Genomic DNA, 144,179 nt, shown 5'->3' on the forward strand with positions numbered 1-144,179 from the left:
TGAACAAGTCAACAACCTCTAGATTTTAAGTGTAGCCATTACCTGCCAGATTAAATGCTAACTCCTTCAAGACGTTCCATCTTTTTCTGGTATGTTTACAAACGATGTTTCCAAAGACATTTAGCTGAAGCAGATTAAGGTTCAAGATGGCATATAACTACCCCAACAAGAATCAGTTACTACAGTCAGTGAGTGTCAGGGTAATCAATCCTGGATTGCAATCTTTTGAAACTATGCTTTACATTTTAGAGACTTATTAATAAGGTGGGGCTATTTTGGAAGTACAAGTGTGTGTTGCTTTGAGTTTGATTAGAGATCACTAGTGCCACAAGCAAATACGATGAGGATGGGACTCGAACCCATGCGTGCAAAGCACAATGGATTAGCAGTCCATCGCCTTAACCTCTCGGCCACCTCATCGTGCGCACTGTACACTCGCTGTGTGAAAAACATGTACATCAGTTAGTTTTTTTTTTTTCAATGTACATACTGTGACAACACCGAAACTAAGAAAGCAAATGAAAACTATGAAAACTGGAAGCAAGGTAACGCAACTGAAAAAACAATGAGCTGAGTTTGACATCACACAGTAAGAGTTGAGGTCAAATCAAAAATGACAAAATGGGATCAGACAAACATCGATCTGGTGCATGATTGAGTTAGCAACAGTTAGCATGTCAGGTAAGGGGAATTAGCTCAAGTGATAGAGTACTTGCTTAGCATGTGAGAGGTAATGGGATCAATGCCCGTATTCTCCTCTAGATTTTCACAACCCATAGTTTTCTAATTCCTCTTACTATGTACAAAGGGCTGCCACAAAGCTGTGTGGTTTCAAATGAACAACTCAACAACAAACACATTGCAAAGGGGGCCAGTAACGGCCAGATGAGCATTTCACAGATACAGCATGAAGTCCAGTGCAGTTTTTCTTCTATGTTGTCTCTTGCTTAGTGTTCTGAAGACAACAGTCCATCTTAAATGCTGAATCCTTCAACACACTCCATATTCTTCGTCTAAAGTTTCTAAGGTGGAAGTAACGGTCATCAGAAGGCCACACAAACAAAGAACAACAGTCTCTTCAAGAATGCAAAACTTTGGGTGTTAATGTGTTCTAATTCAGCCTGCGAAAGACACTCAAGTTTTCAAGCACTTTCCAACAATACCTTTAGGAGAAAGTGCATAAAGTTTAAGTCTTTATAAAACTGAGTTTAGCTAAAGCAGACATGGTTTGAGATGGCATATAACTACCCGAACAAGAAGCACTTACTTCACTGAGAAACAGTCAGTGTTTGTGTCAGTGTAATCATTCTCAGCAGAAATGTAAACAGGTGGCAAGGGAATCCTGGATGGCAATCTGTTGAATAAAACTATGCTTTACATTTTTGCAATGTGGACATTGTCACAACCAAGACAACCCCAAAGAGAAGCACTTGTGAATAAAAGAATCAACAGTGGTTCCTTTGAGGTGATCTGAGAGTGATTGAAGACAGAACATGATGGCATCAGGTTCAAACACGATTGATACTAGGGCCGTCTTCGTACCAATGACTTACAAATAAAACATTCAATGGCATAAAATGAATCAACTCTTCATTCTGAGTGCTTAAAAGGTCAGCAAGACTACCCCAACAATTAGCACTTACTGTATTCCGAATATCAAGTCAGTGCCTGTGTTAAGGTCATTTTGCAGACCAAATCCTGAATACACCATTTGGATCAAAAGCTCACAAGAGAGAGAGAAGCACTTATGGACACTATTCAGCATCAGTGTGTCTATTTGAAGGATTTTCCGTGCAATATCTTCATCAGCTAGCGTTGGTAGAGTTTGTCTCTTTCAACCGTCCCAACAGGAAGCACTTCCTGGATTAAAAAAACAGTTAATGCTCGTGTTGGGCCCATAACAAGGACTGTTTATCAGACCTGTTTCTTCCATGAAGTCCAGAGCAGCTCTTCTTCCGTGTTGTTTCTCACGTGCAGTTTTCTGATGAGGCTTGTCCGACTTTTATCCTGAATGCTTCCACAAACTCCACCTATTTCTTCCACAAGTTTCTACGGTGGGGGTATTGCCCATCAGACGGTCCATCAAGGAACAATGCTGTCATCAAGAATGCAAAACATTAGGTGTTGATGATTGGTCAATCAGCTTTCAGTGTCTTTACTTCATGAAGATTTGGAACAGACAAGGACACAGTTCTGTGTTAGCTTTATACTGGGCACTGTTAAATTATAATTCAATTCAAGATCAAACTTGAATTCAATCCTTCTTTCAGATCAAGAAGAGTCTGAATCCATAATGGATCGTGAAAGGATTTCTATCCACTGTGAGCAAAAGGTGCAGTTTTTCTCAAGTCAGGACAGAAAGACACCCCAACTTTCAAGCACTTTCCAAAAATTCCTTCAAAGAAAGTGCATAAAGTTCAAGTATATCTCATACTGAAATTTCCAAAGACATATATGGCTGAAGAAGACAAATGTCCAGAGGACATATAACTACCCCAACAAGAAGCACTTACTGCAGCGAGAAACAAAGTCAGTGTTTGTGTCGGGGTAATTATTCTGACCAGATATTTAAAGCGTGGTGTGAATCCTGGACTGCAATCTGTCGAATATAAACTATGCTTTAGTTTCAATTTTACTTTGCATTGTGGACATTGTCACAACCAAGACAACCCCAAAGAGAAGCACTTGTGAATAAAAGAATCAACAGTGGTTCCTTTGAGGTGATCTGAGAGTGATTTAAGACTAAACATGATCAATCATACTAATATCGTACTAATCGTACTAATATGATATATTTTAATCCACATTTTAGAAACTGTCTTGCTGGTGTTGCTAAGCAACACCTAGCAAGTTTCAAATTCTATACTGACATCATCTGAATGGTGGGGTTGAGTTCTTGCTTTGATGTTCTGTGACATCATTATGACACCTTTTATCCATATCCAAGAGGCAAGTTTCCATCTGCAGATCCTGACTACGAATTGATAGACAACATCCACAATGACTACCTCCTGCATTATTTTCCAGCTGATTTCCAGGATAACGGTAAGTGTATCTCTGCCAAGTACTTCCGTGATGAGGATTAGCTGGGATTGCTGATGAAAACTCCTGAACAGAGTATGAAACAAAAACACAAGATTTGGAGTCACAAGAAAGAAATCTAACTGGAATACCATCTTTCTGCAGCCTTGTGGAAGCTAGAAGCATGAGTGCGTCTGTTTGAGAGAGGCTTCATGCAAAATCTTTGTCAGCTACCGTCAGTCGAGTTTGTCTCTTTCAACCATTTTGACTGAATTTCGCTAACGTGAAATAACGTGAAGGAAACACGACGAGGATGGGACTCAAACCTGTGCGTGCAAAGCACAATGGATTAGCAGTCCATTGCCTTAAACACTCAGGCACCTTGTCCTCCATCCTGTACATTGGCTGTCTGAAAACGTTCTTGTACATTAGTTAGTTCTTCATGTACATACTGTGACAACACCGAGACTGAGAAGCAAAAGAAAACCTATTAACTGGAGGCAAGTTAACGCAACTGAAAAAAATGAGTTGAATTTGACATCACACAGTAAGAGTTGAGGTCAAGTCATTGCCAGATATGACAAAATGGGATCCGACAAACATAGACCTGGCGCATGATTGAGTTAGCAAGAATTAGCATCTTAGGAATTAGGTCAAGTGGTTGAGCATTCACTTAGCATGTGAGAAGTATCGATGTCCGTATACTCCACAAGATTTTCACTAGCCATTGTGATAGTGAGCAATGGCTGTTGAAGAATGTTTGGCTTGGTTCATATAAAATAAAATATGCAAATGTGATTAAAAAATAAAACCTAATGTGATTGGAAGCAATAAATGCAGGCCAAGTAAGGGGAAACCCAAAATAAACAAACAGCCACAACATAAATAATACCAAGTTAAACAATTAATGTCTACGATCTGTTGAATATAAACTGTGTTTTAGTTTGAATTACATATTTGCATTGTAGACATTGACAGAACCAAGACAACCCCAAAGAGAAGCACTTGTGAAAGCCAGAAGCATGAGTGTATCTGTTTGAGGAAGGCTCCATGCAGTTTACTTCCTGCAGGTCATGTTGGTCAAACCAAATTGGGATTTAAGCACATCTTCACTATTTCGCAGTTTGAAAAGAACTGGGATTTCCAAATCCAGTCCTTGAGCATTGATATCCTGTAGGTATTGGAACTTTCCCTGCAGCAACACACCTGATTTAAATGAATGGATCATGAATAGACTTTTGCAGAACTTGACAACAAACTGTGGAGATGAATTTGATTTGAATAAGATGTCTTGCAGCAAGGAAACAATCAATGCCTGCAAAACACTGACCCCAAAGGACTGGATTTGGAGATACCCCTGGAACAGAGTCAGCCACAAAATTCAGGTTGGGTGTGCTGTTTTAACAATGCCGTTCTGGTACTGATATAATATAGTTTAATACACAGTTTAGAAACCGTCTTACTGCTGTTGCTAAGCAACACCAAGCAAGTTTCTCATTCTGTACTGACATCATCTGAATGGGTGGGGCTGATTTCTTGCTTTGATTCTCTGTGACATCATTATGAAACCTTTTATCCATATATAACAGGCAAAATTCCATCGGGAGATCCTGACTACGAATTGATGGACGACATCCACAATGACTACTAGCTTACAGGAGATGTGAATTGGTTACAGAGGTAGTTTTGCATACTTGGAGACACAAACAATGGCCCAGACAGGAGGGGAAATTGAGTGGCTCCCAGCATGTCAGCCTTTCGTCTACAGGGGTTGGGGTAAACAAAGAATGTTTCAGGTGTGAGCTTAAGGTGTGAGAGGGAAAGCAACTGAAGAGAGCTCATTTGTCTTCTGTATGCAAACTTGTTGGCTGAAGAATCTTGCAGCTCATCATGCAATTCTGTCTCCCATCAAAAACTTTTGTCCTTCATAAACAGCTAGTTTAAACTGCCTTATTTTCCAGAAAGTCAGGTCCTTCCATTGAAGTGGTGTAACAGCGGAAGCGTGCTGGGCCCATAAGCCAGAGGTTGATGGACTGAAACCATCCTCTGCTAGATCATGTCTTTTTTCTCAACTCGTTGGCCCAAGAATCTTGCAGCTCATCACGCCAATCTGTCTCCCATCAAAAGCTTTTGTCCTTCATAAACACCTAAGCTATTTTAAACGGCCTTATCCTCCACAAAGTTGGACCTGGCCATTGGAGTGACAGTGTACCCAAGTTTTGAAATCTCTGAGTTCTTTCTTCCTCACAAAGCCCTGAATGGATTTTAAAGCACTTGTCAAAGTTTGGTTTTCATTCACAGAGGGAGGCCTTCAGGGTAGCTCTGATTATGTCACAATGCTGCAGAAATTGAAGGATGCTGGAAAGAAACTGTGCACACAGATCAAGTGGCACGCTGCAAGTAGGGTTTGAACCTACGCGGGGAATCCCCAATGGATTTCAAGTCCAACACCTTAACCACTCGGTCATTGCAGCTGCTTTTGCTTCTCCTAGAGGGTGTTTCATCCCTGCAGACCACCATGCAACACCACCAAACATCTCTTTTCACGTCCTTCATATTTCAGCTCACCTTTGACTTGTGCCACCTGTCTGGGCTGCTGCTACATCCTCGTCACGAGTGGAATCGTTCTCCAAACTAACATCCTGTTACACTGTGCTGGGACTTGTTTAGAGTTGGAATTCAGAGTTCTGTTTTCACAAATTTAAACATCACTTCACAACCACTTTTCACATAATTCAATCATGATACACAGCAAGCCCCATACCAATCCCTACAAACAGGCCGTCTACTCAAAAATCATTCAAAATCCTTTAAAGGATTCAAAAACACAGTGAAAATTTGACAGCATGCAGAGGCTTCATCAAGCCCAATTCAGTCACTATCCTACTCTTAAGCCCGAGTCAGATCTCTTGGTGGCTTGTGGTTAAATCTTTTCTTGTGACATTGAAATTTTAGCCAATTCTAAAGACTTTAAACTGTCTAACGGGAACCTTCTTGAGTCTTTACCAAGCGGGAATCAATCCATTCATCCTCTGTGCTCACCTCATCCCATTCAAAATGACAGGAATGCTGGAGCGCATGCCAGCTTTGAGCGGAATTCACAGAGAGGTCAACCATGGGCAGCTATCCAGTCTACAACAGTGTTTGCGAACACAATTCTGCAAGGACTTTGTAAAATAAATTGACTCACTGTCCATCCCTGTGTGGCACCAATAAGTTGGAGAATTGAAGACTTTTATGGATCGGGAGCAAGCACTACTGCTTCACCATTTTGTTTCAAAAGTCCAGAGATGACTTTCTTGTACAGGTGGGAGTTGTGCAGGGAGGCTGTAATGGTATGGCCCTGATGTGATCTTGCAAAAAAGCCCCAGTGGCCTAAAGGATAAGGCACTGGCCTCCTAAACCAGGGATTGTGGGTTCAAGTCCCATCTGGGGTGTATAACAGAGTGGCGCAGCGGAAGCGTGCTGGGCCCATAACCCAGAGGTCGATGGACCGAAACCATCCTCTGCTAGATCATGTCTTTTCTCAGCTTGTTGGCCCAAGAATCTTGCAGCTCATCACGCCTATCTGTCTCCCATCAATACCACTTGTTCTTCATAAACAGCTGTTTTAAACTGCCTCATTATCCAGAAAGTCAGGTCCTTCCATTGACATGGTGTGCCACATGAGGTGTGCAGCAGAGTGGCGCAGCAGAAGCGTGCTGGGCCCATAACCCAGAGGTCGATGGACCGAAACCATCCTCTGCTAGATCATGTCTTTTCTCAACTTTTTGGCTGAAGAATCTTGCAGCTCATCATGCAATTCTGTCTCCCATCAAAAACTTTTGTTCTTCATAAACAGCTAGTTTAAATTGCCTTATTTTCCAGAAAGTCAGGTCCTTCCATTGAAGTGGTGTAACAGCGGAGCCGGCACAGCGGAAGCATGCTGGACCCATAAGCCAGAGGTTGATGGACTGAAACCATCCTCTGCTAGATCATGTCTTTTATCTCAACTCATTGGCCCAAGAATCTTGCAGCTCATCACGCCAATCTGTCTCCCATCAAAACCACTTGTCCTTCATAAACAGCTGTTTTAAACTGCCTCATTATCCAGAAAGTCAGGTCTTTCCATTGAAGTGGTGTGCCACATGAGCTGTGCAATAGAGTGGCACAGCGGAAGAAAGCTGGGCCCATAACCCAGAGTTCAATGGAATGAAACCATCCTCTCCTAGATCATGTCTTTTTTCTCCACTCGTTGGCCCACAAATCTTGCAGCTCATCACGCCAATCTGTCTCCCATCAATACCACCTGTCCTTCATAAACAGCTGTTTTAAACTGCCTCATTATCCAGAAGGTCAGGTCCTTCCCGAGTCAGATCTCTTGGTGGCTTGTGGTTAAATCTTTTCTTGTGACATTGAAATTTTAGCCAATTCTAAAGACTTTAAACTGTCTAACAGGAACCTTCTTGAGTCTTTACCAAGCGGGAATCAATCCATTCATCCTCTGTGCTCACCTCATCCCATTCAAAATGACAGGAATGCTGGAGCGCATGCCAGCTTTGAGCGGAATTCACAGAGAGGTCAACCATGGGCAGCTATCCAGTCTACAACAGTGTTTGCGAACACAATTCTGCAAGGACTTTGTAAAATAAATTGACTCACTGTCCATCCCTGTGTGGCACCAATAAGTTGGAGAATTGAAGACTTTTATGGATCGGGAGCAAGCACTACTGCTTCACCATTTTGTTTCAAAAGTCCCATCATGCAAATCGGTCTCCCATCAAAACCACTTGTCCTTCATAAACTCAAGTTTACTCAAGGAAACTCAAGAAGCGTTTACATCTGGAGCTCAACTGGCAGCTTCACTTTAAATCTTTGAGCGGAAACAACCAGGAGTATGCTGAAGGTTTTCATTTGTTTCCTCACCAGGAAAAAGCAGAGTATATTCCAGAGAAATGGGTCAAAGAAGATGTTCCTGCACTGGTAAGACAAATGAGCCAGTCAAACAGAAGCCAGTCAGAAAAATATGATTTGCAGATTCCAAACTCATCACCGTTAAGACTATACAAAGATCCAAGAGTCCACGTCAGAAGAAAGTGGGCGGTAGCGCTCCATCTCACTCCATGTGACATCGCAGTCCAGTCTCTGTGGCGCAATTGGTCAGCGTGTTCCGCTGTTAACCGAAAGGATGGTGGTTCAAGCCCACCCAGGGACGATATGTATTCCGTTGTACTGATTCCACATTTTGCAGAACACTACCAAGCTGATCCCAACAGTGATGTTTTGAACAATTCCTGTTAATGTGTACAGAGGACTGCCACAAAGCTGTGTGCTTTCAATTGAACAAGTCAACAACCTCTAGATGGCAACCTTTCTGTTTTAAGTGTAGCCATTACCTGCCAGAATTAAATGCTGACTCCTTCAAGACGTTCCATCTTTTTCTGGTATGTTTACAAACGATGTTTCCAAAGACATTTAGCTGAAGCAGATTAAGGTTCAAGATGGCATATAACTACCCCAACAAGAATCAGTTACTACAGTCAGTGAGTGTCAGGGTAATCAATCCTGGATTGCAATCTTTTGAAACTATGCTTTACATTTTAGAGACTTATTAATAAGGTGGGGCTATTTTGGAAGTACAAGTGTGTGTTGCTTTGAGTTTGATTAGAGATCACTAGTGCCACAAGCAAATACGATGAGGATGGGACTCGAACCCATGCGTGCAAAGCACAATGGATTAGCAGTCCATCGCCTTAACCTCTCGGCCACCTCATCCTGCGTACTGTACACCCGCTGTCTGAAAAACTTCATGTACATCTGTTAGTTTTTGTTTTTTTTCAATGTACATACTGTGACAACACCGAAACTAAGAAAGCAAATGAAAACTATGAAAACTGGAAGCAAGGTAACGCAACTGAAAAAACAATGAGCTGAGTTTGACATCACACAGTAAGAGTTGAGGTCAAATCAAAAATGACAAAATGGGATCAGACAAACATCGATCTGGTGCATGATTGAGTTAGCAACAGTTAGCATGTCAGGTAAGGGGAATTAGCTCAAGTGATAGAGTACTTGCTTAGCATGTGAGAGGTAATGGGATCAATGCCCGTATTCTCCTCTAGATTTTCACAACCCATAGTTTTCTAATTCCTCTTACTATGTACAAAGGGCTGCCACAAAGCTGTGTGGTTTCAAATGAACAACTCAACAACAAACACATTGCAAAGGGGGCCAGTAACGGCCAGATGAGCATTTCACAGATACAGCATGAAGTCCAGTGCAGTTTTTCTTCTATGTTGTCTCTTGCTTAGTGTTCTGAAGACAACAGTCCATCTTAAATGCTGAATCCTTCAACACACTCCATATTCTTCGTCTAAAGTTTCTAAGGTGGAAGTAACGGTCATCAGAAGGCCACACAAACAAAGAACAACAGTCTCTTCAAGAATGCAAAACTTTGGGTGTTAATGTGTTCTAATTCAGCCTGCGAAAGACACTCAAGTTTTCAAGCACTTTCCAACAATACCTTTAGGAGAAAGTGCATAAAGTTTAAGTCTTTATAAAACTGAGTTTAGCTAAAGCAGACATGGTTTGAGATGGCATATAACTACCCCAACAAGAAGCACTTACTTCACTGAGAAACAGTCAGTGTTTGTGTCAGTGTAATCATTCTCAGCAGAAATGTAAACAGGTGGCAAGGGAATCCTGGATGGCAATCTGTTGAATAAAACTATGCTTTACATTTTTGCAATGTGGACATTGTCACAACCAAGACAACCCCAAAGAGAAGCACTTGTGAATAAAAGAATCAACAGTGGTTCCTTTGAGGTGATCTGAGAGTGATTGAAGACAGAACATGATGGCATCAGGTTCAAACACGATTGATACTAGGGCCGTCTTCGTACCAATGACTTACAAATAAAACATTCAATGGCATAAAATGAATCAACTCTTCATTCTGAGTGCTTAAAAGGTCAGCAAGACTACCCCAACAATTAGCACTTACTGTATTCCGAATATCAAGTCAGTGCCTGTGTTAAGGTCATTTTGCAGACCAAATCCTGAATACACCATTTGGATCAAAAGCTCACAAGAGAGAGAGAAGCACTTATGGACACTATTCAGCATCAGTGTGTCTATTTGAAGGATTTTCCGTGCAATATCTTCATCAGCTAGCGTTGGTAGAGTTTGTCTCTTTCAACCGTCCCAACAGGAAGCACTTCCTGGATTAAAAAAACAGTTAATGCTCGTGTTGGGCCCATAACAAGGACTGTTTATCAGACCTGTTTCTTCCATGAAGTCCAGAGCAGCTCTTCTTCCGTGTTGTTTCTCACGTGCAGTTTTCTGATGAGGCTTGTCCGACTTTTATCCTGAATGCTTCCACAAACTCCACCTATTTCTTCCACAAGTTTCTACGGTGGGGGTATTGCCCATCAGACGGTCCATCAAGGAACAATGCTGTCATCAAGAATGCAAAACATTAGGTGTTGATGATTGGTCAATCAGCTTTCAGTGTCTTTACTTCATGAAGATTTGGAACAGACAAGGACACAGTTCTGTGTTAGCTTTATACTGGGCACTGTTAAATTATAATTCAATTCAAGATCAAACTTGAATTCAATCCTTCTTTCAGATCAAGAAGAGTCTGAATCCATAATGGATCGTGAAAGGATTTCTATCCACTGTGAGCAAAAGGTGCAGTTTTTCTCAAGTCAGGACAGAAAGACACCCCAACTTTCAAGCACTTTCCAAAAATTCCTTCAAAGAAAGTGCATAAAGTTCAAGTATATCTCATACTGAAATTTCCAAAGACATATATGGCTGAAGAAGACAAATGTCCAGAGGACATATAACTACCCCAACAAGAAGCACTTACTGCAGCGAGAAACAAAGTCAGTGTTTGTGTCGGGGTAATTATTCTGACCAGATATTTAAAGCGTGGTGTGAATCCTGGACTGCAATCTGTCGAATATAAACTATGCTTTAGTTTCAATTTTACTTTGCATTGTGGACATTGTCACAACCAAGACAACCCCAAAGAGAAGCACTTGTGAATAAAAGAATCAACAGTGGTTCCTTTGAGGTGATCTGAGAGTGATTTAAGACTAAACATGATCAATCATACTAATATCGTACTAATCGTACTAATATGATATATTTTAATCCACATTTTAGAAACTGTCTTGCTGGTGTTGCTAAGCAACACCTAGCAAGTTTCAAATTCTATACTGACATCATCTGAATGGTGGGGTTGAGTTCTTGCTTTGATGTTCTGTGACATCATTATGACACCTTTTATCCATATCCAAGAGGCAAGTTTCCATCTGCAGATCCTGACTACGAATTGATAGACAACATCCACAATGACTACCTCCTGCATTATTTTCCAGCTGATTTCCAGGATAACGGTAAGTGTATCTCTGCCAAGTACTTCCGTGATGAGGATTAGCTGGGATTGCTGATGAAAACTCCTGAACAGAGTATGAAACAAAAACACAAGATTTGGAGTCACAAGAAAGAAATCTAACTGGAATACCATCTTTCTGCAGCCTTGTGGAAGCTAGAAGCATGAGTGCGTCTGTTTGAGAGAGGCTTCATGCAAAATCTTTGTCAGCTACCGTCAGTCGAGTTTGTCTCTTTCAACCATTTTGACTGAATTTCGCTAACGTGAAATAACGTGAAGGAAACACGACGAGGATGGGACTCAAACCTGTGCGTGCAAAGCACAATGGATTAGCAGTCCATTGCCTTAAACACTCAGGCACCTTGTCCTCCATCCTGTACATTGGCTGTCTGAAAACGTTCTTGTACATTAGTTAGTTCTTCATGTACATACTGTGACAACACCGAGACTGAGAAGCAAAAGAAAACCTATTAACTGGAGGCAAGTTAACGCAACTGAAAAAAATGAGTTGAATTTGACATCACACAGTAAGAGTTGAGGTCAAGTCATTGCCAGATATGACAAAATGGGATCCGACAAACATAGACCTGGCGCATGATTGAGTTAGCAAGAATTAGCATCTTAGGAATTAGGTCAAGTGGTTGAGCATTCACTTAGCATGTGAGAAGTATCGATGTCCGTATACTCCACAAGATTTTCACTAGCCATTGTGATAGTGAGCAATGGCTGTTGAAGAATGTTTGGCTTGGTTCATATAAAATAAAATATGCAAATGTGATTAAAAAATAAAACCTAATGTGATTGGAAGCAATAAATGCAGGCCAAGTAAGGGGAAACCCAAAATAAACAAACAGCCACAACATAAATAATACCAAGTTAAACAATTAATGTCTACGATCTGTTGAATATAAACTGTGTTTTAGTTTGAATTACATATTTGCATTGTAGACATTGACAGAACCAAGACAACCCCAAAGAGAAGCACTTGTGAAAGCCAGAAGCATGAGTGTATCTGTTTGAGGAAGGCTCCATGCAGTTTACTTCCTGCAGGTCATGTTGGTCAAACCAAATTGGGATTTAAGCACATCTTCACTATTTCGCAGTTTGAAAAGAACTGGGATTTCCAAATCCAGTCCTTGAGCATTGATATCCTGTAGGTATTGGAACTTTCCCTGCAGCAACACACCTGATTTAAATGAATGGATCATGAATAGACTTTTGCAGAACTTGACAACAAACTGTGGAGATGAATTTGATTTGAATAAGATGTCTTGCAGCAAGGAAACAATCAATGCCTGCAAAACACTGACCCCAAAGGACTGGATTTGGAGATACCCCTGGAACAGAGTCAGCCACAAAATTCAGGTTGGGTGTGCTGTTTTAACAATGCCGTCTGGTACTGATATAATATAGTTTAATACACAGTTTAGAAACCGTCTTACTGCTGTTGCTAAGCAACACCAAGCAAGTTTCTCATTCTGTACTGACATCATCTGAATGGGTGGGGCTGATTTCTTGCTTTGATTCTCTGTGACATCATTATGAAACCTTTTATCCATATATAACAGGCAAAATTCCATCGGGAGATCCTGACTACGAATTGATGGACGACATCCACAATGACTACTAGCTTACAGGAGATGTGAATTGGTTACAGAGGTAGTTTTGCATACTTGGAGACACAAACAATGGCCCAGACAGGAGGGGAAATTGAGTGGCTCCCAGCATGTCAGCCTTTTGTCTACAGGGGTTGGGGTAAACAAAGAATGTTTCAGGTGTGAGCTTAAGGTGTGAGAGGGAAAGCAACTGAAGAGAGCTCATTTGTCTTCTGTATGCAAACTTGTTGGCTGAAGAATCTTGCAGCTCATCATGCAATTCTGTCTCCCATCAAAAACTTTTGTCCTTCATAAACAGCTAGTTTAAACTGCCTTATTTTCCAGAAAGTCAGGTCCTTCCATTGAAGTGGTGTAACAGCGGAAGCGTGCTGGGCCCATAAGCCAGAGGTTGATGGACTGAAACCATCCTCTGCTAGATCATGTCTTTTTTCTCAACTCGTTGGCCCAAGAATCTTGCAGCTCATCACGCCAATCTGTCTCCCATCAAAAGCTTTTGTCCTTCATAAACACCTAAGCTATTTTAAACGGCCTTATCCTCCACAAAGTTGGACCTGGCCATTGGAGTGACAGTGTACCCAAGTTTTGAAATCTCTGAGTTCTTTCTTCCTCACAAAGCCCTGAATGGATTTTAAAGCACTTGTCAAAGTTTGGTTTTCATTCACAGAGGGAGGCCTTCAGGGTAGCTCTGATTATGTCACAATGCTGCAGAAATTGAAGGATGCTGGAAAGAAACTGTGCACACAGATCAAGTGGCACGCTGCAAGTAGGGTTTGAACCTACGCGGGGAATCCCCATTGGATTTCAAGTCCAACACCTTAACCACTCGGTCATTGCAGCTGCTTTTGCTTCTCCTAGAGGGTGTTTCATCCCTGCAGACCACCATGCAACACCACCAAACATCTCTTTTCACGTCCTTCATATTTCAGCTCACCTTTGACTTGTGCCACCTGTCTGGGCTGCTGCTACATCCTCGTCACGAGTGGAATCGTTCTCCAAACTAACATCCTGTTACACTGTGCTGGGACTTGTTTAGAGTTGGAATTCAGAGTTCTGTTTTCACAAATTTAAACATCACTTCACAACCACTTTTCACATAATTCAATCATGATACACAGCAAGCCCCATACCAATCCCTACAAACAGGCCGTCTACTCAAAAATCATTCAAAATCCTTTAAAGGATTCAAAAACACAGTGAAAATTTGACAGCATGCAGAGGCTTCATCAAGCCCAATTCAGTCACTATCCTACTCTTAAGCCCGAGTCAGATCTCTTGGTGGCTTGTGGTTAAATCTTTTCTTGTGACATTGAAATTTTAGCCAATTCTAAAGACTTTAAACTGTCTAACAGGAACCTTCTTGAGTCTTTACCAAGCGGGAATCAATCCATTCATCCTCTGTGCTCACCTCATCCCATTCAAAATGACAGGAATGCTGGAGCGCATGCCAGCTTTGAGCGGAATTCACAGAGGTCAACCATGGGCAGCTATCCAGTCTACAACAGTGTTTGCGAACACAATTCTGCCAGGACTTTGTAAAATAAATTGACTCACTGTCCATCCCTGTGTGGCACCAATAAGTTGGAGAATTGAAGACTTTTATGGATCGGGAGCAAGCACTACTGCTTCACCATTTTGTTTCAAAAGTCCAGAGATGACTTTCTTGTACATGTGGGAGTTGTGCAGGGAGGCTGTAATGGTATGGCCCTGATGTGATCTTGCAAAAAAGCCCCAGTGGCCTAAAGGATAAGGCACTGGCCTCCTAAGCCAGGGATTGTGGGTTCATAGTCCCATCTGGGGTGTATAGCAGAGTGGCGCAGCGGAAGCGTGCTGGGCCCATAACCCAGAGGTCGATGGACTGAAACCATCCTCTGCTAGATCATGTCTTTTCTCAGCTTGTTGGCCCAAGAATCTTGCAGCTCATCACGCCTATCTGTCTCCCATCAATACCACTTGTTCTTCATAAACAGCTGTTTTAAACTGCCTCATTATCCAGAAAGTCAGGTCCTTCCATTGACATGGTGTGCCACATGAGGTGTGCAGCAGAAGCGTGCTGGGCTCATAACCCAGAGGTCGATGGACCGAAACCATCCTCTGCTAGATCATGTCTTTTCTCAACTTTTTGGCTGAAGAATCTTGCAGCTCATCATGCAATTCTGTCTCCCATCAAAAACATTTGTTCTTCATAAACAGCTAGTTTAAATTGCCTTATTTTCCAGAAAGTCAGGTCCTTCCATTGAAGTGGTGTAACAGCGGAAGCGTGCTGGGCCCATAAGCCAGAGGTTGATGGACTGAAACCATCCTCTGCTAGATCATGTCTTTTTTCTCAACTCGTTGGCCCAAGAATCTTGCAGCTCATCACGCCAATCTGTCTCCCATCAAAAGCTTTTGTCCTTCATAAACACCTAAGCTATTTTAAACGGCCTTATCCTCCACAAAGTTGGACCTGGCCATTGGAGTGACAGTGTACCCAAGTTTTGAAATCTCTGAGTTCTTTCTTCCTCACAAAGCCCTGAATGGATTTTAAAGCACTTGTCAAAGTTTGGTTTTCATTCACAGAGGGAGGCCTTCAGGGTAGCTCTGATTATGTCACAATGCTGCAGAAATTGAAGGATGCTGGAAAGAAACTGTGCACACTCCTGAGAGACCAAGCAGCACGCTGCAAGTAGGGTTTGAACCTACGCGGGGAATCCCCATTGGATTTCAAGTCCAACACCTTAACCACTCAGTCATTGCAGCTGCTTTTGCTTCTCCTAGAGGGTGTTTCATCCCTGCAGACCACCATGCAACACCACCAAACATCTCTTTTCACGTCCTTCATATTTCAGCTCACCTTTGACTTGTGCCACCTGTCTGGGCTGCTGCTACATCCTCGTCACGAGTGGAATCGTTCTCCAAACTAACATCCTGTTACACTGTGCTGGGACTTGTTTAGAGTTGGAATTCAGAGTTCTGTTTTCACAAATTTAAACATCACTTCACAACCACTTTTCACATAATTCAATCATGATACACAGCAAGCCCCATACCAATCCCTACAAACAGGCCGTCTACTCAAAAATCATTCAAAATCCTTTAAAGGATTCAAAAACACAGTGAAAATTTGACAGCATGCAGAGGCTTCATCAAGCCCAATTCAGTCACTATCCTACTCTTAAGCCCGAGTCAGATCTCTTGGTGGCTTGTGGTTAAATCTTTTCTTGTGACATTGAAATTTTAGCCAATTCTAAAGACTTTAAACTGTCTAACGGGAACCTTCTTGAGTCTTTACCAAGCGGGAATCAATCCATTCATCCTCTGTGCTCACCTCATCCCATTCAAAATGACAGGAATGCTGGAGCGCATGCCAGCTTTGAGCGGAATTCACAGAGAGGTCAACCATGGGCAGCTATCCAGTCTACAACAGTGTTTGCGAACACAATTCTGCAAGGACTTTGTAAAATAAATTGACTCACTGTGTGGCACCAATAAGTTGGAGAATTGAAGACTTTTATGGATCGGGAGCAAGCACTACTGCTTCACCATTTTGTTTCAAAAGTCCCATCATGCAAATCGGTCTCCCATCAAAACCACTTGTCCTTCATAAACTCAAGTTTACTCAAGGAAACTCAAGAAGCGTTTACATCTGGAGCTCAACTGGCAGCTTCACTTTAAATCTTTGAGCGGAAACAACCAGGAGTATGCTGAAGGTTTTCATTTGTTTCCTCACCAGGAAAAAGCAGAGTATATTCCAGAGAAATGGGTCAAAGAAGATGTTCCTGCACTGGTAAGACAAATGAGCCAGTCAAACAGAAGCCAGTCAGAAAAATATGATTTGCAGATTCCAAACTCATCACCGTTAAGACTATACAAAGATCCAAGAGTCCACGTCAGAAGAAAGTGGGCGGTAGCGCTCCATCTCACTCCATGTGACATCGCAGTCCAGTCTCTGTGGCGCAATTGGTCAGCGCGTTCCGCTGTTAACCGAAAGGATGGTGGTTCAAGCCCACCCAGGGACGATATGTATTCCGTTGTACTGATTCCACATTTTGCCGAACACTACCAAGCTGATCCCAACAGTGATGTTTTGAACAATTCCTGTTAATGTGTACAGAGGACTGCCACAAAGCTGTGTGCTTTCAATTGAACAAGTCAACAACCTCTAGATTTTAAGTGTAGCCATTACCTGCCAGATTAAATGCTAACTCCTTCAAGACGTTCCATCTTTTTCTGGTATGTTTACAAACGATGTTTCCAAAGACATTTAGCTGAAGCAGATTAAGGTTCAAGATGGCATATAACTACCCCAACAAGAATCAGTTACTACAGTCAGTGAGTGTCAGGGTAATCAATCCTGGATTGCAATCTTTTGAAACTATGCTTTACATTTTAGAGACTTATTAATAAGGTGGGGCTATTTTGGAAGTACAAGTGTGTGTTGCTTTGAGTTTGATTAGAGATCACTAGTGCCACAAGCAAATACGATGAGGATGGGACTCGAACCCATGCGTGCAAAGCACAATGGATTAGCAGTCCATCGCCTTAACCTCTCGGCCACCTCATCGTGCGCACTGTACACTCGCTGTGTGAAAAACATGTACATCAGTTAGTTTTTTTTTTTTCAATGTACATACTGTGACAACACCGAAACTAAGAAAGCAAATGAAAACTATGAAAACTGGAAGCAAGGTAACGCAACTGAAAAAACAATGAGCTGAGTTTGACATCACACAGTAAGAGTTGAGGTCAAATCAAAAATGACAAAATGGGATCAGACAAACATCGATCTGGTGCATGATTGAGTTAGCAACAGTTAGCATGTCAGGTAAGGGGAATTAGCTCAAGTGATAGAGTACTTGCTTAGCATGTGAGAGGTAATGGGATCAATGCCCGTATTCTCCTCTAGATTTTCACAACCCATAGTTTTCTAATTCCTCTTACTATGTACAAAGGGCTGCCACAAAGCTGTGTGGTTTCAAATGAACAACTCAACAACAAACACATTGCAAAGGGGGCCAGTAACGGCCAGATGAGCATTTCACAGATACAGCATGAAGTCCAGTGCAGTTTTTCTTCTATGTTGTCTCTTGCTTAGTGTTCTGAAGACAACAGTCCATCTTAAATGCTGAATCCTTCAACACACTCCATATTCTTCGTCTAAAGTTTCTAAGGTGGAAGTAACGGTCATCAGAAGTCCACACAAACAAAGAACAACAGTCTCCTCAAGAATGCAAAACTTTGGGTGTTAATGTGTTCTAATTCAGCCTGCGAAAGACACTCAAGTTTTCAAGCACTTTCCAACAATACCTTTAGGAGAAAGTGCATAAAGTTTAAGTCTTTATAAAACTGAGTTTAGCTAAAGCAGACATGGTTTGAGATGGCATATAACTACCCCAACAAGAAGCACTTACTTCACTGAGAAACAGTCAGTGTTTGTGTCAGTGTAATCATTCTCAGCAGAAATGTAAACAGGTGGCAAGGGAATCCTGGATGGCAATCTGTTGAATAAAACTATGCTTTACATTTTTGCAATGTGGACATTGTCACAACCAAGACAACCCCAAAGAGAAGCACTTGTGAATAAAAGAATCAACAGTGGTTCCTTTGAGGTGATCTGAGAGTGATTGAAGACAGAACATGATGGCATCAGGTTCAAACACGATTGATACTAGGGCCGTCTTCGTACCAATGACTTACAAATAAAACATTCAATGGCATAAAATGAATCAACTCTTCATTCTGAGTGCTTAAAAGGTCAGCAAGACTACCCCAACAATTAGCACTTACTGTATTCCGAATATCAAGTCAGTGCCTGTGTTAAGGTCATTTTGCAGACCAAATCCTGAATACACCATTTGGATCAAAAGCTCACAAGAGAGAGAGAAGCACTTATGGACACTATTCAGCATCACTGTGTCTATTTGAAGGATTTTCCGTGCAATATCTTCATCAGCTAGCGTTGGTAGAGTTTGTCTCTTTCAACCGTCCCAACAGGAAGCACTTCCTGGATTAAAAAAAACAGTTAATGCTCGTGTTGGGCCCATAACAAGGACTGTTCATCAGACCTGTTTCTTCCATGAAGTCCAGAGCAGCTCTTCTTCCGTGTTGTTTCTCACGTGCAGTTTTCTGATGAGGCTTGTCCAACTTTTATCCTGAATGCTTCCACAAACTCCACCTATTTCTTCCACAAGTTTCTACGGTGGGGGTATTGCCCATCAGACGGTCCATCAAGGAACAATGCTGTCATCAAGAATGCAAAACATTAGGTGTTGATGATTGGTCAATCAGCTTTCAGTGTCTTTACTTCATGAAGATTTGGAACAGACAAGGACACAGTTCTGTGTTAGCTTTATACTGGGCACTGTTAAATTATAATTCAATTCAAGATCAAACTTGAATTCAATCCTTCTTTCAGATCAAGAAGAGTCTGAATCCATAATGGATCGTGAAAGGATTTCTATCCACTGTGAGCAAAAGGTGCAGTTTTTCTCAAGTCAGGACAGAAAGACACCCCAACTTTCAAGCACTTTCCAAAAATTCCTTCAAAGAAAGTGCATAAAGTTCAAGTATATCTCATACTGAAATTTCCAAAGACATATATGGCTGAAGAAGACAAATGTCCAGAGGACATATAACTACCCCAACAAGAAGCACTTACTGCAGTGAGAAACAAAGTCAGTGTTTGTGTCGGGGTAATTATTCTGACCAGATATTTAAAGCGTGGTGTGAATCCTGGACTGCAATCTGTCGAATATAAACTATGCTTTAGTTTCAATTTTACTTTGCATTGTGGACATTGTCACAACCAAGACAACCCCAAAGAGAAGCACTTGTGAATAAAAGAATCAACAGTGGTTCCTTTGAGGTGATCTGAGAGTGATTTAAGACTAAACATGATCAATCATACTAATATCGTACTAATCGTACTAATATGATATATTTTAATCCACATTTTAGAAACTGTCTTGCTGGTGTTGCTAAGCAACACCTAGCAAGTTTCAAATTCTATACTGACATCATCTGAATGGGTGGGGTTGAGTTCTTGCTTTGATGTTCTGTGACATCATTATGACACCTTTTATCCATATCCAAGAGGCAAGTTTCCATCTGCAGATCCTGACTACGAATTGATAGACAACATCCACAATGACTACCTCCTGCATTATTTTCCAGTTGATTTCCAGGATAACGGTAAGTGTATCTCTGCCAAGTACTTCCGTGATGAGGATTAGCTGGGATTGCTGATGAAAACTCCTGAACAGAGTATGAAACAAAAACACAAGATTTGGAGTCACAAGAAAGAAATCTAACTGGAATACCATCTTTCTGCAGCCTTGTGGAAGCTAGAAGCATGAGTGCGTCTGTTTGAGGGAGGCTTCATGCAAAATCTTTGTCAGCTAGCGTCAGTCGAGTTTGTCTCTTTCAACCATTTTGACTGAATTTCGCTAACGTGAAATAACGTGAAGGAAACACGACGAGGATGGGACTCAAACCTGTGCGTGCAAAGCACAATGGATTAGCAGTCCATTGCCTTAAACACTCAGGCACCTTGTCCTCCATCCTGCACATTTGCTGTCTGAAAATGTTCTTGTACATTAGTTAGTTCTTCATGTACATACTGTGACAACACCGAGACTGAGAAGCAAAAGAAAACCTATTAACTGGAGGCAAGTTAACGCAACTGAAAAAAATGAGTTGAATTTGACATCACACAGTAAGAGTTGAGGTCAAGTCATTGCCAGATATGACAAAATGGGATCCGACAAACATAGACCTGGCGCATGATTGAGTTAGCAAGAATTAGCATCTTAGGAATTAGGTCAAGTGGTTGAGCATTCACTTAGCATGTGAGAAGTATCGATGTCCGTATACTCCACAAGATTTTCACTAGCCATTGTGATAGTGAGCAATGGCTGTTGAAGAATGTTTGGCTTGGTTCATATAAAATAAAATATGCAAATGTGATTAAAAAATAAAACCTAATGTGATTGGAAGCAATAAATGCAGGCCAAGTAAGGGGAGACCCAAAATAAACAAACAGCTACAACATAAATAATACCAAGTTAAACAATTAATGTCTACGATCTGTTGAATATAAACTGTGTTTTAGTTTGAATTACATATTTGCATTGTAGACATTGACAGAACCAAGACAACCCCAAAGAGAAGCACTTGTGAAAGCCAGAAGCATGAGTGTATCTGTTTGAGGAAGGCTCCATGCAGTTTACTTCCTTCAGGTCATGTTGGTCAAACCAAATTGGGATTTAAGCACATCTTCACTATTTCGCAGTTTGAAAAGAACTGGGATTTCCAAATCCAGTCCTTGAGCATTGATATCCTGTAGGTATTGGAACTTTCCCTGCAGCAACACACCTGATTTAAATGAATGGATCATGAATAGACTTTTGCAGAACTTGACAACAAACTGTGGAGATGAATTTGATTTGAATAAGATGTCTTGCAGCAAGGAAACAATCAATGCCTGCAAGACACTGGCCCCAAAGGACTGGATTTGGAGATACCCCTAGAACAGAGTCAGCCACAAAATTCAGGTTGGGTGTGCTGTTTTAACAATGCCGTTCTGGTACTGATATAATATAGTTTAATACACAGTTTAGAAACCGTCTTACTGCTGTTGCTAAGCAACACCAAGCAAGTTTCTCATTCTGTACTGACATCATCTGAATGGGTGGGGCTGATTTCTTGCTTTGATTCTCTGTGACATCATTATGAAACCTTTTATCCATATATAACAGGCAAAATTCCATCGGGAGATCCTGACTACGAATTGATGGACGACATCCACAATGACTACTAGCTTACAGGAGATGTGAATTGGTTACAGAGGTAGTTTTGCATACTTGGAGACACAAACAATGGCCCAGACAGGAGGGGAAATTGAGTGGCTCCCAGCATGTCAGCCTTTTGTCTACAGGGGTTGGGGTAAACAAAGAATGTTTCAGGTGTGAGCTTAAGGTGTGTGAGGGAAAGCAACTGAAGAGAGCTCATTTGTCTTCTGTATGCAAACTTGTTGGCTGAAGAATCTTGCAGCTCATCGTGCAATTCTGTCTCCCATCAAAAGCTTTTGTCCTTCATAAACAGCTAGTTTAAACTGCCTTATTTTCCAGAAAGTCAGGTCCTTCCATTGAAGTGGTGTAACAGCGGAAGCGTGCTGGGCCCATAAGCCAGAGGTTGATGGACTGAAACCATCCTCTGCTAGATCATGTCTTTTTTCTCAACTCGTTGGCCCAAGAATCTTGCAGCTCATCACGCCAATCTGTCTCCCATCAAAAGCTTTTGTCCTTCATAAACACCTAAGCTATTTTAAACGGCCTTATCCTCCACAAAGTTGGACCTGGCCATTGGAGTGACAGTGTACCCAAGTTTTGAAATCTCTGAGTTCTTTCTTCCTCACAAAGCCCTGAATGGATTTTAAAGCACTTGTCAAAGTTTGGTTTTCATTCACAGAGGGAGGCCTTCAGGGTAGCTCTGATTATGTCACAATGCTGCAGAAATTGAAGGATGCTGGAAAGAAACTGTGCACACAGATCAAGTGGCACGCTGCAAGTAGGGTTTGAACCTACGCGGGGAATCCCCATTGGATTTCAAGTCCAACACCTTAACCACTCGGTCATTGCAGCTGCTTTTGCGTCTCCTAGAGGGTGTTTCATCCCTGCAGACGACCATGCAACACCACCAAACATCTCTTTTCACGTCCTTCATATTTCAGCTCACCTTTGACTTGTGCCACCTGTCTGGGCTGCTGCTACATCCTCGTCACGAGTGGAATCGTTCTCCAAACTAACATCCTGTTACACTGTGCTGGGACTTGTTTAGAGTTGGAATTCAGAGTTCTGTTTTCACAAATTTAAACATCACTTCACAACCACTTTTCACATAATTCAATCATGATACACAGCAAGCCCCATACCAATCCCTACAAACAGGCCGTCTACTCAAAAATCATTCAAAATCCTTTAAAGGATTCAAAAACACAGTGAAAATTTGACAGCATGCAGAGGCTTCATCAAGCCCAATTCAGTCACTATCCTACTCTTAAGCCCGAGTCAGATCTCTTGGTGGCTTGTGGTTAAATCTTTTCTTGTGACATTGAAATTTTAGCCAATTCTAAAGACTTTAAACTGTCTAACGGGAACCTTCTTGAGTCTTTACCAAGCGGGAATCAATCCATTCATCCTCTGTGCTCACCTCATCCCATTCAAAATGACAGGAATGCTGGAGCGCATGCCAGCTTTGAGCGGAATTCACAGAGAGGTCAACCATGGGCAGCTATCCAGTCTACAACAGTGTTTGCGAACACAATTCTGCAAGGACTTTGTAAAATAAATTGACTCACTGTCCATCCCTGTGTGGCACCAATAAGTTGGAGAATTGAAGACTTTTATGGATCGGGAGCAAGCACTACTGCTTCACCATTTTGTTTCAAAAGTCCCATCATGCAAATCGGTCTCCCATCAAAACCACTTGTCCTTCATAAACTCAAGTTTACTCAAGGAAACTCGAGAAGCGTTTACATCTGGAGCTCAACTGGCAGCTTCACTTTAAATCTTTGAGCGGAAACAACCAGGAGTATGCTGAAGGTTTTCATTTGTTTCCTCACCAGGAAAAAGCAGAGTATATTCCAGAGAAATGGGTCAAAGAAGATGTTCCTGCACTGGAAAGACAAATGAGCCAGTCAAACAGAAGCCAGTCAGAAAAATATGATTTGCAGATTCCAAACTCATCACCGTTAAGACTATACAAAGATCCAAGAGTCCACGTCAGAAGAAAGTGGGCGGTAGCGCTCCATCTCACTCCAGTCTCTGTGGCGCAATTGGTCAGCGCGTTCTGCTGTTAACCGAAAGGATGGTGGTTCAAGCCCACCCAGGGACGATATGTATTCCGTTGTACTGATTCCACATTTTGCAGAACACTACCAAGCTGATCCCAACAGTGATGTTTTGAACAATTCCTGTTAATGTGTACAGAGGACTGCCACAAAGCTGTGTGCTTTCAATTGAACAAGTCAACAACCTCTAGATGGCAACCTTTCTGTTTTAAGTGTAGCCATTACCTGCCAGATTAAATGCTGACTCCTTCAAGACGTTCCATCTTTTTCTGGTATGTTTACAAACGATGTTTCCAAAGACATTTAGCTGAAGCAGATTAAGGTTCAAGATGGCATATAACTACCCCAACAAGAATCAGTTACTACAGTCAGTGAGTGTCAGGGTAATCAATCCTGGATTGCAATCTTTTGAAACTACGCTTTACATTTTAGAGACTGATTAATAAGGTGGGGCTATTTTGGAAGTACAAGTGTGTGTTGCTTTGAGTTTGATTAGAGATCACTAGTGCCACAAGCAAATACGATGAGGATGGGACTCGAACCCATGCGTGCAAAGCACAATGGATTAGCAGTCCATCGCCTTAACCTCTCGGCCACCTCATCGTGCGCACTGTACACTCGCTGTGTGAAAAACATGTACATCAGTTAGTTTTTTTTTTTCAATGTACATACTGTGACAACACCGAAACTAAGAAAGCAAATGAAAACTATGAAAACTGGAGGCAAGTTAACGCAACTGAAAAAACAATGAGCTGAGTTTGACATCACACAGTAAGAGTTGAGGTCAAATCAAAAATGACAAAATGGGATCAGACAAACATCGATCTGGTGCATGATTGAGTTAGCAACAGTTAGCATGTCAGGTAAGGGGAATTAGCTCAAGTGATAGAGTACTTGCTTAGCATGTGAGAGGTAATGGGATCAATGCCCGTATTCTCCTCTAGATTTTCACAACCCATAGTTTTCTAATTCCTCTTACTATGTACAAAGGGCTGCCACAAAGCTGTGTGGTTTCAAATGAACAACTCAACAACAAACACATTGCAAAGGGGGCCAGTAACGGCCAGATGAGCATTTCACAGATACAGCATGAAGTCCAGTGCAGTTTTTCTTCTATGTTGTCTCTTGCTTAGTGTTCTGAAGACAACAGTCCATCTTAAATGCTGAATCCTTCAACACACTCCATATTCTTCGTCTAAAGTTTCTAAGGTGGAAGTAACGGTCATCAGAAGGCCACACAAACAAAGAACAACAGTCTCCTCAAGAATGCAAAACTTTGGGTGTTAATGTGTTCTAATTCAGCCTGCGAAAGACACTCAAGTTTTCAAGCACTTTCCAACAATACCTTTAGGAGAAAGTGCATAAAGTTTAAGTCTTTATAAAACTGAGTTTAACTAAAGCAGACATGGTTTGAGATGGCATATAACTACCCCAACAAGAAGCACTTACTTCACTGAGAAACAGTCAGTGTTTGTGTCAGTGTAATCATTCTCAGCAGAAATGTAAACAGGTGGCAAGGGAATCCTGGATGGCAATCTGTTGAATAAAACTATGCTTTACATTTTTGCAATGTGGACATTGTCACAACCAAGACAACCCCAAAGAGAAGCACTTGTGAATAAAAGAATCAACAGTGGTTCCTTTGAGGTGATCTGAGAGTGATTGAAGACAGAACATGATGGCATCAGGTTCAAACACGATTGATACTAGGGCCGTCTTCGTACCAATGACTTACAAATAAAACATTCAATGGCATAAAATGAATCAACTCTTCATTCTGAGTGCTTAAAAGGTCAGCAAGACTACCCCAACAATTAGCACTTACTGTATTCCGAATATCAAGTCAGTTCCTGTGTTAAGGTCATTTTGCAGACCAAATCCTGAATACACCATTTGGATCAAAAGCTCACAAGAGAGAGAGAAGCACTTATGGACACTATTCAGCATCAGTGTGTCTATTTGAAGGATTTTCCGTGCAATATCTTCATCAGCTAGCGTTGGTAGAGTTTGTCTCTTTCAACCGTCCCAACAGGAAGCACTTCCTGGATTAAAAAAACAGTTAATGCTCGTGTTGGGCCCATAACAAGGACTGTTTATCAGACCTGTTTCTTCCATGAAGTCCAGAGCAGCTCTTCTTCCGTGTTGTTTCTCACGTGCAGTTTTCTGATGAGGCTTGTCCGACTTTTATCCTGAATGCTTCCACAAACTCCACCTATTTCTTCCACAAGTTTCTACGGTGGGGGTATTGCCCATCAGACGGTCCATCAAGGAACAATGCTGTCATCAAGAATGCAAAACATTAGGTGTTGATGATTGGTCAATCAGCTTTCAGTGTCTTTACTTCATGAAGATTTGGAACAGACAAGGACACAGTTCTGTGTTAGCTTTATACTGGGCACTGTTAAATTATAATTCAATTCAAGATCAAACTTGAATTCAATCCTTCTTTCAGATCAAGAAGAGTCTGAATCCATAATGGATCGTGAAAGGATTTCTATCCACTGTGAGCAAAATGTGCAGTTTTTCTCAAGTCAGGACAGAAAGACACCCCAACTTTCAAGCACTTTCCAAAAATTCCTTCAAAGAAAGTGCATAAAGTTCAAGTATATCTCATACTGAAATTTCCAAAGACATATATGGCTGAAGAAGACAAATGTCCAGAGGACATATAACTACCCCAACAAGAAGCACTTACTGCAGCGAGAAACAAAGTCAGTGTTTGTGTCGGGGTAATTATTCTGACCAGATATTTAAAGCGTGGTGTGAATCCTGGACTGCAATCTGTCGAATATAAACTATGCTTTAGTTTCAATTTTACTTTGCATTGTGGACATTGTCACAACCAAGACAACCCCAAAGAGAAGCACTTGTGAATAAAAGAATCAACAGTGGTTCCTTTGAGGTGATCTGAGAGTGATTTAAGACTAAACATGATCAATCATACTAATATCGTACTAATCGTACTAATATGATATATTTTAATCCACATTTTAGAAACTGTCTTGCTGGTGTTGCTAAGCAACACCTAGCAAGTTTCAAATTCTATACTGACATCATCTGAATGGTGGGGTTGAGTTCTTGCTTTGATGTTCTGTGACATCATTATGACACCTTTTATCCATATCCAAGAGGCAAGTTTCCATCTGCAGATCCTGACTACGAATTGATAGACAACATCCACAATGACTACCTCCTGCATTATTTTCCAGTTGATTTCCAGGATAACGGTAAGTGTATCTCTGCCAAGTACTTCCGTGATGAGGATTAGCTGGGATTGCTGATGAAAACTCCTGAACAGAGTATGAAACAAAAACACAAGATTTGGAGTCACAAGAAAGAAATCTAACTGGAATACCATCTTTCTGCAGCCTTGTGGAAGCTAGAAGCATGAGTGCGTCTGTTTGAGAGAGGCTTCATGCAAAATCTTTGTCAGCTAGCGTCAGTCGAGTTTGTCTCTTTCAACCATTTTGACTGAATTTCGCTAACGTGAAATAACGTGAAGGAAACACGACGAGGATGGGACTCAAACCTGTGCGTGCAAAGCACAATGGATTAGCAGTCCATTGCCTTAAACACTCAGGCACCTTGTCCTCCATCGTGTACATTGGCTGTCTGAAAACGTTCTTGTACATTAGTTAGTTCTTCATGTACATACTGTGACAACACCGAGACTGAGAAGCAAAAGAAAACCTATTAACTGGAGGCAAGTTAACGCAACTGAAAAAAATGAGTTGAATTTGACATCACACAGTAAGAGTTGAGGTCAAGTCATTGCCAGATATGACAAAATGGGATCCGACAAACATAGACCTGGCGCATGATTGAGTTAGCAAGAATTAGCATCTTAGGAATTAGGTCAAGTGGTTGAGCATTCACTTAGCATGTGAGAAGTATCGATGTCCGTATACTCCACAAGATTTTCACTAGCCATTGTGATAGTGAGCAATGGCTGTTGAAGAATGTTTGGCTTGGTTCATATAAAATAAAATATGCAAATGTGATTAAAAAATAAAACCTAATGTGATTGGAAGCAATAAATGCAGGCCAAGTAAGGGGAAACCCAAAATAAACAAACAGCCACAACATAAATAATACCAAGTTAAACAATTAATGTCTACGATCTGTTGAATATAAACTGTGTTTTAGTTTGAATTACATATTTGCATTGTAGACATTGACAGAACCAAGACAACCCCAAAGAGAAGCACTTGTGAAAGCCAGAAGCATGAGTGTATCTGTTTGAGGAAGGCTCCATGCAGTTTACTTCCTGCAGGTCATGTTGGTCAAACCAAATTGGGATTTAAGCACATCTTCACTATTTCGCAGTTTGAAAAGAACTGGGATTTCCAAATCCAGTCCTTGAGCATTGATATCCTGTAGGTATTGGAACTTTCCCTGCAGCAACACACCTGATTTAAATGAATGGATCATGAATAGACTTTTGCAGAACTTGACAACAAACTGTGGAGATGAATTTGATTTGAATAAGATGTCTTGCAGCAAGGAACAATCAATGCCTGCAAGACACTGGCCCCAAAGGACTGGATTTGGAGATACCCCTAGAACAGAGTCAGCCACAAAATTCAGGTTGGGTGTGCTGTTTTAACAATGCCGTTCTGGTACTGATATAATATAGTTTAATACACAGTTTAGAAACCGTCTTACTGCTGTTGCTAAGCAACACCAAGCAAGTTTCTCATTCTGTACTGACATCATCTGAATGGGTGGGGCTGATTTCTTGCTTTGATTCTCTGTGACATCATTATGAAACCTTTTATCCATATATAACAGGCAAAATTCCATCGGGAGATCCTGACTACGAATTGATGGACGACATCCACAATGACTACTAGCTTACAGGAGATGTGAATTGGTTACAGAGGTAGTTTTGCATACTTGGAGACACAAACAATGGCCCAGACAGGAGGGGAAATTGAGTGGCTCCCAGCATGTCAGCCTTTTGTCTACAGGGGTTGGGGTAAACAAAGAATGTTTCAGGTGTGAGAGGGAAAGCAACTGAAGAGAGCTCATTTGTCTTCTGTATGCAAACTTGTTGTCTGAAGAATCTTGCAGCTCATCATGCAATTCTGTCTCCCATCAAAAGCTTTTGTCCTTCATAAACACCTAAGCTATTTTAAACGGCCTTATCCTCCACAAAGTTGGACCTGGCCATTGGAGTGACAGTGTACCCAAGTTTTGAAATCTCTGAGTTCTTTCTTCCTCACAAAGCCCTGAATGGATTTTAAAGCACTTGTCAAAGTTTGGTTTTCATTCACAGAGGGAGGCCTTCAGGGTAGCTCTGATTATGTCACAATGCTGCAGAAATTGAAGGATGCTGGAAGAAAACTGTGCACACTCCTGAGAGATCAAGCAGCACGCTGCAAGTAGGGTTTGAACCTACGTGGGGAATCCCCATTGGATCTCAAGTCTAACACCTTAACCACTCGGTCATTGCAGCTGCTTTTGCTTCTCCTAGAGGGTGTTTCATCCCTGCAGACCACCATGCAACACCACCAAACATCTCTTTTCACGTCCTTCATATTTCAGCTCACCTTTGACTTGTGCCACCTGTCTGGGCTGCTGCTACATCCTCGTCACGAGTGGAATCGTTCTCCAAACTAACATCCTGTTACACTGTGCTGGGACTTGTTTAGAGTTGGAATTCAGAGTTCTGTTTTCACAAATTTAAACATCACTTCACAACCACTTTTCACATAATTCAATCATGATACACAGCAAGCCCCATACCAATCCCTACAAACAGGCCGTCTACTCAAAAATCATTCAAAATCCTTTAAAGGATTCAAAAACACAGTGAAAATTTGACAGCATGCAGAGGCTTCATCAAGCCCAATTCAGTCACTATCCTACTCTTAAGCCCGAGTCAGATCTCTTGGTGGCTTGTGGTTAAATCTTTTCTTGTGACATTGAAATTTTAGCCAATTCTAAAGACTTTAAACTGTCTAACAGGAACCTTCTTGAGTCTTTACCAAGCGGGAATCAATCCATTCATCCTCTGTGCTCACCTCATCCCATTCAAAATGACAGGAATGCTGGAGCGCATGCCAGCTTTGAGCGGAATTCACAGAGAGGTCAACCATGGGCAGCTATCCAGTCTACAACAGTGTTTGCGAACACAATTCTGCAAGGACTTTGTAAAATAAATTGACTCACTGTGTGGCACCAATAAGTTGGAGAATTGAAGACTTTTATGGATCGGGAGCAAGCACTACTGCTTCACCATTTTGTTTCAAAAGTCCCATCATGCAAATCGGTCTCCCATCAAAACCACTTGTCCTTCATAAACTCAAGTTTACTCAAGGAAACTCAAGAAGCGTTTACATCTGGAGCTCAACTGGCAGCTTCACTTTAAATCTTTGAGCGGAAACAACCAGGAGTATGCTGAAGGTTTTCATTTGTTTCCTCACCAGGAAAAAGCAGAGTATATTCCAGAGAAATGGGTCAAAGAAGATGTTCCTGCACTGGTAAGACAAATGAGCCAGTCAAACAGAAGCCAGTCAGAAAAATATGATTTGCAGATTCCAAACTCATCACCGTTAAGACTATACAAAGATCCAAGAGTCCACGTCAGAAGAAAGTGGGCGGTAGCGCTCCATCTCACTCCATGTGACATCGCAGTCCAGTCTCTGTGGCGCAATTGGTCAGCGCGTTCCGCTGTTAACCGAAAGGATGGTGGTTCAAGCCCACCCAGGGACGATATGTATTCCGTTGTACTGATTCCACATTTTGCAGAACACTACCAAGCTGATCCCAACAGTGATGTTTTGAACAATTCCTGTTAATGTGTACAGAGGACTGCCACAAAGCTGTGTGCTTTCAATTGAACAAGTCAACAACCTCTAGATGGCAACCTTTCTGTTTTAAGTGTAGCCATTACCTGCCAGATTAAATGCTGACTCCTTCAAGACATTCCATCTTTTTCTGGTATGTTACAAACGATGTTTCCAAAGACATTTAGCTGAAGCAGATTAAGGTTCAAGATGGCATATAACTACCCCAACAAGAATCAGTTACTACAGTCAGTGAGTGTCAGGGTAATCAATCCTGGATTGCAATCTTTTGAAACTACGCTTTACATTTTAGAGACTTATTAATAAGGTGGGGCTATTTTGGAAGTACAAGTGTGTGTTGCTTTGAGTTTGATTAGAGATCACTAGTGCCACAAGAAATTACGATGAGGATGGGACTCGAACCCATGCGTGCAAAGCACAATGGATTAGCAGTCCATCGCCTTAACCTCTCGGCCACCTCATCGTGCGCACTGTACACTCGCTGTGTGAAAAACATGTACGTCAGTTAGTTTTTTTTTTTCAATGTACATACTGTGACAACACCGAAACTAAGAAAGCAAATGAAAACTATGAAAACTGGAAGCAAGGTAACGCAACTGAAAAAACAATGAGCTGAGTTTGACATCACACAGTAAGAGTTGAGGTCAAATCAAAAATGACAAAATGGGATCAGACAAACATCGATCTGGTGCATGATTGAGTTAGCAACAGTTAGCATGTCAGGTAAGGGGAATTAGCTCAAGTGATAGAGTACTTGCTTAGCATATGAGAGGTAATGGGATCAATGCCCGTATTCTCCTCAAGATTTTCACAACCCATAGTTTTCTAATTCCTCTTAATATGTACAAAGGGCTGCCACAAAGCTGTGTGGTTTCAAATGAACAACTCAACAACAAACACATTGCAAAGGGGGCCAGTAACGGCCAGATGAGCATTTCACAGATACAGCATGAAGTCCAGTGCAGTTTTTCTTCTATGTTGTCTCTTGCTTAGTGTTCTGAAGACAACAGTCCATCTTAAATGCTGAATCCTTCAACACACTCCATATTCTTCGTCTAAAGTTTCTAAGGTGGAAGTAACGGTCATCAGAAGGCCACACAAACAAAGAACAACAGTCTCCTCAAGAATGCAAAACTTTGGGTGTTAATGTGTTCTAATTCAGCCTGCGAAAGACACTCAAGTTTTCAAGCACTTTCCAACAATACCTTTAGGAGAAAGTGCATAAAGTTTAAGTCTTTATAAAACTGAGTTTAGCTAAAGCAGACATGGTTTGAGATGGCATATAACTACCCCAACAAGAAGCACTTACTTCACTGAGAAACAGTCAGTGTTTGTGTCAGTGTAATCATTCTCAGCAGAAATGTAAACAGGTGGCAAGGGAATCCTGGATGGCAATCTGTTGAATAAAACTATGCTTTACATTTTTGCAATGTGGACATTGTCACAACCAAGACAACCCCAAAGAGAAGCACTTGTGAATAAAAGAATCAACAGTGGTTCCTTTGAGGTGATCTGAGAGTGATTTAAGACTAAACATGATCAATCATACTAATATCGTACTAATCGTACTAATATGATATATTTTAATCCACATTTTAGAAACTGTCTTGCTGGTGTTGCTAAGCAACACCTAGCAAGTTTCAAATTCTATACTGACATCATCTGAATGGGTGGGGTTGAGTTCTTGCTTTGATGTTCTGTGACATCATTATGACACCTTTTATCCATATCCAAGAGGCAAGTTTCCATCTGCAGATCCTGACTACGAATTGATAGACAACATCCACAATGACTACCTCCTGCATTATTTTCCAGTTGATTTCCAGGATAACGGTAAGTGTATCTCTGCCAAGTACTTCCGTGATGAGGATTAGCTGGGATTGCTGATGAAAACTCCTGAACAGAGTATGAAACAAAAACACAAGATTTGGAGTCACAAGAAAGAAATCTAACTGGAATACCATCTTTCTGCAGCCTTGTGGAAGCTAGAAGCATGAGTGCGTCTGTTTGAGGGAGGCTTCATGCAAAATCTTTGTCAGCTAGCGTCAGTCGAGTTTGTCTCTTTCAACCATTTTGACTGAATTTCACTAACGTGAAATAACGTGAAGGAAACACGACGAGGATGGGACTCAAACCTGTGCGTGCAAAGCACAATGGATTAGCAGTCCATTGCCTTAAACACTCAGGCACCTTGTCCTCCATCCTGTACATTTGCTGTCTGAAAATGTTCTTGTACATTAGTTAGTTCTTCATGTACATACTGTGACAACACCGAGACTGAGAAGCAAAAGAAAACCTATTAACTGGAGGCAAGTTAACGCAACTGAAAAAAATGAGTTGAATTTGACATCACACAGTAAGAGTTGAGGTCAAGTCATTGCCAGATATGACAAAATGGGATCCGACAAACATAGACCTGGCGCATGATTGAGTTAGCAAGAATTAGCATCTTAGGAATTAGGTCAAGTGGTTGAGCATTCACTTAGCATGTGAGAAGTATCGATGTCCGTATACTCCACAAGATTTTCACTAGCCATTGTGATAGTGAGCAATGGCTGTTGAAGAATGTTTGGCTTGGTTCATATAAAATAAAATATGCAAATGTGATTAAAAAATAAAACCTAATGTGATTGGAAGCAATAAATGCAGGCCAAGTAAGGGGAGACCCAAAATAAACAAACAGCTACAACATAAATAATACCAAGTTAAACAATTAATGTCTACGATCTGTTGAATATAAACTGTGTTTTAGTTTGAATTACATATTTGCATTGTAGACATTGACAGAACCAAGACAACCCCAAAGAGAAGCACTTGTGAAAGCCAGAAGCATGAGTGTATCTGTTTGAGGAAGGCTCCATGCAGTTTACTTCCTTCAGGTCATGTTGGTCAAACCAAATTGGGATTTAAGCACATCTTCACTATTTCGCAGTTTGAAAAGAACTGGGATTTCCAAATCCAGTCCTTGAGCATTGATATCCTGTAGGTATTGGAACTTTCCCTGCAGCAACACACCTGATTTAAATGAATGGATCATGAATAGACTTTTGCAGAACTTGACAACAAACTGTGGAGATGAATTTGATTTGAATAAGATGTCTTGCAGCAAGGAACAATCAATGCCTGCAAGACACTGGCCCCAAAGGACTGGATTTGGAGATACCCCTAGAACAGAGTCAGCCACAAAATTCAGGTTGGGTGTGCTGTTTTAACAATGCCGTTCTGGTACTGATATAATATAGTTTAATACACAGTTTAGAAACCGTCTTACTGCTGTTGCTAAGCAACACCAAGCAAGTTTCTCATTCTGTACTGACATCATCTGAATGGGTGGGGCTGATTTCTTGCTTTGATTCTCTGTGACATCATTATGAAACCTTTTATCCATATATAACAGGCAAAATTCCATCGGGAGATCCTGACTACGAATTGATGGACGACATCCACAATGACTACTAGCTTACAGGAGATGTGAATTGGTTACAGAGGTAGTTTTGCATACTTGGAGACACAAACAATGGCCCAGACAGGAGGGGAAATTGAGTGGCTCCCAGCATGTCAGCCTTTTGTCTACAGGGGTTGGGGTAAACAAAGAATGTTTCAGGTGTGAGAGGGAAAGCAACTGAAGAGAGCTCATTTGTCTTCTGTATGCAAACTTGTTGTCTGAAGAATCTTGCAGCTCATCATGCAATTCTGTCTCCCATCAAAAGCTTTTGTCCTTCATAAACACCTAAGCTATTTTAAACGGCCTTATCCTCCACAAAGTTGGACCTGGCCATTGGAGTGACAGTGTACCCAAGTTTTGAAATCTCTGAGTTCTTTCTTCCTCACAAAGCCCTGAATGGATTTTAAAGCACTTGTCAAAGTTTGGTTTTCATTCACAGAGGGAGGCCTTCAGGGTAGCTCTGATTATGTCACAATGCTGCAGAAATTGAAGGATGCTGGAAGAAAACTGTGCACACTCCTGAGAGATCAAGCAGCACGCTGCAAGTAGGGTTTGAACCTACGTGGGGAATCCCCATTGGATCTCAAGTCTAACACCTTAACCACTCGGTCATTGCAGCTGCTTTTGCTTCTCCTAGAGGGTGTTTCATCCCTGCAGACCACCATGCAACACCACCAAACATCTCTTTTCACGTCCTTCATATTTCAGCTCACCTTTGACTTGTGCCACCTGTCTGGGCTGCTGCTACATCCTCGTCACGAGTGGAATCGTTCTCCAAACTAACATCCTGTTACACTGTGCTGGGACTTGTTTAGAGTTGGAATTCAGAGTTCTGTTTTCACAAATTTAAACATCACTTCACAACCACTTTTCACATAATTCAATCATGATACACAGCAAGCCCCATACCAATCCCTACAAACAGGCCGTCTACTCAAAAATCATTCAAAATCCTTTAAAGGATTCAAAAACACAGTGAAAATTTGACAGCATGCAGAGGCTTCATCAAGCCCAATTCAGTCACTATCCTACTCTTAAGCCCGAGTCAGATCTCTTGGTGGCTTGTGGTTAAATCTTTTCTTGTGACATTGAAATTTTAGCCAATTCTAAAGACTTTAAACTGTCTAACGGGAACCTTCTTGAGTCTTTACCAAGCGGGAATCAATCCATTCATCCTCTGTGCTCACCTCATCCCATTCAAAATGACAGGAATGCTGGAGCGCATGCCAGCTTTGAGCGGAATTCACAGAGAGGTCAACCATGGGAAGCTATCCAGTCTACAACAGTGTTTGCGAACACAATTCTGCAAGGACTTTGTAAAATAAATTGACTCACTGTGTGGCACCAATAAGTTGGAGAATTGAAGACTTTTATGGATCGGGAGCAAGCACTACTGCTTCACCATTTTGTTTCAAAAGTCCCATCATGCAAATCGGTCTCCCATCAAAACCACTTGTCCTTCATAAACTCAAGTTTACTCAAGGAAACTCAAGAAGCGTTTACATCTGGAGCTCAACTGGCAGCTTCACTTTAAATCTTTGAGCGGAAACAACCAGGAGTATGCTGAAGGTTTTCATTTGTTTCCTCACCAGGAAAAAGCAGAGTATATTCCAGAGAAATGGGTCAAAGAAGATGTTCCTGCACTGGTAAGACAAATGAGCCAGTCAAACAGAAGCCAGTCAGAAAAATATGATTTGCAGATTCCAAACTCATCACCGTTAAGACTATACAAAGATCCAAGAGTCCACGTCAGAAGAAAGTGGGCGGTAGCGCTCCATCTCACTCCATGTGACATCGCAGTCCAGTCTCTGTGGCGCAATTGGTCAGCGCGTTCCGCTGTTAACCGAAAGGATGGTGGTTCAAGCCCACCCAGGGACGATATGTATTCCGTTGTACTGATTCCACATTTTGCAGAACACTACCAAGCTGATCCCAACAGTGATGTTTTGAACAATTCCTGTTAATGTGTACAGAGGACTGCCACAAAGCTGTGTGCTTTCAATTGAACAAGTCAACAACCTCTAGATGGCAACCTTTCTGTTTTAAGTGTAGCCATTACCTGCCAGATTAAATGCTGACTCCTTCAAGACATTCCATCTTTTTCTGGTATGTTACAAACGATGTTTCCAAAGACATTTAGCTGAAGCAGATTAAGGTTCAAGATGGCATATAACTACCCCAACAAGAATCAGTTACTACAGTCAGTGAGTGTCAGGGTAATCAATCCTGGATTGCAATCTTTTGAAACTACGCTTTACATTTTAGAGACTTATTAATAAGGTGGGGCTATTTTGGAAGTACAAGTGTGTGTTGCTTTGAGTTTGATTAGAGATCACTAGTGCCACAAGAAATTACGATGAGGATGGGACTCGAACCCATGCGTGCAAAGCACAATGGATTAGCAGTCCATCGCCTTAACCTCTCGGCCACCTCATCGTGCGCACTGTACACTCGCTGTGTGAAAAACATGTACGTCAGTTAGTTTTTTTTTTTCAATGTACATACTGTGACAACACCGAAACTAAGAAAGCAAATGAAAACTATGAAAACTGGAAGCAAGGTAACGCAACTGAAAAAACAATGAGCTGAGTTTGACATCACACAGTAAGAGTTGAGGTCAAATCAAAAATGACAAAATGGGATCAGACAAACATCGATCTGGTGCATGATTGAGTTAGCAACAGTTAGCATGTCAGGTAAGGGGAATTAGCTCAAGTGATAGAGTACTTGCTTAGCATATGAGAGGTAATGGGATCAATGCCCGTATTCTCCTCAAGATTTTCACAACCCATAGTTTTCTAATTCCTCTTAATATGTACAAAGGGCTGCCACAAAGCTGTGTGGTTTCAAATGAACAACTCAACAACAAACACATTGCAAAGGGGGCCAGTAACGGCCAGATGAGCATTTCACAGATACAGCATGAAGTCCAGTGCAGTTTTTCTTCTATGTTGTCTCTTGCTTAGTGTTCTGAAGACAACAGTCCATCTTAAATGCTGAATCCTTCAACACACTCCATATTCTTCGTCTAAAGTTTCTAAGGTGGAAGTAACGGTCATCAGAAGGCCACACAAACAAAGAACAACAGTCTCCTCAAGAATGCAAAACTTTGGGTGTTAATGTGTTCTAATTCAGCCTGCGAAAGACACTCAAGTTTTCAAGCACTTTCCAACAATACCTTTAGGAGAAAGTGCATAAAGTTTAAGTCTTTATAAAACTGAGTTTAGCTAAAGCAGACATGGTTTGAGATGGCATATAACTACCCCAACAAGAAGCACTTACTTCACTGAGAAACAGTCAGTGTTTGTGTCAGTGTAATCATTCTCAGCAGAAATGTAAACAGGTGGCAAGGGAATCCTGGATGGCAATCTGTTGAATAAAACTATGCTTTACATTTTTGCAATGTGGACATTGTCACAACCAAGACAACCCCAAAGAGAAGCACTTGTGAATAAAAGAATCAACAGTGGTTCCTTTGAGGTGATCTGAGAGTGATTTAAGACTAAACATGATCAATCATACTAATATCGTACTAATCGTACTAATATGATATATTTTAATCCACATTTTAGAAACTGTCTTGCTGGTGTTGCTAAGCAACACCTAGCAAGTTTCAAATTCTATACTGACATCATCTGAATGGGTGGGGTTGAGTTCTTGCTTTGATGTTCTGTGACATCATTATGACACCTTTTATCCATATCCAAGAGGCAAGTTTCCATCTGCAGATCCTGACTACGAATTGATAGACAACATCCACAATGACTACCTCCTGCATTATTTTCCAGTTGATTTCCAGGATAACGGTAAGTGTATCTCTGCCAAGTACTTCCGTGATGAGGATTAGCTGGGATTGCTGATGAAAACTCCTGAACAGAGTATGAAACAAAAACACAAGATTTGGAGTCACAAGAAAGAAATCTAACTGGAATACCATCTTTCTGCAGCCTTGTGGAAGCTAGAAGCATGAGTGCGTCTGTTTGAGGGAGGCTTCATGCAAAATCTTTGTCAGCTAGCGTCAGTCGAGTTTGTCTCTTTCAACCATTTTGACTGAATTTCACTAACGTGAAATAACGTGAAGGAAACACGACGAGGATGGGACTCAAACCTGTGCGTGCAAAGCACAATGGATTAGCAGTCCATTGCCTTAAACACTCAGGCACCTTGTCCTCCATCCTGTACATTTGCTGTCTGAAAATGTTCTTGTACATTAGTTAGTTCTTCATGTACATACTGTGACAACACCGAGACTGAGAAGCAAAAGAAAACCTATTAACTGGAGGCAAGTTAACGCAACTGAAAAAAATGAGTTGAATTTGACATCACACAGTAAGAGTTGAGGTCAAGTCATTGCCAGATATGACAAAATGGGATCCGACAAACATAGACCTGGCGCATGATTGAGTTAGCAAGAATTAGCATCTTAGGAATTAGGTCAAGTGGTTGAGCATTCACTTAGCATGTGAGAAGTATCGATGTCCGTATACTCCACAAGATTTTCACTAGCCATTGTGATAGTGAGCAATGGCTGTTGAAGAATGTTTGGCTTGGTTCATATAAAATAAAATATGCAAATGTGATTAAAAAATAAAACCTAATGTGATTGGAAGCAATAAATGCAGGCCAAGTAAGGGGAGACCCAAAATAAACAAACAGCTACAACATAAATAATACCAAGTTAAACAATTAATGTCTACGATCTGTTGAATATAAACTGTGTTTTAGTTTGAATTACATATTTGCATTGTAGACATTGACAGAACCAAGACAACCCCAAAGAGAAGCACTTGTGAAAGCCAGAAGCATGAGTGTATCTGTTTGAGGAAGGCTCCATGCAGTTTACTTCCTTCAGGTCATGTTGGTCAAACCAAATTGGGATTTAAGCACATCTTCACTATTTCGCAGTTTGAAAAGAACTGGGATTTCCAAATCCAGTCCTTGAGCATTGATATCCTGTAGGTATTGGAACTTTCCCTGCAGCAACACACCTGATTTAAATGAATGGATCATGAATAGACTTTTGCAGAACTTGACAACAAACTGTGGAGATGAATTTGATTTGAATAAGATGTCTTGCAGCAAGGAACAATCAATGCCTGCAAGACACTGGCCCCAAAGGACTGGATTTGGAGATACCCCTAGAACAGAGTCAGCCACAAAATTCAGGTTGGGTGTGCTGTTTTAACAATGCCGTTCTGGTACTGATATAATATAGTTTAATACACAGTTTAGAAACCGTCTTACTGCTGTTGCTAAGCAACACCAAGCAAGTTTCTCATTCTGTATTGACATCATCTGAATGGGTGGGGCTGATTTCTTGCTTTGATTCTCTGTGACATCATTATGAAACCTTTTATCCATATATAACAGGCAAAATTCCATCGGGAGATCCTGACTACGAATTGATGGACGACATCCACAATGACTACTAGCTTACAGGAGATGTGAATTGGTTACAGAGGTAGTTTTGCATACTTGGAGACACAAACAATGGCCCAGACAGGAGGGGAAATTGAGTGGCTCCCAGCATGTCAGCCTTTTGTCTACAGGGGTTGGGGTAAACAAAGAATGTTTCAGGTGTGAGCTTAAGGTGTGTGAGGGAAAGCAACTGAAAAGAGCTCATTTGTCTTCTGTATGCAAACTTGTTGGCTGAAGAATTGCAGCTCATCATGCAATTCGGTCTCCCATCAAAAGCTTTTGTCCTTCATAAACACCTAAGCTATTTTAAACGGCCTTATCCTCCACAAAGTTGGACCTGGCCATTGGAGTGACAGTGTACCCAAGTTTTGAAATCTCTGAGTTCTTTCTTCCTCACAAAGCCTTGAATGGATTTTAAAGCACTTGTCAAAGTTTGGTTTTCATTCACAGAGGGAGGCCTTCAGGGTAGCTCTGATTATGTCACAATGCTGCAGAAATTGAAGGATGCTGGAAAGAAACTGTGCACACTCCTGAGAGACCAAGCGGCACACTGCAAGTAGGGTTTGAACCTACGCGGGGAATCCCCATTGGATTTCAAGTCCAACACCTTAACCACTCGGTCATTGCAGCTGCTTTTGCTTCTCCTAGAGGGTGTTTCATCCCTGCAGACCACCATGCAACACCACCAAACATCTCTTTTCACGTCCTTCATATTTCAGCTCACCTTTGACTTGTGCCACCTGTCTGGGCTGCTGCTACATCCTCGTCACGAGTGGAATCGTTCTCCAAACTAACATCCTGTTACACTGTGCTGGGACTTGTTTAGAGTTGGAATTCAGAGTTCTGTTTTCACAAATTTAAACATCACTTCACAACCACTTTTCACATAATTCAATCATGATACACAGCAAGCCCCATACCAATCCCTACAAACAGGCCGTCTACTCAAAAATCATTCAAAATCCTTTAAAGGATTCAAAAACACAGTGAAAATTTGACAGCATGCAGAGGCTTCATCAAGCCCAATTCAGTCACTATCCTACTCTTAAGCCCGAGTCAGATCGCTTGGTGGCTTGTGGTTAAATCTTTTCTTGTGACATTGAAATTTTAGCCAATTCTAAAGACTTTAAACTGTCTAACGGGAACCTTCTTGAGTCTTTACCAAGCGGGAATCAATCCATTCATCCTCTGTGCTCACCTCATCCCATTCAAAATGACAGGAATGCTGGAGCGCATGCCAGCTTTGAGCGGAATTCACAGAGAGGTCAACCATGGGCAGCTATCCAGTCTACAACAGTGTTTGCGAACACAATTCTGCAAGGACTTTGTAAAATAAATTGACTCACTGTCCATCCCTGTGTGGCACCAATAAGGTGGAGAATTGAAGACTTTTATGGATCGGGAGCAAGCACTACTGCTTCACCATTTTGTTTCAAAAGTCCAGAGATGACTTTCTTGTACAGGTGGGAGTTGTGCAGGGAGGCTGTAATGGTATGGCCCTGATGTGATCTTGCAAAAAAGCCCCAGTGGCCTAAAGGATAAGGCACTGGCCTCCTAAGCCAGGGATTGTGGGTTCAAGTCCCATCTGGGGTGTATAGCAGAGTGGCGCAGCGGAAGCGTGCTGGGCCCATAACCCAGAAGTCGATGGACCGAAACCATCCTCTGCTAGATCATGTCTTTTCTCAGCTCGTTGGCCCAAGAATCTTGCAGCTCATCACGCCTATCTGTCTCCCATCAATACCACTTGTTCTTCATAAACAGCTGTTTTAAACTGCCTCATTATCCAGAAAGTCAGGTCCTTCCATTGACATGGTGTGCCACATGAGCTGTGCAGCAGAGTGGCGCAGCGGAAGCGTGCTGGGCCCATAACCCAGAGGTCGATGGACCGAAACCATCCTCTGCTAGATCATGTCTTTTCTCAACTTTTTGGCTGAAGAATCTTGCAGCTCATCATGCAATTCTGTCTCCCATCAAAAACTTTTGTTCTTCATAAACAGCTAGTTTAAATTGCCTTATTTTCCAGAAAGTCAGGTCTTTCCATTGAAATGGCATGCCACATGAACGAGTGCAGCAGGGTGATGAGTGGAAGCGTGCTGGGCCCGTAACCCAGAGGTTGATGGACCGAAACCATCCTCTGCTAGATCATGTCTTTTATCTCAACTTGTTGGCTGAAGAATCTTGCAGCTCATCATGCAAATCGGTCTCCCATCAAAACCACTTGTCCTTCATAAACAGCTGTTTTAAACTGCCTCATTATCCAGAAAGTCAGGTCTTTCCATTGAAGTGGTGTGCCACATGAGCTGTGCAATAGAGTGGCACAGCGGAAGAAAGCTGGGCCCATAACCCAGAGTTCAATGGAATGAAACCATCCTCTCCTAGATCATGTCTTTTTTCTCCACTCGTTGGCCCACAAATCTTGCAGCTCATCACGCCAATCTGTCTCCCATCAATACCACCTGTCCTTCATAAACAGCTGTTTTAAACTGCCTCATTATCCAGAAGGTCAGGTCCTTCCCGAGTCAGATCTCTTGGTGGCTTGTGGTTAAATCTTTTCTTGTGACATTGAAATTTTAGCCAATTCTAAAGACTTTAAACTGTCTAACAGGAACCTTCTTGAGTCTTTACCAAGCGGGAATCAATCCATTCATCCTCTGTGCTCACCTCATCCCATTCAAAATGACAGGAATGCTGGAGCGCATGCCAGCTTTGAGCGGAATTCACAGAGAGGTCAACCATGGGCAGCTATCCAGTCTACAACAGTGTTTGCGAACACAATTCTGCAAGGACTTTGTAAAATAAATTGACTCACTGTCCATCCCTGTGTGGCACCAATAAGTTGGAGAATTGAAGACTTTTATGGATCGGGAGCAAGCACTACTGCTTCACCATTTTGTTTCAAAAGTCCCATCATGCAAATCGGTCTCCCATCAAAACCACTTGTCCTTCATAAACTCAAGTTTACTCAAGGAAACTCAAGAAGCGTTTACATCTGGAGCTCAACTGGCAGCTTCACTTTAAATCTTTGAGCGGAAACAACCAGGAGTATGCTGAAGGTTTTCATTTGTTTCCTCACCAGGAAAAAGCAGAGTATATTCCAGAGAAATGGGTCAAAGAAGATGTTCCTGCACTGGTAAGACAAATGAGCCAGTCAAACAGAAGCCAGTCAGAAAAATATGATTTGCAGATTCCAAACTCATCACCGTTAAGACTATACAAAGATCCAAGAGTCCACGTCAGAAGAAAGTGGGCGGTAGCGCTCCATCTCACTCCATGTGACATCGCAGTCCAGTCTCTGTGGCGCAATTGGTCAGCGCGTTCCGCTGTTAACCGAAAGGATGGTGGTTCAAGCCCACCCAGGGACGATATGTATTCCGTATTACTGATTCCACATTTTGCAGAACACTACCAAGCTGATCCCAACAGTGATGTTTTGAACAATTCCTGTTAATGTGTACAGAGGACTGCCACAAAGCTGTGTGCTTTCAATTGAACAAGTCAACAACCTCTAGATGGCAACCTTTCTCTTTTAAGTGTAGCCATTACCTGCCAGATTAAATGCTGACTCCTTCAAGACGTTCCATCTTTTTCTGGTATGTTTACAAACAATGTTTCCAAAGACATTTAGCTGAAGCAGATTAAGGTTCAAGATGGCATATAACTACCCCAACAAGAATCAGTTACTACAGTCAGTGAGTGTCAGGGTAATCAATCCTGGATTGCAATCTTTTGAAACTATGCTTTACATTTTAGAGACTTATTAATAAGGTGGGGCTATTTTGGAAGTACAAGTGTGTGTTGCTTTGAGTTTGATTAGAGATCACTAGTGCCACAAGCAAATACGATGAGGATGGGACTCGAACCCATGCGTGCAAAGCACAATGGATTAGCAGTCCATCGCCTTAACCTCTCGGCCACCTCATCGTGCGCACTGTACACTCGCTGTGTGAAAAACATGTACATCAGTTAGTTTTTTTTATTCAATGTACATACTGTGACAACACCGAAACTAAGAAAGCAAATGAAAACTATGAAAACTGGAAGCAAGGTAACGCAACTGAAAAAACAATGAGCTGAGTTTGACATCACACAGTAAGAGTTGAGGTCAAATCAAAAATGACAAAATGGGATCAGACAAACATCGATCTGGTGCATGATTGAGTTAGCAACAGTTAGCATGTCAGGTAAGGGGAATTAGCTCAAGTGATAGAGTACTTGCTTAGCATGTGAGAGGTAATGGGATCAATGCCCGTATTCTCCTCTAGATTTTCACAACCCATAGTTTTCTAATTCCTCTTACTATGTACAAAGGGCTGCCACAAAGCTGTGTGGTTTCAAATGAACAACTCAACAACAAACACATTGCAAAGGGGGCCAGTAACGGCCAGATGAGCATTTCACAGATACAGCATGAAGTCCAGTGCAGTTTTTCTTCTATGTTGTCTCTTGCTTAGTGTTCTGAAGACAACAGTCCATCTTAAATGCTGAATCCTTCAACACACTCCATATTCTTCGTCTAAAGTTTCTAAGGTGAAAGTAACGGTCATCAGAAGGCCACACAAACAAAGAACAACAGTCTCCTCAAGAATGCAAAACTTTGGGTGTTAATGTGTTCTAATTCAGCCTGCGAAAGACACTCAAGTTTTCAAGCACTTTCCAACAATACCTTTAGGAGAAAGTGCATAAAGTTTAAGTCTTTATAAAACTGAGTTTAGCTAAAGCAGACATGGTTTGAGATGGCATATAACTACCCCAACAAGAAGCACTTACTTCACTGAGAAACAGTCAGTGTTTGTGTCAGTGTAATCATTCTCAGCAGAAATGTAAACAGGTGGCAAGGGAATCCTGGATGGCAATCTGTTGAATAAAACTATGCTTTACATTTTTGCAATGTGGACATTGTCACAACCAAGACAACCCCAAAGAGAAGCACTTGTGAATAAAAGAATCAACAGTGGTTCCTTTGAGGTGATCTGAGAGTGATTGAAGACAGAACATGATGGCATCAGGTTCAAACACGATTGATACTAGGGCCGTCTTCGTACCAATGACTTACAAATAAAACATTCAATGGCATAAAATGAATCAACTCTTCATTCTGAGTGCTTAAAAGGTCAGCAAGACTACCCCAACAATTAGCACTTACTGTATTCCGAATATCAAGTCAGTGCCTGTGTTAAGGTCATTTTGCAGACCAAATCCTGAATACACCATTTGGATCAAAAGCTCACAAGAGAGAGAGAAGCACTTATGGACACTATTCAGCATCACTGTGTCTATTTGAAGGATTTTCCGTGCAATATCTTCATCAGCTAGCGTTGGTAGAGTTTGTCTCTTTCAACCGTCCCAACAGGAAGCACTTCCTGGATTAAAAAAAACAGTTAATGCTCGTGTTGGGCCCATAACAAGGACTGTTCATCAGACCTGTTTCTTCCATGAAGTCCAGAGCAGCTCTTCTTCCGTGTTGTTTCTCACGTGCAGTTTTCTGATGAGGCTTGTCCAACTTTTATCCTGAATGCTTCCACAAACTCCACCTATTTCTTCCACAAGTTTCTACGGTGGGGGTATTGCCCATCAGACGGTCCATCAAGGAACAATGCTGTCATCAAGAATGCAAAACATTAGGTGTTGATGATTGGTCAATCAGCTTTCAGTGTCTTTACTTCATGAAGATTTGGAACAGACAAGGACACAGTTCTGTGTTAGCTTTATACTGGGCACTGTTAAATTATAATTCAATTCAAGATCAAACTTGAATTCAATCCTTCTTTCAGATCAAGAAGAGTCTGAATCCATAATGGATCGTGAAAGGATTTCTATCCACTGTGAGCAAAAGGTGCAGTTTTTCTCAAGTCAGGACAGAAAGACACCCCAACTTTCAAGCACTTTCCAAAAATTCCTTCAAAGAAAGTGCATAAAGTTCAAGTATATCTCATACTGAAATTTCCAAAGACATATATGGCTGAAGAAGACAAATGTCCAGAGGACATATAACTACCCCAACAAGAAGCACTTACTGCAGTGAGAAACAAAGTCAGTGTTTGTGTCGGGGTAATTATTCTGACCAGATATTTAAAGCGTGGTGTGAATCCTGGACTGCAATCTGTCGAATATAAACTATGCTTTAGTTTCAATTTTACTTTGCATTGTGGACATTGTCACAACCAAGACAACCCCAAAGAGAAGCACTTGTGAATAAAAGAATCAACAGTGGTTCCTTTGAGGTGATCTGAGAGTGATTTAAGACTAAACATGATCAATCATACTAATATCGTACTAATCGTACTAATATGATATATTTTAATCCACATTTTAGAAACTGTCTTGCTGGTGTTGCTAAGCAACACCTAGCAAGTTTCAAATTCTATACTGACATCATCTGAATGGGTGGGGTTGAGTTCTTGCTTTGATGTTCTGTGACATCATTATGACACCTTTTATCCATATCCAAGAGGCAAGTTTCCATCTGCAGATCCTGACTACGAATTGATAGACAACATCCACAATGACTACCTCCTGCATTATTTTCCAGTTGATTTCCAGGATAACGGTAAGTGTATCTCTGCCAAGTACTTCCGTGATGAGGATTAGCTGGGATTGCTGATGAAAACTCCTGAACAGAGTATGAAACAAAAACACAAGATTTGGAGTCACAAGAAAGAAATCTAACTGGAATACCATCTTTCTGCAGCCTTGTGGAAGCTAGAAGCATGAGTGCGTCTGTTTGAGGGAGGCTTCATGCAAAATCTTTGTCAGCTAGCGTCAGTCGAGTTTGTCTCTTTCAACCATTTTGACTGAATTTCGCTAACGTGAAATAACGTGAAGGAAACACGACGAGGATGGGACTCAAACCTGTGCGTGCAAAGCACAATGGATTAGCAGTCCATTGCCTTAAACACTCAGGCACCTTGTCCTCCATCCTGCACATTTGCTGTCTGAAAATGTTCTTGTACATTAGTTAGTTCTTCATGTACATACTGTGACAACACCGAGACTGAGAAGCAAAAGAAAACCTATTAACTGGAGGCAAGTTAACGCAACTGAAAAAAATGAGTTGAATTTGACATCACACAGTAAGAGTTGAGGTCAAGTCATTGCCAGATATGACAAAATGGGATCCGACAAACATAGACCTGGCGCATGATTGAGTTAGCAAGAATTAGCATCTTAGGAATTAGGTCAAGTGGTTGAGCATTCGCTTAGCATGTGAGAAGTATCGATGTCCACAAGATTTTCACTAGCCATTGTGATAGTGAGCAATGGCTGTTGAAGAATGTTTGGCTTGGTTCATATAAAATAAAATATGCAAATGTGATTAAAAAATAAAACCTGATGTGATTGGAAGCAATAAATGCAGGCCAAGTAAGGGGAGACCCAAAATAAACAAACAGCTACAACATAAATAATACCAAGTTAAACAATTAATGTCTACGATCTGTTGAATATAAACTGTGTTTTAGTTTGAATTACATATTTGCATTGTAGACATTGACAGAACCAAGACAACCCCAAAGAGAAGCACTTGTGAAAGCCAGAAGCATGAGTGTATCTGTTTGAGGAAGGCTCCATGCAGTTTACTTCCTACAGGTCATGTTGGTCAAACCAAATTGGGATTTAAGCACATCTTCACTATTTCGCAGTTTGAAAAGAACTGGGATTTCCAAATCCAGTCCTTGAGCATTGATATCCTGTAGGTATTGGAACTTTCCCTGCAGCAACACACCTGATTTAAATGAATGGATCATGAATAGACTTTTGCAGAACTTGACAACAAACTGTGGAGATGAATTTGATTTGAATAAGATGTCTTGCAGCAAGGAAACAATCAATGCCTGCAAGACACTGGCCCCAAAGGACTGGATTTGGAGATACCCCTGGAACAGAGTCAGCCACAAAATTCAGGTTGGGTGTGCTGTTTTAACAATGCCGTTCTGGTACTGATATAATATAGTTTAATACACAGTTTAGAAACCGTCTTACTGCTGTTGCTAAGCAACACCAAGCAAGTTTCTCATTCTGTACTGACATCATCTGAATGGGTGGGGCTGATTTCTTGCTTTGATTCTCTGTGACATCATTATGAAACCTTTTATCCATATATAACAGGCAAAATTCCATCGGGAGATCCTGACTACGAATTGATGGACGACATCCACAATGACTACTAGCTTACAGGAGATGTGAATTGGTTACAGAGGTAGTTTTGCATACTTGGAGACACAAACAATGGCCCAGACAGGAGGGGAAATTGAGTGGCTCCCAGCATGTCAGCCTTTTGTCTACAGGGGTTGGGGTAAACAAAGAATGTTTCAGGTGTGAGCTTAAGGTGTGAGAGGGAAAGCAACTGAAGAGAGCTCATTTGTCTTCTGTATGCAAACTTGTTGGCTGAAGAATCTTGCAGCTCATCATGCAATTCTGTCTCCCATCAAAAACTTTTGTCCTTCATAAACAGCTAGTTTAAACTGCCTTATTTTCCAGAAAGTCAGGTCATTCCATTGAAGTGGTGTAACAGCGGAGCCGGCACAGCAGAAGCGTGCTGGGCCCATAAGCCAGAGGTTGATGGACTGAAACCATCCTCTGCTAGATCATGTCTTTTTTCTCAATTCGTTGGCCCAAGAATCTTGCAGCTCATCATGCCAATCTGTCTCCCATCAAAAGCTTTTGTCCTTCATAAACACCTAAGCTATTTTAAATGGCCTTATCCTCCACAAAGTTGGACCTGGCCATTGGAGTGACAGTGTACCCAAGTTTTGAAATCTCTGAGTTCTTTCTTCCTCACAAAGCCCTGAATGGATTTTAAAGCACTTGTCAAAGTTTGGTTTTCATTCACAGAGGGAGGCCTTCAGGGTAGCTCTGATTATGTCACAATGCTGCAGAAATTGAAGGATGCTGGAAAGAAACTGTGCACACAGATCAAGTGGCACGCTGCAAGTAGGGTTTGAACCTACGCGGGGAATCCCCATTGGATTTCAAGTCCAACACCTTAACCACTCGGTTATTGCAGCTGCTTTTGCTTCTCCTAGAGGGTGTTTCATCCCTGCAGACCACCATGCAACACCACCAAACATCTCTTTTCACGTCCTTCATATTTCAGCTCACCTTTGACTTGTGCCACCTGTCTGGGCTGCTGCTACATCCTCGTCACGAGTGGAATCGTTCTCCAAACTAACATCCTGTTACACTGTGCTGGGACTTGTTTAGAGTTGGAATTCAGAGTTCTGTTTTCACAAATTTAAACATCACTTCACAACCACTTTTCACATAATTCAATCATGATACACAGCAAGCCCCATACCAATCCCTACAAACAGGCCGTCTACTCAAAAATCATTCAAAATCCTTTAAAGGATTCAAAAACACAGTGAAAATTTGACAGCATGCAGAGGCTTCATCAAGCCCAATTCAGTCACTATCCTACTCTTAAGCCCGAGTCAGATCTCTTGGTGGCTTGTGGTTAAATCTTTTCTTGTGACATTGAAATTTTAGCCAATTCTAAAGACTTTAAACTGTCTAACGGGAACCTTCTTGAGTCTTTACCAAGCGGGAATCAATCCATTCATCCTCTGTGCTCACCTCATCCCATTCAAAATGACAGGAATGCTGGAGCGCATGCCAGCTTTGAGCGGAATTCACAGAGAGGTCAACCATGGGCAGCTATCCAGTCTACAACAGTGTTTGCGAACACAATTCTGCAAGGACTTTGTAAAATAAATTGACTCACTGTGTGGCACCAATAAGTTGGAGAATTGAAGACTTTTATGGATCGGGAGCAAGCACTACTGCTTCACCATTTTGTTTCAAAAGTCCCATCATGCAAATCGGTCTCCCATCAAAACCACTTGTCCTTCATAAACTCAAGTTTACTCAAGGAAACTCGAGAAGCGTTTACATCTGGAGCTCAACTGGCAGCTTCACTTTAAATCTTTGAGCGGAAACAACCAGGAGTATGCTGAAGGTTTTCATTTGTTTCCTCACCAGGAAAAAGCAAAGTATATTCCAGAGAAATGGGTCAAAGAAGATGTTCCTGCACTGGAAAGACAAATGAGCCAGTCAAACAGAAGCCAGTCAGAAAAATATGATTTGCAGATTCCAAACTCATCACCGTTAAGACTATACAAAGATCCAAGAGTCCACGTCAGAAGAAAGTGGGCGGTAGCGCTCCATCTCACTCCATGTGACATCGCAGTCCAGTCTCTGTGGCGCAATTGGTCAGCGCGTTCTGCTGTTAACTGGAAGGATGGTGGTTCAAGCCCACCCAGGGACGATATGTATTCCGTTGTACTGATTCCACATTTTGCAGAACACTACCAAGCTGATCCCAACAGTGATATTTTGAACAATTCCTGTTAATGTGTACAGAGGACTGCCACAAAGCTGTGTGCTTTCAATTGAACAAGTCAACAACCTCTAGATGGCAACCTTTCTGTTTTAAGTGTAGCCATTACCTGCCAGATTAAATGCTGACTCCTTCAAGACGTTCCATCTTTTTCTGGTATGTTACAAACGATGTTTCCAAAGACATTTAGCTGAATCAGATTAAGGTTCAAGATGGCATATAACTACCCCAACAAGAATCAGTTACTACAGTCAGTGAGTGTCAGGGTAATCAATCCTGGATTGCAATCTTTTGAAACTACGCTTTACATTTTAGAGACTGATTAATAAGGTGGGGCTATTTTGGAAGTACAAGTGTGTGTTGCTTTGAGTTTGATTAGAGATCACTAGTGCCACAAGCAAATACGATGAGGATGGGACTCGAACCCATGCGTGCAAAGCACAATGGATTAGCAGTCCATCGCCTTAACCTCTCGGCCACCTCATCCTGCGTACTGTACACCCGCTGTCTGAAAAACTTCATGTACATCAGTTAGTTTTTTTTTTTTTCAATGTACATACTGTGACAACACCGAAACTAAGAAAGCAAATGAAAACTATGAAAACTGGAAGCAAGGTAACGCAACTGAAAAAACAATGAGCTGAGTTTGACATCACACAGTAAGAGTTGAGGTCAAATCAAAAATGACAAAATGGGATCAGACAAACATCGATCTGGTGCATGATTGAGTTAGCAACAGTTAGCATGTCAGGTAAGGGGAATTAGCTCAAGTGATAGAGTACTTGCTTAGCATGTGAGAAGTATCGATGTCCGTATACTCCACAAGATTTTCACTAGCCATTGTGATAGTGAGCAATGGCTGTTGAAGAATGTTTGGCTTGGTTCATATAAAATAAAATATGCAAATGTGATTAAAAAATAAAACCTAATGTGATTGGAAGCAATAAATGCAGGCCAAGTAAGGGGAGACCCAAAATAAACAAACAGCCACAACATAAATAATACCAAGTTAAACAATTAATGTCTACGATCTGTTGAATATAAACTGTGTTTTAGTTTGAATTACATATTTGCATCGTAGACATTGACAGAACCAAGACAACCCCAAAGAGAAGCACTTGTGAAAGCCAGAAGCATGAGTGTATCTGTTTGAGGAAGGCTCCATGCAGTTTACTTCCTGCAGGTCATGTTGGTCAAACCAAATTGGGATTTAAGCACATCTTCACTATTTCGCAGTTTGAAAAGAACTGGGATTTCCAAATCCAGTCCAGAGCATTGATATCCTGTAGGTATTGGAACTTTCCCTGCAGCAACACACCTGATTTAAATGAATGGATCATGAATAGACTTTTGCAGAACTTGACAACAAACTGTGGAGATGAATTTGATTTGAATAAGATGTCTTGCAGCAAGGAAACAATCAATGCCTGCAAGACACTGGCCCCAAAGGACTGGATTTGGAGATACCCCTGGAACAGAGTCAGCCACAAAATTCAGGTTGGGTGTGCTGTTTTAACAATGCCGTTCTGGTACTGATATAATATAGTTTAATACACAGTTTACCTTACCACACCAGTCTGCAAACATTACTAGAAACACAGTAAATGTACACACCTTGTACATTAGAACAGCTTACTTTACTTCCTTACATGCAGCAGGACCAACGCTAATCCCAGACAAGCCCCTTAAGAACTACAAAACTATAATGATTGTTTAAGTAAAACTGTTCAATTGAACCAGATTTCTCAGATGTTTCAGTACTTATAAGCCAGTGGAGGTCTGGAGGTCAGACCCATATTCAGTTAGTGTTGAATTAGTGCCATCTAACCGTGGGAAATAGTCAGAACATCAACCCTCCCCATCCAAGCACAGTTGCAAAGAAAGTTGGAGGACAGGAGGTCGCTGCACACATGACTGGTGTTCAGAGGCCTTTTTAAATGAATGAATGAATGAATGACTGAAGAAGCTGTTGTGGTGGTGAGCACACATGAGTGTCATATGGCTCAGGTTGGCCCCTCCCTGCTAATCAGCAGGTATAGACATCTGATAAGACACCTGCCTATTTTCTTGTCTGCTGGCTTATTCTGGGTTGGTGGTGGTGACTGTGGCTGCCCTCTGTACTCCTCCTCCTGGCCTGGTTTTACGTCACATGCATACCTCATGCCTGACCTCGTAGGTGCGTTTCAATTGGCCCGTTTAACACTGACATCATACCAGTTCAGCTTTGAAGCAAAGCTGTGTGCCGACTCATCCGATCTGCTTTGAAATTGAAGCTCAGCAGCTTTTCTAAAGGCAAGAAAATACCTGCGATGGACCGGCGACATGCATGTGCCTGCTCATGTCAAATGTGTATTTTTTAAGTTTTTGAAAACTTACATTTTACAATTCACATTCACTCTTTTTTTTTAAAAATGTATTTATGTAGGAGGGACAATGCATATTAACAGATAATAAAAAACATAAAAATGTCAGAATTAGCCAGTGGCTAGTTTCCATGTTGTCCCAGGCAGATCAAGAAAATGTAAAACAATATCACAGATTGTCCAAACAAGCAAATAGACCTTAGAAATACTCGACAGAAAAAGTATTCATGGTTACACGTCTGGTTCCTCTTTAGCCAACATTTGAGTTTTATTTTAAATGTTTTTAATGTTTACCACATTTAATGCTATTTACCTTTTAACAGACCACTTGACTGAGCAGCACAGTGTAAGTACACCTTACAGAGACTCCGGTTACTTTACTACTCGGTTGAGCTTAATTCAACACATTCAAGGATGGTGGCGAGAGTCCATGCAAAGTCTTATAAATCACACCAGTTTAATCTGTTTTTATATTTCAAATCTGTATTGTTTTTGCAGGACATTTCTATCCCATCCATGGCTCAGAGAGACATAAAATCAAATTTGCATAAGATTACCCTACAACATTCAGCAAATTTTTTATAAACAAGCATGCTCGTGTTTATTCATTTCACATCATGAAATGTATTAAAATTGAATTCAAATCAAATATAACTGAATGGGAAACATGGAGGACATTTTGCAGTTTCAGCCTTTCAAATATTGATCAAATCTGATGTATTGATCAGTGATGCATGTTCCTCAATCAGTTTGTGTCCGTTGCTTTTTGACTGAGGCATTCCAGTACAGAACAGCTAGGAATAAGTTATTGCAATTTATAAATCTATAGTTACAAGAAAACTGTTTTTAAAAAAAAAATAGACAAAGAAAAACACACAAAACGTGAGCATGACCACTCTTGGCTTCCGTACTTTAGGAATGACGTGTACATATTTTCCTAATGTATGTTCTTGAGAATTATATGTTCAACATAAATTCTATTATATACTGTAGGTATGTTGGTTTTTTTAAAGAAATTTAAATAAAGTATAATTATTTTGTTTTAAAGGTTTTGTTTTAATCTAATTTATTAATGTTTCATTATAACTATTAGTATTCCTTTCAAGTATTCATGAATGTCATTCATATTGCTCTTGCAATCAATATATTAATGCACATTCTACAGTTGTGATTTTTATGTTAAAGGGTGAAAAATTGCCAATATCAATAAAAAGCTATTGGTATGGTATTTACAGGAAATCTTTGGTATAATTCATCCCTTATCAGACTGCTAAACTGCTCCACTCAAATACTTAAGACTGCACTCATACTTGCTGCTTGGCTTGTGCATTTTGCCTTTTACTTTAATCATTTTCAGCTATTTTTTTCTATATTCATCTATTTTATTAACTTTCTTTTCCCAGCATGCAGCGCATAACCAAACCTGCAAAACACTTCCTCTTATATCAACTGAGTTTAAACGAAAGAATTCAAAGACAGTTTGGTTGTGCAATGAGTTTTTATTATGGTTTGCTGTACTATGACAAAAACTGATCACTGAATGACAGGCTGACAGCAATGGCGCTTGAAACATCCTATTCTAAAGCAGTATATGAAGTTAGAAGTACATTCTGCATTGTTTACATGTACTTCTACACCAGTGTGTGAAAACAGACTGTACTACAGAGGCAAGCAGATTTAAACCAGGGAAAATCCACGGTGAAGATGACAAAGATAGAATGACAAGGAGCTCGTGCGGGCATGTCTTTTGCATTAGCAGTGTCGCTCACTGAAAAGCCGTTTCTTTGATGAATTGATAGGCGTTGCTTCTTTTGATTTCCAGTGTGATAAGTTTATTTACTACACAAAACACACCATCACTGTACTACACAACAACTGTCTCTAAGGGCCTATGCACTCTGTTTATATAATACCACAGAAAGGCCATCATTAGGTTAGAATAACAATACATCAGTAAAACATAAACTTAGCAACTAAGCTGCACAAATGCTTGGTCCTGCGAGTTTGTTTTGGCTGGTTTACTATAAACTGATATGAAGACAGAAAATATTTAGCACTGAGAGGAAGAAGGGGTTAAACTGGACTTCTGCAGAAATAAGGAAAGTACAAGTGTGGAAGTAAATGCACAATAAATAGGAATGACAATGGAGGTCTCAAGGTGTGTACAGTACATGAGGTGCTTAAAATATTTCCATGTGAAATGAATATTAAAACTGGGAACTGTATTTACATCCTAAACAGCTGCTGTGGTTTGGGATGTGGTTAAACTCGGTCAAGTGCGAAGGGGATTTAGGCCATTTCAAACCTTCTTCTCTGTTTCATTTTAATGTCTCCATTTCGATGTCTCATTACACTGGATGCTTTAAGAGAAACATGGAAGATGTAGTCGAATAGGTCTTAATCTGATCATCTTACTGTTAATGCAGCCATCAAACTCCATTAAACGGAAATGAAACACCAGGCTTGCAAAGTTATACTACTTAGCAAGGCTTTTGCAGCACTTTTTATCTCTAGTTAACATTTTCTCTTTCCAACTTAAAAATTGTACATTAATAATATTTTAGACCTCGAGAGAGGAAAAGGAATGTTTGCATCTATTCATGAAAGACTAAAGATTATACGGTCGTGACAGGAAAAGATGTCCGTAGCTCCTGGTTGCAACATTTTACACATTCAAGGCAAAAGAAACTAAACTATATTGGTATCGTTTTTAAAAAGCAAACCTGGTATAAAAAAATAAACGTAAAGCAGAAAAGCATGCAAAACAAAAGAAAAAAAAAAACAATGGCTGTGTGGAGATGTGTTTCACCATCAGTCACAACATTAAGACACTGAGTTAAGGATGGAATGGTGGACATATTTTTACTGGGAGGTAAACATAAACATGGAGTGGAATTCAAGGATTCAATAATACTAATAAACACCAAATAAAATCCAAAGAAACCATAACAACCACTAGATGAGTTCTCACAATAACTTTGTATGAACTGACATTTATCCTGCCGATTTCTCAGAGGAAAAACACATTTAATATTTCAGATTATTAATCATCCATCGTTTGCTGCTGCGTTTCTCTTGTTCTGGCAGTCAGCTGCAGAGACACTAAATGAAGAAAGGATGATGTCTGTGTAAGCAGAGATGCCGTCCTGCAGGGCACATCAGTTCTTCAGTACGGAGTCATACATCTGGTAGACGTACTGAGACACCTCAGGGGCTCGACATTTCAGAGAGAGCTGTGGAATCAGAGATGACACCGTTACGAAACATCTGGGGTTAAATCTAAATGTGTGGAAAGTTTAGCCGAATGACCAGAAAATAAGAATATCTATCTATTCAGTAAGGAGAATAAGCCCTCAATGTGAGGTCTGTAAGGTCTGTTTGGCTCCACAGAGCCCAGAAGACTCTGGAAATGGAGATTTTTTTTAAAACTATTTACATTTTACTCAGCCTTGTGAATATTTATCAGCCACATGATTTGTCTCATTATTTACTGTATTTGTTGAACCAATTTCAAAGGAACTTAGTGCAAACAAAGTTTTCTCTGCTGTGTCGGTGAAAGAATTCACCCAGCAGGGATTTTGGTTGGTTTTGTACATGAGCAAATATTTCTTTAATCAGACCAATTTCAATCTGATCAGATTCCTACTGACATGTTCACACGGACACCTGAAAAAGTGGTCTGATCCCGTGTTTACATGGTCGCCAGACACGGCTTACTTGTAGAGGAATGTGAGCACTGCAGGCATCTTTTACTTTCTGATGCTCCTTTAAGGGCACATTCACGTCAGACGTTTTGATTCCAATCTGACTCCATTTGCTCGGAAAGTCCGCTTCGCTTGGGGATATATCATTCTAATGGTTTGGCTCGTTTGACCAAAGTGCAGCGTGAACACGATCTCGGTCTGCATGAATACACCCCCCTACAACTGAGCCGAGTTCCCAATTGGACTGAGTCTAGCGGACTATACTGATGTGATTGCACCCTAAGAGAGGCAGCAAACGAACTGTATATAACATCTTTCAGGGGTAGCTGTGGAAGGGAGTCAGAAAGGAGGGCAGTAACATGAATCAAAGGGCCCCAGACCTGAATTCAACACAGGACTGGGCAAATGGAGAAGCTGTTCAACCAAGCAATCTAATTACTCACCCACAGGAACGTTTTGTTACAACAAAACCATTTTGGTCCATTTCCATCTGGTGTTTTTGCTCCAAAGCTAGCTGCAGCTTCAGGCTTAAACTCTTTACACAGACAAGATTCTTCTTTGAACTGGAAGAGCTGTTGTATTTGTTACTGAAAATAATTTGAAGCAAAAAGTGAACATTTGCCTCTAAACAGGCAGTTTCTCACAGCTAACTTCATCGGTTTCAATAGCATGCTCATTAAGAGTGTCACACTCATGGAGGATGTGTGTGTTTCCCTCTCTGTTGCTTCACTACCTTGTCAGCAGTCACACCAGTTTTATAACGCAGTAAACTGTTACTTGTCTGAGAAGTAAAACATAACTCTTCTCCAACGAAAAATGCTTGTTAAAACTAGCTAATCGATCAGTCATGCACATGTCTACATAATACCACCCGTCAAACGAGGCTGAGTTGTTCACATGTCTGATTGGATGCTCAATTATTTCAAAAGTACTCATATAAAATAAAATGAAATAAAATTTTAATAAAAATTGAATAAGTTCAAATGCTAAAAAATAAATTTAAAAAAATTAAAAATGCTAAAAAATAAATATATAAATAAAATAATTAAAATCAAAATCAAAATCAAAATTAAAAAAGAGTTGGTTTTCTCCTGGTGTTGCCAGATGACCATCTAATAATTAAATATTTCAGAAATGAGTTCTACATTTTGTGTGTTGTACCGTGTAATTGGGATTCCCAGGCTGAATGCGAAGCTCAGCCAGGATCCATATTCCATTGGTTAGCTTGAGAGACTGGTAGAGCATGTCCTGGCCTTCCACGTTTCTTTTGGCGATGGTGTAGATGTTGTTATTCTGCAGCTTCCCCGACACTGTGTCTGTAAAACCAGAACCAAGATTAGGTGGCATCTCAACAACATGATACTACCATCTAGGACTAAAGGAAGTTTATTGTCATACCAGCACATATTTACTCATGAGATGCATGGTATTTGGTACCTGAGGTCCCCATGGCTCAAGTGCAGACAAATCCTATACATTCAGACAGGGCTATGCAGAAACTACTCTAATTGCTGAACAAACAGAAACATCAAGCAAACACAACACAGGTTGTTGTCACAAAAAGCACTAACAAGAGCTTATGGAAGAACTAACGCACAAGCTTCTACAGCTAAAAGGATACACCAACTCTATGAGGATTTAATGATCTTAAGATCCCATAAACACTAGCCTACGTCGCTGCTATGATCAGCCAACGTGATTTGTTTGAATCGACAGTGCTGCCAGGATAGCAGTGACACTATTACTGCTAGCTACTAAAAGGAGGAAGAATTAGAGGTGTCAATGAGTTATAAATAAAGAAAAAGTTATCCAAAGACAGGCATGGAGTTGGAAAAAGAAAACAGAGAAGTTTTAGGTCTTTAATGGACTTGTAGCATAGTACTGAGTATTTATCAACATTTCAACAAGGCAGAGGAATTGAATGGTTTTAAAACCAAATTTATATTCACTTAAACCGATAAAAAATGTGTCACTTTGAAATTCTACTATATTTTGCCACAAGAAAAGCAAGCGATGACTGCGCAAAGGTGCAAATGTCTGAAAAATACAACCCTAAAAAGAGTTGCAATAGCAAATCAAAGATATAATAAAAACAAAAGACTGATTTCATTCATCTGCCATAGCATGTGATGCAGCTTGTTGACAACCTTTCCTACCTGCATTGAGATGACACTCTTTTATCTGGTACTGCAGCTCATTTTCATTGGGGATATCTTTCCATGTAGCCAAGAACACCTGTCGCTCTAAAGAAGGTAAAACAAATTATACAGATGAGTAATGAAGACAACTGTTGGAGAGTTTGACAGACAAAAATGATAAAAAACATAAAAACAGGAGTCTTTTAACATATCATTCAAACTGTTGATACGTGTAGAGTTGGGTACCAGTTTGAAATTTTATATGACCCATAAAGCTAGCTGCAGGAATATGGTGCATAAATAGAGAAAATGCATATCTGAGCTACTTAAAGGAACTGAGCCTCCGTAAACCAAACAAAGTGTGCATTTCTTATATAGATCTGTGCTTAACAATGGCAATAGACAGGGTACAGATGGAGAACTACTTGGCTGAATGAGCCGTTAGTTAGAAACGATTCACATGGTAGTGAAGCTGCAATCTAAACAGTAAAAGTCAAGTTACCCATAAACTGCAAACGTACCTCTTTTAAAGCCAAATTTGCAGGAAAGTTACCATTTCCTGGCCAAATAAAGTAAAAGTTACTTAACTTTGACTCTACATCTGAGAATTTAACTGCTTGTGAGATTAAAACATCTTTAGTATGAAATTATGTGCCAATTTATATCTGAATTGGTTCATGAATAGATAGTCACCAGGATAGTCCGGGGGTCTCTTTTCGATCTTTAATAAGTTGCATTCAAACTGCATGTAAATCAGGTGGACCCAACCACATGGACGACAACATATAGTTAAAAAAGTGCTCTCTAGGAGACAATAGTCCCCCAAACAACCGCTGAGCAGTCATGAAAATGCAGAAAGAAGAAGAAAACCTGGGTTCATGATTAGCCAGACATGAGAGAGGAAGTCATCCCTCTTCCGTCGGCTTCTTCGTTGCAACTAAACAGCAAACAACAAAGCCACACTATGAAGTCTCGGGCAGAGACAGCAACAGGTCAGGTACTGACGGGTAACCCGCAAAAAATGCTGTTTTGCAGGTAAAAATTCCAGATTAAATAACACAGCTACACATGTAAGCGGATATTTTATGAAGGCGGTTGAAGGATTTTTTTTTTTCTTACTTTTGTGGACATGACAGGTGCATTGCTTTTTGAACGCAGGACTCGCCTTATTGTCAAGCCTTGTGGGAGTATTTCCAAAGCTTGTGCTTATTGCGAGGAAAGTTCTCACCTCCAGGTCAGTGATTTTTCCACTGCTGGTTATGATTCAGGAATAGAGAACACATGTGAAAGCAGGGATGCTGGATGACATCTGGTTTACGCAACATTCTCCTACTACACGAATAAAGCCGCAAGTGGCAAAATAACAGCCTATAGGGAGGTGGTCTAATGGTTCAGGGTGTTATTATATACGTTTCAAAAAAAAAAAACCTTAAGAGCCATTTCTGCTGAAAATGAACCTATATTTACTTTGTCTTTTCTCTTTTTATTCTAAATGACAACAATGAAAAAACTCACTAAAAAAAATAAAAATAATAATAAGAACGAATAAAGAAAAGATATGTAATGAAGGGAAGAACGTGAGTGAATTCACAATTACTTATTGTGTTAAAGTTTGGGTCGGGTCACGGGTTATATTTTATGAGCCGTTTGCAAGTGAACTGAGACCCCCGGCTTCCATGTGGACCCTGCGTTTTGGTCCGTTTCAGAGTGTGGTGGGTGTTTACACGACGCCGAACGATTCTTACTACCTGTGCAAGTGGACTGAACAGCAGCAGTGTAAACATGCCCTGAGCTGAAATCTGCATTTTTCCATGCCTAACTGTGTTTGCATCATTTAACTCATAACTATAAACATTTTCCAAGCCAGTATTACACAATATGATCACATAAACTATTTATTCCAGCTTCATTGGCCTTGAACGACTTTGTTTAAATCAATCATACCCATTTTTCCATCTTCAACAAAGAATATGTTGAGAGGGATGAGTACGCTGAAGTAGAAGACATCAATGTTGTTCTTTACAGCTACCTGTACAGAAGTAACCAAAGAAGTTTCAACATTAGATATCTTGATTACAATGAGCAATTTAAACAGTTATAAAATGGTACAATAATCATCAGTCCTCTAAATATCCATTATGCAGGGATCATCAACTCCTGCAGGATTGAATGTTTCAGAACTGCAACGCATCCAATTGAAATTAAATGGATCTCCGACAGCTCGTTGCAGAGTTCTGCACAGGTCTGTTCATGATCCTTTCATTTAAACCAGGTGTGTTGTGCTGTGTTGTCAGAGGGACATCCACTACCAGCCTTGAAGAATGGAGTTGGTGATCCCTGGTTTACAGCAAATAAACCCATTTTTAAATGGCGAGTGGTGTAATAATATGATTCATGTGAAATTCGGACATCAACAGCAAAGAATGAGTTGGAAGGAGGATTAGTTGTTGGGAGGCTCAGGGGCTGTTTTCCAGGCTCTTTCAATGTCTTTCAAACTTCTCAGATATTGGCTACTTTTGCATCCATTTTCAGTCCAGCCAATGTGCCTCTCCATTTTTCAGAGGGTCACCCTCTTCATTATGACTGATCTACACATCGTTAACAAAAAAAACCCACCCAACTGGATGGATGAACCGTTTATTGTGTCTGCAAGCAACTTAGCAAAGAACCAAGACATCATCAAGCACTTAACTGGCACTTTGTCGTAAACACAAATCATCAAATTTTTTAAATTGCATTTTATGTCAGCTGTAAGACAAAAGTTTAATTTGCTCCAACAAGATGATTCCTAAAGAAAATTCCATCCAAAATCTTGGCATTAATCAGCACAATGCTGCACGCTATACAGACAGTAAACATACTACTGTACCTGGAGATTATTGAGTGGGTCCATCTTCATGACAGGCCCAATTGTGTTAATAGGCAAAGACACCTCAATACTCTGATTGGGCATCAGTGGAGTGTGAACAGGGAGAGGACTGGTGGGGATCATCCCAAAACTGCATGAAACAATAATTTAAAATATATATATATTAATACTGGTGTCATTCAGCTGCTAAAACTACAAAAGAAACCAAAGAAGACTTTTCTTTTCAGTAAGCTCACTGACCTGTTCTTGTTAAACTGGATAGCAAAGTCAGTCATGTGTTGCAGGGCCTTGTTGGTGAAGGTCATGTCCATGTACATGTGGCCCTGGCGGCGTGAAAAGGTTCCAGAGATCTCCAGTCCCTTTGCTTTTACTGCAGGAAGCCAAACCTGGTAAAAAGCAGCCGTGCAATCAGCTTTACTGATGGTAGATATATATATATATATATATATATATATATATATAAAAAACTATATTAGGTACACATGTTGACTCCCTTGATAATACAAACATCCAATAAGCCAATCACAACGCAGCACCTCCTTGCATTTAGTCATGTTGACTGAGCACCAGAATGAGGAATAAACGGAAATTTAAGTGACTTTGAACGTGACAGGGTTGTTGCTAGTCACAGCAACTCAGGCTTCGCTGAAGCTTAACGCGTAAAAAACCAAAGACTGTGTATAAAAGATGGACAGAGCCTCCATGACGTCACCAGTAGGTTTCTGAAGAGCTGAATTGAAGCTCGATGGGCGGGTCCTACCATCGCCATCTTGGCAGGGGCATGCGTGTCGTCTCGCCCAGAAAATACAAATATGGGCAAAGAGGTGGAGCTGAGAGGGGGGGTGTGAGCGTCATGGTGGATAATTGACATCAAGCGAACTCCGACCTCCCTGTAGCTAAGAGCTTACAGAGCTAACCCGGAGATAACAGGAGGTAACCAGCTAACAGAAGTAGGCGGGCTAAAGCTAAGTCACGTTGTTAACCAGCTAAAAACCGCGGTTGTTCTACGTTCTTCTTACTTGAAGCGGGAGATTGGGTACCTGTCAATCAAAAGGACACACCCCTAAATATGCCAAATTTCGTGATTAAATTACTTTTAAACGAGCTAGTTAGCAAAAAATTCACTCCCCCCACAGTTGTCATGAAGGAAAACCTGACCTATTAAACCTAAAATGGATTTTTGAACCAGGCTGTAAACATGTTTATTTCTGCCGTGAAGTTGGTCTTTTTAACATGGGAATCTATGTGGATTCGCTCTGTTTTGCAGTCCCTAGTGGATGAAGGGGGAACTGCAGTTTTATGCACTTCCGCATAGGCTTCATTTTTAACCGCCGGAGATTGCCGCTTGGTAAAAACCTGGGACATATTTTTTACTTGTTCTGGAGGCCCCAGGAAGATGATGTCATTTTGTTTTCGTAGGCGTGGTTGAAGATAAGTTTTCAACATATTGGGCAGGCAGAACGCTCTTCTTGTTTGGCTCTGAAAAGTATTGTGTGATTCGGACATCTGAGGTGGGCGTGGTTAACACAGAATTGCATTAAGCGGACAGTATGCTGCTTCTGCATTTTTGTTGATACTGGTAAAATGGATTGTTTAACTGAAACAGCTGGTGGTGAAAAAGTACAAAAAACTTTTTATAACCCACCCTGCCATGGACAAAGTTTCTTGTTAAATATGATTTAAACAGTTATCATCACACATAGATATGGCCACCCGCAGTGATTCTCGCCTCGTTGCACACTAAGGTTTTTGTGGAGTATGTACAGACCAGATGAGAAATACATTTCTGCGTTCTTATGGCCTCTTGTGGAGGATGTAACAAGCTTTACTAATAAAAGGGCCATAATGGGCCAGAGGAATGGTTCTTCTGGCCCACGATGGCCATGAAGTTGTTGGCTTGGCAAGCTTAGCCACAGTGCAAGCATGTTTATTTTTACTAATATTATCATTTTTATGGTCACAAATCATTCCTGATTCTCCAAACTGAGTGGACTCACAGCTTTTGGCGCCACGTAGCCTCCAGTGGTGATGGCCATGCCAGTGGAAAGTTCAAACAGGTCGTTGAGGCCGCTGCTAACGGCTGGAGGAGCAGGTGTGGGTGAAGGAGCAAAAGTACTTGGGACAGATGACGGGATGAAGTTTTGGCCCACCTGACACAATCACATAACGTGCAAAAAAAGAAACCCATTCACTTAGGAATATTTATATCGGACAGAATTTCTGGTAACTACGAAAAACCTACAAAACAAATCAGAGTATATTTAGTAATGAAAATGGGAGAGAAAGAAAATCTTAGTGATTAAGAGGAAAACATATTTCAAATTGATCAAGTTTAACATCAATCAATCAACACCCCGAAAAATGTGACCAAAGAAAAAATGGTGAGAGTTGAATTGTAAGGATTTTATGTGGTTTTGTGTGTTTTAGCCCATTAATTGTAAAACCTTTGATGTCAGAATATAGTCTCTGGAACAGAATGTAAGCTTGGCTTTGTATTTAACAATGTAATAATATTAATAATGGAGAAGACTTCTTATTATATTTATAACCATGTGTCACAACAACAGTATTTATTCTGAGATATTAAAATTTCAATAAACTTATTAAATGAATTTTTTGTAAAATGGAAACGGATGGATTGGCTTTTTCTTGGCAATCTCAGTAAAATAATGCAAAAAAACTACACAAAAATCTCATTTAACCATTTTGTTTAGTAGCTTATTGCCTGTCTGGAGTAAAAATGGGAGTCAGACTATCAGAAGCTTAAAGCTGAAATAAGGCTCAACAATATGGCTGATAACTAATACTGCAATATTTTTTGGCTTTAATGCAATATATAACATCTATCTTGATACTTTAAAATATCCTCTTAAACATGGACCATGTCTTTTTTTTTTTTTTTACAGACACCAGCTTCTCTTTCCATTTACGACCTTTTTTTTGTCACATTTTCCTTTCCTTCCTACCTGATGATAGAACCGTCTCACTGCAAATATCAGCATGTGATGCTGATATCTGTATGAATGAAAGCTCGCCACCTTCAGCTAAATTTGTTCAAGTCCGAGTTTAGAGTCTGTCCAGCCAATCCTTCCTTCCTCTGCAGATAAGTGAAGTTCAACTCTGTCACACTTGTGTCTACGTCTTCTACAAAGAATCTTGGTGTCATGGTACACAACCAGTTGACCTTTAAGGTCCACGTTGCCTTGGTTGCCCGATTTTGCCAATTAGTTCTCTGCAGTATCAGGAGGATCAGACCCTACCGGACAGAACACACTGTACGGCTCTTTGTTCAGGCTCTGGTAATTTCACACACCGACAACTGCAATTCTTTACCGGCAGATCTGTGTGCATGCTCAGTTAAACCTCTGCGGATGATTCAGAATGCAGCAGCACGTCTGGTCTTCAACCTGTCCAAAAGAGCTCATATCACTCTGCTGCTAATCACTATTTGCTTCCAGTTGGAGCGCTCATCACATTCAAAGCTCTGCTTCTGCCTTTTAAAACAATGACCCAAACTTATCTTGTCAACCTTCATGCCTTAATCCAGAGCTACACTCCCTCGCCACAGTTACGCTAATCTGCCAGTTAAAGATACCTCGTGTTCCCACCACAACGTGGTGCGAAATCCGTAGCTAGTCTCTCTTCCCCAGTTGTTCCCCACTGGTGGAACTATCAACCGAACTCTGTCCGATCTGCAGAATCCTAGTGTATATTTAGAGCAAACTAATGCTCTAGGTTAACTTTTACTTATCAGAATGAGTTGGAAAGGTTTGTCCAGCTCTTTGCCACAACTCAGCACTAAATAATCTGCGTGTCCTTACGCCCAAGACGATATCTAAAGACATTGTGATTTGTAATTTATCAAAGAGTCTATTGTAAGGGAGGGGAAGGGAACAAAAACAAAATTGCACTGCTCCTAGCACTACATGCCCGGTATGTGACGCACCTGCGTCCAGTGTGTGAGACTCTCAGATGTAAGTCGCTTTGGAGAAAAGCGTCTGCTAAACGACAGTAGAATAGAACCTAAATTACTGTAGAGTAGAAATGGGACTGATTTTGTAAATGAAGATGCAAGAGTGATTTCCTTTGCAGGTGGTTTGTTTGACTCTTTCTTTGGTGCAAGTTGATGTATTTGAAATTGTCTTCCGAGTTGCAGCTGATGCCATTTTAGGTCCATCCATTTTCCATACAGCGTAATCCAGAGAAATTTTTCTGGTGGTAAAATAAATTTGCTGTAGTTTTGCCTTTTCTGGCAGTGTTTTACATGAATATGTTGCAGATCATTGTAAAACAACTGAAGACACATCAGGTATATTCGATATACTGCCCATCCCAAAGGTGTGAAAGAGCCTAAGAATAATGTTCAGTGTCTGCAACTGATGGCTAAGAGTTGAAACGATTAGCCAAGAAACACAGAAGAAGGGCGAGTCAGTCTGGTCCTGTTCTTGATTCTATACACTTCTATTCAAGTTCTGCACAATAACTCATTCATTTGAGTCAAGTGTGTTGCAGCAGGAATGCCTGGAAAACCTGCTGAACTGGGGCCTTGTAGGTCCAAACTGAGTCCAGTAAAGTCAAATGTTCTTGAAACAGCATAGCGACGGGTCCAAAAGAATTAACTGTTTGCTTCTGTGCATCCTACATTGCACCATGTCAACCAGTTACTTCCATACATGATGGACGTTAGGGAGAAAAACAAAATGCTGGGATGACCAACCTGAAAATGGGCTAAAACATTCAAAACATGTGTGAATAAACTATGAATAGATAGCAAAACGAGCTCTGGCTTTAAGAGAGTTCAAATCTGGAAGCATGCAGCATGCAGAGCGGCCAAAGAGAATGGCGTGACTTACTGCTGGACTTCCCCCAACACCTCCGCCCAGGTCTCCCCCCAGCTACAGGAGAGAAGAGGAAAGGCCCCCAAAGACAGCATCCAAACATCATAGACAGACCAAACAAACAAAAACAGAGACAGAGACTTTTTTAGCAACCGCAACCAATCAAGAGAAGCCCTCACTTTCTGGAAAAATATTAACTCTTCAGTGGGTTAACCATCACAAATAAATATGCTAGGAATAATCCAGCCAATCCAGCAGCTTGAAGAAGCGTGAAAAATAAACATTAACAGAAGAAAATACATGGTTACTGTTAGAAATGTCAGGCACAGTCATTACATTTTCATCACGAGTGATTTTTCTTTGAAAACAACAATGAAAAACTAGACTAAGCATCAAATCTGGTGCAAGGACTAAATGGCTTCTGTTACATGACGTTTTTTCATTCAGAATTAATTATTCCAATTTAAATAATTCAAATAAAAGTGTTCTTCTTTGGGTTTACATGGAAATAGTCATTCCGAATAGAGGTTTACATGCAAAACATGTTTATTGGCGCTTACTCAAATCCGCTTTAGATTTGCATAAAACACTTTTCAGCAACTGATGAGAAGAAAGAAAATAGAAACCTGGCATTTATTTAACATTTAATTCATATTCGTTATTTTTATTCTTAATTAAGAGCTTACATGGTCATTTTAATCTGTTTAAAGCAGATTTAACTGTTATTCAGAATATAAACGTGGCCATTAAAATGTGCTTTATATGTTTATGGCCAAACATCTCATTTTGAAGGCACATCTGATCAGATCTGCAGCTGAGTTTAGTTAATTGTGTGTGTGCATTTATATGTGTGTTTATGTGCGACTATGCTCACCAAACTGTCCAGACCTCCACCAAGAAGGTCCACTGCACCCATCTGCATGGAGGAGACCTGTGGAACATTAACTGGAGGCCCCAGGTCCAGGTTCAGGAGGTCACCCAATAGGTCACCCTGGCTGGGGATCACATGTGGTTGGTCCATGGCAGCAGCTGGTCCACCACTTACTGGGCTCTCACCTGTGTCAATACTGTCACAGCAGGACAGAGTGGACAGTAAGTTTAAAATAGTCTAATACCCACAAACAATAACTTCAGGTTGGACAATGTGGGGCTTGGGACTGAAGTCAAAAGAAAAAAGTTCTCATGAGTAAAGGAATCTCAGGTCTAAGTGGATCATTTAGTTCTGAATCAGTGCAGCTGTGTCACATCGTAAGTTCTTCATTTCAAAATAAAACAAGGTTGCTTTTCGACTCACAAACTTTAGTTCAATAAAAAATGTTTTCAATTTAAAACAGAGTTGTATGGATTGCATGTGAACATGTGTACAATTACACACAATGCACTCACACAGTACATGCAGGACAGCTGAGAGAGGCAGCAGCAGCCAATACGTGATTTTTTCATATAAAAAAATCAAAGCATATGTGTGGCGACACTTTGGATTTCAAGAGGAACCCGGATAACACAGCTGAGTAAGACCAAGGCCATCTGGAATGCTTGTCATGTGAAGATTAAATGACTAAAAAGAGGAACCAGCTTAGCTGATGGCAAACTGAGCTAATTATATGTTACCATAATAAAACTACTGACCCAGGCTAACCTGAAGGTTGCAGAGTCCATGAAATAGTTTCCACATCTGAGAGAGCCCAGACAATACATGTATAGAGCTTTCATTATAAAGACCTTCAGCCCTAAAGCCTGTTACATCCTCCACGAGAAGAACTTTGTTCTTGCTCTAGAGGCGGCAAGAACAAAAAAAATTTAAAATTTCATTTTTGTCAGGTCCATTCATCCTCCACGAGAAGCTTCGTCTGCAACGAGGAGGGATCACTGCAGCGATGTCTGCTTTTATGTGCAATGAGCCTGGTTATTTCGTCCACAGCAGGGCGGTTTGTGCACCTAGCTGGGTCAGTGTGTTTTTATGTCAAAAGCTGTAAAAATGTTTGTACTTTCTCACCACCTCAATCAGCTGTTTTATCAAAACAATCCAACAAAATTGTACCTAAGCATTGTAGCCTTTTAATATCACAATCTTTATTAGGGGTGGGATTTTTTGCTTCACAATTTTAGAATAATTTTTTTTGTTGATTTTTTTTAAATAAATAAAAATTATCCATTATAAAATTGGTCATTTTTATTGTTTTTATTGATCTTTTTACTAGTCTTCTTGGGCATCATAGCAGCAGAATGATGGTCTGGCTACTGCAATGTTTTTTCCTCATTGAAATCAAGAAAAAAAAAAACCGAGAAAAAAAAAAGTTTTGTACATTTTTTTCGTTTTTAATCCACAAATCGAATCGGGAAAAGAGCACAGCCCTAATCTTTGTATAATAAAAAAAAAAAAAAAAAAATCTGTTTTGCTCCTGTTTGTTTCTAGGTGCCTTATAATTCATTCAGGATAACTTTATTGTCTGGAAGGCAACAACAGGTAATTCCTTTCATTGATGATTTACTGACATTAGTTCTGTTGCCTCCAGAGTCTCAAAACCTCAGCAGTCAAGTGAACAGGCCGGTGCAGCTGAGCAAGCAGTGACGGCGTTGAGAGCGTGCCAGTTACAGCCACGAGGGCATTTAGGACACATGCATGTCCACGGTGGACTGATCGGCTCTCATGAGAGGGATTCTCTGCTTGCAAATACGGTGTTATTCCCTCACAGTGCAGAAATGGCTCCTCACTATGTGTGTTTCCACTTGCGGGTCCTAGTTTGCACGCTCGTATCATGTACATGTGCCCGGTGTTTATTGTGCGCGCCTCTTTTGGAACCACATAAACACTATGGAAACAGTTCTTCAACAAAATGACATGAACAAATTGACGGCATTTTCTTCTCGGGGCCTCGAGAACAAGAAAAAAGTTCTTGCTTCTTGTTAATGGTGGAGTGGTCTATCAAGAATTTGTTAAACTCAATTTTTTGAAATTGAAAATTTGAAAACAGAAAAAAGTAGCCCAGAAAAACGCTGTTTCAGAAAAAGTGACATTTAAGACTCGATTTAGTCTACTTACAAAATCCATCAGTAAATCTGCTCATTGTCACATAATTTCTGCTCTTCGGTTTCAGAGAGGATGAGTTATAAAATGACTAAACCAATACTGGAACACAGACTAGTGAGAGACAGGCTCATAGACATAAATACATGTAGTTTTTTAGGCTAAAGTTAACGCAGCTGTTGACTAACTGCACCAGTGTAGCATCAGTAACCTCACCTTAGCTGCTGGATGACGTAGCTACATGTGTAGGGACATTTGTAACTGTAAAAGCAGCATCACAGGGGATTTAGAAGTGGGTTTACTCAATGCTGACTGAAAAAGAAGTCTGTATAGCTGCGTATACCCTGGACCACTGCTTCTTGTGGAGGATGGAACAAGCTTCACATTATTGTCAAACAACTGCAGACACAGTTGTGCAAGAGTTGAACAGAGAAACACAAGTCCTGGTGCTTCATTCAATGATAGATGTTACCATGTAGGAATCAAGTGATTGTTCACATACACACACACACACACACACACACACACACACACACACACACACACACAGATTTAGCTTATTTTAAAACACACTACCAAAAGATTTACGTTTAGTTTATGAAAAACATTTAACTACACATCTAAGCCGACCTGTTTGGCTTTGTAAGGGTGTGCGTGTTTAGACTCCAAGAGTCATGTTTGACAGAGAAAATGCCACATTCAGGAAGCGCCACTGAAGCTGCTGTTTTATGCAAATGTATTTAAAGCATTTCTACTTTATGGACATAAAAAGGTTATCATGCTCATATAATCATTTATGCTTATTGATGATGCATTTTGGTGCTTGGAGCTGCAGTGTGTAATCTAGTCAAACTGAACTGTAGACATGGTCAGATCCAACCCTAAAGCAAATGCTACTGGCACCAGGTGAAAGTTGTACATCATGATGATGCCCTGCAGGTTGAACAGCAGGTAAAAGAGTGAAAAAAAATCAATCATTATGACTGGGATATAGGAGTGGGACAAAGACGGTAACAAATGAATGTTTGTGCCTGACCTGCTGTGCTGAACAGGAAGGTGTTTCCGGTGGATTCCATGGCTTCCCTCCACAAAGGCGCTGGGTGGTTTGTGATAGACCGAGGCCAGGGAGCCAATGTGGCAGATCAGCTCATCCAGCAGGGTGGGCTCAATCAAGTCCGTCTCCTCTGAGATCAATGGCTTTTCCGACAACACTACCTCTTTGGCGGTCACGGGGTCGGTCGACAACAGGCGCCAATAAATGTAGCCCCTGTCACGGAGGTCAGGGTTGTCAGAGTCCTAATGAAGGACAAACGACAAAGAGATAAAAAAATTAGCTGAAAAGGTCAAATCAAACCACATTATAGTTATATTTATTGGAAAGTCGAAGAACCTAACCCACTTCTTTGCCACAAACTTTATGGTATTAATTCTTTGTATTATAACATAGGTGATATTATTGGGTGGGAAGGGAGTAAACAAAAAAACAAAACAAAACAAAACAAAACAAAAAAAAAAAAAATCATAAACCCCCCCCCTAAAAAAAAACCCCGTAGCACTTCATGGGAGGATCTGCATCCAACTGTTACTGGACAGTCCACTAGCACCTTCCTTTGATGTCCTCTACTGTCTGATTTAGTGTTTGTGTTGTTTTCACTCTCATATGTAAGTCGCTTTGGCTAAAGGCTTCTGCTAAAGGACTGCAGAATAGAATAGCATAGCATTTCTTGAGCACTTTTCATGCCACGGGGATGATCCTCACACACACAGCAACCCCCCCCCGATCCAGATAAACGTCGGACTTGATGCTGATGTGAGGAAACGATATCGAGGGATCCATCCACACAAGGAGCCAGTCCCTGCATGCTCATAGGGACCATCGCCACGGCAACTACCCAACTCCCAGGCAGCCAAGGGCCCACCCCACAGCCGTAAAGCTGCAGTGCTGGACCCGGTACCACCCAAACAGGAGCAGTTGCCATGGCAACAGTCCCCAGACCAAACAGACAGGGCCCCCCAACATGGAGGATCCCAATACGGGAAACACTGGAGTTAAAAACAGAAGTTAAATAACCTTAAGAAACAGTCAGAAGAAATAAGAGCAACAAGAATAAAAATATATATAAAAGGACTTCACAATAAATAATGTGATAAAAAGACAGAAAATAAACCCAGTCTGGAGGTTGGACTCTGAAATAGTGAAAAGGCCAATCCACCAGCTGCGCTGTATGTCTGGAAAATTTCTGCCAATAACGGTTAAGCAATCTGTCGCAAACTGTACGACGCGGCTAACTGCAACAGGAAGTAAAAATCACGATGATGTTGATTGTTGAAAACAAGGTTCGAGAGATGCTCTTCAAAACTATCGGCCTGATCTATTGTTCATGCTCTTGTTTGAATGAATGACTCTAGCGACCAAGTCAACATTCGACTCACTCACGCAACACGCACCAACACATGCTGCCTACGTGTCAAACAAAAGCTAGGAACGCATGGCAGCCATGATAGGTCTGTGGACATGTTGCTAACAGCAAGTACATCCCAGCCCTTAGAAAGCCGATGTAGGAGCTTCAAAACACAAATAACAGGTCTGTGTAGGAGCAGAAACACAAGCAGCAATATCCAAAAATGAAAGCTCATTGAGTTGTGAGTCTTCAGAGCAAAACACACCTGAGTGGCCAAGCTGAGGACCTGCTGCACCAGTTCCTGGGTCTCCGATGGCTTCTTAAGGAACAACTTGACGATGGCAGTCAACAGAGTGAGCTGGACCTGCAAGCAGAAGCACAAACTTTATTAATTAAAAGCCCAGCTACCTTCCATTTATCCTTGTGGGAGAAGCGAAGAATGGAAATAAAACAGAAATAAAAGAAAGTGAGGTTGACTTATAGTGGATTCTTGTGCAAAAGACTGAAGAACAGATCACCTGCAACAGAAACATCTTCAGTATACACAACAACCTTTAAGGAAGTATTTAGTCACAGGTGTCCCTGTCATTCAATCGACTGAAATCTTTCAGCTTTAACTTTAAAAAGATTCTGCCTTTAACATTTTTAAGTTTACATGTCGTCTAAAAGTCTACAAACCTTACAAATATCAGATACACTATGTATGTCAGAAAAAAGGCAGGAATTGTCCTTTAAATGCAGGTAAATGGCGTTCCAGTCCTGCTTCTCTTCTAGGTAATCAGAAAAATGCAAATTTCCCTTTTAATCCTATGGAAATGCAATATTTCATAATGTTTACTCAATGCACTGACTTCCTATATAGAATATAGAAATGTTGTAGACTGATTTAAGTCTCTGGGGCCATTTCTCAGACCCTGTTATACTACTTCTTTTGGAAAAAAAGAAGAAAGAAAAAAAAAAAAGCTCCTTTCCACCTGCATTTAATCATCTTTAAAGCCATGAACTGTTTGGTTTTCTTGCTCAACTGTTTTGGTTTTCTGAGAAGCTCACCTGGGTGCTCTCATCGTGGAAGCCCTCGAGGAAACTCTCCAGCAACTCGTCAGCATTGTCGATCCTTTCTGCATACTCTCCCACAATCCAAATCATGGCAGCTCGAGCATCGGGCTCATCCAGGGAGTCGAGATTCTCACACAGAGTGGCGATGATGCTTTCATACCTGACATCAGAAGGATGAACACACATTAATCAAATTCATCCCAAGCATTGATTAGTTATTGGTGTTTACGGAGCTGCTTTTAGGGACTCAAAAGAGGAAACATACTTGTTTGGGTACTTGCGGAAAATGTCTCTGATGACTACAATAGCCTCCTGAACCACGTAGTTCACCTTTGTCTGGATCAGGTCCAGCAGGGTGCTGACACAGCGCTCAGCAGATTGCTAAGGAAGGGCAGGAAACATCTCAGCATTACATGTGATAAAGAGTCATAACACAAGTCATTGTTTCAGCATGGTAAAATTGGGCCCGATATGTTATCAACAATAAGTAAAACTGAAAGCAGTTATAACACAGTGGAAGTCTCCGGAGCAGCGTCCTCTCTGGACAACGCCATCCCGGCCCAAAATGCAAATTTTGTTCGAAATTCATTAAAATATTTACTCTTATTTCGGACTGTGTATAGAGTGCTGGGATTATTTGAGTTATACTATGAGCGATATTTACTGAATTAAAAATATGTACAGTAAATAAGCATTTTTCAGGTAAGTTTTAAAAATTCCTGTACGCTAGTAATGAAAATAATCTTGGCCAAACTTTACAAGGTCTGTCGAGAAAATGACTGTAGCAAGTCTGCTACGGTTACATGGTGTTTTTTCATTCGGAATTATAATTCGACAATAAATAATTCAGAATCAACGTATTCTCCTACGAGTGTACATGAACATAACAATTCTGAATGAAGGTGCACGTGACGTATGACGTACACCGGAAATAAACAAAGTTAGCTCCCTGCTTCTCGTCTTTTCAGTTGTAACTTGTAAAAACTACATAATAAGTACCAGTTTCACCGCTATTTTTATTATAAATGTGAAGTAGCAGCTCAACACCAGCATACTACTTCACTTTCTGCAGCAACTGAGGAGGAGAAGAAAGATAGACCACCGAACACGGGAGGCAAAACAACGCGCGTCATCGGGACAGGATAAGGTAACGAGCATGCTCAGAACGACCGGAATTAACTTAGAGCGGGGTAATGACTGTTTTCAGAGCAACCCTTAGAGTGTAATTAGAGTGTAATTAAGGTTTAATTAAATTTAATTCCAAATAGAAATTAGCATTAGAAGTTAAGTGTTTGTCATCAGTTTAAAGCGGAATTAACTTTTATTTGGAATTAAACAGGAATTAAAACTCCCATGTAGACATAGCAACCAAAGTGAACTAGTCCAGAGATCCACATGTTTTGTATACACCAGGATCACATCTTCTTCTTGTTGCTGTCAAACAATTCAGACTAGAAGTTGCAGCATGAGACGTGTTTGCAAAAATCCAATGAATACATCCTGCAAATCTAAGCTTTGTGGGACAAACAGCTGATTCTGTTTTTTTTGTTTTTTCTTTAGTAGCTGGAGAGGAAAAAAGGTCCTGTCACACACCAACTTGGGTGGGTGAGTGTGTGTGTGTCTGGTTGTTTTTTTCCAAAACATCAGAACTCCTAAGCTGTTATGTCAAAAACATCTGAAAAAAATGTGGGATGGTCAAGAGGAGGTCTAGCATGTTCAAAATAATATGGACAATCTCTGATCAATATTTGAGCAATTAAAAATCATAATGTGATTTTTTTCCAAGGAAAACTAGTTTTAGGAATACTACTGGGATTCTTACCTCCACTTTGATGGCACAACGACCAATGGCGCGCACAGCTTTGCGCACAAAGTCGACATCTACCTCTGTGGCGTATTCCTTCAGTTCAGCCAAAACCTGCAAAAAAAATGTTCCCCAAGCTCAACCATTATCCAACCAGTGTCTTTTCAGCTTGGTCCTACAAGGGCCGGAGTCCTGCAGGTTTTCAGTGTATCCCTGCTTCAACACACCTGACTCATATTAAATGGATCCAACAGCCTATGAAGTTGCACACATCGACTTTGGGTACAGGGATACGTGGAAAACCTGCTGGATTGCGGCCCCTGCAGCCCTTATATAACAATCATCCTCATCACAAAGATCCTGTGTTGCTGCATTTCACCAAGGTACCTGAGCAATGTTGGCCTGGGAGGCCAAGCGGATCATGATGTCCAGTTTCTCTAGTTTCACATAGATGGGGTCGTTGTATTTAACGAAGAACACCTTGATCTCCTGCTTCAGGATCTCAGGCCTGCACACATTCAGAGTGGTTTGAATATAATGACTGTATTCCTCAAAACAGCATCTTTTTATTGAAGCAACATTCAGTTTTTGCTGTTATATTAAGTAATATATGTATATTTTCTGGTTGTTTCTAAAGCTAATGTGCAAATAAAAGATAGCTAGTGTTCCCAGCACAACATGGTGCAAAATCAGTAGCTACTCTTTTCCTCTGTTGTTCCCTATGATGGAACAATCAACCAAACTTAAATACTTTTAAGGACAAGTTAAAGACTCGGCTGTTGAAGGAGCATTTCTGCACTCTTCTACTCATCAGAATTAGAAAGATTTGTCTAGCTCTTTTGCAAAACTCTGACACTGAATCAGCTGCATGCTCTTAAGCTTGTTCCATCCTTCACAAGAAGCGAGAACTTTTTTCTTGTTCTCGAGGCTCCGAGAAGAAAATGACGTCATTTGTTCTCGCGGACGTGTTAGAAGACAGTTCTCGACACATTGGGCTGGCAGAACTTTTCTCTTTCGGCGCTCCGAGAAGTATCGAGTGATTGGTCGGACATTTGAGGTGGGCGTGGTTAACACGGAGAAAGCACAAAGCGGAGTGGCTGCTTTGTGTTTTTGCTGTTGCAGGTAAAACAGATTGTTTTAATATAACAGCTGATGGAGGTGGTGAGACAGTATGAACATTTTTACATGTGGCGTTAAAACACTCGGACCCAGCCGCGTGCACGACCCGCCCTGCCGCGGACGAAGCTGCTCGTTAAATATGAAACTAGAAAAGTTAAAGAATCCTTTAAAAAAAATTCCTGGATACAAACGATGATCCGGATCACCACCAAAACTTAATCAGTTCTTCATAACAACCTGGTCGGCGGAGGTAACAACCGGGTTGATTGCACATAAAAGCAGACATCGGCCCCCGCAGTGATCCCTCCACGCTGCAGACGTGCTCATGGAGGATGTATGGACCTGAAGTTTTTTCTTGTTCTTGCAGCCCCGAGAGCAAGAACTCAGTTCTTGCTTCTCGTGGAGGATGGAACAAGCTTTACACCCAAGAGGATATTGGGTGATAAAATCATATTTAGACATAACAAGACTAATGTAGGGAGGAGAAACAACAACAAATGGACTCCCTCTGGCAATACAAGGCAACTCCAGCGTCCAACTGGACTCACAACAGTCTGACTACCACTTAAGTTATGATGCCCCGCCCTGTTTCATTTCTTGCTTATGTTGTTCTCACTCTCAGTTAAGTAAGTTGTAAGTCGCTTTGGAGAAAAGCGTCTGCAAAGCGAATAAACAGAATCACAGCTCAATTTAAAATGTGTGCTTGTTGGGAGACTAGTAGGGTAAATGACACTAAAGGATACTCTTTATAATGTACTAAGCTCAAAACCTCCTCCTGAGACTCACCAAGAGTTAGAGATAAACATCCTAGCAGCTGAAGCTAATGCCTTGTTATAATGTGTTTGGTTCGAAACAAATTGCAATGTGCTTAAATTCTTCTGCAGAGCAACAATATTGACAAAGCATCTGCAGTTCTGATCACGGACCTCTTCTGGACAATGAGGTTGATGTTCCTCAAAGCCACATACTGGACCTCCGGCTCTCCAGACAGCAAGGTAACCAGCGGGGGGGATAACTTCTTTAGCAATGTGTTGTAATAGTCCGAGTCTTTAGGCAGAAGCTCCAGGAACTTCATCAGGACCTTGACAGCTGACAGGACCACCGCTGAGTTGGCATGAGACAGGCGGGGGGTGACACGCTCACAGATGCTTTGAGACAAGAGCAGATGGCAGTCAGTAAAAGAGAAGATGACATTTCTGAGCACTAATATTCCAGAAAGTGGGGAAACATAGCGACAATTGTTGGGTTTTACTTAATCACAAGATTAAGTGAATGATACCTTTGGGCCTCACGTTCATCCTTGGGATTATAGTTGGACAGGCAGTCCAGGATGAAGATCTGACCCCACTCTGTGCACTCATTGAGGGCCGTCAACAGCTTGTTGATGTTCTGGGGATTCAGGTCCAGCAGGTTGCTGTTGGGGTGAGACTCACTGATCTCTGACAGAGCAGCAACGGCATTGGCCACAACCTTTAGAGCAGAAGTAAAAACATTTTATCATTTGGGGGAAAAAAAAGGAAAGTTTTGCTCATCAAGCTATGCTAATCCACAAAAAAATACCTCACTATACTTTCTGTTAAACCAGTGATCCTCACTGTTAATTCAACAAGAGCTGTACTCAATATACAAAGACAATAGGAGAGCTGCCCCCCCCCCAAAAAACGTTCCCACTATAGACCGTATATGAAAGATGGACGGAGCCTCCGGCGGTTAAAAGTGAAGCCTATGTGGAAGTGCATAAATCTGCAGATCTCTCCTCATCCACTAGGGGCTGCAAAACAGAGCAAATCCCATAGACTCCCATGTTAAAAAGACCAACTTCACAGCAGAAATAAACATGTTTACAGCCTGGTTCAAAAATCCATTTTAGGTTTAATAGGTCAGGTTTACCTTCATGACAAATGTGGGGGGAGTGAATTTTTTGCTAACTTGCCCGTTTAAAAGTAATTTAATCTCTGAATTTGGCATATTTAGGGGCGTCTCCTTTTGATTGACAGGTACCCGATCTCCCGCTTTAAGTCAGAAGAACGCAGAACAACTGCGGTTTTTAGCTGGTTAACAACGTGACTTAGCTTTATCCCGCTTACCTCCGTTAGCTGGTTAGCTCCAGTTATCTCCGGGTTAGCTCTTAGCTACAGAAAGGTCGGAGTTCACTCGATGTCAATTATCCACCATGACACCCACAGTCCCCTTCTCAGCTCCACCTCTTTGCTCATATTTGCATTTTCCTGGGCGAGACGACACGCGTGAACCCTGCCAAGATGGCGATGGGAGGAACCAGCTTTTATTTACAGTATATGGTTCCCACGCTACGTATCCTGCTACGTTGCCAAATCAGTAAAATTCAGCTTTTTAGCAAGGAATGGTTATCTGAAATATTGCACAGAGTAACGACATACTTATGCAACAGTATTTGGTGAAAATATGCTTCCGGAATGTGGGTGTTTCTTTTTCAGAGCTACTGACGGAGCAGCTCTTTGGCGGAGTTTGGTGCAGCTGAAATCAGCCAAAACTGGCAACTCTGCCAGGGTCAGTTAGGGCCGTTAGGACAGCAAAGTTTCTGCAAGCAGCCTGCAGCTCTTGTTTGTGGAGAGAACTGCACCGTTGAGGATCGCTATGACTTGTTTAGATCGCATTTTCAGAAAGCCAGAGGCTGCTTCACGAGCCGCACGTCAAGAGTTGGTGAGCCGCATGCAGCTCGCGAGACGCGCTGTGAGGAACACTGCGTTAAACCGACAAGAGATGAACACGAGCTTCATTTCTGCTTAACTTCCTATGACTTTCGTTTCATTGATAAGAACAAGGCTATTTGTGGACCACCTACCATGGGATTCGAGTCAGCAATAAGATCTCTCAGGGAGTCCAGAAAACCCTGGTCCTCCACCATCTGAGCATTGATGTCATGCAGTTTAGCCACACAAACAGCTGCCGTCTTCCTCACATATGGGTCCTCATCCTTGAGGCACTTCCTCAGCGGCTCACACAGGTACTCTGTGATCTTGTCCACTCGGATGCAGCCCATGGTCCGGACCGCCAGAGCCCGGATCAGAGGGTTGGGGTCCTCACAGTCCTGCATTTCAGGACAAAGGGAGATTTTTCAATTAGCTCTAACTGCTGATCTGCTCATTAAAACTTACTGACACAATGTAAGGCCTCGCCTTGACAAAGCTGTTCACTGCCATGATGGCCATGTCAGGCTGGCTTTTGGCATAGTTCATCAAGTAGAGGTAGACCAACTTCTTCAGCTCCAGGTTGTCAGTCTGCATGCAGTTAACCACGTCTGGGAACAATGAGCTGACAACATAACAAGATTTACAGTCAAAGCTGATTCTTTTACCTCACATTACCTTTCAAAGACATCAGGAAGGTTGTGTGTTTATTGAGTTACAAAGATGAAATTTTCTGTGTACCTGACATCCTTGCCGACAGTCATGGCAGCGATGACCTTCTTTACTGCTTCTTTTCTCTTCTCCTTCTTCTCATTGTTCAGTTCTGCTTTCAATTCAAAGATCTCTCCTGAAGGATGAATCACACCAAAAGTTGAAGGCAGCACAGTCTGAATACTGTCACGCTCAGTAAAGTTCGACCGTTACAATCTTAAAGCAACCTAAATAAATTAAATCATGCTTTTGATAAACTAAAATGTTTTACTATACAAAGGGAAATTATTTAGATCTGCAGGGTTTATTTTTTTCTTACCAAGGGGTCATTATAATAAAACTTCTCTACTCACCTTTTTTGTTTGTTGTGAAATATTTGGAGTCTGTCATGATTGTGGTCCTTTCAGTCTATAAAAATGACCAAAAAAAAAAGACTTATTAGCCTTTTGTTAACACTGCTTATTAATCACATGTCTGTCATGCAATCATGTGGTCAATTTGAAAAAATAAATTCAACAAGATTGTTTAACCCAACATTTCTTTGTCCAGTATTTCAAGGCCTTTTCATTAACATAAATTATTGTAATGGCATATTATTATTGTCATCTAACTTAAACATAAAATAAATGTATATGGGACTGACTTGTTTTAGAAGATTTACGCATTTTTGCAGAATAAGAAAAGAAGTTCTAAGTACAATTTAGCCTTTCCTTTGACCTATATACAGTATGGTACATAACATATGGAATTGTATGGCATGCATGTTTGTGTATAAATTAAACACTTGCCATTAGTTAATCTTACACTGAAGAATGTCTGGTACACTGGTGGGGGTTTTTTTCTGTATGTCTACTGTGTATGATAAGTGTGCCATGTGAGGTCTGGTTTGTCTTCATTTAATTCATTTTCATTCATTCATTTATTCAGGGAACCAAGCCAAGCAGTTACAGTAAAATAGTTAGTACAGAAGCATTTAGGAGGATCAAGAAATCATCTTTCCAATAATTTTAGAAGACGTCTACCTTGCTAGGTTTGCCCCACTCAGTGGAAAATGTTGTTTGGGGTGAAAATGTGTGGAACCGACAGGTTTTCTGCCGAAACCGCTGACCACACAAGTTCCCAGAACAAAAGTCCTAAATATATTACTAATCATTTAAATTCTCATATGCAAACACCTCCAAGCTCCAACAAATATTGTGTTAGCACCACTGTAATAACATAGTAGCCACTTGCCCTAAGGGGGGACAGTTGGGAAAATTAAGTCTGGAAAAATGAACGTGGCTTCACAACTATGGCAAATTACAGTGAAATAGGCTTTTTCCATAATCCCAGTATCTGCTTCCAACTTTCTGGCAACTTTTACTGCTACTGAATAAACGTGTTGTTCTTTAGGGCAAGGTACATTACGAAACAATATTAGCGTTTTGTCTCAGTTTGTGTTCTTGTAGGTGCTCCTGGCTAAGCCTGGCCATCACACCACTTCCTAACTCACCTTTATTCAACACCTTAAGGATGAAATGGAACAGAAAATGTGAGCAAAGCATCATCAGCATCAACACCAATAAATCAGTCAATCTATAGTTTTCAGAGCTTAAATGTGAAAAATCTTCCCAGAGTTATGAGGGCATCAGCTAGACATGTTAACACACGCTGGTGACATGTTCATCAGGCATTTTACACATTTGTCCAGACAAATAATACAAATCCTTAAATGTGTTTCTATAACAGTGTTGTTGGTCTTGGGTAAATGTTCAAATTGGCAGGTAGAAGCTTGACTTTGCTAAGTAATATGAAGTAATGGAAACTTATGAAGCAAGGAAAGATAAAGGAAAAAAACGTTTGTTCTTATGTAACTCATTTCTAATTTGTGTGTGTGTGTGTGTGCCTCTGTGGATCCCTTAGATTGGTTTGATGAGTGTTTTATGTGTTTCACTCCTAATTAAAAGCAAGAAAAATTACTAGGAATAGGAAAAGCCATTCATACATTTTTTTTTTGTTTTAAATCTACAAAAATCAACTATATGTGATTGTGAGAATCGCAATTTAAATCGAATCAGCACCCAAAAAATTGGGCATAAATTCTATATTTTTACATGTGAAGGCAGGTTTTTAACCTTGTTTTATTCTTACTTTTTATTTTGTAAAAAGTACTACTCATTCATTTTCCGAACCGCTTATTCCAATTCAAGCTGGCTTTGGGCGACAGGCAGGGTACACCCTGCTCGCCAGTCCATCGCAGGGCCACACAGAGACGAACAACCACACCCACGCTCACACTCACTCCTAGGGGCAATTTAGAGTGACCAATTAACCTAACATACATGTCTTTGGATGGTGGGAGGAAGCTGGAGTACCCGGAGAGAACCCACGCATACACGGGGAGAACATGCAAACTCCACACAGAAAGGCCACTGACCAAACCAGCCAAGGATCGAACCAGCAACCTTCTTGCTGTGAGGCCACAGTGCTAACCACTGCGCCACCGTGCAGCACACTTTGTGCTACTTTTCTATGAAAAGTGCTATATAAATAAACTGATTGATTGATTGATGATAAGAAATAAAATAACATACTAAACAACTATATGACTCTGCGCTTAATGTATTTAAGGGTGATAATGTAAATCGGTGACATTAAAAGTAGGTTTCAGGGCGTGACATGGTTTGACTTTAATAAAACGTTAATTTAGCCACAATTAACCCAAACCACTGCATTTCCACGTTGCTACATTAGCTACAAGCTAACACTAAAAATCCAGCATTTCTCCAGCTAATGACAGTGAACTATAAATCATACTTGGTATGAAAATTAAAACTAAATAACCCGCTTTCTGTCAGAAGTGAATCGTTATCTGAAAGCATTGTGGGGAAATATGAAAGAGGATCAAAATGAACCACGGCCCAGTTCCCTTTGCTACTGACAGCTGATATGCTAATGCGGCTAAACGCTACGCTGCTCGGCTGACTGATCGACACAGAATCAGACAAAAACAGAAGGAATGTTATCAATTACATTGAATGAAAGACATCTAAAATACCTAGCAAAGTGTGAGTCGGCGGGAGAATATTCCTATGGGTACAAGACGCAGCTTGGTTCTTTGCTTGGTTGGAGAAAGATGGAGAACTAGATGTGGTGGTGCGTTCACTGCAATCGGAAATTGGATAACTTCCTTTTGGAGCTGAGGCAAGCGAGTGAAGCTATAAACAAACTTCCCCTTTGCTTACTTAATGTAACTTTACCTACATTGTTGCTACTAGATTTGGAATAGTTAGAATAAATTTCTTTTAAGTTACAGTATTATATTAATTTGTGGCTCATCTGTGGTCTTCTTATATAAAAATCTGCCTTGCAAAAATGGTAAGTTGCATCTAATGATGCTATGGGAATTATACGAAAAGTTCCAGTAGGTGGGAGTGCAAGTCAGATGTTTTTTTTTACTGCGGGAGTTTGCACACTCAAAGCACTTTTTTTTAATCAAGGTATTTTTTTTATTATTATTATTTGCAACATTTCAACATAAAAAAATATAGCACTTCTCCATCCCATCCCACCCCTTGGTACCAGATCTCACATAAATCTGAACTAGAAGAAGAACAAAAAAAAAACAAGGATTGTATACACCATACACATTTATATCAATGTTGTCACTGGTTACTAAACATAAACAACCACAAAATAATGAATCAATATCTGCAGCAGACATATTCTCATCTATGAACGGTTGCCAGCAAGCATGGAATTTTTCAACACATCCTCTAATAGTAAACTTCATCTTTTCTAAATGAATGTAACTCATCACACTTCTAAACCACTGGCCAAAAATTGGGGGCGGTGAGTCCTTCTATTTGGTGAGGATCAATTTTTCTGGCCAGGAGAGAGGAAAAAACAATCATGTTTGAATTAAGTTTATTTTGGAAATATTGTGAAGGGGTTAAACCAAAGAGAGCAATAAAGAGGGTTGGATGGATAATTTGAATTGTTATTTTGGAATAATATTCAAAGATTAAGCTCCAGAATCCATGCAGGCATGGACACAACCAAAACATATGTTTTATTGTAGCTGTGGTTGTCCTACGTCGGTCACATGTTGGGTCTAGATCTAGATCACTCAAAGCACTTTTAAGAAAATTTATATTTAAGTTTATGCAACGCCTGGATGAATTCACAAATGGCATCATTAGAGCTCTCAAGTCCTTCTGAGAGTTGCTCTCGGTACTTACCCAGACTAAGGATGTACTGGTTGAAATGTTTTTTTGTTTTTAGATGATCTTAATGATCTTTCTATGATTTTGTGTTTGTATATTCTGTCTTCTGTGTGTTCCTTTATGGACTTGAGTCTGTTTAATAAATTTCATGATTATTATTATTATATTATATAAGTAAACACATACATTCCAACACACACAAGGGAAACCAGCGACCATACATCATTTCAGTTTCGGTCATTAAAACACATGAATTCCCCTTATTCAATGATTCACTTGTAGAGTTCTGGTGTTCTTTGAATCACTGTCTTGTACCAAGAAGACTTAGTTACCCTGCCTTTTGCCAAAACACTGCTGGGATAGGCTCCAGCTTCCCCGCGACCATTCATCAGACTGAATGGTTAGGATAATGAATGAATGAGTACATTTTCTCTCTGAGTTTACATTCATCACATTTTTGCCCACTTGACATTTTTTATTAATATTTTTGGTCATTTAAATCTTGAATTGGAGGTTGTTGAAGTGGTTATATAGACAAAGTTGGCTGCAACATACAAATTAAAGTAGAACTATTATGTGTATTTCAGGCTAATTTATTTTTATTTCTGAGACCAGAAGGGCTGGGATTGATCGAGTTATTGTCACAAATCGCTTTATTTACTTCAGACCGACCCTCTCCGTAGGCTGTCAGATCAGCCTGTGGGCAAAACGAGTGGATTGAGACTCTTCCGCATTAAGCCCCGCCTCCCGCCACTGCACTACATCGGAACTGCTTTTGCCGTCATTGTAACATCTCATAAACAGAAGGATTAGGCTAATATGAACTCAATAAAAAAAACCAAATACAATGTCAACACATAGCATACAGCCCTACATGTTGGAACCTGAATCAGACCCTGAAAACGAAGTGGAAAACAGCAACCCACAGCAAGGAATGCAGCAGGATGTCTCTCTTTGGTAAACTCACCAGCCATCGTTGGAAATAACTTTATCCCACGTTTTCCACCCGCCTGATGTATTTGTACATGCCCTTGTTAACCAGTAGAAGGTAACCAATCACCGAACCTTATCCCCCGGGACGTCACAAGGATTTCCAAGTAGAAAAAACTCTCTAAAACGACGCGTTTTTCGTCGCCATGGAAACCTGGAAGTCAAACTCAAACTCAAACATGAGTTTAGGTGATAAAAAACAGTACCGTTCACATGTCTGATGAGGATTCAACACTGTAACACTGTAGAAAGCTCAGAAAACTCCGAACACCATAATAGCACCCCTTTAATGAAATTGTAAAAATACAGCACGGTCCTTACAAGGGATATGCTGGCCTATTAAGAGGTACATGGTGGGAGCTATTGCAATAAAGGACATCCATCGATTACATTTACTCCAAAACAAAGAGTCAGCCATGCCATCTTGTTCCAACTACAGCTTCACATACAGTGCATCATCTAAATAACTTGTAGCAATATACATTTTCACTAGGAGGCTGTACATGGCATCCCTACAGCAAGCGAAATTCATCGCAGTAACTAAACACAGAAAAGTTTATCTTTCTTGATCCTGCCTTGAAACCAGAACATACATTGTTTTTTTTGTTTTTTTTTTTATCAGGCCTTGATTACTGCCAGTGGCCTCCATAAAACATACCAGGTGTTCCTGTGTACAAAACGCACTTTAACTGTTATATAAAGAAATTTAAACAAGATATTTTGCTCTGTCTGACATAGTCATCGTCATCTGAAACAATAAAGTACAAAAAACAGTGCTGGTATGAAACTATTTTTATTTTTACAACAAATATCGTAAAATATAAAATTAACTGTATTAAAAATATAAAATCGAGATGTAAAAAAAATGCCTTTACTCCACTACAGATGAGACATCTCTAACTTGAGATAAACATTAACGATATAAAGAATGCAGCAGCAGGTGATGCTTAGTGTTTCTTATAGATTCATATTGTAACAAACTCATTACATAACCAGCGGAGCGTTACTAAACAGGTTAAAACATGCTGATCATTTGTTTTCCTGATAGCAGGGTGACACTTGTTAGTGATGCGACTTCCACTGCCGTCTTGCTTTTGAAGCCTAAGCGGAGGATTCAAGCTGGAGTTGGGATGTGGAGCTGATGACATCTCCAGGAAGACTTTCTCTGGCCTCTTGCATCTTTCTCCTGGCTCTCTGGAAAGCCTCTGAATGAGGAAAAACATGGATAATATGAGATGAAAATGCTGTAACACCACTGAACAATACATTGTCTGCCTTAAAAAAAACATTAAAGCGATTAGAATAATATAGGATGGCTTATGTTGCACAGGTCCCAGTTCAGCAATGTTATTAGCAAAGGGAAAAAAAAATCACCTTTCTAGCTGAATAATCAATATGACCAGTTTAAGTACTGTCTTAAAACTGCCTTAAAACTTTTAAATCCTTAAAATCTTTAATGCTTTGTGTTTAAAACCAAAGAATCCCATCTCTCTCCTTAATTGCATTAAAAATTGATCTTTTAACCTGAAAATAGAAATTCGTCAGAAAATTAAGATTTAATTCTGTCAGTCTTTTTACCCAGGATAGCAGAAACAGCTCCCTGCTGACTAAATCCTCCCAGCTGATCAACAACTTTCTGTCTCCTCTTCTTTATATTGGCGGCATCAGCCAAGGCCCTGAAACATCCCAAACAGAGACATTAAACCACATTCAAACAGCAACAATGATGACAGGTGAAATGTATAACACAGACTTTAACAACATTCAAACTTTTGCAAGACACTTTAGTCAGTCCTGTAACAATCATTCAGGTAATGTGCTGCTAAAGATGTGTGACGAGTCAGCTTAAAGAGAAACCCGATAATCTAGTTTTAACATAGCATCATGTTTGTTTCATTGTATGACACAACGTATACGATCCTGTCATTACCTGGCTTGCTGTATACAGTGCAGATTAAAGGTGACGCTTCCTGTAGTTTCAGTGCAAAATCCAAAGCGACTCAGTCTCTCTCCCTGAAACAAACAGATAAACTTGGACCCAGTTGTGCAAGGAGGGAAATGAACTCATGGCATTTGTTCACATTTTGTTCAGAGATGAAGAACGTAAGCATCAGAAATGTTTAAGAAAACATCACAGGATATTTTTTAGACATTTTAAATCTGCAGATCGTCCATGTCAGAAATAAAGAAAATAGCAGTTTACCAGTTCTGAGCTCACCTTGAAGGTTCCTGGTATTCTGACGTAGCTGTGATCTTCCAGCTCTGCAGAGCCTCCGATAAAGAAGCGTCTCAGTGCAGAGACAGTCCCTGTCTGAAGGGGTCTCCATGTTTGGCATGTTATTGTGTGCTTACCTAGCACACACACACACACACACACATATAAGAACAATAGACAATGACAACAGTTTTTTGTTGACTATTAGTCCCAAAACCCGTTTGGTTTACATGGAGAAATTTTTTTCCATCCGACTGAAATAAGTGACATAAAAATGTTGGGTGGGGGGATTTTTAAAAAAAAAAATCTAGATGTTTATAAAACTGTCTATGAATAAATAAATACATAAATGAAATAAAATAAAAAGTAAAAATCTACTGACTTTTTATGAAACTGTAGAAAACTAAGCAGAAAAATCCTCTCAATAATAAAAATGAATTTTTTTCAGCTTTAACCTAAATCCCTGAGTCAGTTCTTCACCGTATGCAACGCACCAGGCATGGCGGGAAAAAGCAGATATCCGTAGCCTTCTGTCCGATAGCGCTGCCAAGAATCCACAGACAGAACCTTGATGTAAAGCACCGGCCACTGTGGAATCAGTTCTGAAGTAAGAAAGAAACTTTAATGCAGAAAATGTTTAAAATACAACAAATAATTTAAAGTTAATGTCCAGTGGCTGATACAAACCATCACTCTCTTTTTCACTCATGTAAAAAGCCTCAAAGCTGAAGGGGTAACTGAAGAAAGCCACGTTTTCCTGTTGGCAGAGAGATGATGTCTTTATAAATCATTTAGAGAGAGAAAGTCAGCTGAGTTCTTTTATGAAATACACACCTTCCCTGATGACTTGGTCCGGCAAGTCTGGGTAACCCCTGACAGGGACTGGAATGGCAAGCTGGACCAATCTTTAACAAATATTAAACAAGTTAAGTGGAAAATTGAGCCCTTCCAAGGTATCACGACTTGGTGCTATTTACTGGATAAACTTACTGTTCGGCAGTTCCAAAAAGAAGTGGATGTACAAATTATCATATTCAAAGCCTTTAGCTGAGACTGGGAGGAGAGGAGAGAAGACAGAGTGGGTGTAAAATCTTATTTTCCTTTTAAAAGAAATATCTCTCATAATGAGCACAGCCTTCCTACTCACCTATCTCTCCATTCATCACGTAACGTAGAAGACCTATTGGGGGCTGGACAATAGATTTCTTGTTGGTACAGAAGGATTATATTATGACCAGCAATTTAATCAACTTTTAATATCTGATTTGCCACCTTTCATTAAATCTTTTGAAACACTTTTGAGCTCTTGCTTTTGTGAACATATATTGTAATAAACAGAATAGATTTTGAGCTGTTGGTTATGATTAAAAATGGAAAAAGTAACTTTGGGCAGGAAGAAACCATTACCAACATGTTTTTCTGTTAAATACTTTACCATTTCAAAGTCCTGTCCAACAAGACTATTGAGGTATTCCTTGTGCCTCACATACAACTAGAAATGGAGAAACAGGACATGTTATTATCAAACAGCTGTTATTTGATTCAATGATTATCTAATTTCATCCCAAATCTAAGTGTAGTTCTGTGACAAAAGATCATGCTCACTTACATCTTTGTACATGTTCTGCTCCCTGTCTCTTTCCTCAGGATACATGCTGGTTGACACATTCTCAATAGTAAGACGCCAGATGTCTCTCTTCTCCCCTTCTGCTATAATCCTGCATGACAGCACAGGCATAGTGTGTCAGGGATCCGGGTTTTCTGTGAGCTATTTTTCAAGTTCCACCAGAGGAACCTTTTCTGGAGGGTGATTTTTCCCCACAGGTGTGCTGGCCTGCACTAACATCTTGGATTCCACTAAACTCCCTGTGATTTCTCCCAGCGGTATTCATCTCCAGCAATCATTTCTACAATAACCGACAACTTGGAAACTTCTTTCACTGGCAGTCCTCCGGATCTGGTAATCTAGGTGCAGCCTGTCTGCCCTACACAGAAAAGACCCTTACTGGCTCTTACTATCAACACCGGTCATCCTGGATCACCTGACACCACCCTGATTCTCTACAACTCCAAACAAGTAGGAAAATCATCACCTCCCCCAGATATCTTATCCATCATTCACTCATATATCTATCATTACAGAGTAACCAGCATTCGGATCTCCTGGAACCACACCCCTTCATTCTTCAATAAAACCTAATTCATGCTTGATTTTGCATGTGGATCAAACATCTTCACATCATGACATGGTGACTGTCATATTATTAACAGAATTTTTTTTTTATTGTGGTATACGTTTTCCTCCTGCTTTAGCAGTGTTTGTCAAAATGTAGCATGTCAGTCTGTACCAATGTAGCAGATACTTAATACTTATTACTTAGCAGCTAAAGAATTAACATTGAAGCACTAACTTCTAAAATCATTCATAAAAAAACAAACATTATGAAATTAACTTTATAATATGGCCTCAGATTAGTGAACACTTGAGATATCATGTTTCATGGATGGTGCGGACTTACCTGTAGGGCTCCCTGCCTTTGTTGAAGTCAGGTTTTACAATGACCGTTCCACTGCCATCTGTTTTTATGGTTACCAGTAAACACTCGTTCTCTTTCTGGCCCAGCCTGTAAAAGCAAATTCAGAGTTAAAATCACAATGAATGTGCATAGTGAGATGATCAGAAAAGCATGTGTAAAGCAAAGTTTGCCTGTATTAGAACAAAAAAAAACATCCAACATGTTTAACAATTGCAGACAAGCTCTTCCTCTGAAGATTAAAAAAAAAAAAAAAGAAAAAAAGAAAAAGCAGGGTATACACATGATTACCGCACATTTAAACAGATATATTCACAAGCTTGAAAGCTACACTCAAGCTACAAAGCAAAAAAAATCGGAAAACAATATTTTAACCTAGATTCTTGTGACCGATTATCATGTAAACATATGCTGATACAGACCACAGGTAATACCAGGTGGATCCTCACAGATGAGGCAGATTGGCAAATGTGTTTTTTTCCAGTTTGCACATAGAATGACAGGATTAAAGTGATCTAAAACTGTATCTATGATCATACCTTCCAGGGGGACCCAGGTCTCCCATGATGTGCATGGTCTGCATAGCATTATTCACGACATGACTGTTCTTCAAAAACTCTTCTGTGGGCTCCCAGTTGATAATTCCTGATTTAGGGACGCTAGAATCCCTGCACAAGACATACCGTTACCTGTCACAAGACTGTTCATTACAATTAGTGTTTAATATTTGGATAAATGTTTGTAAAATGCAACTTTTATCATTTTAAAAAGATGCTCAGAAGGCAGTATTTCCAGAGGACACCGAGTCATTAAACCATCTGAAAAGAAGAACTGCTGAGCTCCCTACATGGTGCGCCTTTCTTGTCGTCTGTGTCTCACAGTGGCCATCCTTTCAGCCAGGAAGGTGGGGCTGGATTTTGTTGTGGTCAGCAACTCAGTGTGTTGCTTTAAGGAGAAAAGATACATAATCTTACATGTAAAAATCATAATTATTATTAAATTAAACAATTAGTTTGAACAACATCCGATTGACATAAAAATCATAAAAAACAATGTGGAAATTCAATCTCATAATATTTAAATTCAATCTCATTTGAGATTGATTTTAATAAGCCAACAGAGCAAAATAATGCCATGCTATGTAATTCTGGATGACAATAATGAAACTGTAAAATGGGACACATAATACCAGTTGGTGGAGTGGAAGACAGTTGGTGTAGCGGTCATGATCGGTGTATGTGAAAATCCTGCGATTCTTCCGGCCTTTGCTCTTGTTAAGCGCCTTTATTTCTGCGTGGTACTGACGGTCCAGAGGTGTCTGACATGCTGCCTCATTCTGGAACAACTCCACCTCATACTGAAACCACAGACACATAGACATAATGATGGAGGAAGTAGAAGACAATAGAAGTTCACTGCTGTTTTTTTTCACATTCAGATATTTTTCCAGTGATTGAAAAATTCTACCTGACTGAAAAGTTTCTCCTGCCAGCCCACCACCATCTCCTCTTCATTTTCACCTGGTAACAGAAGAATAAGTTGCTGAACTTCAATTTCAACAAAGTAATTCATCCTAAAAGAATTAAAGAGGCTTTCTAAAAAAAAAAAAAAAAAAGATGATATAACATCGCCCTATGCAGATATAGTAAATGAAATGAAATTCATGTCAAAAGTTGGAATGCTGGGTCAAGGCCGGACTATCCAATGGGCATTACAGGCACATGCCCAGGGGCCCACATCCACTTGGGGCCCACGTAGGGCAAACACCAGCATTTTGGACATGAAACAAAATGTAAATAAAAGCCAGATAGTTACACCACTGTGTCTAGTGTATTACTATTGGTACCATTGGCTGAGAGATGTTGGAAATGTCGTTTTGCAGTGCATCATTCACAATTTTTACAGTGCTGGCGTGGGGAAGGGGGCCCCTGGAACACTCTGGGCCCAGGGACCTGTGCACTTTTAATCCGGCCCTTTGCTGGGTGACTGAACAGCTTGAGTCCAATGTATGGCGGCTGAAAGTCCACCATAGTAAGCAACAGTTGGAATCCCAACCTCGATTTACTAAACTTGACAGTTTATAATATAAACATTGTAGAAACGTATTTTTCTCTACAAAGTCCAGGACTTGGGTCACACACTTCCTCATCAATTCCAACAGTTCTTCCAACATAACTAAATATTTTTTCCAGAATTACCAGGCAATCTAAGCTTCTTCATGTGCCACTCTGTCATACCACTAGAAGTCAGTTTCCCATTAAATTCAGAGGGGTCCATTCATGGAATAAATACATTACTTTCTTTGACATATCACCATCTTTATTAGTGTACAAAAAGAATTTGAAAGAACATCTAAATAAATCTTAAATTCTGCTCTTCTGTTATATATATATATATATATATATATATATATATATATATATACACATATATAAAAATCTGGCACAGCCTCCCTTTGGAGGTTAGACAGGCTATCTCTCTCTCTCTCTCTCTCTCGCTGTTTTTAAAAGCCGTTTAAAAACACATTTTTATTCTTTGGCATTTTAGCAAGACTGAGTTGTCATCTGTGTCCTTGTATTTTATTTTTAACTGCTCTTTTTCATGTATCTCTTATTTTACCAATTTATTGTTATTTTATTTTTGCTGTTTTGTTCACTTGCTGTTCCTGTACATCCTTTTGGTCAGCTGTATGTTGTTTTTAAAGTGCTTTATAAATAAATATAGTATGGTAAATTTATTTAAATTGTAATATTTTTACATTTGACGCTTGTTTGTTTTTGTTTTTTTTGCTTCGTTGTATGTATTTCCTTTATCAGGTTTATTTAATTACTTAATTTATTCTTATATTTAGATTATGGTGAGGTTCTCAATAAGCCCTTATGGGTTTGCAATGTAATTTATTTTATTATTTTATGCGTATTGTCCATCATTTGAACCTTTCCTCTTACTTTTTTCTCTATGAATGTTCTAATGTTACTTTTAAAATGCAAACTCAAATAAATAAAATAAATAAATAGCCTTTTCAGCATATCTAATCCCTCTTTCTCTTCCCACTTCCCTGTGTCTTCACCAGGGGTGGGAAAATCGCATTGAAAAATAATCAAATAATAAAAAATCTGGATTTTTTTGTTTCACAATTTTAAAATGGATTTTTTGTTAAAAATTAGATTTTTTTTTTCAAATAAAAATAATCCACCATAGAATTTTTGTCAATTTTATTGATCTTTTTACTTGTCTTCTTGGGCATTATAGCAGCAGGATGATAATCTGGCTACTGTCTTGTTTTTTCCTAATTGAAATCAAGAAAAATGACGAGCAAAAAAAAAGTTTTATACATTTTTTTGGTTTTTAATTGACAAAAATCATCAATATTAAAGAATTGTGAGAATTGCAATTTAAATCAAATCGGCACCCAAAAAATCAGAATCGAATCGAATCGGACAATAGAATATTGTCACAGCCCCAGTCTTCACGCTCATCTAAAGCCCAATAGTTCCCTAAAACCGCAAGATAAGGAAAAGAAAAAAAATCTAATTATAGTTGAAAACACCACCATCGGGCATTTGGAAAGTTTCCTCCAGTTTGTTAAAAAGTTTATCTATACCCTGCTTAATTAATGAGGTAACACCCATCCCAACCAATCTGCTACCAGTCTGCAGGCAGGGGCGCCACCAGGAATCTATGAAAGACAATGCCGACCCCACCACTTGATCGCGAATTTTGGATTTTTGTTTTTGCTTCAGTTGCCTCAAGCTGATAAAAGAAATTGCTTTTATGGGAATAATAAAGATCTAGGGCTGTGTTTAACCCTTTATGCCCCATAAAGGGTTAAACACAGCCCTAGATCTTTATTATGTGATCTTTATTAAAGTGATTTTTTTTATAACTTCATTTTCTTTCATATTCAGCATGAAACAATTTGTTTTAATGTTACAACAGGATGGAGGTCTTGGTTCATACCAGAAGGACAATTTTAGGTTAACATTTCTAATTTGAAGGTATTTCATTGAGTGTCCTATAAAGGGTTAAATCACAGTGCATACATGTAACTGGGTTATTTTAATATAAGTGGTTTATCAGTTTACATTTCTGCTATATGTTATTACAACCTTTGGAAAAAGTATCTATTATTTTTAATGAAGGTTTAATGATTTTCTGATGTAGTTTGTACTTCATTTTGTGCCCTATCAAATTGTGGGGCCCTTGGGAGTCTTCCTAACCCCCCCACCCCCATATGGCGCCACTATCTGCAGGGATAGAAAATCATCCACCAGTCTTATTCATTTGTTTAGACGTGCATTCAATGACAGTCAGTGTTTCTCTCTTCAGTAGTTGTTTTTACCTTTTTGACCTTGTGTTGTGAGAGGTTCTAGTTCAATTTCTTCCCGATGTTGCTGAGAGAGAACTTGCTGCTGGAGATGCTGAGAAATGACTCCTGCTGAGGTCACTTTTTCTACACGAACTCTAAAGTCAGCACACAAAGATACCTCTGAAATATATTTTAATGGGGAAAAAAAAAAACTGTGTCAACAATCAATTAAGCTACTTACTTTACTTTCAGGTTTTTGACAGCATCCCGGGACCTATAAACTGCTTCTCCCGTGTCTGTGTTCCAGCAGTCTGCCATGACAAGTTTACTTTGGAAAAATCCACAGAAAGCAGCTGGTTTGTTATCTTTAACCACGTTGGCCAGTTAGCACCCTACACAAACACGTAGAAACGTAAAAGAAATGTGTTAGCTGGTCAACATAAACAGTTTTGGCTGGAAGCATCAAATAGCCAAAAAATAGTTACTGTTATAATTTATAGCTTGAAAAAAATACATTTAAAAAACACAACACCTTAACAGTGCAGCACAGACCGCTGGAGTCGTTTCCATAGAGATGCTAGTCTTTCTTCTTCGTGTATAGAATTTAAAGGTAAGAAATTATTTTACAGGATGATTGTCGCCGCCTATTGACCGACAAGTAATCACGACTTGCTGACGAGAGTGACAATTACATATTTTCAATACTGAAGGCAGTTTAATTTCTTCCAGGTAGAAACAATAAAGTCAGATGTGTTATTTTTAGTGTTTTATTTTGTGCTGGGAGTAACTCTGGAGCCGCTGGAACTGATTGTCCAAAGATGAATGCTACACAAGCTGATGAAGATGATGGAGGATTGTTCACACCCTCTCCACAACACAGTGAAGAAACAACAAAGTGTGTTTAGTGACAGGCTTCTTCAGGTCCAATGTACGACTGAAAGATACAGAAGATCATTCCTGCCAGCAGCCATCAGCCTCTGGAAAAAGACCTCCTCAAGTTAATTATTATCTACTACAATACCGAATTTCCCTTTGGGGATTAATCAAGTATTTTTCATTTCATTCATTTCATTAGAAAGTTAATTTTATTTAAAACTTAACTACTCATAAAGAAAATGCTCTCATATGCTCTTATTCTGTGATTAGTACTAGTAATTATGGAATGTTATCTTTTTACTCTTCCAATTAAGTTCAAATGACTTTCAAAAACATTTTACAAGATTTTAAAATAATGATGTTCAAGGACTCTTTGCCCCTGTCATTGTCTTACAAAACATGGAAAACAGTTATTTTAGCTGTGTTATTTTAACATCCCGTGACCCTATAATTATTGGAATAAGTGGCACAGAGAATGAATGAACGAATGAATGAATTATTTAATGTGTATTTTTTTTTGTATCAACATTTAGTGGCGCTACAAGAGCAAGTTGAAAGTAAGTCGTGGTGGGGAAAAAAGAACGAAGAAGAAAGAAGCTCGGCTCTTTTCGACTCTTTTCGGTGACATCGGAACTACTCGGAGCCAATCAGGCCGCCTGGCGGGTCATGTTCGTAGAGTTGTTGAGCTGAGTTGTCATCAGTGTTGTTAGAACATTTTAACTTTACAGCTAAGCATGGCGTCATTTGTAACCGAAGTCCTCGCCAGCTCTGGGAAACTAGAGAAAGAGGACCTGGCCGGTAAAATAAGTAAAATGTCGCGCAAGGTGGAAGATACAAAGGTAACTTACTAGCTAGCATAGCATCTGCTAATGTTATGCTATGTAAAGTTTCCACTAGCTCTTAGCTGTTAGCATTTCAGCCTATATTTTTTCCATCTGCTATCCTTAATTAGTTTAACAGAGATAGCTGAGGTAACATGAAACTATAATATTATAAACAGCGTTAAACAACTCAAAGCAGACTGTCCAGCAGGTTTACAATACGGTTTTGGCTAGCAGCACTGCTGGTTAGCATCACATTGTGTAGCCTCAGTGTTTAACTATGTTGTTATACAGCAGCAAAAACACATCACGAGGGCATATAGTACAAGTATAACGTTTTTGGATACTGTTGATCAGATTCTTTAGTTGTCAGTCTGCTTTTATTTGGTATGCTCATTAATATTCTGACTTCTGTCATACGTGACAGCATACATACATTTCTTTCTGAGCTCTAAACTGTTGTTTTCTTGCTTATTTTTGTTGTTGTTTGGTCAAATATACATCACAAACAAAATTAAAACAACATGAAATAACATAACTTTCATCATTCTCATTTGACTAGGTGTAGGAAGAAGCCAAGGCTTATTATACCTATGCTGTCTCACAAAGCATTTTGTACCATTACTCTGTGTTTTTCTTTTTTTCCTCAGGAGGAGGTGTGTGACATGATAAACAAGAGATACAACGAATTCCTACCAAGCCTGCAAGGATCTGAGGACTTAATGCGACAAGTTGATTCAGTCTCCAAAGAAATGGCTTCTTTAAAACACTGCATTGAGACTGAGGTATGTTGAAGCTGTCAGTGGTTAAAAAGCTGTGACTGAACAAGGACGCTTGTAGATCAGAGTATATTTGTTGTTTTCCAACTGGGAGCGTGGTGGTTTCATACCAAGTAGAGCTAAACCTCATAATGCTCATTCGATAGAATAATGTTTATGCCAGATTGTTGTTCTATAACCTGTCGAAGCTTCCTTTTGACCTCTATCGTGGCATTAATTCACCTCTCAAGATCTGCTAAGAACTTGATTTTCCTGCATGTTAAGCTGGATAGGTAGAATTGAAAGAGGACATACTTTGACTGTAAATAAAAAAAAAACCCACAATCATTTCTTTAATGTATATCTTTAATATCTTTCATTTTATTAGTATTTTTATATCTGCATCCATTTTAGAGACCAAAAATTAGAGTTAGAGTTCTTGCTTGGGTAGAAAGGCAAGAACATTGAATGATCTTGGATTTCTACCAAACCTTTACACATGTAAAAAGTTGGGTAGAAAGGCCGAACAAGGACAAGAGTTGAGAATTAGCTTTGACAATAAAACAATTTGCACAGCATCGGCTACAAATGTACAAATGCAATGTTCCTGTCTGTGGAAGCGTAGAGCTGTCATCCTAATAAAAAAGAAATTTAAAAAAATTGGGCCTTATGAAGTGATAAGGTCCAAACTTTTTTTTATTAGGATGACAACTACGCTTCCATACCAGTCAAATAAATCATATGAATAAAATAAATTATGTGTAACCATGAGAAAGAGAAACCACAGTATCATTTATTTTGCTTGTGGTATGATGCATAAATTGTTTACCTCTGTAAAGCACTTTGCGTTGCTGTTTGCCAGTAAAAGCTCTTTCTAAAAATGTGATTTTACTTGAAAAAGAGGCATCATAGATCAGTCACCATTTTTATTTACAGTGGCCTGAAAATTTAACCTATTTTGTAAGTGTTTTGTTTATTCTTTGTGTGTGTAAATGCAGGTGCAACAAAACATCCATGTGGCTGTGAATGAATACACAAAGCTGAAGCAGCAACTGGAGAAAAATACAATCGTCATAAAGATGCTTGAACATTTAAAAGAGGTACATCATAGATAGGGATTTCAGTGTTTAGACGTTTAAATGTTAAGTGTGTGAAGTTTCCTTCTGTGTGACTCAGTTTCACAGTGCAATGGAGGAATTTACCAAAACGCTACAAGAAAAGAAGTATGTTGATGCAGCTAATCATCTGGAAAGGGTAAGACCTGCTTATATTATGTCCAGGATGCCATTCCTCTGCAATAAAGACATTGTTGCAATTAAAATGTACTATTTGCCATAAAAATAAACCAATCAGCAAATTTTATTCACCCACTGCTGTAGATATGACTCAGTAAAACATGGTCCAGGTGGGGATTCAGTTCAGTTTTTTTTTTTTTTGGGGGGGGGGGGGGGGGGGGGGTTGAGTTCACTGTGTTCCACTCTCCAGAGAAGGAAAGAAAGTATGGAGGTGCGTCAGTTTGACTTCCAGATATCCTGGTGGACCAATCTGTCCCTCAGTCCACTTGTCCCACAGGCTATGTAGTCTCCTTCCTGATGAGAGCAGGCTGAAGAAGCTGTATGATGGGTGGGTGGGGTCTTTCACTCTGCAGAGGGCTTTACGTGTGAGGAAGAAGGTGTAGATGTTTTTGATGGAGGGTTGAGAGGCACCAACAATCTTCTCACCTGCTCTCATGATGCGTTGGAGTGTCTTTTTGCAGGACATGAAGCATGCGTCGTACCACACAGTGATGCTGCTGTTCAGGGTGCTGTTGATGGTGCCTCTGTAGAAGATGCATGTAATGCTGAAAGGACTTGAGCTTTCTTCAGTTTGCGGAGGAAGTAGAGGACCTGGTTGGCTTTGTTGGCCAGTGACGACGTATTGATGGTCTGGAGAGCTCCTCTGTGATGTTCACACACAGGAACTTGGTGTTGCTCACTATCTCTACCATTGAGAGGTGCATTCTGGGAGCCTGTTCTCCTGAAGTCCACAGCAATTTTTTTCCACGTTTAGAGGGAGATTGTTGTGTCACTCCACAAGACCAGGCGACTCACTTTGCTCCTGTCTCATGTCTCATGTCTCATGGTTGCTGCTGATGAGATCCACCACTGTCATGTCATCTGTCAGCATAGTGAAGAGGACGGGGCTCAGTGTAACATCCTTGAGGTCCCCCTGTGTTCACTGTGGTTCACTGTGTTCTCTCAGTCAGGAAGTCCAGCAGCCAGTTGCACAGTGAGGTGTTCATTCCCAGCTGGCCCAGTTTCAGAATGTTGAGGGATGACTGGGTCGGCTGAAGTCTATGAACAGCATTGTGACGTAGGAGTCTTTTGTGTCCAGATGTGTGAAGGGCAGTGGAGATGTCATCGTCAGCCAAGTGGTTGAGCCGATATGCAAACTGGAAAGGGGTCCAGAGAGGGTGGGACGAGAGGACAGACACTAGCCGTTCTAAGCACTTCATAAGAGTGGGAGTGAGTGCTACTGGACAGTGGTCATTTTAAACACGAAGGGCAACAACTTTTTTGAGACAGGAATGGTGAAGATTTTGAGACTTGGGGACAACGGCCTGGCTTAGTGAGATGTGCAAGATGTCCGTGAAGACGCAGAAAGACACAACCTGTGTGTTATTACACCCTGGAGAAGCCGATACACGTTGACATATTGTATAAAATTGGTCGGGTAAATTTACTTCCTACTTCCTTCCTTGAGAACTTTGTTGACCAAAAGTCGCAGTTTGCTTTAGTTTCATCACCGTCGTTCACTTCCAAACATGTTAACACGCCTTACTCCACTTTAACCATTTGAGTGCTGCTGAAAGTTGAACATAGCGCTGCTGCCGTAGAGTGGCATCAACTCAAGTAGTCTTCTTTCTTTTTTAATCTGGTTTACATCTATTTCATGGCATGTTACCGCATCTCACTGGACTTGAACAAGTTTGTAAACATTACAGAAAAATGAAGCTCCTTCCGTGCTGGTATCTGTAGTATCAAAACCCTTTTATGAATACCAAAAACGAGTATATAGGGCTGGGCGATATGACCAAAGTGTCATATCCTGATTTAGCTCATCTTATATCCCAATAACGATATACATAAAAATATAAAATAGTTTGTGTAATGTTGTGTCAGTCATCAGTTATATATCAGATGTGCTTGACAACGGCAGCAGTGATCTCCTTCCATCTGGGGGAACTTTGGCCGTATGACGTTTCACGGGTAAATACGTGCTGCACCGTTTGTGTCTGGAGTTTATTATGAGCTTTTGCCTCCACTTTACGCTGCTTTTGCAGCTTTTGCTCGTTGACTCTATTCTTTATTCTGTATTCTTTATCCTGATTCCTGCGCAGGCGATAAAATGAGTTAGTTGTGTCGGAGTCCGTTGTTGGGACTGTGAGCTAGTCTGTTGTCGGTTCCACGTCGGTCTTTTTATAACCAAACTGCATCCATGTGACAGAAATTTCCCCTCTTTTAGGAACAATCTCATCAGTTTTGGTCGGCTGGTCATCTTTTAGTGAATTATCCTGCTCTGAAACGCGTCTGCTACCGTTTTCCTCCATGTTTGTTTATGTATTGCAGCGTGTTTTTCATAAAGTGCATGTTAATTTAAAATACTGCAGTAAAACACCGTATCGATAGAGCCTCATATGAAATAATAAACATTTTTTATCGTCCAATGATATATATCGTCATATCGCCCAGCCCTACGAGTATACATACATGGTGTCAGTACCAGTGTATTACTAGCGATGACAGTTACTCATCAGATGACTTGGAAGAATCTTGCATGATGGAAAAAGCTAAATAATAACATGTATGCATTTGCTGTTGCTTGTTGGGTCTCAGTCTTGATATAATTTTGAGCTAAACTAAACCTCCTTCTGGAAGAGACTAGGTTTTTATTGAAAAAGATGCTTTTCTCTGACTAGAAGAAGTGCACATGAGACCGCATGAACATATACTGATTTGTGGGTAATCGTTTTTCCAGGCAAGGACCAGTGTGACTTCACTAAAGGACTGGAGGAGCTCTCATCTGCCGCTAATCAGCGCTCTGAGCTCCGAGCTGACGCTTCAGAGAGAAAACTTAATTTACCACCTGGGGGATGAATGGAAGCGCCTCGTTGTTTGGAAGTTACCGCCTGTGAATGGTAACCCACAAAATATTTTCTCTATGCCAGATGTGCCATCAGTTCTTCCCCAGGGATGTAAAACTTCTTGTTATTTTTTATTAGAGCCTGCAGGTCCGAACTCCTTGCTAAAGGTGGAGCTGATGCTGAGTGATGCCTGCAGCCAGGACGGTGAACCAAAACCACCTGAGCTGCTGGGCTGCGTCCTGCAAGCTCTGGCCATCCAGGGAGAGCTCGAGAACAAGCTCAAACTGTTCAGTAAGAACAAGTAGCACCGCTCTCTTTGAAACACGCTCTTTATTCACACATTCTCAGCAGATCTCAGAAAGAAACACACGCCGTGGTTTAGTGAATCAGTTTCAAAATGAAACTGTCGTCATGCAGGTCAGGTGCTTTTGAAGAACATGTTGAAGCCGCTGGTGATGTATGCGTCGCTGTCGGTGAGAGTGACGGAGAGTGACAGAACCGTCCTGGGTTTGCAGTGTTTGGAGGAGAACCAAGAGAAGCGATCCACTCCTTCACAGGTCTACAACAAACTCCTGCTGGTGCTGAAGACACTGCACTCACACCTGCTTGGTAAAGTAGTAAAAATAAAATGTGAGGATGCTTCATGTCTTTGTTGAGGCTGTTAACAGAAAATCGTGTTTTGTTTCATCCTTTAGATGTCCCCGTTGGGAATAAAAAGCTCTCAGCCATTTTGGGGGAAATGATTTGGGAGGAAATGTCACAGTGTATCATCCACGAGTGCCTCGTCTATTCCATCCCCACCAACAGCAGCCAGCTGGAGAAATACAACACTGTACGGACTAAAAGATTTTTATCATGATCAACCTCTGATAGATTTTTGTTTGTGGCTTAATATTTGTTTTCTTGGAAATTCAAGGTGATCAAAGAAACAGAGGATTTTGAGAAGGCTCTGAAGCTAATGGAGTACCTGCAAAGTGATTCCACAGATCTGCTGAAGTATGCCAGAGATGTCAACTGTCACTTTGCCAGCAAGAAGTGCAAGGATGTCATTGTGGCAGCACGCAAGCTCATGACCTCCAAGATGCACAACACTGTAAAGGTACGTGTGAACCAGAATTGTTGCTGTTAAAAAGGTGGGATGGTGATGTCTGGTCAGACTCCTTTAGGGAACATTCACATGCCTCTGTTTGTTCATATTGGAAAGTATGGTTGGTTGGAAGTAGTGTGAACGCGTCTGGTGTCATGTTGGTGTGGTTCGCTCACATTGTGAAAGTAAACAGACCGTCTGGTGAAGTGGCATTGTGCAACGTGCTGATAAGCTCAGTGCTTATAAAATACACATATTACAAAAAAAGAACGGTAAAATAATACAAAAAATCACATTAAAATCATTGCAGTTAATTGAAAAGTCTTATATTTCAAATATGATCTTATGAAAATTCAGGATCCATTATCTCCATTATCCATATCCAACAGAACTCATGCAGATCGATCCATCATCAATAAATCCAGAAATTCTTTTAAGTGAGTGTCAATATTAAAACAATTTGGTTTGTGTACTTTCCAGTTCATCAATATAATTCCTTTCACAGATAGGAAGGCTAAATTAAATTCAGCTTTATTTGTCTAGTGCCCCTTCACAACAGTGTTGTCACAGGGCGCTTTACGTACACATCATTTCAAACCAGTTCATACATATCCTATAATAGAAACCAACTGATTGCATCGAATCATGACTTCGATCCAATCCCCCGTCCTGAGCTGCACGCGGCGACAGTGGGAAGGAAAAAACTCCCCTTTAACAGGAAGAAAACCTCCGGCAGAACCCGGCTCAGGGAGGGCAGCCATCCGCCTCGACTGGTTGGGGTGGAGAAGCAATGACACGTTGTTTATTTATTGAATGTTTACGTTTGACTCTCATCCCAAAAGACAAATCAAACTAAAATAAAGTCATTTTCTATACAAATGCATGTAAAAGAATAACTATCCCTCCTAAAAGTGTTTATTAACATCTCCGAAACTAAAATGACCATTTTGAATCTTCTCACACAGTCTATACACTCTCAAAAACTTACATATATTTAACAACATGAATTTATTAATAATTAGTCAGCTTCTCTGCTGGCGCTGCGTCCCCATCCTCGTCTGTAATGTCGTTTTTCACAGAAATAAAGCACAGCGTAGTGATGTTTACTGACGCAGTCAAGAAACAAAGCACAGTGGGCTGATTGCTCCAGTAAGATCTGGACATAGAAAGGGTGAAATAGGATTTACATATACTTATATGTGCAGTGCTGCATTAAGGCAAGTTTATTTGTACAGCACCATTCATGTACAAGACAATTCAAAGAGCTTTACATTAGATGTAAAAAGCATAAAAGACAACACAAATGGCAAAATCACAATAAAACCATAAATTATACTAAAATAAATTTTTTTTTTAAGTCTGTAAAACAGCGAGACTGCAGAAGATGAAGCGCGACATGGCGAGGGACCACTGTAATGTCATAACAGACATGCTGTGCAGAAAAATCCCAGAGCTGTAAACCGGGTACTTTCTCGCTATGGAGCGACTTCAGCAGCCACTTCATTTTTCTTCACATCATTTGCTTGTAATTCCAGATCACTTTAAAGCAAATTTAAGGTCACTTTTGAAATGTTTTCATGACCCAGTGTGGAGCAATTTCACTTTGCTGTTCAGTGTATCCTGATGTTGAGAACGTAAAAGTTTCCACTAAAAAAGAAACAGAATCAACCACTTTGGCCACGACTGCGGAAAATGGGTTTGTAAAAGAATCCTTTTTTATGCTCTGTCTCCTTTCATCATTTCAGTTTTTATTCTCCTTTCTTTCTCTGTTAGATCACACCAGACTTAAAGCTGCGTCTCCCCAAGCTGCCCGCTCCAGCTTCACAGGTAAAGGTGAAGCAGGAGGCCATGACGGAGGAGGTGACGATGGAGAACGCGAAGCAGCTGTCTGCGTGGAGTCTGCGTCTGCCAGCCTGTCGCATCAGCGAGTCGGTGCAGCACCTGATGGAGCTGGCAGTCAACACCCTGTTTGAAGCAGTTGGAAGCTCCACGTCGTGGTAAATCACAGTTCACCACTGATCTGGCTGTAATGTGATTACTTGTGTGACAGAGACTTTACTGACTGCGTCTTTTCAGCGCCTTGCAACTCTTCTTCACTGTGAGGAACATTTTCCAGCTGTTCTACGATGTTGTTCCCACATACCACAAGTAAGAACGTTTCCATCACGCAACATGCAGCGTACCAAATGTTTCCCTGGATGTAAATAAATGTCTCCTTTCCGCCCCGTTGCTTCATCCAGAGAGAACCTGCTCAAGTTTCCTCATCTCGCTGCCATCCAGCACAACAACTGCATGTACCTGGCTCACCACCTGCTCACCCTGGGTCACCATTTCAGAGCCCATTTGCCGCAGCCTCTCAGTAAGGACATCGCAACTTTTGTTGACATGGTGCCGGGATTCAGGAAACTGGGTAAGCAAGCAGTTATTGTCTGGAAAGTCAGGAGAGTTTGCAGTTTATCAAAAATTTAGTCTACATCTTCCGCCTTGAAATAAGAGGTCTTCCCATCGCTTTCCTGTAGGCGCCCAGTGCTTCTTAGCCCAGCTGAACGTTCAGAGAGCTGAGATGCTAGAGAGACTTTCTACTGCTCACAACTTCCGCAACCTGGACGATGAAGACAACTACACTGCAGCAAGCAAAGCTCTGCGGCAGGTGAGAGGAAAGCTTTAGATAAATGATGTAGTGGAAAATGAAACAACTGGAAGCATTGTCTGTTGTAGTTAGGCTGATGCTCAGATACTCCAGCTGTGTGCAAACTGACACTTTTCCGTCAATATCAGCTTCTCTCAACTTAACTCGGCTTTTGTACCCGTTTACCGGTACTTCTTTTGTAACTCCTCAGCCCAGGTTCTAGGTGAGCTGAGTCGGGTTGTGTGTGACGTCGCCATTGCCGCTATTGGTCAGGGGCGTGGTCAGTCAGAGGTCAGGGAGTGACATCACTGGAAGAGCGACTCCAACTCGCAAGTTGTTTACATTACGTAACAAGCAATGGCGCAACAAAAGTCTGTTCCACGGTCCAACTCTGAGGTGGACACATTTCTCTGCTTGGTTGCTGAGGAAAGGATACAGAGGGAACCAGATGGAGCAACAGGAAATTTAAAAAATCTATCAAGAGCTTTCCGACTTAATGTCTACGACTAGCAACGGAGTTTCCAGCAGTGTTGAGAGAAGCTGAAAAAGCTCCAAAGTGACTATCGGCAGGTCAAGGACCACGATGGTCGGAGTGGATCAAACAGACAAGACTGGAAGCGGTTCCAACAGATGGATACGATTTATGGTCAGCGACCGGCGAGCCGCAGACCAAGTAGCAGATTGCCTGCAGGTCCTGTGTTGTTACAGAGGTTGTCGTGCACAACACTGACGTTACAGTGATTTCACACAAACCCTGCCCCTTTTAGACCTGGTACTAAACTGTAATGGAAAAGAAACCGGACCAAGCTGAGACGAGTTGAGTTGAGACAAGCTGATACAGAGGGAAAAGAGTCAAAAATCACCTGCTTTAAGAAAGTTCCTCATTTATTGTACATGGAAATTGCAGGAAAACTTCCTTTTCTATGACTGAGAAATCAACTTTGATTGAATTGGATGCAGAAGATGAATGAAAATAAGTCGTTCTTTATTCATTCATGTGGTTGTTTTATTTGTCTGCTGTTTTATCCGTCTGCAGGTCATTCATCAGCTGAAACAGCTGGGGACGGTGTGGCAGGATGTTCTTCCAGTTAGCATCTACTGCAAAGCCATGGGGACCCTCCTCAACACAGCCATCACAGAAATCATCGCCAAAATCATGATGCTCGAGGTTTGTTGTTGGGTTTAAACACCAAACATGTAAAGAAGCGAGACGGACACAGTTTGACTGTGGAAACTTTAAAATGTTATCATGCTTTTACTGGTTAAAATGAGATACACAAAAGAATAAAGTCAAAATGATAATATAAAACTCCAACATTTGTCTTTTACTTCTTATATCTGAAGTTACGGGAAAGAGTTGGTTTATCAGAACATGGATTTCACATTTTCCCACCTTAACGTTACTGTGTGTTTTACCTTTTAATCAACCATAAATGACTAAGATATAAAGATAATGTTTACGAAGGTGATAGGTCAAGCTGATTACACATTTCTGTATTTCTTTATAAACTCAAGTCAGGTTTTTTTTTAATCTATCAGAATCAGTTTTCATTTCCATCTTGTCTGGTTTTGAGATGAGAATCTTTGTCCAGCTCTTCTTAAACAGCCAACAAAAAAAGTTGAAGTTTATATTATTTTGATCAGGAACAAAGATGCTCTCGTACGCGCTCGTCTCATTATGAACATAATGCATCGTAAATACTTTGTCACCAAACAGGATATTTCCTCAGACGATGGAGAGCACCTCCACACCCTGTGCCAAACCATCATTGAGGAAGGCCCGCTGGTCTTCATCCCTCTGGCTGAAGAAAACAAGAATAAGAAATACCAGGAAGAGGTTCCTCTCTATGTGAAGAAGTGGAGCACCTTCAAGGAGCTCGTCATCGTGCTGAGGGCGAACCTTCAGGAGATTGTTGACAGGTAAGAAAAAAAATCCAAATTCTTCGCTTTGAAAAAAGACGGTTTTGTATTATTGCCTTGTTTGCATAATTAATAAATAATTAATTGTAATCAGGTAGGCTGTTACACAGAAATTTCAGAAGAAGTCATTTGATTTTTTGCTGGGAACTAAAAGTTGTTACTTACTCTAAAAGAAGCAAGAACTTTGCTGTTGTTGTTGAAGCAGAAAGAACAATGTGTGTGTCTGGGAAAGAACAGTTGACCCGGTTATGTGCCACACGTACGGTGGCCGACGGGTGCAAACGCGCTTCATATAGCAACACAGCTCCATAAAGGAATCGAAATGCAAGCGGGAAACACTGCATGTATAGAAAAGCGGCGCAAATCCAAAAACGTAATGCAAAAAGAAAAGAAAACCCGCGGCTAAGAAAGAAACAAACTGCGAATACAGAAAAAGCGCTGCATGAACGAAAATGGCTGCAAAAAGAAAACGCTGCATATTCCGTCTCATAACGGAAGTGCTCCGGTGAGTTTCTACCAGAGAGACAAAGGACACAAATGGTGGTTCTGTTTGTGCACTGGAGAAGAACCAGTTCAAGTAGGGTTGCCACCCGTCCCGTAAAATTCAGAATCCTCCTTTAATTGACAGAAACACGTTGCGGGGCGGAGTGAACCAACACGGGACGCACTTTGTTCCGTAGTTTCATCACTTTCCAGCAGCCTACACGTGTCAGTCACACACATCAACACTCAAAAAAAATTAAATTAAACTTAAGAAAACACAACAGCCAATAAAAACGTCTTTTCAGGCAGAATCCGCGCAGGTCCCAGCTTCCGCGCCTGTGTGCTGTGCTGTAAATTATTTGATTAGTTTTATTGTAAGGATTAAGCAAAAAGAAGCTGCATCTCACAGCACGATGCGCTGCGTCCCACCATGGTCCCACACAGTAAACATTTTATAGCAAATGCTTCTTTTTTTTTTTTTTTTTTTTTTTTTTTAACAAAATATGGTGTAGTATAGGGATATTTTATATTGGCCTCACGCTACTATGAGTTTCTCTCATTCGCCTGTCTAAAGTCCATTGATTAACGTGTTGCTATGGTAATATCCGTAACAGAATGACAGGACGGTAATTTAACTTTCCCAGCTATTAGTGACTCTTGCTCAAAGACTGTTGGGAGAGGCTCCAGCTCCCCCGCAACCCTTATATGAATTTGTATATAAATTCCCCCCGACAATAATACAGCTTGAGTTTAAAACGTTAATATCTGTGTCTGTTATTTAAGTCATCCGCTAAAATCTATTTACATTACATATACATCTGATAGATCACCAAACAGAAGAAATTTTATGAACGTCATCAAAACAACCACGTCCTAAATGAGACACATGATAATCAAACAAATCAATGGCCACCAAGACCCTGAAATGCAACCATAACTCATGAATCAACCAGGCATGCACAATAGAATCACAAACCCTGGAAACAGAAACACCAGAACACAGGTGAGGAATCACATGCACAACAAACCCAGCCTAAATCCAAAAAAAAAGAAGGAAACAAACAAAAAAAATTCTTTATTCAACAGGACAATCAAATTGCATAACCAGAACTCTGTAAAGGGGAATAATCAGAAACTGTGTAACTAAGCCTAAGTTATTAAGTTCATCATGACCTTTCCAGAAAGCCCACAAAGCCATAATCAGAAATGAATATACACTAGGACTATGAAATATATGAAAATCAAAGTAAGAACATAAAATTTCCACTTTTTTTTTTTTTTAAACTACCTTTCTGGGGCAAATATTGTTACGCAAATAATCAAGATTAATTAATAACAAAACCAATAAATCGAAGCCCTATTTAAAAAAACAAACAAAAAAAAAAAAAAAACTCAATAAGAAATTGGTGAAAGGATGAAACTTATTCCCAACGCGGGCTCAGACTGTAAACACTGCCACAGAAACCTTCTGCTCATTGTATTTACTCAGTGGTACTTCTTCTGATCTTTTATTCATGGATTTATAATAATCTGTTTCTTCTTGTCGACAGATGGGCTGATGGAAAAGGTCCACTGGCGGTGGAGTTCACCAGTCTGGAGGTGAAGAGTCTGATCCGAGCCTTGTTTCAGAACACAGAGAGGAGAGCTGTCGCTTTGGCCAAAATCAAATAGATTCTTGGAATAAATAACAACAAAGAACATCCTGCAGCGCTTTTCATTTTCCTCTGGAAAATCCGCCCTTTTATATTCATAATATTTCCATGAAACATTGATTTCTATGTGGAATGAAAAGTTTTTTTCAGAGACGTGTGATGGAGATCCTGCTGATCGGATCTAATCTGGCTGGGATCAGTCTGTCGGATAGTTTTTCCCTCAACCTCTGCAGAGATTAGAGTCGTCTGTACGTCAGCATTTCGTAGCCTCAGTGACACAGATGTGGATGTTGCAGAGGTTCTTTAACTAGTTTCTCCCCCTTTGGTGGGGTTGCAGGTTTAATCAGACCCCTTTTTCTGTTAATTTATACGTTTTTTATTAAACTATGCATGAAAAAAAAAGAAGCTTTAAAGCATTTTCTAGTAAAACTATTTCCATGTTGTTACCTGAACAAACCGAGAATCTGCTTTGCATAACTTTTTAAAAAAGATGTGTGTGGTTTTGTACGAATACAGCGATGATCCTTGTGGCAGCTGCAGCCATGTCCGTCACAGTGCCTGCAGTATGCGGACCCAAACGCAGGCTGACAACCCACGAGAACGACTGATGCAGGAATTACGGTTTTATTTGCATGAACTGCAGCTGAAACAGACGGTAGCTTGACAGCGAACTGGCAAAGCGACATGGAAAAAAGGTGATTTATATGCGCAGGTGGAGTAAAAAGGAACAGGTGAAGCGAAGGAGTAACGAGAAGCCAGTCGAGCTAATGACACAGGAAGCAGAAAGCCAAACTCAAACCTTGAAAATAAGACAAGAAATCAGATCCAAACAGGATAAGACGACAAAAAAGTAAAAACCATGACAATGTCACCATGTAGTGTGTCTGGTCTCCGCTACGTTAGGTGTTCTCCTACAACTTGTCATTTGTTTCGATAGACAGCGACTGTAATCATGACAACATGAACTTCTAGCATCATCTTCATTACTGGGAACATCCTAATGGTTGTCCTGGAAACGGCTGGGCTGGTGTTCAGGGACATTATGAAGTAGGCATGGTAGGTACTGGGAGAGCTCTGCAGAGTCTAGCATTAAGACGGTTGGTGGTTTGATTCCCAGTCTATATGTTGAAGTAATACCGGGCAAGATGGCCCTCTTCTCACTTGTAAAAGTTTGCAGTGTGAATAAATATTCTCTTAACCCTCAAAAGGTGGGCTTGTGTTGTGTCAGACTGGTGGTGAGTGTTACTTGTATAAACCTGCTGGGAAAAAAAACCCTTTACTCCACTATGTAACCCACACACACACCTGTCACATTTCACTCACTATGTCATGAAAAATGAACTCTTGAAAGAGTGAAAACTCTTTAAAACCATTAAAATTAAAAGGTCCACCTTTGTATGTGTTTGTGTGTGTGTGGGGAGAGTTGCATTTATGCACCTTGATTAAGAGTTGAAACAACTTTGCTGTTTTATTTACTCGATGCAGGTGTGTCACTGCTTTTCATTTTTTCTTTTTGTGGGAATGACGAGGGCACCTATGGACGCTGGGGTTGCCTTATTGTGAAGCCTTGCAGGAGGATTCCCAAAGCTTGTGCTTATGATGAGGAAAGTTCTTCTCTGCTGCTGGTTCTGATTTAGGATCAGAGAACACAGCTGGAACCAGGCATGATGATGGATGATCTATGCATTCTCACAATAAATCATGAATTTATTCATTATTATATTCATATTTCTGTATTTATTCAGCCCTGCATGTAGCTGTGAAGGTAAAACTAATGCTGCTTGTCCACAGTGTTACTTCAGCATGTTGGTGGTCCTGTCCGGTGATGTTTCAGCCACTGTTGTTAGTGACTGCTGTGATGGGAGGAGACTGACAGCTGGATAATCACAACTGCAGCTCTTTATCCCAAACCGCCTTCATCCTGATGACAATGGTGTGTGTTCTGCGTGGAGCCGTCTGCATCTTTAGGTGTGTTTTGCAAAGGTTTGTGACCACTTCCTCTTTTTACTGATGATGCTGAACAACTGAACTGACTTCATGTAATTACCTCTACGCTGTGGTAAGCGAACACTTTTTATAGTAACTTATTTCTTAAATCAGTAATGAATCCTTAATAATTTGGCTAACTTTTAATCTAAAATCCTGCGTTTGTAGATGACAAAGTTAACTTTGCAATTCATTAATTGTGTAAAAGATAAGCGTCCCATACAGTCCTCAGCCAACAGCTGCCTTCAATCTGACCAGGAAAAAAAGAACAAATGACTTTGTTTATTCACTGAATGTTGATCTGATATTTTTAGGGATTTTATTTCTTTTTAAAGTTTCCATAAATAAGCTGAATTGAATTTTAAATGCATTGTCAGTGACAGCAGTTTAGTTGCCTGTTTTTATTTCCTCTCTGCTTTTATCATTTTCACACTTTGTCAATGAAGCAACCATTGTCCCAAAATGATCTTTAGTTTATTCGACTGAAAATATTCTTTTTTGTCTGTCTTGACAGTTTCTAGTTGCAATAAAATAATTTCTAATTACTTATTATTTACCACTGCACATGTGACTGATGACATGAAAGTAAATAATGGTGGCCAAACGTTTTGTGTGGAAAGGCCTACATTAGGTCAAAATGTGCAGCGGATCGATAACATCTCAGAACATCCCCCACAGCAAGTGTTTAATACATGTACAGCCTGGAAATACATGGCTGGACTAGAAAAACTTGATTTTCCTTTTTTAAACCTTGATTATATATAAAGATGTGTACTTGTATAAAATCTTCAACCCTAATTCCTATGAAGTTGGGACGTTGTGTAAAATGTAAATAAAAACAGAATCCAGTGATTTTCAAATCTTTTTAATCAGAGTTTAATATTTAATGTTCAAATTAATACATTTTATACGTTTATATTTTTATTTTCCAAATATTCACTTGTTTTGACTTTTATGCCTGCAGTGCATACCAGTAAAGCTGGGACATGGTCATGGTTTCCACTATGGTGCATCACCTTTCCCCTCAGCGTTTAGGAACTGAGGACACAAACTGTTAAAGTGTTTTATGTGGAACTTTTTCCCATTCTTGCTTGATGCACAACTTCCATCTGCTCAACAGTCTGGTGTCTCCATTGCGCCTCGTGATGCGTCACACATTTCCAGTGGGAGACCAGTCTAGACTGCAAACACACTGCTGAAACACCTGAAGAATGAGGATATTTCTGTAAATAATTAATAAGCTCACATTTATAAACTATATGCTTTTCCTATATTTCTTTTCCTAGAATAGAAGAGATAATTTCCCACCTGTTTATAGATATCAGAACAGAAAATAGTGTATAAATCTAAAGCGAGGCACTAGTTTTTTTTTTTTTTTTTTTTTTTTTTTTTAGTCATTCAGCAGTACTTAATAAAAATGAAGCATATTTAAGAAATATATCCATGTTACGATTTGTATGGGTTTTCCGTACAGTGACTTCATGTCCGTTCAGCTTGATTCTGCTCAGCAGAGACGTAAGATGTCTGGTCCGAGTTCAGAAACCTCATGTTTGTGTTCACATGTTGCACGTGTGAATGATTAATGCATATATGCGGGGAGTGTGACGCTGCTTAAAGATTCGCTCAAAAGACAAATGAAGTTGCCACAGCTGTTTTGGCCACATCTGGACAGTATTCCTCAAAGCCTTGTGGAAAATACTGTTTGTAATCTTTTCAAATCCATCATACTCCTCGGTGTCTGATTAATGTTGAGGATTAGTGATAATCCCTACATGTGAAGTACGTAGAAGCAGCAACTGACCCTGATCAGCCTTCAGACTGATAAAAACCTCATGTTCTCCTGATGACGCAGAAAAGCAACGTTTGCTTTTAACACGTCATCATGCAGCATCAAAGCTTTGACATAAATGTGGATCTGTCTGTTGGCAATTTAGATTTTTTTTCCTTGGAGTGGGCAGCTGGATGCAAATAACAAGGCTTTGATTAGACTCAGTCAGCCATGTGTTGATGTCTCTGAAATACCCCGCTTTGCACAGGCTGACAGGAAACTAATGTGTGATACAAAATAAAATGAATAAGCTACAGTAATGGGAAAAATTTCACTCTTGAAAACAAATTCTCAAACACTTTTGCTTTAGTGGAAATATGCAAATAAAGTCTTATTATTCCCACCCACACGGAGGTCATTTGTTAAGAAACACTGGTTTATCTGTGTTTCTTCATCCTGATTAGATTTACTGTAACTGAAAGCAACCTTTGTCCCTAAATCATCTTTTGTTTCTTAAACTTTGAATGATTTTTTTTGTCTGTGATCTTGAAAAGTTTTAGTTGCTCTTTATACTTTATTATCTAAACAGGAAAATAATAGGAGTAAACTCTAGCTCGGCTTTGGAAAAAGGCATGTAAACGCCGGAAATTAAATTTCAAAATGGTTTATTTTGCTGCCTGCACAATACTCAGATGGCTACAGGACAAATATCATCCCAGTGCACAACAACTGTTACTGGTCAAAAGCTCATTGACGATTCTTATAAGGAACATATCTGTTTTGAAGTTGCCTCTTATATATATATATATATATATATATATATATATATATATATATATATATATATATATATATATATATATATATATATATATGTGGTTTTATTTTACTGTATCTGAAGTTACAGAATTTAACTGACTTTTTTTCTCCAAACAGAAGCAGAATTGGAGATTAATCACCGTCTTGGAGACTTCAGTAATGATCTCTACTGTGATACGCAACGAAAACACACTGCACAACATTCAGAGCAATAGTCCTAACAGGAACCCTGACAGCATTGAGTCTTGCAGAAACACCAATCCTCCATCACCAGCTGTGACTGACAAATCCCTGGTGGAATACCTTCATAAACTTCGCCCACAGTCCATTTGTTACACACCCAAAACCTACAAGGTACAGCTTTTTTATATCTCACACATAACAGTGCTGGATGATGGTGCGCTTTGTTTATCTAATTTAAAACATGACTCCCCTTTAACCAATAAATACCCACCTCCTGAACAAATTATCAGCTTTTTAATAAAATGTAAATGAAAGATGTACTTCAAGTTTTTTAGATATATGTCAAACTTTTTATAGCGTAATCTTCTGCTTTCTGGTGTTTATTAAAGGGTTGAAGACAACAATAATGTTGTGTTCTACAGGAAGTTTGTGGCATGAAGTGAAGCCAAATGTCTCAGAAACTGTATGTATCATATCTGTAATGTTAGGATCATCAGGGTTAAGTTTATATACATTTATAGTTTATATATATATATATATATATATATATATATATATATATATATATATATATACATATATATATAGATATAGATATATCTATATCTATATATGTATATATATATATATATATATATATATATATATATATATATATATAGATAGATAGATAGATAGATAGATAGATATATATATATATATATATATATATATATATATATAGATAGATAGATAGATAGATAGATAGATAGATAGATAGATAGATAGATATATATATATATATATATATATATATATATATATAGATAGATAGATAGATAGATAGATAGATAGATAGATAGATAGATAGATAGATAGATAGATAGATAGATATATATATATATATATATAGATAGATAGATAGATAGATAGATAGATAGATAGATAGATAGATAGATAGATAGATAGATAGATAGATAGATAGATAGATAGATAGATAGATAGATAGATAGATATACTGCACTTTTATACACATATATGCAGAGAGAGAGAGAGAGATGCATAGATGAAATTCCTAATAACTAAGGACACCCCTGGAGGTCTCTTAAATATCTGTAGGAATCTGATAGATTCTTAGACTTGTGAAAATTGATAAATAGCTTTTATTCTTGAATTTGACAGTCAAACAGAATTACACAAATTCTCAGCACTTAAGGACTAAAATGTCCCCTGCTTCCACTGACGTCATAGTGCTTTTTATAGCAGTATTAAATTCTTTTTTAAATGGCTTTCATTTAATGGAATAAAACTGTTGAAATGTCACATGGAAGAAACCATTGATCCTTCTACTTCTACATCAAGTGCCATATACTATGCCCCAAATCCACCAAATTGTATTTCTATAGATCTGTTTGACCCATTTGGATTTATGTGAGTTTGTATGATATCCAAAGAAACAATAGTTTCCTTTCTCAGTACATGAACCCCCTGATAAAGTCTTACCCACCCTCTGGCCACCCTGTGTATAAATGTCGAGCTCTACCACTGGGTGAAAGGAGTGATAAAGTATCTTTAAAAATACGCTAAATACAGGTAAAACAACTAAGACTGGGCTTTTGAAGAGCTCACTCAAAGGCACTATTATATGATGCAAAAAGTTATTGTGTTGTCCAGAGATATAATTCAATTACACAATTTTTCTTAACAAATTGCACCTTTTAAAATACACTGTGTCCCTTACCTTTATGACACCAACACCACTGGTTGAATAGTCTTGTAGGATGCAAAGAACATACTAATGGTATCCCCTACAACAGGGGTGCCCAAAGTTGATCCCCAAGGGCCGCTATCCCGCAGATTTTTGGTGTATCACTGTTCCAACAGACATGGCTTCCATTCCATGGATCCAACAGCCAATGAGGTTCTGCTCAATGTCTGATTAGTTTGAATTAGTTTGTGTTGGAACAGAGATACATGGAAAACTTGCAGGATTGTGGCCTTTGAGGGCAGAAGGTGGGCACCCCTCGCCTAGAATGTGGCAACAAGATAATATTTATGGACACATTTCAAAATTACCTCGAGAAAACATCCAGAGTGGGACACATTACACATTTTCATAATTTTTTTTTTTTGTTTGTTATTTCAGGCTACAGCTAGATCAACTCTTACCACCGCTATGATTGCAAAAAGAGCCCCTCTGATCAAGAATTTGAATGTTAACTTCTCTGTCCCACCATCTGAAGAGACATCTCCATCCCAGAGTCCCTGCAGCCAATCGCTGCATGGCATCGCTTTGGCTAATCAAGAACTTCACCAACAGTACACCATCAACACAGATCCTGTGCAACCAGTGGAGGAGATCCACAAACCTCAGCATTCCTATCGCAATAGGCATCTCAAGCGTTTTAATTCTAGATGGCAATCGAGGAGCTCCACTGGCAGCTGCAATGTATCCATATCTGCTATCGACAAGCTACGTGTTGCTAAGAGCCATAAGAAGCGTTGTAAACTTTTGGGTGATGAGAACTCATCAAATGTGGTGAGCAGCAATCAACGGCAACGCTACGTCACCAAAGATGGAAAATGCAGAGTCAATCTGGGACGTATTGAAGACAAGAGTCGTTTTCTTTCAGATATTTTCACCACATTAGTGGATCTCAAGTACCGCTGGTTCCTTCTTGTTTTCATTATGTGCTACATCCTTACATGGGTGGCCTTTGGGGGAGTTTACTTCTTTGCTGCCTGGTTGCACGATGATATTTCACATGTTCATGACCCCCAGTGGAAGGCATGCTTCGAAAATGTAGATGGTTTCCTTTCCGCCCTCCTGCTGTCGCTGGAGAGCCAGAGGACGATTGGGTATGGTTCCAGGATGGTGACAGCGAATTGTCCTGAGGGTTCATTGATCCTGATGGCCCAGTCCATTCTTGGTGTCATTATTGATGCACTGATGGTGGGATGTATGTTTGTTAAAATATCCCGACCACAACAGAGAGCCCAAACTTTAATTTTCAGCAAGCACTGCGTCATTTGTGAGCGGGATGAGAAGCTGTGCTTGCTCTTCCGGATTGGTGATCTTAGAGAGAGTCACATGGTGGATGCCAAGATTAGAGCCAAGCTGATCAAATCCAGACAAACCAAGGAGGGGGAGTTTATTCCACTGGAACAGTCAGAAATTAATCTGGGCTATGACATTGGGGGAGACAGGTTGCTTCTGGTGGAGCCCCAAACCATAACCCATGTCATCAATGAAAGTAGCCCCTTCTGGGAGGTGGGGGCAGAGAAACTGACAAGGGAGATGTTTGAGATCATTGTCATCCTGGAGGGGATTGTGGAAGCATCAGGTTTGTAAGATTATTTTTAAGTACAGTGTTATATTCCACAAAAGCTACATCTAAAAGCAATTACCCTTTAACTGCTTAGAAAGAAGAGTTGTCATACAGTATAATGTTACATTTAATGATATGTTTACGGCTCGATGAAAAGACCCTGAATGAGTTCTTTCTCCACAAGTCTTACAGGAGATTCCCTTGATAAAGTACTGTGCATGTGCAACCTGAAAGAGAGACCTAGCAGCAACAAAAGGCCTAAATAGATTTAATTTGGGCCATGATGGTCCTGTGCCAGTGACAGGCCTTTATGTCCATAAAGCAGTGGTTTTCAAACTGGAGGGCATCCTTGTTGCGTTATTGTGATTGCTATTTGGTTGTGGTATGCCAAGGTTATTTTAGCTCTCCTTGGCATTTGTTATCCTGCCCTCCATATGGACTACATTCCCTCTCTTTGTTACCATTCAGACACATTTCTCCAGTCCAAATGACATTCCGATGTCCTTAATGTAGATCCTCATGGTGTGGATCAGTGAGTCAATGTCTCGCTCACTCTTTGTGTACAGATGCCATCCATGTAGAGGAGGTGACCGATGGTGGCCCCATTCCTGAGTCAGTAGCCATTGTCAATCTTGTTGATTAATTGGTTGAGAGGGTTCAGGCTTGTGCAGGACAGGAACAGGGACATAGCATCTCTTTGGTAAATGCCACATTTGATGGAACATGTGTAATTGTCTCAAAGTTAGCCTCTATGAGCAGTCTGCACAGCCTCATTGAGCTTGCAACAAAGGCTCTTAGAGAGGTGTTGATCTTTTACATCTTCAGACATTCCAGGATCGGTATATGCAGCATTGAGTCATAGGCTTTCTGGTCATTATTCCAGGCAGTGCACAGGTTTGTCTGTCTGGCTTTGGAGTCTTGTGCCATAGTTTTGTCAACCAGCAGCTGGTGTTTGACTCCTCTGATCCCTTTACCAATGCCTTTCTGTGTCTTGTCATGTATTGATTCATTAGCTGCGATGATGCCTGAAATGAACTTCCATGTTGTGGAGAGGTAGGTTATCAGCCAATGGTTGGATGGGACTGGTCTCTTCTGAGGATCTATAGCTATTGTGACTGTTCATCTCTTGGTTAGCCATTCGGGGGTGGATCCGATCCCTTCAGCAGCTGGTTCATTTGTGCCGCTAGGCACTAATGGAGTGAAGTCAGCTTCTTTATCCAGTAAGCATGGATCATGTCTGGGACAGGTGCTGACCGTTCATTATGGAGGTTCTTTGCAGGATATCTGCCACTGTGATGGTAACTGGACCTTGTTCAGGTAGGGAGCTGTGATCTGCTCTTAGTTCTCTTAACCACTGGGCTTCACTGTTATGGGATGCTTCCTTTTACTATATGTCTTTCCTGTTGTTGAAAATGCCCTAGATAAGTGTGTGTGGCCCTTTAAGACAGGGGTTAACTAATCCTGGTCGTCGAGGGTCGGTATCCTGCAGGTTTTCCAAGTGACCCTGCTAGAAAACGTCTGTCTCAGACTCAGACAAGCTCTGCATATGTCTGATAAATACACATTGATTTGAATCAGGTGTGTTGCAGCTGGGACACTTGGAAAACCTCCAGGTCACCGGCCCTCGAGGACCAAGACTGGTGATCCCTGCTTTACGACATGTAGTTTCCGACTGAGTATTGGTCTCAGTTATTGGCCTGTGTGCCAGCCATGTGAGCCAATGGTAGTGCACCATGTAGCAGATGCATAGGCAGTATGGCTTTGTTCTGAGCGTGAGTAAATGAAACCAAGTATGTTTAACATACACTTGTTGCTAAAATATGTAGTTGCTTTGAATATTAAGCTTAAAGTAAACATTTTGGTTTGTTAAAACAGCTTGCTACTACTACATACTTTGTACTTATTTGGATTTGAATTGATTTGCTTTTGCATTTACTGTATTGTATTGATTTGCATTTACTGTTCTTTATTGTAGACCATTTTTATCCACAGCACAGTTAATGAAAGATCTTTGTAATGGCACTAAAGTTTTTATCCTTTACAGGTGTGTAGGACAAGGGTTACATCTAAAATTTTCAGGATGGTAGATCTCGAGGACCAAACTTGGCACACCTGGCTTAGTCAATATTCAGCCTATAGCATTACTCTGCATATGCACATACACAATTTTTACCTGTATGCATTTATCAACCAAAGGCCTTTTTTTTTTTTTTTTTAAAAGTAATCTCTCATGCTTTGTTGTGCTGCAGGTATGACATGCCAGGCAAGGACATCCTACACAGAGGAAGAGATCCTGTGGGGCCACCGGTTTGAGTCATGCATTACCTTAGATTTAGGGGCATTTCGAGTGGACTATAGTGCTTTTGACAAAACCTTTGAAGTCCAGATGCCCTCACTCAGTGCAAAAGACAGAACCAATGTAAAGGACCAGGAGTCTGTGTTTTAGAAACAAGTGTGTGACAAGTCTCCTTTAAGCACAGAAGTGCTTATGTTGAATTTTATCTGTTATCTGAAGGTGACATTTTGATCATCTTATTTTGGGGAAGCAGTAGCTGAAACTTTTTAGACACTATCATAGAATATAACTTCTAGTGCTAATGCAATATTTACAAAAGGACTGATATTGTAAATATAAATATCAATCTCAAGTTAGGCATAATAAATTATTTTGTTGCTGTATGTGTATAGTGACGTTGGCTGTATAATTTTTAAAGTAATTGTAAAAATTTGATAAAAATAAGATTTATAAGAAATATACATGTATGTTGAAATTATGCAAAATAAAGCCAAAACAAAACCTAATTTTCTTTGGTCTTGTGTTTGGGGCAAATAAAAAAGTGAAATAAAATTGAATCAACAATAATATTAAATCAAATGTCCAGTTTGCCTGGAGTCTTTTCTGGACATTACAAATGTCGCCAGTTCACTTTCCAGTATTTATTTAACGAGTGAGATGTGACAATGGAAAACCTGAGGTGGCCAAATAAATGGTACACACTTGTGATTGCACCCTTAAATAGTGCTTATAGAGATTAGTTTATTATTAAAATTACATTTATTCAACCAGTTTGGTTTGTTTTAAAAGTTATTTACACGTTTCATGTGGGGGTTTTTTATCGCTTTGTAATCACTTTGTAGACATGTCTAAGCCTATTGTTCCACACAAGACAGAAAACATGAAAGAAATTACAAACATGGAAATGGAAATGTTGCAGTACCCTGCAGAAATGTGCAGAAAATTTTAAGAATGACAAAACTATAATGATTGGTAAAGTAAAACGGTTCTATTGAACCAGAGTTCCCAGATGTTCCAGTACTGAGCAACATCACTGATTTATGAGCCGGTAAAGATCTGGAGGTCAACATTTTACTCATGGTCAAAGTTACAGTGTTGAAGTAGTGCTGAGAGCGGTTAGAAATGGTCAGAACATCAACCCACCCCATCCAAGCACAGTTGCAAAGGAAGGTGGAGGACATCGTCCGCTGCACACGTGCCACATATTCAGCAGGCTTTTCAAATGAATGAATAAATAAATATACCATGTTTACACACTCATTTACACGCACACATACTAACCAGAGTACATGTGTCATAAAATGGCTCCTAAATTAAAATGACTTTTGGTGGCCATGCTTACAAAGTGAACCATTGCAACCAGAGACGGGCTGTGACCTGATGACATCCTTCTTATAAAAAGTGCAGTCCCGACTGTTGTCATGGTCATGCACGTTCATGCAGCAGACTCCGTCAGCTGATGGAGTTTTTTTTGTTCTTCTGATTTAATAATTAAAAGAAAGAAAACAGAAAAAAAGACAATGTGAAAACTAAAAGAAAATAAAAACCCACCTCCCTCCCCACCTGAAAAGAAAAAAAAAAGAAAAAAGAAAGAGAGGAAAATAAAATAAAACCCCTACGTCCCTCCAGAAGATCTGGCTGGGTGGCAGCGGATGATGTCTCCCCGGAGGGGACGACCATCCACCGGCGGACCAGGGCTCTCCTCATGTCCTCCTCATCATGTCCTCATCCTGTCCTTATGTCCTCCTCATCATGTCCTCATGTCATCCTTATCATGTCCTCCAGCCAGGAGATGAGGTGGTGCCTGACCAGAGTTTCCTGATGGAGAGGATGCTGTCAGAGGTGGGAGTGAGACTCCTCCTACATCCACGAGAGAAATCCACTCAGCTCACCAAGGAAGGTGCTCAGAAGACCCAGGCTCCTGCTGTGGCCCTGTGTGTCGTAGATGGTTGTATGTTAAAAGTTAAGAGATTGTTTTGAAAATGAAATGCTGTTTGGCTTCAACCTTCTCAAGGTGGGTTGAGGATGACTAAAATAAAGTATAAAGAAAGAGAGCAAATGCATGGTGGCTTCTTTAATTCTATGCTCACACCAGTCTACAAACATTGCTACAAACACTGTAAATGTACACACCTTGTACATTAGAACAGCTTACTTCATTTTCTTACATGCAGCAGGACCAGCTCTCATCGGGGTTGCCACCCGTCCCGTAAAATTCAGAATCCTCCTTTAATTGACAGAAACACGTTGCGGGGCGGAGTGTGTTACAGCAAAATCTGTGACCTATCAGAATTTGTGACTGCAGGGGGCGAATTGAGTTTTTGTCGCTGTATGACCACCTTAAAAGACAAGAGAAGAAGATGATTTACGTAAACTACGGAAGGATGAACGCAATGAATTTCATTCTCATCAGTGGAAATAAAGCAGCCGAGCATATCTGACTTCGTTAAATGTTTCGATTATCATCTAATTGATTGTTTTTCTGCAGTAATAACTACTCATCAGAAAGACACTTGCCATGTGGTAAACTGTAACTGTCCGATATCGATAAAATGTAGAACTTGCATATATGTAAACAAATTTTAATATGAGCATTATCGGCACATTGTATGACGATGTGTTGGCGTGAGGCGTCAAAATATGTATAACTTGTCATAAAACTAAATAAATAAAATGTAAAAAATGCTTCACTAACTCTTCTACATGCATGGGAATGTAATACGGACAAGTCTAACAGAGCTGTGCCACCTTACTATACGTTTATAATAAACCCAGACTTTAATGAAAATGTTTTCAGAAGCTCCTCCATCTCTCCACTGTATTCTGGGCCAGGCAAACACTTTATGTGACCATCACACCACCAATATAACCCGGGTCACCATTTCTGATGGGTGTGAGCTTATTTTAAAATAAAATAACATAAAGTGGCCAATATTGTTGTGACCGACATGACATATAAACCATATTTCTTTACATTTTTTAGATTTCTTAACTTTACAGGTCCTAAGTAAAAATGACCCAAAGAAGTTATCCCAATTTCGTCAGTGACAACGGTCGTTAATATCGTTTCAGCCAATCACAGCTCACCTTCCAGCTAATAGGCGAAGCAATTGCCTAGGCCACAAAAGTTATTTGCACCGTAATCATCTGGCAAGTACTTGCGTTGATCTGTATAACCGTTAGAATAGTCATTATTCTAAGCGGTTGATCATGGATAAAGATAAATATGGAGAATTGATCAATTTTCTGTTGAAAGGTGACTATCCAGAAGATAGTGACAAACACCAGCGCTATGTAATAAGAAGACACGCAGCGAAGTTTTGCTTGGAAGGTAAGTTTATTAGCCCACATGACATGCAATTAAAACCCATTTCTTAAATATTTCCTGAGTAAGCCTACAGCATCCCTTTCCAATAAATGCGTTTTTTCCCTCCTAGATGACAAGCTTTATTACATTCAACACAAGGGCTCAGCAAAAGAGATGACGGTTAGAGTTTTGTGTGGGGCATCAGAGGCAGACTCCATTTTTAAAGAATTCCACGCAAGTGAAATTGGGGCACACTGTGGCCAAATTAAAACCAGAGATGCCATATCTCAAAGATTTTATTGGCCATCGATGACTGAGGACATCAATAAATGGGTATGTTAAGTTTTACTGATTTTTCCATGTTACTAAATAACACAGTGTATTCCGTTGCTGTTGGACTTGAAAAGAAGAAAAAGATAAGGCTAACACCTAGGTTATAAAGCAGTTTATACAGTGAGAAAAAAGTGAGCTATTTAAGAAGTTTGGAATAACAGGCATGCTAGTAAGGGTGACTGATAATATCAATTAAATCCAGTCTATATGATATATTAAATACATTATACACCAATAATTAAATATCTTGAGCAAAACATCTTTTAAAAAGCCTCACCTTCTTTTTTTTCCATCTATCCATGCATCTATCTATCCATGCATCTATCTATCTATCTATCTATCTATCTATCTATCTATCTATCTCTCTCTCTCTCTCTCTCTCTCTCTCTCTCTCTCTCTCTATATATATATATATATATATATATATATATATATATATATATATATATATATATATATGTGTATATATATATATATGTGTGTGTGTGTATGTGTGTGTGTGTATGTGTGTGTGTGTTTGTCTGTATTTAGAGTGACATCATCTCCAAAATGCACCACAGCGTCATTATGGGAAGATCACAAATGTGTTTTGCACATTACTGACCACTCCCTTTTTGTGTTGCAAGAAACAAACAAGAAAAACAAGGAAGCAAGAACGAAACAAAAATGTAATATTGAAATTATATATGATCCTCTACAGGTGTCTGAGGGCACTGTGTGCCAACAAAACAGGGCGGATATTAAGGTTGGTGCTGATTATAAGCCTATCAAGGTAAACACACTCCAAGAAATTATCTATTGACGATCTGATTTTAGCCTTTTTTTCTACCTATATTGACCGTGCTTTGCCCTCTCAAAAGAACAAATTAAAAGACAATATACATAATTATAATGAACATAATAACAGTTTTATACAACGTACTTTAAAATGAGCTTTCTTTCTTTCTTTGTCTTTTTTCCTTTCAACAGACCAAACATCCATTTGAGCTTGTGGGTATGGACTTAATTGGTAGGCTTGTCAAGACAGCCCAGGGCCAGCAATACATCTGCGTGATCATAGATTACGGCACTAGATGGGCACAGGCATATGCCCTGAAATCAAAAACAGCAACAGAGGTCACAGACTGCATCCTAAAATTTGTTTACCAGTTTGAGGTCCCACAACGAATATTAACAGACCAAGGAAAAGAGTTTGTAAACAATGTATGTATTACCAGATGTGACTGATAATATGTTCATAAATTGTAATAGTAAATTTAATCTACAAGATAATGAAGCATGCCTTAAATAAATCATTAAAATCATTACAGTAGTTGCAGAAGAAGCATGAATACTAACAAACAATATTAAAGACACACTTAAAAAAAATTATTTTACACAGATCAAGACTGTGGTGTGCCAGATCTTGGGGATCAAAAGAAGTCTCTGTGCCCCATACCATCCCCAGACAAAGGGTTTGGTAGAGAGGCTCAATGGAACTATTCAAGGGTAAATCTAAACTTAACGTTTGTTCCCTTTTCTTTGTACTTGTCTGTTCTTTTTTGGTCAAAGTCCAACTGTGAGACTAAAAATGTGCTTTTCAAGATCTGTCAATTTTTGTCTTTCACATTAAGAGCGCTGGGTAAACTGGTCCAGGATAAAGGGAGGGGCTGGGACCTCTACCTTGATCCGGTAATGTTCGGATTACGTACAAAGAAACAGCTGACAACACGCTTCTCCCCATATTTTCTGATGTTTGGACGGGAAGCACGTTATCCATCGGAGGTGGCAGAACACTTCAAGGTTACCTTGACCAAATATCAGTCATGTTTTTTATACCATATTCCATTTTTACTTTTTGTACTAGTGACTTTTACTTTGTTAGAAGAAGAGGTGGCTACAGACATTGCAAGGCAGGAACAGATTTTAAATGTTGTGCAGCGAAATCAAGAAAAAGTTGAAAAAAAAAAACAGGGGAAGACTTGAGGCAGAAGCCCAGCCTCAAAACTTACTAGTGGGTGACATGGTCTGGAGAAAAAACATTCGGAGTCAGCAACGAAAAGGGGGAAAACTGGATCCAGACTTCCTTGGACCCTATACTATCACTAAGGTTGATGGGAAAAGTGTTGACCTTATTGATAGTAAAGGAAAAGCTATCAACAAGGTCAGCATTGATCACCTTAAGAGGTACCAGGAGGAGACCACAAGGATACCAGGAAAATTAAACGTCTCTCCCACAGTTACTGTACCTAGTTTTTCATCTCCTGTCACATCTGCAACAGCAACCTCCAGCACCACCTCCACTATGTCTGCCAGCACCATCACATCCACCTCCACCAGCCCCACCCCCACCAATGCAGAAAAATGTGAGCCACCAAAAGGACATGTTCACAATATTGAATCCTCATGCTTCAAGTGCATTCTTTTCAGTCTAGTTACAGTATATCACAAGAAAATATAGAGAAGTCATATTAAACAAAAAACCCTTCATTTTCATTAAATACAGTGTATAACTGTACTAACAAAGCATTGTTTAGAGTAACAGTATTTTCTTTTTAAAAAATGATTGTTGAAGGAAAATGTTATTGATTATAGTAAGAACTTTCATGAGATTATTCCAACATTTAACATTTCCGTGTTTATGTGTACTGACCCATTATACCAGCTCCTTACACATTATGTATGTACTGTTGTGTTATAACCATATTTATCAATATATTTTACTATATGTGTAGATTGTAAAGAGGCCTGGGAAGGCAAAAATGTCCACGTCCTTCTTTCAAGAATTGGGCCTTATAAGATACTTTACTGCGACCTAAACAGGACAAGTGCCAATAAGGAACTTGAGAGTGAGGTAAGTTGAAATATTTAACAATGAAGCACTGTAGAGCAAGTATGCCAAAAGTTAACTAAATGTTTTGTTTTGGTTTTTTTCCTGCTCATCCCCAGCTGATAAATGCCTACATTTATAAACTGGTCAAGAAACACAATGACAAAGGAGGCAAGCAGGCACTGTTCATAGATTCATATGCCATGACAGACATATGGAAAAAGAAAAAGACACGACTGAAGGTAGGAGAGTCTTTGATTATGACAAAATATGAGAAAAACATTGATTTTTGTTTTTCAAATAGGATTTAAACTGTTTTACTGCATACTTTTTTTTTTTTTGCTTTAAGTGTGACCCTGCTCTACATCATGTCCTCTGACAGAAGCAACTCATGATTGGCTGGAAGTTCGAAAGGCGGGTCTGTTTAAATTAGACTGGCAGCCTGACTTCCTCAGTCTTTAGTCTTCAGTCTTCTAAGTGTCTTTGGTCTTCTTTGTGTCTTTTTAATCTTCTTTTAGCTTTTTGTCTTCTTTTCCCCTTTTTCAGCTTTCGTCTTCTTTTTCTTTTTAGTTTTATTTCGTTATAAGCCTTTTACCTCCCCGTTCTTCCGAACGGGAGAAAGTACAACAAGTGTTTATTTGTAACCAGTCATTTTTCCCGAGATCAGTAATTAACTAGAACCGTAGCTCCAATTTTTTCCACTGCGTCTTTACACGTAAAATCTGGAACTTTCTATTTTTGGGACTATCTGGATCATCATCACGCCGCTCTGGAACTCCGCTGAACGGACCCAGAAGCCCAGAGTAGCTGCGTAGACCTACCTCTTCTGACGCTCCAGGGATCCAATCCCCCGGAAACGCGCCGAATAGGGAACCAACCACCCGCTTCGACCCCAAACTCCGGAGATCCAGCATCCAAGTAGGATCTGATAGTGCTCTGACATTTGGGATGTCCCAAACCAGTACATCAAATTCTAATTAAATAATTAAATTTGAATTCTTATCCAAATTTAGAATTATTGAACACGTTCTTATCAAAGATTTAAGTAAGATAATCATTCCGATTTATTTGCTTAATTCCAACCAGTTTCTTCCTGTTCCAGCTCATTTAATTCATTTCAGCGTTCCTTATTAATGTCAGAATTGAAAAACCATGCAGACATATCCATTAACCCATTCCATTAATAACCTCTTTTTAACTGTTTGGTTTCTTCTACTGTGTTGTTTATTCTCCTTGTAATAAATATGTATAATCAATTCATCCGTTCTTGTCATAATTTCTGAATGCATAATTTCTGGTTCATTCGTTCTTAGAATTTACTCCTTTAAAGTGAGACTGTTTATTGAACTGAGAGTATTTCAGGTGTCTCCTCCGCCTGAATCGTAGGTTAATTAAAAGTGATGAATGGTGCTCCGAGGTAATTAATAAATTAAGAATTAGTAGAGGCATATTCCGCTACAATATATATAATTAATATATAAAAAAAAATATTATAATAATATATATAAAATATATAACAATATATATATATATATATATATAATTCAACATTAATATTAATTATTCGAAATCATTATATATATATATATATATATATATATATACATATATATATATATATATATATATATATATATATATATATATATATATATATATATGTATATATATATATATATATATATATATATATATATATATATATATATATATATATATATATATATATATATATATACACACACACATATCAGGCTAAACTAACAACTGCAGCTTTCTGTACCTTGCAGAAGTATAGATCCAATGCACAGAGATATAACAGTGTCATGAAAAAATCTTAATATCTGTTATAACAATCTATTCAATATGTAATCCTTGTACCAATTATGCTTGAATTTTTAAATCTTTCTGTCAAAGCTGTTTATAGTTTCGTTGGGAGATGACTACCATGTATTGTTATGATCCACCCTTTCTTTAATAGGACCAAGTAATAACAATCAACTTTATATCTTAACCAGATGATCTCAGTATGCTGTGCCACTGTTGTGGGGAGAGGGAGCCAGGACAGAGGTCTGACAGTGACAGCAATACCACTGACGAGGTTGAACTCCAATAGCAATAATTAACTGGGGTTATGATCTAAACAGCCAAAGAAAAAGTGTCAATGTGTCTGGAATATGTACAAGTACTATTTCCAATCCTGTTTCTTATTGACTGAACTACAGACTTTTAGTTGTTCCAACATGTGAAAACTACAAATTATCTCTTATAATTATATTCTGAAAAGACAAAGACTAAAAACTTTTTTTGTATTTCACAAATCAGTTAAGATTTGACCACTTTTTAATAATCTTTCAGTAAAAATACATATTATACTGCAGTGAATAGAGCGTTAAGACACTCAGCTGGGTGAGGAGAAAGTCCAATCACTGTCCATATTGGGTGAGATTCCCATTTATTTTCCACGCTGCGGACAATAACTTAACTGATTATATTTGACCAAAATCAAAAGGGTGCAAATAACAAAAAAGGTGAGAGCAGGAAAAACTGTCATCCTCCTGCACCCAAGCTAAGAAGCCCCCAACACCTGTGGCTGCCATTTAATAAACCTGGTGTGCCTCTTTAGTGCCACCCACTGTGATCATAAAAACAAAAACACAAGTGAAGAAATAAACAACAAATCGCTTTAACACATACTTTATCTTTTTGGTTTCAGATCCAATGTGACCAGTGTCATCGGTGGTACCACAACGAATGTGTTGGCCAGCCGCAGGGGGAAGACTCTTAAAGCTGTGTGAAGACTAAAAATACTGTTTGAATAAGATTTAAAAGTTTGACTGCTTGAAATTTTAATTGCTGTTCATCTACGTTTCAAAATGTGTTCTTGAAAATGTTTTATTAAAAATAAGTTTTGTGTGTTTTTTTTTTATAGAGGATGCCAGAGATCATCAAAATATACCATCCATTTTCTTAAAAGCATAAAAGTTACAATTAAAGGTTGTGGAGATATTAGAGCCTATCCCAGCAAGATGAGTCTTCAAAGCTATTGCTATAAATTATGAGTTTATTATAAGTCAAGTACAATAGGGTGAAACATTCTGATGGCCATCAGAAATGGTGACCCGGGTTATACTGGTGGTGTGATGGTCACATAGAGGCAGGACACATCCTGGACACGTCGCCGGTCCATCGCAGGTATTTTCTTGCCTACAGAAAAGCTGCTGAGCTTCAATTTCAAAGCAGAACACAGCTTTGCTTCAAAGCCGAACTGCTATGACGTCAGTGTTGAACGGGCCAATCGAAACGCTGCTCAGATCTCCGTCACTGACGAATGTAGTCACGTGACGAGAAATGGAACGTTAAAATCATGTAAATAGGCCTGCCAGACCACCTGTCAGCTGTCTGACTATTGTCAGACCCTGAGCGTGGCCTTGAGCTTGTCTGGAGGTTCTGGCAGGGATGGCAGCCCTGGTCCGCCGGTGGATGGTCGTCCCCCCCGGGGAGACATCATCCGCTGCCACCCAGCCAGATCTCCTGGAGGGACGGACGGTGGGGGGGAGGGGTCCCCCCTTTTATTTTATTTTCCTTTTTTATCTTTTTTTTTTTTTAGGTGGGGAGGGAGGTGGGTTTTTCCTTTCTTTTAGTTTTCCCATTGTCTTTTTTTCTTTTCTTTTTTTTTATTGTAAAATCAGGAAAAACAAAACAAAACAAAAAACTCCATCAGCTGACGGAGTCTGCTGCATGAACGTGCATGACCATGACAACAGTCGGGACTGCACTTTTTATAAGAAGGATGTCATCAGGTCACAGCCCGTCTCTGGTTGCAATGGTTCACTTTGTAAGCATGGCCACCAAAAGTCATTTTAATTTAGGAGCCATTTTATGACACATGTACTCTGGTTAGTATGTGTGCGTGTAAATGAGTGTGTAAACATGGTATATTTATTTATTCATTCATTTGAAAAGCCTGCTGAATATGTGGCACGTGTGCAGCGGACGATGTCCTCCACCTTCCTTTGCAACTGTGCTTGGATGGGGTGGGTTGATGTTCTGACCATTTCTAACCGCTCTCAGCACTACTTCAACACGAACTGATATTGGGTGAAACGTTGACCTCCAGATAAGCTTAAAGAAGATTTCTGTGTGCGCAACATTGAACTTTACAAAAAGTAACATCTGTGTCACTTCACCTGCATGCAGTGAGAGGAGAGGAGTGGGATGACAAATTCACATAATCTATACCGTGGTCACTGATAGCTGGGCAAGTTCAGTTATTGTCTCATCGTTCCTTTACGGCCGTTACCATAGCGACACGTTAATCAGCTGCTTCAGATCAGATGATTTTTGACAGGTGAATGAGAGAAACACGCTGCTTGACAACAGTTGTTTGGCATCAAAACTATCGAGGCCGACATAAAATAGCTCCTATAGCCTACTTTAGAAAGTTCGGTAATAATAAAAAAGAAAAACAGAAATAAACATTTGTTATAAAATGTTTACTGTGTGGGACCAGGGTGATGACGACGCCTCGACGCCCGCGTCGTGACGTGAAATGCAGCGCCTCGTTTAGTCCTGCACATTGGACTGTAGCCTATATTTGGTTGAAGGGAAGTCACGTCGTCATAACAGTTTAACAACACTAATAAAAAGGGTCATTTATGGAATGATCACTTAGAGATTTCTTAAAAATAGACTTTAAAACATGAAGCTGTAAACATTTGAATGTAGGAAATGCATATAGAAATAAACGTTTCCCTTTAGCTAGGCTACATATATTTTTGAGTGTGTTTATCAACTTTTCATCCATTAAAAAGACGTTTTTAATGGGTATATATGGTATTTATATTGGCCCACACGGCATATAAATAAATGATCATGCTCTCCTGATGCCGTTAGATGTCGGACAGACCACCGCGCGCGACTAAACAGCCGCTGTCACGTTGTACAATTTGACTTAGAAACATCTTCACTGACGCCGCAGCCGCATCTCTTCACGTCTGTTTCACATGCGCTTTTTATTTTCAGCAGCTACAGTACCAGGTGGGCTACAGGAGACACTTTTAAAAGGCGCGGGTCTTCTGAGGAGCGTGCGTGAGTCATGTCTGTCTCTAGGCAACCGCGACTGTCCAGCATCCAGGCGCAGAGGGGAGGAGGCTGCACCTGCGCAGATTCTGCACGACAATAACATCTTTCTTGGTTGTTGGACTTTTATTTACTTCATTATGTTTAGATTGAGTGTTGATGTGTGTGACTGACACGTGTAGGCTGCTGGAAAGTGATGAAACTACGGAACAAAGTGCGTCCCGTGTTGGTTCACTCCGCCCCGCAACGTGTTTCTGTCAATTAAAGGAGGATTCTGAATTTTACGGGACGGGTGGCAACCCCGATGAGAGCTGGTCCTGGTGCATGTAAGAAAATGAAGTAAGCTGTTCTAATGTACAAGGTGTGTACATTTACTGCGTTTGTAGCAATGTTTGTAGACTGGTGTGAGCATAGAATTAAAGAAGCCACCATGCATTTGCTCTCTTTCTTTATACTTTATTTTAGTCACCCTCAACCCACCTTGAGAAGGTTGAAGCCAAACAGCATTTCATTTTCAAAACAATCTCTTAACTGTTAACATACAACCATCTACGACACACAGGGCCACAGCAGGAGCCTGGGTCTTCTGAGCACCTTCCTTGGTGAGCTGAGTGGATTTCTCTCGTGGATGTAGGACAAGCCTTACCTCCATCTCTGACAGCATCCCCTCCATCAGGAAACTCTGGTCAGGCACCACCTCATCTCCTGGCTGGAGGACATGTACACGCTGTGACTTCTTTGATATTTCCACGTCTGAAACGTTGACATGACAGTATGAGAATATTGACAGAGGAAAGGATGAGGAGATGATGAGGAGGACATCAGGACATGATGACGATATGATGACAGGATGAGGAGGACATGAGGACAGGATGACGACATGATGAGGAGGACATCAGGACATGATGACGATATGATGACAGGATGAGGAGGACATGAGGACAGGATGACGACATGATGAGGAGGACATCAGGACATGATGACGATATGATGACAGGATGAGGAGGACATGAGGACAGGATGATGACATGATGAGGAGGACATGAGGACATGAGAAGGATGAAATCAAGACAGGATGAGGACATGATGAGGAGGAGATGAGGACAGGACGGGGACACGATGAGGAGGACATGAAGAGGACATGAGGACAGGATGAGGAGGGCATGAGGACATGAGGAGGACATGAGGACAGGATGAGGAGGACATGAGGACAGGATGACGACATGATGAGGAGGACATGAGGACATGAGAAGGATGACATGAGGACATGATGAGGACATGATGAGGACATGAGAAGGATGACGAGGACATGATGAGGACATGATGAGGAGGACATCAGGACATGATGACGACATGACGACATGATGAGGAGGACATGAGGACAGAATGAGGACATGAAGAGGAGGACATGAGGACAGGATGAGGACATGATGAGGAGGAGATGAGGACAGGATGAGGAGGACATGAGGACAGGATGAGGACATGATGAGAAGGACATGAGAGGTTGAAGACATGACAGTATGAGAATATTGACAGAGGAAAGGATGAGGAGATGATGAGGAGGACATCAGGACAGGATAAAGACATGGATGTAGGACGAGTCTCACCCCCACCTCTGACAGCATCCTCTCCATCAGGAAACTCTGGTCAGGCACCACCTCATCTCCTGGCTGGAGAAAATGTACACGCTGTAACTTCTTTGTTATTTCCACGTCTGAAACGTTATTAAACAAATCCGTATACCTCGTGTCGCGTCGACATCTATCTCGAGCGTCCCGTATGATCGGCATACCGACCAGGAGAGGGGTGGCGGCTGAAGTGGAGATCTTTTAGCGTCGCGTCCGGACGGGATACATTCTCTGCGCTGCTCTCTGGGACATGCATCTCAGTGTCGTCTGCGAGGACTTTTCTTGCCGGCCGATACCGCGACTCCCCGTTTTGTGAGCCTCGTCCTACAATGACAAATATGTTGACAAGAAGAAATCCACAAGATGATCATTTTCTGCACACACAAGAGAATCAGACCGCACCTGGCAGAACATACAGCGCAGCTTTTGGCTCAGGCTCTTGTCATTTCAGCTGATATTGCGGGGTGGGGAAGACAGACATAAAAAGAGCTTCTAGCGCCACATGTCAAGATTGACGTCCAACTGGACTCCAGAAGTCCACTGGTACCTTCCTGTGATGTCCTCTACTGCTCGGTTTAGTGCTTGTGTGGTTTTCACTCTCATATCTAAGTGGCTTTGGCTAAAGGCTTCTGCTAAATAGAACAGAATAGAATCTCCTTGGAGCAGCCAGGACGGATCAGTGTGGCGCTGAAGCTGCTCTCCAGAGAAAGCAGGGCGTCCTGCGCGACTCGTGGTCCAGCACGGACGTTAGTTTTGCCAGGACCCTCTTGTCACATACGAACCTCCTGCAGAGAGTCCAGAGAACAGCCCAAGACTGAGCCGGTCTTCCCGAGGACTCTGTCCAGCTTGCTCCCTCTCTGAGATCTGTGCTGGCCGGGAAGGTGGCTCAGTCTAAGGAGATGTGGAGCGCTTTGATGGCAGAATGAGCCACAAGTCTGAAGGTTAGTCTAGGTGTTTGAATGCAGCTGCGTGGGGGGGCAGGAACGGGTGCTCAAACCTAATGAAATGCAGATTAGGGTCGTTGAGCCACTCCAGGTCCCCCTCAGCCTGTGAGTGGGGCATTTTCATACCTGAGACAGTTTTCAGGCTTCTCCAAACCCCACTGATGTTCTGCTGCTCCTCCATCTTCCTCTCGTAACTGGCCTTCCCCTCTCTGACCTTTCTCCTCAGCTCCTTCTGTACGGTCGTCAGCTTCCTCCTTGTTCCCTGATCTGAAAGCTCTCTTCTTCTTCTTCAGGAGAGCTTTAACCTCAGGGCTCATCCACAGCTTGTTTGTTGTTGTTAGCAAAGTGCTGCGTCGCTGGGAGGGAACAGCGTTGTCAAGACCGAAGTTTATCTATGCTGTGACGGCATTAATGTCCTCCACACGTGTCTGGCAGAGCTCTGTCCACACGGTGGCGTCGCAGCAGTCCAAAAGAGCCTCCTCGCTCTCAGCGGCCCGCCTCCTCGCCGTATGGGGGACCGCAGCCTGCCTGTGTCCAACACACAGGCGGGACATGTATAATATGGGGATCAGCTCTCCCTAGAGGAGCAAACTGGAACAGTATCCAGCTGGGAAATTTATTTGACCACTTCGCCATGAATTCAACTACGGTTGATGGCAAGTGGAAAAGTTTGATAACCCCCCCACCTCCGAAAACAACCTGGGTGTGGGGTTGGGACAGGTAACAACTTTGTTACTACGAGCGTGGATAAAATGAATGAAATAGCCATCGCTTGACAGCCGTCCCAAACAACATATTTAAACAGTGTGTAGAGAAACACAAATTGGCGACTTTTTTGTACTTACCTCCGAAGAGTATTAAATTTAGAACAAGGAGCGACGTAGTGAAAAGTGAAATCGCCCGTAACTTTCCTCTAAATCCGCTGTTTGGCCCGACAATGAACGAAGGCCTCTGATTGGTCAATTCTTGGTTGTTGCTGAGTGGGACTTCGGGAGACGCGATAGATGCGATTGGTTGACTGGCTCAATTCTTGGTTAATTCTTGGTTACAGACTGAGAGCCCATTGGCTATCACTACCAAGAATTACCAAGATTCACCTCGACTTACAGCTGGCTTGGTGGCGCCAACGAGGCCTCAGAAACGAACCTCTGCACAAATTGTGAGTCTAGGCAGACAAAAGCTCTAGCCTGTCAAATTGTTGCCTTTGTTGAGACAGGCTCCAGTTCCCCTGCACCTATCCTACGTTGGAACTGGCTGCTACACAAAATCAATGCTTGACTGGCCTTTGGAGTATCAAGCCAGTTACCTTGGAGTTCCTCCTCTTCAAAGCAAATCTGTTGAAGTCCATTCAGCCTTGGAATGGTCCCCCTGTTTGACAGCGTTACGCCAGAAATGCCAAAGATTTACACATGACTTAAGTCAAGTTCTATCTCATTCCCATTACAACAAATTCTATCCTTTTTTCCTAAAGCACTCCAGTTCAGCTCTACAAGAAAGCCAGGGTTCTTTTTCATACTAGCACTTAAACCTCTGTCGGAGTGTGCAATGTCCCCAAGACTGTGAAAGAAATTCAACTGTTTTATGTCACTTCTTCTTTTAAATATGGCTTTAGTTAAGAGAAGTGCCTGTGCCTGAGAAATTCCAGTGAAGCCACTGCTCCTACAAAATCAACTCCCAACTCTGACTTAATCAAAGACATTAAGCTGTTTGTAGCAAATGGCAGACACTGCATACAGTTTGCATACAGAAGACAAATGAGCTCTCTTCAGTTGCTTTCCCTCTCACACCTTAAGCTCACACCTGAAACATTCTTTGTTTTCCCCAACCCCTGTAGACAAAAGGCTGACATGCTGGGAGCCACTCAATTTCCCCTCCTGTCTGGGCCATTGTTTGTGTCTCCAAGTATGCAAAACTACCTCTGTAACCAATTCACACCTCCTGTAAGCTAGTAGTCATTGTGGATGTCGTCCATCAATTCGTAGTCAGGATCTCCCGATGGAATTTTGCCTGTTATATATGGATAAAAGGTGTCATAATGATGTCACAGAGAATCAAAGCAAGAAATCAGCCCCACCCATTCAGATGATGTCAGTACAGAATGAGAAACTTGCTTGGTGTTGCTTAGCAACAGCAGCAAGACAGTTTCTAAACTGTGTATTAAACTATATATCAGTACCAGAACGGCATTGTTAAAACAGCACACCCAACCTGAATTTTGTGGCTGACTCTGTTCCAGGGATCTCCAAATCCAGTCCTTTGGGGCCAGTGTCTTGCAGGCATTGATTGTTTCCTTGCTGCAAGACATCTTATTCAAATCAAATTCATCTCCAGTTTGTCAAGTTCTGCAAAAGTCTATTCATGATCCATTCACTTAAATCAGGTGTGTTATAAATCAGTCTCTCACGGCTATCCCGCGTTGCCAGAGGAACTCTGAGCAGTACCTGGCAGCTCAGAGCGCTATCTGGTTTCCGTACTCTAGTTTCCAAGTCTGGAATTGACGAACAGCTACATGGCTAGCTGGTTTAGCTAACAGCTGCATGCTCTAAGTTCAGTCACGTTTTTTGCCTTTAAACCTGTTATATACTCCACGAGAAGCAAGAACTGAGTTCTTGTTCTCGAGGCTGCAAGAAGAAACGTCTTGTTCGGAAGGTCCATACATACTCCACGAGAAGCACGTCTGCAGCGGTGAGGGATCACTGCTGGGGGCAGATGTCTGCTTTATGTGCAATGAACCTGGTTGTTACCTCCACCGAGGAGGTTGTTTTCCCCGGCGTCTTTTTTGCTTAAGAACTTAAAAGGTTACGGAGGGATTTTATAAATATTTCAAGAGTTGTTGCAAATGTAAAAATGAAAAACTGATTAAATTCTGGTGATCAGGATCACCGTTTGGATCCAAGAATGTTTTAAAAGGATTCTTTAACGTCGTGCTTGGCGGAGGTTTCCGCTGTCCGAGTTTCTAGTTTCATATTTAACGAGCTGTCTTTTACTTTTTTGGTCCGCAGCAGGGCGGGTTGTGCACGCGGCTGGGTCCGAGTGTTTTAACGCCACATGTAAAAATGTTCGTACTTTCTCACCACCTCGATAAGCTGTTTTATCAAAACAATCCGTTTTGCTGGCAACAGCGAACACGCGGAAGCAGCAGTTCCACTTCATGCTTTCTCCATGTTAACCACACCCACCTCCAATGTCCGACCAATCACAATACTTCTCGCAGCCCCGCAAAAATAAAGTTCTGCCAGCCCGATGTGTCAAGAACTGTCCTCAAACACATCCGCGAGAACAAAATGACGTCATTTTCTTCTCGGAGCGTCGAACAAGAAAAAAGTTCTCGCTTCTCGTGGAGTATGTAACAGGCTTTAGCCTACACTTAGCTAGCGAGGCAGCCTCCGTAAGCGACAGGGAATAACTCCGTGCTGAAATTTTCTGTCCTTACTCTACTTGTCTCTTAAAAGATCGCCAGGCTGACGACCCAAAAAAACAAGCACTCAAAGTCGAGTGCAACAAGCTGTGTCTCTACCGCAACAGAACGGTCTTTTTTACCATTTGGCATGCGTCTTTTACTTTTTTTTTTTCCCCTCCCTCGCCCGCTCTCTTTTGTTTTTTCCATCTCCCCACATCTCTCACGTCCGGTCACATGACCAAAACAACCCAACTTAACTGATTTTCGTTTTTATAAAAAAAGAAAATATACAATATTTCATTTCTTTTCATCTTGAAATAACCATTTCTGAACATGTCCGTTAAACAATTATTTAAAACAATGAAAACAGACTTAGATTTTAACAGTCTCTTAATATCAGACTTTTAATCAGTCATGAACTATTTATTTAAAACATCTTAGCATAATATTTCAGCTGGGTTACATGCGCCTTCCTCATCTCCTCCAGCCACTGTTCCTTTGTCAGGCTTTCAGACTGGGGGCAGTAGACCCTCCCACGGTAGTGGCTATGTCCAATCTCTGCTGTGCGAAAGAGGCCACACTTCTTGCAGGTGTTTGCCTGCACAGTCCTCTTGTATGGCCTCTTTGTTGTTGGTTTGTGGCCTGCATGGTTGAAGGCATGACAACCTGATAGAAGAAAACAGGTTGTCCTGCCTGTGTGAGGCCCTGGTGAGGAATCCCAGGTGCTGGGGCTGCAGGGACTGCTGGGCCTGGGAAAGTACCTGGTGCCACTGACAACTGCCTCTTCACACCGCCTTTTGGCAGGATGGCGCATGGTGCCTGCCTTTGCTTAGCCTGGCCAGCCGTACTCTCTGGCAGCCGGTACTGATATTCATCCTGTGCTGACACAGGATAAGAAGGCAGAGGTCTTGCGTCCATCAGTGGTTCCTCAGCTACTGCAATCTCTGAGGGTACACCAGTTCCTGAAGCAGGACAGAAAGCTCCTGCTTTTTCTGTCTGCCATTGTGCCACTGAATCAGAGTGTTCTGGTTGACCTCCACAAGCTGCATGTCTGTTCCCTGCATGACCCGGGCATTCCCAACAACCAGCTCCCTGATTTTACGGTAGTCCCTAATAATTAAGGACCACCTTGACTCTGCTCCTTTGCCTTTTCTTTTGGGGGCTGGATGCAGACCACACAGTCTGATGAAAATGGTCTCCACCAACCTGCAGCAGTCAGGCCATTGTGCAGATGCACTACTTGCACCTAGCACGCAGCGGATTGTGCTCTCCACACCTGGTGTTTTTGAGGGCTTCTTTGGGGTTCTGAAGCGTCCACTCAGCTTGTCCCCTTCGCTCAGGTTCTGCCAGAGTCCTATTATTTTGGTCCGCCTGCAGGTTGCTGAGATAGAGAGAGGTCTGTCCCCGAAGCCCAACCAAGTACTCAGCAAGTCTGTCCACATGCTGGTATCCAGGCACATTCTGGTCATCAACAGCCTGCTAAAATCATTAAGCAGAAAACAGAAAATAGTTTAAAACCTTTTAACAGTTTTAGTTTCAATATACGTCAACATGCAGAATGTAGAAAACAGCAGCGAATAACTGTTACTGACCACAGTTTCATCAGAGGTGTCCCCAGCCTCAGAGATGCTGGGAGCCAGTGGGGAGGAGGTGCTGGGAGCTGCTGTGGAGGAGATGCTGGGAGCAGGCTGAACCTCTATATCCAGCACTGTGGGGTCATCTGTGAGGTCAGAAAAACCCTCATCTTCCTCTTCTGCCGCCACTTCGTGCTCCTCCACCAAGCGGGCAGTCTCCTCTGAGTCCGGGTTCATGTCCTGCAGGGCCTGACCAGTCTGCCGGAACAGATATTGCACTCCTATGAGCTCACCTGAGACACAACAACATAAATAAAGCACAATGCAGACTGGAATGAGTAAAAACCAATCAGCTCATCAGAATCATGAAATACATTAAATATAAATATAAATTTCCCCCCTTAGCAACACAGTTTTACTGTGAGGAGCTGTCAGAGAGATGCAGCTTTGTACTTTTCCTTTGGCAGGTCATTCTGTCACTCTTACCTGTGTAACGTGAGGGTGGACAGAACTCTGGTGCCACCTTTCTGCCAAACAGCTTCTTGTAGTTCTGGTTGACAGAATGCAGCAGATCACCAGAGTAGCAGCACAGAGGAGACTTCTCAGTCGCCATGGCAGCAATGTGCTGGTCCTGGTTCCACCTGTGCAGACCTTCCAGCAGGTAAACCTGGAAATTGAGGCTGTTGGCACTGGTCCCTACAAGTACAATGAAATGCAACATGCAATATCAAAAGCATTTTTGACATAATCATCACATCAAATGCACAAACACGCGTATAATAAGATACACATTTTAGTGTCAGACACCTGGTATGAAGCGGTTTAGGTGCAGATGAAAAGACTCCAAGGAAGTAGAGCGTCTGGCACACCTAAACACCGGCAGCCGCACACCTCCCTTGGTCAGCTCCCCAGTTTTAATGTAGAGCGCAACACCTGGTGGATCTTGGATGCACTTTACATGCTTCTTCTGGACCCGCCAGATGTGCTCCATCCTCTCCTGATCAAACAGAGGAACACCAAGGGAGTTGTTGCCACTGGACCCCATAAGTAAAGCAAACAGCTCCTCCAGCAGCTTAACTGTGGTGTCCACTCCTCGTGTCCTCCGTCTGCAGTGGAGAGCCAACTCCTCCCTGGTCAGGTGTCTGTTCACATCTGCAGATGACAGTCCCTGGTTCCGAAGCTGCTGGGCCTTGGCTTCACGCAACAGTGCTAAGTCAGCTGCATCCCACTCAAAAATGCACGCTGAGATGCGTGCCATGTAGAGTGGGTACAGCTGATGGGCATCAGTGGTGCATCCCAGGGCAAGCGGTTGCATAAAATGCCAGATGTCCAGCCGTACCAGAAGCTGAGGCCACCTGCTGAATCTAGCCTCAACTTTGTTGTCTCTGCAGCCTCAGCACAGCATCCACGGTCCACATACAGGACAACAGGGGGATCCACACTGGCCTGCTGGTACCTCCTCACCAGGTCACCAGCCATCCTGTCTAAACCAGCTCCCTCCTGAGCAGTCAGGACACTGATTAAAATCTGGCCATACTCATTTCCCACAGAGGTGAGCCAGAGAGCTGTCCCTTTGGCTGTCCCAGCCAGCTTCTTTGTGATCTGAAGCACAAAACATGAACAGAGACACACAATAAAATGGAGAAATATAGAAATCCAGCTAGTGGTTTATTGAAGCCTATTTTGCAGAAAATAAGATGATTCAGCCTTTTTTGTGGAGTCCATCTTCAGAATGGTGCCAAAGGTTGATGTAATGTGCACCTTGATGTCCTCCAGCCTGGTCAAGATGTCCTGGCTGTAGACGGACAGAAGCCACTTGCAGCTGGGCACAACATCTAGCTTTGGAGGTTCCGGGAACTTTACAGGCAGCAGTCCAGGGTGCTGGAGGAAGCTCATGCACTTCGTGGTGTACCGCGATACACGTTGGAGCCACTCCTCTGTGTGGTTCTCCCTCAGCTGTTTCAGTACCCAGGTTGGGCTGTTGCCAAGGCCCCTCTCCCGCAGAAGCCGAATCACCCTCACGTCACAGGCACAGATAAATATATCAGTAAGAATGTACAGCTTTGACTTGAACATGGAAAAATAGAAAAAAGACACTACTCACTTTTGAGTCATGATGACCCGAAATTCTGACCTGTGAGCCAAGTCCAGCTGTTGGAGGACATCCTGGCTCCAGGACACGTGAGAGGCTTTACACCTGGCACAAGTCAGCGTCTCAGTTACCATGGTGTACATGCAGTCTATGTCCAGGACCCGCCGTGCCCTCTTGTGCAGCCCTGCTCCTGTCAGCTGATGCCCAGCACAAGAAGGATTGGGGCAGACCACCTTAACCTTCCACAACTTGTAAGGCATCCAAACAAGTAGTGGATGGGCAAAAAAAGCGGTCTGGGGAAGGTGCCTGGTGGTAGAGGTGACTCGGCTGAGGTGGGTAGTACCACAGCTTCAGGTTGTCCTGGAGTTCCAGTCTGCCCTTCGCCCCCATCCTAAACAAAGCTTTTGATATCCACCTATGGTCTTCAGGTGGAAAGCCCTCTGCCCACCAACGGGGAAGCTGAGGAGTTGCAGCAGGAAATTCTGGTAAAATACACTGCTGAAAAAGTATTCATGTTTAAAGCACAGTGCTAGAACACTTACTGACACAGGAGCAGCCACTGGTGTCTCAGCTGGTACTGCTGGTGCTCCTGTTTGGGAGCCTGCGGCCTGTATAAAGTTTAAGAATCAGATATTAAAATCTACAGGATAAATCTCTAATCCTGTACATTGAATGAAGTCTAGAGTCTACAGATGCCCTAGCTGAAAATGTAATCACTCATTGAGATGGCAGTGCTGACTGGAGAAGCAGGTGTCTCCTGGCCTTCTGTGACCTGTTTCTATAGTATAGAAACAGGTCACAAATGAAGTATAAAAGTAAACACCTGATAAAGTCACACATACCCTCTGATACAGCTCGTACCACTTTTCTGTCTGGGTGCTGGCCTGTTGCCCTCACATGGAGGCCATGATCCTGTGGAGGCGAAGCTCTTGAGGCGTGCCATCCAGACAGTGTCGGGCATTGCTTTGTGGGACTTAGATGCCTTTAGTTGAAGATGATTTAAAAGTAAATGGTAAAAACATAAGAGCTTATCAAGCCTATACAAAAACTAAAAGAATAAAAACCCATAATGATTATGATGAGACACTGTCCTCAATGACTAGACCTAACGTCTGGTAATGATTAGGTAAAATACTCCAAAACTCTGAGAAGTGCTTTAAAATCCATTCAGGGCTTTGTGAGGAAGAAAGAACTCAGAGATGTGGTGCTTCCACTGCACCACTCTGCTGCACACTACTTGAATGGAAAGACCTGACTTTCTGGAAACTAAGGCAGTACTAACCTCTGGGTTATGGGTCCAGCACGCTTCTGCTGCGCCACTCTGCTATACACCCCAGATGGGACTTGACCCCACAATCCCTGGCTTAGGAGGCCAGTGCCTTATCCTTTAGGCCACTGGGGCTTTTTTGCAAGGTCACATCAGGGCCATACCATTACAGCCTCCCTGCACAGCTCCCACCTGTACAAGAAAGTCATCTCTGGACTTTTGAAACAAAATGATGAAGCAGTAGTGCTTGCTCCCAATCCATAAAAGTCTTCAGTTCTCCAACTTATTGGTGCCACACAGGGATGGACAGTGAGTCAATTTATTTTACAAAGTCCTTGCAGAATTGTGTTCGCAAACACTGTTGTAGACTGGATAGTTGCCCATGGTTGACCTCTCTGTGAATTCCGCTCAAAGCTGGCATGCGCTCCAGCATTCCTGTCATTTTGAATGGGATGAGGTGAGCACAGAGGATGAATGGATTGATTCCCGCTTGGTAAAGACTCAAGAAGGTTCCCGTTAGACAGTTTAAAGTCTTTAGAATTGACTAAAATTTCAATGTCACAAGAAAAGATTTAACCACAAGCCACCAAGAGATCTGACTCGGGAAGGCCCTGAGGCAGTTTAAAACAGCTGTTTATGAAGGACAAGTGGTATTGATGGGAGACAGATTGGCGTGATGAGCTGCAAGATTCTTGGGCCAATGAGCTGAGAAAAGACATGATCTAGCAGAGGATGGTTTCGGTCCATTGACCACTGGGTTATGGGCCCAGCATGCTTCTGCTGTGCTGGCTAGGCTGTTACACCACTTCAATGGAAGGACCTGACTTTCTGGATAATGAGGCAGTTTAAAACAGCTGTTTATGAAGGACAAAAGTTTTTGATGGGAGACAGAATTGCATGATGAGCTGCAAGATTCTTCAGCCAACAAGTTGAGAAAAGACATGATCTACCAGAGGATGGCTTCTGTCCATCGACCTCTGGGTTATGGGCCCAGCATGCTTCCGCTGCGCCACTCTGGTGCACAGCTCATGTGTCACACCATTTCAATGGAAGGATCTGACTTTCTGGATAATGAGGCAGTTTAAAACAGCTGTTTATGAAGAACAAGTGGTATTGATGGGAGACAGAATTGCATGATGAGCTGCAAGATTCTTCAGCCAACGAGTTGAGAAAAAAGACATGATCTACCAGAGGATGGTTTCGGTCCATCAACCTCTGACTTACTGGCCCAGCACGCTTCCGCTGCGCCGGCTCAGCTGTTACACCACTTCAATGGAAGGACCTGACTTTCTGGATAATGAGGCAGTTTAAAACAGCTGTTTATGAAGAACAAGTGGTATTGATGGGAGACAGATTGGCGTGATGAGCTGCAAGATTCTTGGGCCAACGAGCTGAGAAAAGACATGATCTAGCAGAGGATGGTTTCAGTCCATTGACCTCTGGGTTATGGGCCCAGCATGCTTCCGCTGTGCCACTCTGGTGCACAGCTCATGTGGCACACCATTTCAATGGAAGGACCTAACTTTCTGGATAATGAGGCAGTTTAAAACAGCTGTTTATGAAGGACAAGTGGTATTGATGGGAGACAGATTGGCGCGATGAGCTGCAAGATTCTTGGGCCAATGAGCTGAGAAAAGACATGATCTAGCAGAGGATGGTTTTGGTCCATCGACCTCTGGGTTATGGGCCCAGCACGCTTCTGCTGCACCACTCTGCTGCGCTGGCTCATGTGGCATGCCACTTATATGGAAAGACCTGACTTTCTGGAAAATAAGGCAGTTTAAACTAGCTGTTTATGAAGGAAGAGTGGTATTGATGGGAGACAGATTGGCTTGATGAGCTGCAAGATTCTTGGGCCAACGAGTTGAGAAAAAAGACATGATCTAGCAGAGGTTGGTTTCAGTCCATCAATCTCTGGCTTATGGGCCCAGCATGCTTCTGCTGCTGCACAGCTCATGTGGCACACCATTTCAATGTAAGGACCTGACTTTCTGGATAATGAGGCAGTTTAAAACAGCTGTTTATGAAGGACAAGTGGTATTGATGGGAGACAGATTGGTGTGATGAGCTGCAAGATTCTTGGGCCAATGAGTTGAGAAAAGACATGATCTAGCAGAGGATGGTTTTGGTTCATTGAACTCTGGGTTGTGGGCCCAGCTCACTTGCGCTGCGCCACTCTGCTGCACTAGCTCATGTGGCATGCCACTTCAATGGAAAGACTTGACTTTCTGGAAAATAAGGCAGTTTAAACTAGCTGTTTATGAAGGAAGAGTGGTATTGATGGGAGATAGATTGGCTTGATGAGCTGCAAGATTCTTGGGCCAACGATTTGTGAAAAGACATGATCTAGCAGAGGATGGTTTTGGTTCATTGAACTCTGGGTTGTGGGCCCAGCTCGCTTGCGCTGCGTCACTCTGCTGCACTGGCTCATGTGGCATGCCACTTCAATGGAAAGACCTGACTTTCTGGAAAATAAGGCAGTTTAAACTAGCTGTTTATGAAGGAAGAGTGGTATTGATGGGAGACAGATTGACTTGATGAGCTGCAAGATTCTTGGGCCAATGAGTTGAGAAAAATGACATGATCTAGCAGAGGATGGCTTCGGTCCATCGACCTCTGGGTTATGGGCCCAGCACGCTTCCGCTGCGCCACTCTGCTATACACCCCAGATGGGACTTGAACCCACAATCCCTGGCTTAGGAGGCCAGTGCCTTATCCTTTAGGCCACTGGGGCTATTTTGCAAGGTCACATCAGGGCCATACCATTACAGCCTCCCTGCACAGCTCCCACCTGTACAAGAAAGTCATCTCTGGACTTTTGAAACAAAATGGTGAAGCAGTAGTGCTTGCTCCCAATCCATAAAAGTCTTCAATTCTCCAACTTATTGGTGCCACACAGGGATGGACAGTGAGTCAATTTATTTTACAAAGTCCTTGCAGAATTGTGTTCGCAAACACTGTTGTAGACTGGATAGCTGCCTATGGTTGACCTCTCTGTGAATTCCGCTCAAAGCTGGCATGCGCTCCAGCATTCCTGTCATTTTCAATGGGATGAGATGAGCACAGAGGATGAATGGATTGATTCCCGCTTGGTAAAGACTCAAGAAGGTTCCCGTTAGACAGTTTAAAGTCTTTAGAATTGACTAAAATTTCAATGTCACAAGAAAAGATTTAACCACAAGCCACCAAGCGATCTGACTCGGGCTTAAGAGTAGGATAGTGACTGAATTGGGCTTGATGAAGCCTCTGCTTGCTGTCAAATTTTCACTGTGTTTTTGAATCCTTTAAAGGATTTTGAATGATTTTTGAGTAGACAGCTTGTTTGTAGGGATTGGTCCGGGGCTTGCTGTGTGTCATGATTGAATTATGTGAAAAGTGGTTGTGAAGTGATGTTTAAATTTGTGAAAACAGAACACTGAATTCCAACTCTAAACAAGTCCCAGCACAGTGTAACAGGATGTTAGTTTGGAAAACGATTCCACTCGTGACGAGGATGTAGCAGCAGCCCAGACAGGTGGCACAAGTCAAAGGTGAGCTGAAATATGAAGGACGTGAAAAGAGATGTTTGGTGGTGTTGCATGGTGGTCTGCAGGGATGAAATACCCTCGAGGAGAAGAGAAAGCAGCTGCAATGACCGAGTGGTTAAGGTGTTGGACTTGAAATCCAATGGGGTTTCCCCCGTGTTTGTTCAAACCCTACTTGCAGCATGCTGCTTGGTCTCTCAGGAGTGCACACAGTTTCTTTCCAGCACCCTTATATTTCTGCAGCATTGTGACATAATCAGAGCTACCCTGAAGGCCTCCCTCTGTGAATGAAAACCAAACTTTGACAAGCATTTTAAAATCCATTCAGTGCTTTGTGAGGAAGAAAGAACTCAGAGATGTCAAAACTTGGATACACTGTCACTTCAATGGCCGGTTCCAACTTTGTGGAGGATAAGGCCGTTCTAAATAGCTTAGGTGTTTATGAAGGACAAGTGGTATTGATGGGAGACAGATTGGTTTGATGAGCTGCAAGATTCTTGGGCCAACGAGTTGAGAGAAAAGACATGATCTAGCAGAGGATGGTTTCAGTCCATCAATCTCTGGCTTATGGGCCCAGCATGCTTCTGCTGCTGCACAGCTCATGTGGCACACCATTTCAATGTAAGGACCTGACTTTCTGGATAATGAGGCAGTTTAAAACAGCTGTTTATGAAGGACAAGTGGTATTGATGGGAGACAGATTGGT

At 40.8% G+C, this 144,179-nt stretch overlaps 4 protein-coding genes across 4 annotated transcripts; 2 read left to right on the forward strand and 2 right to left on the reverse strand.

The window, feature by feature from the left end:
• Positions 1–53,726: 53,726 nt before the first annotated feature.
• LOC306761960 (AP-1 complex subunit beta-1) lies at positions 53,727–81,696 on the reverse strand. The gene is made up of 22 exons (XM_079248297.1): positions 81,589–81,696; positions 78,905–78,959; positions 78,582–78,687; positions 78,330–78,465; positions 77,996–78,241; positions 76,451–76,641; positions 76,098–76,319; positions 74,440–74,560; positions 74,071–74,166; positions 72,514–72,629; positions 72,243–72,408; positions 71,458–71,556; positions 69,827–70,086; positions 66,637–66,829; positions 65,778–65,819; positions 62,922–63,074; positions 61,165–61,310; positions 60,925–61,054; positions 60,000–60,084; positions 58,074–58,160; positions 57,079–57,233; positions 53,727–55,446 (listed from the first exon to the last, which is right to left on the reverse strand). The coding sequence occupies exons 2-22, from the start codon at positions 78,939–78,941 to the stop codon at positions 55,372–55,374; spliced, it is 2,862 nt and encodes a 953-aa protein (XP_079104423.1). The 5' UTR covers positions 78,942–78,959; positions 81,589–81,696; the 3' UTR covers positions 53,727–55,371.
• Positions 81,697–84,847: 3,151 nt separating this feature from the next.
• Positions 84,848–93,393, reverse strand: mks1 (MKS transition zone complex subunit 1; the record flags this gene model as incomplete). The annotated part of the gene is made up of 19 exons (XM_079247864.1): positions 93,337–93,393; positions 93,046–93,196; positions 92,838–92,959; positions 89,963–90,015; positions 89,685–89,852; positions 89,343–89,440; positions 89,035–89,163; positions 88,481–88,585; positions 87,571–87,679; positions 87,397–87,453; positions 87,109–87,151; positions 86,952–87,014; positions 86,796–86,866; positions 86,649–86,718; positions 86,456–86,563; positions 85,965–86,098; positions 85,677–85,759; positions 85,325–85,422; positions 84,848–84,951 (listed from the first exon to the last, which is right to left on the reverse strand). The coding sequence occupies exons 2-19, from the start codon at positions 93,120–93,122 to the stop codon at positions 84,848–84,850; spliced, it is 1,692 nt and encodes a 563-aa protein (XP_079103990.1). The 5' UTR covers positions 93,123–93,196; positions 93,337–93,393.
• A 988-nt stretch (positions 93,394–94,381) lies between these two features.
• Positions 94,382–108,468, forward strand: zw10 (zw10 kinetochore protein). Its single transcript, XM_079247179.1, has 16 exons — positions 94,382–94,519; positions 95,152–95,286; positions 96,258–96,359; positions 96,436–96,513; positions 99,277–99,436; positions 99,521–99,673; positions 99,800–99,991; positions 100,078–100,214; positions 100,299–100,481; positions 102,243–102,466; positions 102,546–102,617; positions 102,710–102,879; positions 102,989–103,119; positions 104,135–104,266; positions 104,816–105,018; positions 107,052–108,468. Exons 1-16 carry the CDS (start codon positions 94,415–94,417, stop codon positions 107,170–107,172), a joined length of 2,298 nt encoding a protein of 765 aa, XP_079103305.1. The 5' UTR covers positions 94,382–94,414; the 3' UTR covers positions 107,173–108,468.
• A 5,596-nt stretch (positions 108,469–114,064) lies between these two features.
• On the forward strand, positions 114,065–117,663 carry LOC306761707 (G protein-activated inward rectifier potassium channel 3-like; the record flags this gene model as incomplete). Its single annotated transcript, XM_079247977.1, has 2 exons — positions 114,065–115,232; positions 117,467–117,663. 2 exons carry the CDS (start codon positions 114,065–114,067, stop codon positions 117,661–117,663), a joined length of 1,365 nt encoding a protein of 454 aa, XP_079104103.1.
• Positions 117,664–144,179: the final 26,516 nt, after the last annotated feature.

This window comes from Telmatherina bonti (genome assembly GCF_933228915.1).
Source record: "Telmatherina bonti genome assembly, chromosome: 10".
Taxonomy (NCBI): Eukaryota; Metazoa; Chordata; class Actinopteri; order Atheriniformes; family Telmatherinidae; genus Telmatherina; species Telmatherina bonti.

What these genes read in the sequence shown, in the direction of transcription:
- zw10 (XM_079247179.1), top strand. Translation starts at nt 94,415, where the DNA reads ATGGCGTCATTTGTAACCGAAGTCCTCGCCAGCTCTGGGAAACTAGAG. An exon ending in GTTGGAAGCTCCACGTCGTG is followed by an intron (nt 102,467 to 102,545) that starts GTAAATCACAGT and finishes GCGTCTTTTCAG; the next exon opens with CGCCTTGCAACTCTTCTTCA. An exon ending in CCAAAATCATGATGCTCGAG is followed by an intron (nt 104,267 to 104,815) that starts GTTTGTTGTTGG and finishes GTCACCAAACAG; the next exon opens with GATATTTCCTCAGACGATGG.
- LOC306761960 (XM_079248297.1), bottom strand. Translation starts at nt 78,941, where the DNA reads ATGACAGACTCCAAATATTTCACAACAAACAAAAAAG. An exon ending in CTTCCTGTTCAGCACAGCAG is followed by an intron (nt 66,830 to 69,826) that starts GTCAGGCACAAA and finishes CTGCTGTGACAG; the next exon opens with TATTGACACAGGTGAGAGCC. An exon ending in GTGTTGGGGGAAGTCCAGCA is followed by an intron (nt 63,075 to 65,777) that starts GTAAGTCACGCC and finishes TGATTGTGTCAG; the next exon opens with GTGGGCCAAAACTTCATCCC.